The 111,669-nt window shown below is 47.7% G+C and overlaps 1 protein-coding gene and 1 long non-coding RNA gene across 4 annotated transcripts; one reads left to right on the forward strand and one right to left on the reverse strand.

Moving 5' to 3' along the window:
• Nucleotides 1–722: 722 nt before the first annotated feature.
• Nucleotides 723–79,514, reverse strand: B4GALT4 (beta-1,4-galactosyltransferase 4). 3 transcript variants are annotated; one of them, XM_074974352.1, is made up of 8 exons: nucleotides 79,493–79,514; nucleotides 55,064–55,212; nucleotides 34,690–35,179; nucleotides 32,579–32,811; nucleotides 23,189–23,376; nucleotides 11,991–12,113; nucleotides 2,741–2,845; nucleotides 723–1,937 (listed from the first exon to the last, which is right to left on the reverse strand). In XM_074974352.1, the coding sequence occupies exons 3-8, from the start codon at nucleotides 34,961–34,963 to the stop codon at nucleotides 1,796–1,798; spliced, it is 1,065 nt and encodes a 354-aa protein (XP_074830453.1). In that variant the 5' UTR covers nucleotides 34,964–35,179; nucleotides 55,064–55,212; nucleotides 79,493–79,514; the 3' UTR covers nucleotides 723–1,795. The 3 variants fall into 3 exon arrangements, with proteins under 3 accessions (XP_074830453.1, XP_074830444.1, XP_074830462.1); XM_074974343.1 differs by lacking the exon at nucleotides 79,493–79,514 and adding an exon at nucleotides 79,320–79,434; XM_074974361.1 differs by lacking the exons at nucleotides 55,064–55,212; nucleotides 79,493–79,514 and adding an exon at nucleotides 43,175–43,193.
• Nucleotides 79,515–93,096: 13,582 nt separating this feature from the next.
• Nucleotides 93,097–94,413, forward strand: LOC141984421 (uncharacterized). The gene is made up of 4 exons (XR_012638732.1): nucleotides 93,097–93,146; nucleotides 93,256–93,313; nucleotides 93,889–93,993; nucleotides 94,127–94,413. It is a non-coding gene; the product is annotated as an uncharacterized LOC141984421 (long non-coding RNA).
• Nucleotides 94,414–111,669: the final 17,256 nt, after the last annotated feature.

Raw genomic sequence — 111,669 nt, forward strand, 5'->3', positions numbered from 1 at the left:
AGTTTTCAAGATGCAGTCTCTTGCTTTTTGGCAGAATTAAAACACAATTAAAATCCTTGGTTTTGAGGAATAAGTTAGGAAAACCCTCCACACTTTTCCCATTATAAAACCACTCTAAGCACACAATACAGTGAGAGCTAGAATGACTGAAATGTAAAATTTGGCCCATTTGCTTGATTTGAGGAAAAAGGTAAGAGTGTAAAAAATTTAACTTTTCAGACTGAAACAGTGTCTGGAAGGTCCTGCCCCCTTTGTGACCTCACTATATACAGTCCACCTGTTCAGCCCTGGTGGGCTTGAGCAACAGCTGCTTTTGGGACAGTTTTACAGAGGGGAGAGATGGAATTTTTTTCCCCGCTCCCCTCAAAAAACCACCTGCCTGACCATCAGCAGCAACAGAAAATAGTGGAAGTGAAAAAATCTGTCACTGGTTTTAAAATCTCAGCAATTTTTGCTACATTCCAAAATATTAGTAATTTCAGAGCTAGTCTGAAGGTCAAATGGATGCAGTTGGCAAATTCAGGGGCCAAGACGGACACTGTTCTTGAGTCTTTCCTCTGCAGGACAGAATGAATACGGTTAGCAACTAGCTAGGAAATAATTCTTTAGACTTCATGCTACCATAAGAGGGTTTTTAATATTCAAGTTTCTAGGCAATAAATTACTGCTTTCTAGAGGAATTAATATAACAAACATCAGAATCAAAGCTTTTCTTCTTGAGAAGACTATGATCTTACATTTATTGATTGCAACCAACATCTACCCATCAAGCAAGTGTCAACACAGCGCTGTCTGCTGCTGTAGAGAAGGGGCTTACACCACTCCCATACATTTGCAGTTGAAAAACTTGCGATTTACTGCAACTGCTAACCAGTTTATCCACAAATCCACCCCATTTTTCCTAAAGCACGAACTACAAAAAGCCAAGTCATTACCTTACTGGGTATTTATACCACACCGAGCACCAGGCTAACAGTGTCTAGGAAGCAAGAAACTGTGGGTAGTCTCAATCCATTTTACACTACTTATTTGTGTGTATTCCCTCAATGCCCAGCCCAGACTGGCACAGTAGATGATAACCATACTACTGTCTGTATTACAGGTTTGCTGCAGAAATAAGTGAGCCTTTCATATACCCACAGGACTCTTGAGCACTCCCACTAGGTACTGAATTGAACTGATGAAGGACAAGGGAATCCTTTGGAGTGAAATGGGTTGTATTTTATTGAGAGTTTTTAAATTCTCTTCAACGTGGCTGCAGTTAACATGATTACTTCCCTCTCCCTTTCCTTATTTACCCAGGCTGAGATCAAATCAGCCTTTCTAACCAAGACTTTAGGCTATAAAATATTCTTGTGCTTTGTATGATAACAGTCTCACTCCTTTAGAAAACGCGGCAATGTTGGCTCCTGTGTCCTGCTCTCTAATGGCAGAAGGTTTGGAAACAGCTACTGGAGCTGAAGCTTTCAGTGGGTGTAGTTCAAGCTCCCAACAAGGCCAATGAAAAGCCAACAGCCCGAACAAGTAGACTTTCTAAATATCCCAGTGAAAACAAACTAACAGGCACGGTGACATATCCACTCAGTCAGTTCAGGTCTCCAGCTTAACGCACAGCGCTGCCACAAAACAAATTTGTAACCAAATAATTAGAAAGGATGAAAGAAGCTATTTCCTCTGCATTGTCTCTGTGCTGCTGGGGGACCCCTTCAGGCAGAACGCTGCCTTTCCAGTCACTGCAGCAGCTACCGCAAGAGGAAGATCTATTTCCGTCTTCTAGAATCTACAGGAAACAATGTTACAAGATCTTGGGTGGCACGCTGAAATCTACTGTGACATTAGTGTACAAAGGGTTGTGCTCCACTGAGAGCAGTTTATAGGAACAGGAGTTCAGCCCATCTGTTTTCCACACTTGGGACACCTGCCGCAAGAGTTTCATCCTAAGGATATAAATCAGAGAAAAAAATTTGTATAGGACTGTAGAGTTGAGAAACCCCTACTCCAGAGCTGGAGGTGCCATTACAATTCACAGCAGAGGAGCATCAAGCTCTACCCTGCACCTAGGCTATTGGTGGATCTGAAGGAGAATCATAGAATATCAGGGTTGGAAGGGACCTCAGGAGATCATCTAGTCCAACCCCCTGCTCAAAGCAGGACCAATCCCCAATTTTTGCCCCAGATCCCTAAATGCCCCCCTCAAGGATTGAACTCACAACCCTGGGTTTAGCAGGCCAATGCTCAAACCACTGTGCTATCCCTCCCCCCCTAAGTGAGAGCACTTTAAAGACTGTGTTCCTTTTACACAGTTTTACATCTATTCTCATGTGTGCATGTGTACTGGGAAGCATAGAGTCCTGCTTTCCCTTCCCTCAGCAGGATCACATTCACATGTACAGGTAGCCTATAATTTCATGAAAACTCCTGGCTTTCTAACCTTTGAGGCTTGAAAGATAATGTGCACCCAAATGATGGATATGTGCCTTTAACTGTAACTCTGTCTTAGCTGTTGGTGGCGGGGGGATGATTTATGTGCACAATTTTAAGAGGTGATCAGATACCATGCAATGGTCTCCAGGAACAAGCCTAGCTAGTTAGCCTCTTTCTCCTATAAGGCTCACAGGAGAAGGACACCTCAGAAAGCACTTTCCCAGATGGTGTTAGCAGGAGAGAGGCTGCACCATCAGTCCTTTCTGTCTCCCCGTACGGCGAGAGGGTGTAGAACGGAATGCTAGTCCTGACTCACCTTTCTCCATTCACCTCATTCCCTCTGTCTCTTGTGTGGAAGATCATAGTGTACTTTCCTACAGCAGGGGATGGCCGCATCACCCGCATCTTCTGCATCTCAACCCTGAAAGTAATAACATTACAGTGAGCAGAACAGTACCTTTAAGCATGGCAGGAAGGGGGTCACAGACTTGTCAAGGGCATCTAGAGGATGGGGAGCTAACATATGTATATAGACAGAACAGAGAGCCACACCCCCAGAGAACTCAGACACACCCTCCTCTTTCCCCCACACCACACTCCACCATAGAAATGGAGCCTAGCAAACTTCTATTTTCCCACAGCACACTCAGTTACAGCTCCAGCCATCCACTCCTTTTGACCACAAGCAATTAACTGTTAAGTTAGTATGGCTTACTTGGGGGTTTAAACACATTATACTACAGAGCATTTAAACAGCCAGTCTTTCTCTCTAGCCTTGCAGCCTGTTTCATGTTGGCTGTATTCATCCAGGGAGTCTATGGCAAGGCCTCGTTCATTCTACAGTGAACTTGGCCTAACTTCTGTGGCCAGGGCGCTGGATTCTGAGGCTCTCGGGTGACAGTTGAAAATTCCAGGGTAGCATCAGGAAAATTAAAAACAACACAGTCTAGTCTGTCTTGATTGTATGATGGAATGCATATTTAATTCTGTTATTTATTTTCATATTAAAGTCACATTATTTTATGCCATTTTCAATGAGCTACAGGCTTTCCCATTGAAAACACAATGGCATTGAAGAAGTTAGAGGGAAGCTAAAGATTTCAACTACGAAGGCAGGGGACCCTTGTGGATTTTGGCAACAGGGGAGGCAGTTCAGCATAACGGGGTAAACACACAAACTGGCAGTTTGTTAGAAGGACCAAGACACATGGGCAAGGAAATAACAACATTGATATTCTGGCCCCAATGAAGTCAATAGATTCACATTCATCGTTCGGGTACAGAATGAACATCTCACTGCACTCACTGGGCAGCTGGCACCTCTCACACCTATTGTTTCAGGCTGTCTGCAGACTGAGACACCACACATCATGGCATCAATTTAACCTCTTTACATTTTGAAGGGTCTCCTTGCAACAGCAAGTACTAGATACCTGAAGTTCTTCACATGCATTATAGAGCCTAACTTCAGGCACCCACCTTTGAACATTTTGGGTGTTTTGTTTTTTAAATAAAAGTTTATGGAGCATAATCCTCCTGCAAGTGAGGGGTGCGAAAGCAAATTTCGTGGCCACAGAATTGAGAAGTACCCAGGGCTATTTGTCACCAAAGCAGCTGAAAGAGCATCTAGCTTGCAGTCAGAAAGCTAAACAGGGTTTGAAGAGTTGAAGCCCTAAAGCTTCTTGATGACTGAACCCTGGTCTACACTACAAGTTTAGGTAAAATTTAGCAGCATTAGATTGATTTAACCCTGCACCTCTCCACACAATGAAGCCATTTTTGTCAACTTAATGGGCTCTTAAAATTGATTTCTGTACTCCTCCTGACGAGAGGAAGAGCACTGAAATCGACATCACTGCGTCGAATTTGAGGTAGTGTGGATGCAATTAGATGGTATTGCCCTCCGGGAGCTATCCCAGAGTGCTCCATTGTGACCGCTCTGGACAGCACTCTCAACTTGGATGCACTGGCCAGGTAGACAGGAAAAGCCCACGAACTTTTGAATTTCATTTCCTGTTTGGCCACCGTGGCAAGCTGATCAGCACAGGTGACCGTGCAGATTTCATCAGCAGAGGTGACCATGGAGTCCCAGAATCGCAAAAAAGCTCCACCCTGGACCGAACGGGAGGTACTGGATCTGATCGCTGTATGAGGAGATGAATCTGTGCTATCAGAACTCCGTTTCAAAACACAAAATGCCAAAATATTTGAAAAAATCTCCAAGGGCATGAAGGACAGAGGCTATAACAGGGACCCGCAGCAGTGCCGCGCGAAACTTAAGGAGCTCAGGCAAGCCTACCAAAAAACCACAGAGGCAAACGCCCACTCGGGGTCAGAGCCCCAGACATGTCGCTTCTATGATGAGCTGCATGCAATTGTAGGGGGTGCCCCTACACCTACCCCACATCTGTACGTGGACTCCTGCAACGGAGTCTCACGCAACAGCGATGAGGATTTTGGGGACGAAGAAGATGATGAGGAGGGGGAGGTTGAAGATAGCGCACACCAGGCAAGCAGAGAAACCGTTCTCCCTGACAGCCAGGAACTCTTTATCACCCTGGAGCCAATACCCTCCCAACCCGGGCTCCCGGACCTTGACGGCGGAGAAGGCACCTCTGGTGAGTGTACCTTTGTAAATATAATACACGGTTTAAAAGCAAGCATGTTTAATGATTAATTTGCCCTGAAGACTTGGGATGCATTCGCGGCCAGTACAGCTACCGGAAAAGTCTGTTAACGTGTCTGCGTATGGAGCAGAAATGCTCCAGGGACATCCCAATGAAACTCTCCTGGAGGTACTCCCAAAGCCTTTGCAAAAGGTTTCTGGAGAGGGCAGCCTTATTGCATCCTCCATGGTAGGACACTTTACCACGCCAAGCCAGTAGCACATAGTCTGGAATCATTGCATAAGAAAGCATGGCAGCGTGTGGTCCCGGTGTTTGCTGCCATTCAAGCAACATCTGTTCTTTATCTCTCTGTGTTATCCTCAAAAGAGTGATATCATTCATGGTCACCTGGTTGAAATACGGGAATTTTATTAAGGTGACATGCAGAGGTGGCCATTCCTGCTGGGCTGTTTGCCTGTGGCTGAAAAGAAATCATCCCCGCTGTTAGCCACGTGGTGGGGGGAGGGGTGAAGTGATCATCCCAGAGAATTGTGTGTGGGGGTTTAGTTGGGTTTGTGCTGCACGTTAACCCGAAAACATCAGCAACTCCTTTTAAATGGCCAATGTGTCTTTTTCAATTTTACTCTCCCTTTTTTATCTCCTGAAGCTGCAAATATTTCAACACTGCTACGAGCATCTCCGTCCCAGAGGCTAGCGCAGATAAGAAGGCGAAAAAAACATACTCACGATGAAATGTTCTCTGAGCTCATGCAGTCCTCCCACACTGATAGAGCCCAGCAGAATGCATGGAGGCAAACAATGGCAGAGTCCAGGAAAGCACAAAATGAACGCGAGGACAGGAGGGATGAGCGAGAGGACAGGAGGCGTCAGCGTGATGAGAGGAGGCAGGATGCAATGCTGAGGCTACTGGAGGATCAAACTGATATGCTCCGGCGTATGGCTGAGTTGCAGGAAAGGCAGCAGGAGCACAGACTGCCGCTGCAGCCCCTGCGTAACCAACCGCCCTCCTCCCCAAGTTCCATAGCCTCCACACCCAGATGCCCAAGAACGCGGGGGTGGGGGGAGGGGGCTCCCGGCACCCAACCACTCCACCCCAGAGGACTGCCCAAGCAACAGAAAGCTGGCACTCAATAAGTTTTGAAGTGCAGTGTGGCCTTGTCCTTCCGTCCTCCCCTCCTCCACCACCCCACCTGGTGCTTCCCTCCTTCCCCCCCCCGCGCGGGCTACCTTGGCAGTTATCCCCCCATTTGTGTGACGAATTAATAAAGAATGCATGATTTTGAAACAACAATGACTTTATTGCCTCTGCAAGCGGTGATCAAAGGGGGGAGGGGAGGGCGGTTGGCTTTCAGGGAAGTAGAGTCAACCAAGGGGGCGGGTTTTCATCAAGAAACAAACAGAACTTTCACACCGTAGCCTGGTCAGCCCTGAAACTGGTTTTCAAAGCTTCTCTGATGCGCAGTGCGCCCTGCTGTGCTCTTCTAACCGCCCTGGTGTCTGGCTGTGCGTAATCGGCCGCCAGGCGATTTGCCTCAACTTCCCACCCTGCCATAAACGTCTCCCCCTTACTCTCACAGAGACTGTGGAGCACACAGCAAGCAGCAATAACAATGGGAATGTTGGTTTCGCTGAGGTCTAACCAAGTCAGTAAACTGCGGCAGCGCACTTTTAAACGTCCAAATGCACATTCTACCACCATTCTGCACTTGCTCAGCCTGCAGTTGAACAGCTCTTGACTACTGTCCAGGGAGCCTGTGTATGGCTTCATGAGCCATGGCATTAAGGGATAGGCTGGGTCCCTGAGGATAACTACAGGCATTTCAAAATCCCCAACGGCAGTGGTGAGCTGGAGCCGGTTCGCACCTGTCAAGGTTCCTTCCCCCCTCTGAACTCTAGGGTACAGATGTGGGGACCTGCATGAAAAACCCCCTAAGCTTATTTTTACCAGCTTAGGTTAAAACTTCCCCCAAGGTACAAACTATTTTTCCTTTTGTCCCTGGACTTTATTGCTGCCACCACCAAGCGTCTAACAAAATATAACCAGGAAAGAGCCCGCTTGGAAACGTCTTTCCCCCCCAAATCCCCCCAAGCCCTACACCCCCTTTCCTGGGGAAGGCTTGATAAAAATCCTCACCAATTTGCATAGGTGAACACAGACTCAAACCCTTGGATCTTAAGAACAATGAAAAAGCAATCAGGTTCTTAAAAGAAGAATTTTAATTGAAGAAAAAGTAAAAGAATCACCTCTGTACAATCAGGATGGTAAATACCTTACAGGGTAATTAGATTCAAAACACTGAGAATCCCTCTAGGCAAAACCTTAAGTTACAAAAAGACATAAAAACAGGAATATACATTCCCTCCAGCACAGCTTATTTTATCAGCCATTTAAACAAATCAGAATCTAACGCATATCTAACTAGATTGCTTATTAACCCTTTACAGGTGTTCTGACCTGCATTCCTGCTCTGGTCCCAGCAAAAGAAAAAACACACAGACAGAGAGAACCCTTTGTTTTCCCCCACTCCAGCTTTGAAAGTATCTTGTCTCCTCATTGGTCATTTTGGTCAGGTACCAGCGAGGTTATCTTAGCTTCTTAACCCTTTACAGGTGAAAGGGTTTTTTCCTCTGGCCAGGAAGAATTTAAAGGTGGTTAGCTTTCCCTTTATATTTATGACAGCACTGGTTCGCTGGAATCGGTTGTTAAATTTAGAAGCCAACAACCGGTTCTAAAAGGGCTTCTAAATTTAACAACTGGCCAAAAGTGGCGCCTTAGGCGCCGAATCCGTGGGTGTTCTGGGGCTGGAGCATCCATGGGGAAAATTTGGTGGGTGCAGAGCACCCACTGGCAGCTCCCCTCCCCACCCCTGACCCCAGCTCACCTCCACTCTGTCTCCCCCCTTGAGTTATGCTCCGCCCCGCTCTGCTTCTCCGCCCCCCCCCCTTCCTGGCTTCCCACGAATCAGCTGTTCGTGCAGGAAGCCTGGGAGGGCTGAGAAGCAGGCCGTGGCTTCGCGCTCAGGCCCAGGGAGGCGGAGGTGAGCTGGGGTGGGGGGGCGCAAGGAGGGCCGCCCGCGCCGCAGCAGGTAACACGGGAGGGGGGGGGGCGCAGGGAACCGCTCCCTGCCCCAGCTCACCTCCGCCACCCTTGGCCTGAGTGGGAAGCCGCTGCCTGCTTCTCAGCCCTCCCTCGCGAACAGCTGATTCGCGGGAAGCCGGGGGTAGGGGGGTGGAGAAGCAGAGCAAGGCGGTGCATTCGGGGGAGGAGGTGGAGTGGAGGTGAGCTGCAGCACCCACCAAATTTTCCCCATGGGTGCTCCAGCCCCAGAGCACCCACGGAGTCGGCACCTAAGGCGCCACTTCTGATGTGATCAGTGGGGGGAGCGGCCGCTCCCCCTGCTCCCCCGCTAGCTACGCTACCCTGCCCCTAGGAGCCAGAGAGACCTGCCGGATGCTTCCCGGGAGCCACCCCAGGTAAGCACCTCCAGGACTCCCCACCTCACCCCCCAGCAGGTCCCTCTGGCTCTTAGGGGCGGGGCAGGCACCTACTACAGTGGCCCACGAGACCCTCCTGCTTCCAGGGGCAGTCAGGGGACAGGGGAGGGGGTCGGATGGGGCAGGAGTCACGGGGGGCGGGGGCAGGCCACGATGCCCTCGTGGGGTGAGGAGGGAACCGGTTGTTAAGATTTTGGCATCTCATCACTGCCCAGTGGTTATTTTCTGGTCTGGAAAGTAAGTCCCTTGCTGCAGCCGTTCCCACAGACCAGAGTTCCTAAAGATGCGAGCATCATGTACCTTTCCCAGTCATCCCATGTTGATGTTGGTGAAACATCTCTTGTGATCCACCAGTGCTTGCAGCACCATTGAAAAGTACCCCTTGCGGTTTATGTACTGGCTGCCCTGGTGCTCCGGTCCCAAGACAGGGATATGGGTTCCGTCTATCGCCCCACCACCGTTAGGGAATCCCATTGCAGCAAAGCCATCCACTATGACCTGCACATTTCCCGGAGTCACTACCCTTGATAGCAGCAGCTCAGTGATCGCGTTGGCTATTTGGATAACAGCAGCCCCCACAGTAGATTTGCCCACTCCAAATTGATTCCCGACTGACCGGTAGCTGTCTGGTGTTGCAAGCTTCCAGAGGGCTATCGCCACTCACTTGTGAACTAGTGAGGGCTGCTCTCATCTCGGTATTCTTGCATTTCAGGGCAGGGGAAAGCAAGTCACAAAGTTCCATGACAGTGCCCTTACGCATGCAAAAGTTTCGCAGCCATTGGGAATCATCCCAGACCTGCAACACTATGCGGTCCCACCAGTCTGTGCTTGTTTCCCGGGCCCAGAATTGGCATTCCATGGCATGAGCCTGCCCCACTGCCACCAGGATGCCCAAATTTCTGGGGCTCATGCTTTGAGAGAAGTCTGTGTCCATGTCCTCATCACTCTCGTCACCGCGCTGCCGTCGCCTCCTTGCCTGCTTTTGCAAGTTCTGGTTCTGCATATACTGCATGATAATGTGCGAGGTGTTTACAATGCTGATTCACCACTGGTGAGCTGGAGCCGGTTCCCACCAGTTCGCTAAAACCGATTGTTAAATTTAGAAGCCCTCTTAGAACCGATTGTTCCGCGAGGGACAACCCGTTCTAAAAGGGCTTCTAAATTTAACTGGACAAAAGTGGCGCCTTAGGCACCGACTCCATGGGTGCTCCAGGGCTGGAGCACCCAAGGGGAAAAATTTGGCGGGTGCAGAGCACCCACCGGCAGCTCCCCAGCTCACCTCCACTCCGCCTCTTCCCCTGAATGCGCCGCCCCACTCTGCTTCTCCGCCCCCCACCCCAGGCTTCCCGCAAATCAGCTGTTTGCGTGGGAAGCTGGGGCAGGCTTCCCGCTCAGGCCCAGGGAGGTGGAGGTGAGCTGGGGCGGGGGGGCACGAGGAGGGCCGCCCGCACCGCAGCAAGTAACCCGGGGGGGGGGGCGGGGGGGGCACGCAGGGGAACCGCTCCCTGCCCCAGCTCACCTCCGCCACCCTCAGCCTGAGCAGGAAGCCACCACCTGCTTCTCAACCCTCCCCAGCTTCCTGCCAAACAGCTGATTCGCGGGAAGCCAGGGGGCGGAGAAGCAGAGCGGGGCGGTGCGTTCAGGGGAGGAGGTGGAGCGGAGGTGAGGTGAGCTGGGCACGGGGCGGGGAGCTGCCGGTGGGTGCACCCACCAAATTTTCCCCGTGGGTGCTCCAGCCCCGGAGCACCCAGGGAGTCGGCACCTAAGGCGCCACTTTTGATGTGATCAGTGGAGGAGCGGTCGCTCCCCCTGCTCCCCCCCAGCTATGCTCCCCCAGCCCTAGGAGCCAGAGGGACCTGCCGGATGCTTCCTGGGAGCTGCCCCAGGTAAGCACCACCAGGACTCCCCACCTCACCCCCCGGCAGGTGCCTCTGGCTCTTAGGGGTGGGGTGGGCACCCACTACGGTGGCCTATGAGACCCTCCTGCCCAGTTCTGGGGGCAGTCAGGGGACAGAGGAGGAGGGTGGATGGGGAGATGTCCTGGGGGGGCGTCAAGGAACGCGGGGGGGTTGGATGGGGCAGGAGTCCCGGGAGGCAGGGGTGGGCAACGACCCCCTCGTGGGGTGAGGAGGGAACCCGTTGTTAAGATTTTGGCAGCTCATCACTGCTCATAACTGCCATGGTGATCTGAGCAGGCTCCATGCTTGCCGTGGTAATGGCGTCTGCAGGACAGCAGAGTTGCAGGGGCAGCGGTGGTTGGATGACCAGTTTTGCAGACCTACTGCACCGTCTGCTTCCAGGACACAACAGCTGAGCGGGCTGCATGCTTGCCGTGGTATGGCGAGACAAGAGCAGCCGAGCAGAGTTGCAGCGGAAGCAGTGGACGATGACGGTCATATAGACAGAGGACCTGCGAGACCACCAGGAGAGCAGAAAAGCAGAGTGGCAGCGGAAGCGGTCGTTCGATGATGACGGTTTGCAGACCTACTGCACCGTCTGCTGAAAGCAGTATGGCGCCCGCACGGAAAAAAGGCACAAAACGATTGTCTGCCATTGCTTTCATGGAGGGAGGGGCGACTGACGACATGTACCCAAAACCACCCGTGACAATGCTTTTGCCCCATCAGGCATTGGGAGCTCAACCCAGAATTCCAATGGGTGGTGGAGACTGTGGGAACTATGGGATAGCTACCCAGAGTGCAACTCTCCGAAAGTCGATGCTAGCCTCGGTACTGTGGACGCACTCCACCGACTTAATGCACTTAGTGGGGGGACACACAATCGACTGTATAAAATCGCTTTCTAAAAAATCGACTTCTATAAATTCGACTAATTTCATAGTGTAGACATACCCTGAATAAGCAGTAAATTGTCAAATGAATGAGACACACTCAGTTTGCATCCTCAGACTCTCTTCACAGAACTTCCTTTAGGAGGAGGCTCAAAGGAGAGTAGTATGTTTAATACAGAGTCAAAGAGCAGAATACGGATGTAATTGCTTCCACTGCAGCCCTGAGGAGGATTCTCAAGGGATGCCCCTCTTCTGGATACACAGAAGAAAACAACACTGAAAATCCTACTCAAAATTAACGCTTCTGCTCTCGGTGAAATCAATCATTTCCCCATAACACAGACAGCGCAGCTATGTAAGTATCCTGCTGCCAGACACAACCATAATCAGTTGTCATCTCGATTCCACCACCCAGTAACACACTGCTGATCAGCCACTAATACCTTGCCACATGCATTGCAAATTCCCTAACTCGTTTACTCTTCATATCTCAAGAACTTCCAGTGGTACATTCCCTTCCCTATTCCATCTGAACTGAAGTGCTCATGTTAAGTCACACTTGGGATATTATAGGCAGATATCCCATTCATCCACATCCTAAAGCATACTATACCATACCATACACACCCATTTCCCACTAGCCATTTGGTTACCTGATTCGGAGGTCGTCATCTTCTCCACCCCAGCCCCAGTAATTGTTAGAGAATCCATTCACCTTCGAAAACTGATCCCGTGTTAGAACAGTTACTCCCCCAAAATATCCCTGGTAGCGCAACCTAGAAATGGACAAGAAGGTATAGTGAAAAAAACTGAAAGATAGAAGTGACATGAAATTTAAGAACTAATACTACTGGAAACACAGCCCTGAAACCTTGGGCCCAAGCTGCAAAGTTTGAACCAAGGTCTGAACTTTCTCCAAAATTCAAAGGTGTTCAGGTCCTGGATTTAGGCCCATTTTGCTCCAAAAAACAATGATTCACTTCAGAGTACTAATCAGAACAACTCTCTCTCCAACTGGCAGTCTGGAGCATTCTTTACTTTGCTCTTTAACTCTGGACCTGTCCTTGCCAGTCAAAGGTGGCTCTGTATCCCAAGAGCTCTAAATGAAAAGGGAGGCAGCAAGGCTACACAATGACATACTGAAAGGAAGGCAAGCTATTTTCTAATCAGTGGATTGCTGGTATTACAATTTGACAGTAAAATCTTGAAGACTGGATACGAAAAACAGATTGTAATGGTACGGAGCTAGAGGCACTGCAGGACAAATTCACAGGTGATGTGTAAGATACTGTAATGTGTAAATTACATAGTGATAAATTAGTGTAAGGGAGCTTGACTCTAAGGGAGATTAATTTCAGCTTCTAGCTTCTCTGTCCTGGAAATTACACCAATTAGGTGACGCACTTTACTCGCCCTTTTACCCTCTTGCTAGTTGCTTTTTCTGACACACCCCGCCGCTCCTCTGGCCTTCAAGGCCTAGGTTACAACACAGCCTGCCAGGTGATATGCAAGTGGCTATAAATTATATGTTGGTGAGTAAGTCTAAGCAGATGTAATGCATAAGCTGAAGAGACTGGAAGAAGGTGTCCGTTGCAGTTTATACAGAAGATAAGCAAAGTAAACTGAGCCTGGAAGACCCAAGATCATTTCTTTAGTGTGCCCAGCATGGAACAGTCTCCAAGTAAGGGCTCCCACCCACCTATTTCCCCAGCCTATTTTCTTTCTACAGTCAGATTATTTAGGCTGCCCCTTGTACTCCTGTCACTCTCTGGGACTGCAGTCTGCTTCTCTAGAGACAGCATGCCTTGTCTATCTGTGAGCAATGAAAGACGCTGTTCTGGCTAGATACACTCTCCCTCTAATGTCTCACCTCTTCTTTCTCTTCTTCCCTTCCTTCTTACAACTTCTCTTCCCGCTTTCCCTTCACCTCCTCCCCCAGCATGCCAAAGGAGATCATCAGGCTGCAGCATGCAAGGATTGATGGGGGGGAAAGGGTTTGAGATCCTATTTTGGATAGAACTTGCTGGGAATTTTAGCTGTGTCTCACCACCTACAAACTGTAGTGATGGGTGGTTTAGAAAAGCAGACTGATTTGATCAGCTAGATGGACCACCAAGTACCTCAACTGTACAGACAAATGCAGGGGTTTGAGTGCAAGCCCATTTGAAAGCATGAGCCCTTGCACCTAAAACCAGTAGCTCTTCTAGCGATCTGAAATGGGACAGTGGGTTAAGCCTGCCAAGGAATGGGGAGGGACCAATAAAACACTGACTTCAATTCAAGGTTTTGAATTCATTTCAGGCCAGTCACATTAGATCTGTGCAAAGTAAACAGAATTATAATGAGGCCTCATATACACACACCTCACCCATTTTACAATCCAGTTTTGCTTTCTATTGGATGTGTCATTGGACTCCCTGCAGTAGTGTTGCCAAGAGATTATCCCTATTGCTCACCATAATCCACATTTGCTAGAACTGTAAACAAGGGTTTATAGCCATTAACCTGTGGGCCTCAATGTGAATGTGATTTTGTTGTTTGAAGCAAATCAAGTGGCATCGTCCCAGCCTTGACGAAATTCCAGGATGCCCATCTGCAGAACGTGAATACTCGTTGTGCACAACAGTGGGGATAGTAAAGAGCTGTTTCCAATCTGCTGTTCATCAGGTGAAGCTCCACAAACCTGCTTTACTCAAGACACCCTGTTGCACAACAGGTTTTAAGGCTGAAAACAGCTTACTAAAACAGGAAAAGCCAATCTCTTTTGAGCTTTGTGAATGGGCTTTTAACAAAGCAATAGGAAAGGAGTGATAGACTCCACCTAATGACCCGGTTGTGCGTGTATTAGTGTTCCAGCAACCTCAGAGGGGTTCTTTCTTAGGGGAAGAGGTGGAAGCCTCTCACCTGGGACTGTTAAAACTAGACTGGGAGAAAAAAAACACACTAGAAAATATACAGTAGCAACAACTGTGTGCTGGCCCCAGGGAGCTAGAAGTGTTTTCCATCCTCAACTTCTGGGATTCAATATTGTAAGTCTGAGGAGAAAAGTTTCTTACCGTCCCAAAGAATCAAAGATCAAATTGCAAACTATATAAATACAGAACTACCAAAATGTAGCCACTCTGGGGTGAGTGCAGCAGCCAAGTAGACAGTCACCACAGAGCAACAGGAGATGAGAGGAGATTTTCTACAAGGCCACTAGGGCTGTTGGATCATATTAAAGAAGTTCTGTATTAAAATCACAAATGAGTTTGATTCCCCATAGTTTAAATTCAAGGGTATTACTAATTAAGAGGTCTCTTGGGTTTTGGTACTGTTTCTCTCCCTCTATGTGTGAAACTTGCAAGCTGCTAATTGTGTTAGTACATTCTAAGACAGAATCTGTTCTCAAAGCAATTCACAGAGACTCAAAGCAATACTCTAACAACAGAAACAGCACCCAGAGACTCCCCGCCCTTTTGTTGTATTAACAATTGTGATTAAAATAGAGATAGAGGATGTATGTGGACGGATGCTTGGTGTGGATAACAACTGAATGATCAGGGAGGTGCCAGCCTAAGAATCCAGTGTCCATCGGCTGAAGAAGGCGTCAAGTGGAAATAACCAGAGGACCCCCGGAGGGCAGACTGGAATCCACCCAACAGCCTCAAGAATGGGAGAACCAAAGAACAAGATAACTTCTTGGAGCCGTCAGGAATGTGCTATCTGCTGATTGATTCAGCAACAGCATGATGAAGCAATTCCCATAGACTGGCATAGGAAGAAATTCCTATAAAAATAGACTCTTAAAAAGTGAGAACTTTGGGGTCTGATTCTGCAAACCAACTTCCAGGAGCATCAGATGAGCATCTGACAAGGCCCTGCTCCCTCCTCATGTCCAGGCCACCTGGCCAGTGGCTTGGCATGAGCAACTCTAAGGCTGGTAACTATGATGACAACCTTGCAGAACCTCTGTGTGTGTGTTTGTGTGTGTGTGTGTGTGAATGTGTGAATAAATATGAGATTGAATGGAATGTTATAGCTATAACTAACTGCTTACTATGATAACAACCTTGCAGAACCTGTGTGTGTGTGTGTGTGTGTTTGTATGAATGAATGAGTGAATAAAGATGAGATTGAATGGAATGTTATAGCTATAACTAACTGCTTACTATGATTCTTTCTGTATTCACAATAAATGTGGTATTTTGCCTTTTTCCCTTTAATAAGATCCTGCTGGTTTTTAATTTATTGGTATAACATTTTGGTGGAGAATTGCGAAAGGGGGAATATTGGTAAAAAACCTCAGTTATTGTAAATATTGGTGTGCACACCGCCAGCTCTAGTGAGCTAGGCATTTCTATTAGGTTAACCAGACCTGCTGGCCTCCGAGAAGGTAGCAGGAAAAACAGATTAAACCAGACCTGCTGGCCTCCGAGAAGGTAGCAGGGGACCTGCTGGCCTCCGAGAAGGTAGCAGGAAAAACAGATTAAACCAGACCTGCTGGCCTCCGAGAAGGTAGCAGGGGACCTGCTGGCCTCCGAGAAGGTAGCAGGGAAGAACAGATTAAACTAGACCTGCTGGCCTCCGAGAAGGTAGCAGGGAAAACAGATTAAACCAGACCTGCTGGCCTCCGGGAAGGTAGCAGGGGACCTGCTGGCCTCCGGGAAGGTAGCAGGGGAAAAACGCATAGATTAAGCTATGATTTCAGAATCTAGGCTGTGTCACTTGCTAAGTAATACCAGCAGTGACAAAGAGATTGAAATATCCATGTTAAGATGTTTAAAAGAAAACAGGGTAAGCCAGTACCAGAGGGAGGAATGGAGTCAGAAGGAACTCCAACCTCACCTTTTGTTAAAGAAATTACACCTTTTAAACAAAACCTTCAAAAATTTGGGCACAGTCCTTGGACTAAACAAGCCCTAGCTGATCTCTGCACTATTTCGGACCTGGAGGATAGATTGGCTCAGTATATCCTCATATACAAACCTTCTAGTGCTGCCAAAAGAGATGCAGCAGCAATTTGGTTGTTGTGTGAGGCATGTAAGGATTCTTCCCTCCGCTTGTCTTCATGTAAAGAGGAAAAGGCACAAACGGAAAAGGGAGCAGACAATTGGAAGGTGCTGGCTACAAATACCCAAAGCCAGCTGAAAATAGTGAAAGAGGCACTCCAGGAATACAAAAAGAGTGAAAAAGTTAACTCTGCAGAGGCTGGAGGGAGGCAGCTAAAGGGGGAGAAGGTCCTATGTATGGCACCCCCAGGCATAATTACAAAGATAAAGAGTTAAAAAAAAAAAAAAAAAAAAGTTAACTCTGCAGAGGCTGGAGGGAATTAAGCAGCTAAACTTTGTGAAAATGTTAAAAAGGAAAAGTGTTAAAGAAAGAGCATTCTTGGTTTCTTTGCAGCCATTCTGAAAGAAAAATGGGCCCTTTTCCAAAGGAATGTCTGTAAATTAGCCAGGCAAAAATAAAAGAAACTGATTAAAATCATTTGACTGGACAATTTAGTCAAATTTGCTAAAAGAACATAAGGGGGTTCTATTGGAACTTAACTGCCTCAAATGTATAAAGGGAATGTAAGATGTAAAAAAACAGAGCAACGTGGAAGGGATGTTAAAGAAAAGAAAATGTGTATGTATCTATCTGTGTGTGTGTAAATATGTAAAGTTCTAAGGACCAGTTGGTTTTGTTTTTGTTTTAAATAATGCCACTAAAAATCCATTTGACTCTTTAATTCAAAGTTGCAAAACTGACAGACCTTTTTGCTAGACACAGGTAATTAGTGCTGTTTGGCTTTGGGATTTGGCATTTAACCCTTAAAAGGTAACTCAATGCTTTACAAAATTTAAAATGTTTTTAAGTTGTGGCTGCAGCAGGGCAGTCAAAATCTGGAGAATAGAAAAAAAATTGGATTATTTTTGTTTGGTTGGTTGGTTTTTGTTTGTTTGTTTGATTTTGTAACAAAATAGCAGATGAGAGCTGTAGTAAAAAAAAAATAAATAAATACGAAATTTAAAAAAGACAGTGGCCCTCTGAAGCAACAGCAGGGGTGAGGTGCACAAAACAAAAAGAAGCAATGTTAGAAACACTGAGTCTTAAAATGGCTCTGAGTAATCAGACTGTCACTTTGATAAAGGTACATGAAAACTCTGTAAGCAAAAAAAAAGAAATAGTTACACCTTATGTAAAAATTGATATGGATAATGTTATAGAAGTTAAACTATGGAAGGAATGTGCATTTGCCCCAGAACATGCGCAGGGTATATTGTAGAAGGGGCAAAAGAAATGCAAACGTACCATGCTACTTAATTAAAATGCTATTAGGGCTCCAAAGGGAGCCACAATAGGTTGGGTTTTCTTTTTCAGATTGCTGTGTGTTTTGGAAGCAGAAGTTAAAAGTAATCAAAACTCTGGTGAAAGTTGATTGTGTCCCTTTTAAGATAGAGTCTCTGAGCTGCTGATGGCTTTAAATCCAAAAGCAGGAAGTGTCTGTGAAAATGCAAATTACCTAAATGATAAAGGAAGGAAAGAACTAGCAGCACAAAGGAGCTGCAGATAAAGGACACACCTGGTCAGCAAACAAATTGTCTAAATAAAAGACATGGGATAACAAGATAATTTTAATAAATTTAATGATAATAAGTATCCCTGTAACAACATATAGTGTGTATGATTTTTGGAAAAACCCTTTAAGGTCGTATGGTAATGATGCTTCTCAGTTATTACCTGTAAATAAAACTTGAAGCTTAACACAGCAGTAAAAACATTATAAACTTGGTCTTCTGTATAAGAAGGAAAACTCAGGGATTTAATGACTAAACAGTGGGATAATTTCCCCATAACCCTTAAAAGATAAAAGCCATTGAAACCTGGCCTGCCTATAGAACAAAAACAGGAAAATACAGGGGCAATTCCTCTGTTTTGCCTGCAATCAGCAAGGGTATTTGTAAAAGAAATATTTTAAGCAATAATCTGCCACCCCAAAAAGGGGTAGAAACATGTTCTTTTTGTCTTTCAGAAAATCAGGAAAAGCTGATGCCAGCTGAAAAGCAACCCAATACCATGAATCTACTGTCACAATAGAAATTGTGTTTTGTGTTCTATGTTTTGTCTTGTTGCTAGCACTGTTGTGTGTTTAAAAAAAAAAAAAAAAACTAAAGACCTGCAGGTACTTAAAAATAAATTAAGCTCTCTGACCCAGCTACAGGACAGCCTGACACAAAAACAAGTACATGCCAATGTAGACTTGGTCCAAATTGGTCTGGGTAACCTAAAAGCCCGATGGAATCTTTGGCAATGGCTTAATACTACCACATGGCTTATGCATAAGAAAAAAAAAATATTAGAAATAGGAAACCACACAGCCATAGCTATGGGATGCACTGAAATGCAGATACTTGCACTAGCTACTTTGGAACACAAAATGTTCTGGGTCATATTGGGAAATATTAAGGTTTGATGCATTTGTTAAAAAACAAAGAGATCATTGTTTGACACTTATCAATATGAATGGATGCAATATGTTTCCAGTATTGTAAAACCAGACTTGTTAACGGGAGAAATTGTTGTCAAAATTGCACACCAACAGTCCCTGGAGGCAAAGGTATTGAAGGTTAGCCCACTCCCCATATTATACATGGGATCCTTCTGGCTACCCTGGACCTCGAGCCAGTGGGCTGGGGAGGGAGGGAAGCTATTGGACACTAGAGGTTGTACCGAATGGACTCCTCAAAAGTGGGTGTGCCTCACCTTGCCTGTTGCCCCAGAACCTTGTAGTAAAGATACATCACTAGGATCGTGTATGTGGCATGAATTGGAATCACAAACTCAAATTGCCTCACAGTACCTTCTCTTGAATAGGCTACATAGAAAGTGACACTGACGATTATAAATCTTAGTGTCAAAAGGGGGATTATGTTGGATCATATTAAAGAAGTTCTGTATTAAAATCACAAATGAGTTTGATTCCCCATAGTTTAAATTCAAGGGTATTACTAATTAAGAGGTCTCTTGGGTTTTGGTACTGTTTCTCTCCCTCTATGTGTGAAACTTGCAAGCTGCTAATTGTGTTAGTACATTCTAAGACAGAATCTGTTCTCAAAGCAATTCACAGAGACTCAAAGCAATACTCTAACAACAGAAACAGCACCCAGAGACTCCCCGCCCTTTTGTTGTATTAACAATTGTGATTAAAATAGAGATAGAGGATGTATGTGGACGGATGCTTGGTGTGGATAACAACTGAATGATCAGGGAGGTGCCAGCCTAAGAATCCAGTGTCCATCGGCTGAAGAAGGCGTCAAGTGGAAATAACCAGAGGACCCCCGGAGGGCAGACTGGAATCCACCCAACAGCCTCAAGAATGGGAGAACCAAAGAACAAGATAACTTCTTGGAGCCGTCAGGAATGTGCTATCTGCTGATTGATTCAGCAACAGCATGATGAAGCAATTCCCATAGACTGGCATAGGAAGAAATTCCTATAAAAATAGACTCTTAAAAAGTGAGAACTTTGGGGTCTGATTCTGCAAACCAACTTCCAGGAGCATCAGATGAGCATCTGACAAGGCCCTGCTCCCTCCTCATGTCCAGGCCACCTGGCCAGTGGCTTGGCATGAGCAACTCTAAGGCTGGTAACTATGATGACAACCTTGCAGAACCTCTGTGTGTGTGTTTGTGTGTGTGTGTGTGTGAATGTGTGAATAAATATGAGATTGAATGGAATGTTATAGCTATAACTAACTGCTTACTATGATAACAACCTTGCAGAACCTGTGTGTGTGTGTGTGTGTGTTTGTATGAATGAATGAGTGAATAAAGATGAGATTGAATGGAATGTTATAGCTATAACTAACTGCTTACTATGATTCTTTCTGTATTCACAATAAATGTGGTATTTTGCCTTTTTCCCTTTAATAAGATCCTGCTGGTTTTTAATTTATTGGTATAACATGGCAAATCCCTCCTTTTACAAAAAATGCCCTATAAAAGTGTCTATGTACAACAGATAGGCCCTTGCATTTTAAGGTCCTGTTTCACAGGCACCAACTCTGTGGGTGCTCTGGGGCTTAAGCACTTACGGAAAAAAAATAGGATATGTTCAGCACCCATGGACAGTGGCCCCGCCCGCGCTCTGCACTGAAGCCCTGCCTCCACTCTGGCTCTTCCCCTGTGGCCCCACCCACGTGGTGCCTCTTCATGCCCCTGCCTCACCTCTTCCCCGAAGCCTCCGCCGCTTGCTCCTCTCCACCCCCATCACTCGCCCTTAAGGCAGGAGGGACAGAAAGGAGTGAGCAGCCAGCAGAAGGCGCTCAGGGGAGGGGGCACGGGCACAGTTTGGGGGAGTGCAGGGAGGCACTTTCCCCTCAAACAGAGGTGAGGTATGTGTGTGTGGGGGGGGTGTTACATGGGGTCATGTGCCACTTCCCCCCCCCACCCCGATTTCTGTGAGCACTGAGCTGTAGAGCAGGCTTGCTCTGCTTGGCCTGCAGGGCAGGCCTCCCCCTTCTACCCACCCTTCCCAGCATGTTTTGGCTCAGGGAGAGCAGAGCGGGCAGGACAGAGCAGCTGTTCTCCGGTGCTCCAGGCCGCTGCCTCCTGGGTCCTAATGCCCGCCTGTTTACCATACAATGGTATGTGCGGGGGTGGGGGGGAAGAATAGACAGTGGGCAGGGAAAGAGAAGGAGATGGGGCAGGGGACAGTGGGGAGAGGAAGGGGGAGGGGATAGGGAAGAGGAGGGGTTACGGGAATGGGCGGGGAGGAAGCAGGAGCCCAGCATGTGGCATCTGCTCAGCAGCAACAATAGCCCCAGCAGGGAGGTGGCTGCAGCAGCACTAGAGCAGTGACATTGCTGCCATAGCTGGCACCGAAGTGGCTGCCAGCAGCAGCTGGGGCTCCCCTGTTAAGCCAATTCATTCCCCCCCCCACCCCCGCTACCACTCCAGGCAGTGGGAGAGAGGCAGTGAGCCAAAGAAACTGGCTTCAGTGTGCACGTGTGTGCATGCATGGGCACACTCCTGCCCCCTCCCCACAAAACAGCAGTCAAACTACACCTATGGGAGGGGAGCAGAGTGGAGCATCGGGGGAGCGGCGGACCAGGGGCAGGAAGAGGCAGAGCAAGGGCAGGGCCTCCAGGGAAGAAGCCAATCAAGAGTGGTGCACCCCCTGGGAAAAACAAAAGTCAACACCTGGGTCCTGTTTGAAAGATCTGCACCTAGTAAACTGCCTCGTTTAGCCACCTCAGCAGGACAAAAGGCTGAGTCAATCCTGATGGGGTTTTAAGACGTGGTTCCAGGAACTAGGGCTCTATCTGTCTAGGTTCTTACATGGCTCTCCTGAACATAGGATCAGAGTCTCTCTCACACGATAATGAAGTTGCTGGGATATAGGGAAGAACTGTCCCAATTTTAAAGATGGGTACAGGAGGCAGAGATTTTAAAAAGTGACTTGTCGAAGCTCACATGGGAAGTGTGTGGCAGAGCCAAGAATTAACCCAAGATCACCAGTCCAGTGCCTTAACAACATACCTAACCCTCTGACGGATTCCCCCCCACCTCCAAACCAAGGCTCAAACCACTAAGTCATGTGAATGAAAAGTAACAGCTCTTTCCCAGGGACAAAAGGCGGCTTAGAAAATTAACTGGAAGAAAATCGCTAGTAAGAGCAAAAATTCATCTGTGATTCATTACTCAAAACAGATACAGTAACTAGGGCATCTGAGGCCATTCAAGTGCCTCAAGGGTCATTCCATTGTTACTCTTCTGGAATCCAACTGACTCTTGAATAACTGGGGTGCTTGCTTCTACTGTGTTCAGTGGGCTGTCTTATGGCCCCTGGTATTCTCTTTGCAAGGCACAGTACTTCCGGAAATCTGTTATGAGTCTGGTTGGAATCCTGGAGTTAGACTGACTGAGTGGTAAGGGAGACAAAATGGGAGAGGTAATATCTTTTATTGGACCAACTTCTGTTAGTGAAAGAGACAAGCTTTGGAGCTCCACAGAATTCTTCTTCAGGTCTGGGAAAGATATGGTAAGAGGCTGTTTATCTCATGTAAGGAGCTGCACATTAAAGTCTTCTCCTTGCCCCCCCCCCCACATCTCTTTATAAAGGGTATAAAAGAGTTCTACTTTCACACACTGCAGATCAGCTTTTGAGTAGCACAACTTTTATCACTAATATTTGTATTGGCATGGCATAAAAAAAGGAAGGACATCTTCAAAGAAAAGACGACAGCATTCCTACTCAAACTCCTCTAAGTATTCAGGCCAGATTTGAGGGCCTTGTTTATTTGAGGTGGGTGGGACTTGATTTCCTATGTCACACTCTAGATGTATTATTTGTGTTTCGGTAACACCTAGAGGGCCCAACTGGCATCAGGACCCCACTGTGCTATGAGCTGTAAAAACAGCTAATGAGAGAGGCAGGATCATCCTCCCTAAAGTTGCTCTAATAAAGTTTCCTCTTCTACAGATGTAGGCCTGATATGAAGATCTTACAGAAGAGGAAACTTTATTAGAGTAACTTTTGGGAGGATGATCCTGCTAAAATCACAGGACCAGGAGACCTGAAATGAATTCCTGGTTCTGCCACAGTGTCTATGCATAACCTGTGGTACATCACTTAGCTCCCTCAGAACCTCCGTTACCCCATGTGAGAAACAGGGCTAACCACAGTGACCTACCTCACTGGTGATTTGAGAGACTAAATTCATTTATGTTTGTAAAGATCCTTGGATGGAAGGTGCTATAGAAGGGCAGAGTATCATATGAGATGGCAGGGAATGCACCAATCTAAGGGTCCTTTAGAAAGGGGAATGTTACCAATAATCTGGCAATTACTAGTCAAAATGTTCTCCAAGCTCTTTCATTCCTACCTGTACCCAGTGTTGTTCCTGCCAACTACAAGGTGCTTTGGTTGTTTGTCACACATGTACATGTTAAAGTCATTCTCTGGCAACAGGTCCACATCATGGAAAATGAAACAGTCCCAGTTTTCCTCCTTCAGGGCCTCCAAGTATCCTACATTCAGCAGTTTAGCTCGGTTAAACTTGGTATTGCCAGCCTGTGAGTAAGGAAAGGAAAACAAGGCATACATCAAACCCATTAAAGGTTATTTGCAACCTGCCTGGATTCCATCCTAACCGCATAGGTTACAGTATCCTTCATGGCTCTCAGCCTTTATACTGTACCAAGTTCTCACACCAAACAAAGAGCTATTCCTTGACATTATATTTGGGCATCAAAGCAGCCAATATTGTGAAGTGTTTCTTCATCCCCTACCTGTCATGAATGGCCATAGACAGAGTCAGACAAGGCACAGGTTATCTAGCTGCCAGAAGTAACTTAAGTTGTGTGATACTATTCTACTCCCATCACTTCTTGCCTTAGAATTTCCATCAGACAAAGTAATGAAAGAGCAACGACCATGTGGCTTAGAAAGCACGGAGTGTAAATGCAGTTATTATTAGCATGAGTTACATAAACATAAAAAATAACTGTATTCTAAAATTTAGCACTTTTCCTCCATTGATTTGCGAGCACTTTACAACAAGGGAAAGTATTGCTATTTCCATATAGAGAAGCTAAAGCACAGAGAAGTTAGTGACTTGCTTAAGGTCACACATTATGTGCAGAGCTAGGGAAAAAATGTGGTACTCCTACCACACAGTCTGGTACACTACCCGCAATCTACACACACTGTCTTTTATATACACAGAGCTGTACCAGGACTCCTGGCTTCAGATTTTACTTTATTCTATTTTTTACTGGATTGTACATGTTTACTTTTTGCTATAGTTTGGTGCCTCTTCCCTTTTCAGAAGGATCTGTTCTATAGGTTTATTTTAATTGTAGCTGAAGAATTTTGAGCTGTAGTTAGTCGTTTCTTAAGCCTATAATGGTGACAAAATTCAGTTAGAGCAATGACGCAGCCCTCTCGTGAGCATGCATGCATTTGAACGCACGCACGCACGCACCCATACGCTAGCCTGCAGAACACATCCTGTGGCTATGTGTGAACAACGGCCTGCAGTGCAAACAGAAAGAGAATGACAGTTCACATTCCCTTTAAAAAGGAAGTTGACTATTTTCCATCTTTATCAATGTGTAGGAGCAGGATTTTATAATTGTACTATAAGAGTCGAGGTACTAATGTAGGTCTTGATTTCATTTTACCAGCCACCCCATTTGAATAGCAGAAAGGAATGACCCTCTGGGACATTGGTAGAAATGCATCTGACAGACTGCCAGTGTCTGTACTGATGTTAAGGCAGGGACAGACCAGAACAATCCTTATGACTGATTATGGTCACCCTTTTGTTTTAGGATAAGTTATAATGTCTACTATGGTTTCCTATATGTAAATTAGGCACTCTAGATAAATATACATTTCTTTGTTTTAAGGTTTAGTAAGTAAGAGACAGGACCTTGTACTGTGTCTATGTTAAGAAGATTCAAAATAAACTGACACTGTTTGTATTCTCAAAGGTCTCTGTAAAAAGACTGTTTGTGTATGAGGAATGTATGCATCAGGAAAAGATAAGGTGTAAAGACCATTGTTATAGCCAGATGGTCAAGGAAGAAGGAGTAAAGAGACTTAACGACACCACAAAATCATCAGTGCACATCCATAATGAAGGAAGGGCAAATTGACGACCCTGAGGTGAAGGCTGGCACCCCTAAAGGCAGGACAATTGATTACATCGGAACCAGGACAGGATGACCCTCTCGGAGGTGTATTGGAACGTTTACATCAAAAGATACACCAATTAAGAAGTAACCAGTCACAAACTGACACAGCAAAATCCATAGACTTCAACAGAGAAAAAAGACTATAAGAACAGGGTGCTTAGCCATGGGACTTTGGGTTCATCTTGTCACACTCCAGGAGCATCGGATCGCGACCGACAGAGCTCTGCTCCCCTCTGCGACCAATCTGGCTGGCCACTAGATTGATCCAGACTCTGGACTCGTAACTCTAAACGTCGACTGGCAAGACTGTGTGTGTGAATGAAAAGCATATGCTAACCGTTGTATTCTCAATAAATGCGGCATGCTGCCTTCTCCCCTATAAAGATCCCGTGTGCTTCTTATCAGTATAACAAATGTTTATTTTTATAAAACCAACTGCTAAAAAATTATGATCAATATTGTTTTATCAGTTGCCATTGGACTTAACCCTAGGCTAATATATATTTCCTGCAGACACAGCAGCACACACACACACATAGGATTCAGTTGTGACAGACAATGAGCTGCAATGTATTAATCTAGGACTACTGATGTGCAATAATTATATGAATATTTAAGTGACCTGATCAGGGAGGTATATTTATTGTGTAACTATGGTGAGTTAATAGAATTGCCTATAAGACTGTACTGATCTAACTTAATGAAGATCTGAAGGGAGAACAAACAGGAAAGCAATGCAATAAACCTAGATAAGCAGCCTCAAGTGCATACTTGGAAGACAATGGGCCAAGCTGTTAGCTTCTAGGATCCTGTCTCCAGGTTGAAGTGTCAGAGTTGTTTTGCCAAAGCTGGGAGCCTGGAGATCAAAACACTCAGGGCTTGGCTATACTTGCGACTTACAGTGCAATAAAGGAGCCCCGGGCGCATTAGCAAGGCACGTAGAGCGCTCTGACGCTGTGGCTACAGCGCTGCTGGTACTCCATCTCAGCAAGTCAATAACGTTTGCTGCGCCCCCACTGGAGTGCCGTGGCACCAGTGTGGATGCACTGGTCCTATAGAGCACTCTGATCAGCCTCCAGAAGTGTCCCACAATGCCTCTGCTAGCCACTCTGGTCATCACTTTGATCTCTACTGCCCTGCCCTCAGGTGACCAACCATCAAACCCGCCATTTAAATTCTCTGGGAATTTTTAAAATCCCCTTCCTGTTTGCTTAGCCAGGTGTGGAGTGCTCTCAACGAATCTTTCCAGGTGACCATGCCTCCACGCGCCAGGCGAGCCCCAGTATGGAGCAATGGCGAGGCGTTTGGGGGGAGGAAGGGGTCCAGTCCCACCTGTGCTCCAGCCGTAGGAATTACAATACCTTCAGGCAGATATCAAGGAACAAAATGGAAAGGGGCCATGACCGAGACGCACTGCAGTGCAGGGTTAAAGTGAAGGAGCTGCGGAATACCTACCGCAAAGCCCGTGAGGCAAACAGACGCTCCGGTGCTGCCCTCCACGACCTGCCATTTCTACAAAGAGATGGACGCGATACTTGGGGGCGACCCCACCTCCATTCCGAGTACCACCATGGACACTTCAGAGCCCAGTTCAACAAGGTGGGAGGAGGAGGAGAAGGAGGAGAAAAGCGGGAGTGAGGGTGCTAAGGCGGAGGAAGACACCCTGGAATCCCTAGATGCATGCACCCAGGAGCTGCTCTCAAGCCAGGAGGAAGGTAGCCAGTCGCGGCGGCCGGTGCTTGGGGAAGGACAAACACCAGAGGAGGTTCCTGGTAAGCAGCTTTTATTTTGGGAAGGAAGTTATTCGGTGCGGGCTCTTGGGGTGAGGAGGGTTAGGGCTGCAGGCATGCCGAGATGCGGAATAGGGCATTGATGTGCTCTGTCACATCACGGTAATCGGCCTCGGTGATCTCTTCAAAGGTCTCCTCCAGAACTTGGGCAATGCGCTTGCGCAGGTTTCATGGGAGAACCACTGTGGTCCTTGTCCCAGTCAGGCTAACATGTCCGCGCCACTGTGCCATGAGGGGCGGGGGGACCATTGCTGCACACAGGCAAGCTGCATATGGGCCAGGGCGGAAGCCGCATTGCAGTAGAAGACCCTCCCTTGCTTCCCAGGTCACCCTCAGCAGCGAGATATCTTCCAGGACGACTCCTGTGGAAAATGTGGGGACAGTGTTCAGTATAGGGGCCCCCTGATGCTGTTGGCTCTCCCCAGGGCACAGAAACTCAGAGGACAGTACAGCCGTGAAACGATCAATCACGCTTGACCCTGTGCTTACTCACCATTTTGGGGCTCCTGTGGGTTATGTGCGCTCGCATTGGGATGGACAAATTATGCTATTGTGTAGACTGTGCTTGCCCTTAAGTGGGGGAATGATTGCTCTGTCTGGTGTGAACAATGCTGCCTCTGTTAAGTGTTGCATTTTGCCTTTACAGATGCAACCTTGAGATCTCAGCCATCTGTGTTATCACCAGCCGAAAGACTCCAAAGAATCAGAAAGAGGCCACATAGAAGCAAGGAAGATGTTGCATGAAGTAATGCAGCATTCAATTAATGAAAATCGAAAAGTGCAAGAGTGACGGGACAGTGAAAGGAGGATCCGCCAGCAGAATGAGGTGCGCTGGCACAAAAGCACGGTGCTCCGGCAGCAAAGCACGGATCGGCTGATAAGCATCATGGAGCACCAAGCGGACTCCATCCAGGCGCTCGTAGACATGCAGGCGGAGCACTACCAAGCCCGCCCCCCCGCCGCAGCCCTTGTCCCAAAACTCTTTCCCTTGTGCCCCCATGTCACCTCCAACCCACTTTCCCCAGCATCCGGGTTCTTATTGCCAGCAGCTGCCTCCAACACCTGTAGTTTCACCACCCAGCCCTGAAAACTATGACCTTTACCCACCGCACTGAACCCCCATCCTGAATTATAGCCATCCTGAAGTGCAGCACTCATTGCACAGCACTCCAGACAGGAAGGCTGAGTATGATAACAGGACATACCCAAATCTGTGATTGTACCGTTCCCCACCCCACCCTCTTCTCTTTCTGTTTCCCAAGCAGTTGTGTTTCTTTTCAATAAAAGGATTTTTTGGCTTTGAAAACATTCTTTATTATTGCATAAAGGAAAAGATACCTTAGCCCAGCAAAGAAACAGGCACTGCAAGTCAGCATAGCAAACACAGATTCCTACTAACATTGGAACGACTGCAATTCATTCCCATGCAGGGCATCAGACATTATTGGTGGCTTTCAGTCTCAAATTGCTCCCTCAAGGCATCCCTAATCCTTGCAGCCCCACGCCGGGCCCCTCTAATAGCCCTGCTCTCTGGCTGTGCAAATTCAGCCTCCAAGTGTTGAACCTCTGAGTTCCATGCCTGAGTGAATCTTTCACCCATCCCTTCACAAATGTTATGGAGGGTACAGTATGCGGATATAAGCACGGGGATGCTGTCATCGGCCAGGTCCAGCTTCCCATCAGAGAGCACCAGCGGCCCTTTAAACGGCCAAATGCACACTCCACAGTCATTCTGCACTGACTCAGCCTGTAGTTGAACCGTTCCTTGCTGCTGTCAAGGCTCCCTGTGTAGAGTTTCATGAGCCACGGCATTAAAGGGTAAGCGGGGTCTCCAAGGATCACAATGGGCATTTCGACTTCCCCTATGGTGATCTTCTGCTCTGGGAAAAAAGTCCCCACCTGCAGCTTCCTGAACAGGGCAGTGTTCCAAAAGATGTGTGCGTCATGCACCTTTCTGGGCTCGCCTGTATTAATGTCAATGAAACACCCACGGTGATCCACAAGCGCCTGGAGAACCATAGAGAAATACCCCTTCCGATTAATGTACTTGGAGGCTAGGTGGGCTGATGCCAGAATTGGAACATGCGTGCCATCTATTGCCCCTCCACAGTTAGGGAAACCCATTTGTGCAAAGCCAGCCACAATGTCATGCACATTACCCAGAGTCACGGTTCTTCCGAGCAGGATGCGATTAATGGCCCTGCCAACTTGCATCAACACGAGTCCAACGGTCGACTTTCCCACTCCAAACTGGTTAGCAACCGATCGGTAGCTGTCTGGAGTTGCCGGCTTCCAGATGGCAATAGCCACCTGCTTCTCCACCATCAGGGCGGCTCTCAATATCGTGTCCTTGCGCGGCAGGGTGGGGGCGAGCTCCTCACACAGTCCCATGAAAGTGGCTTTTCTCCTCCGAAAGTTCTGCAGCCACTGCTCGTCATCCCAGACTTGCATGACAATGTGATCCCACCACTCACTGCCTGTTTCCCGAGCCCAAAAGCGGCATTCTGTAGTGGTGAGCATGTCCGTGAATGCCACAAGCAAACTCATGTCATATGCGTTACTCGAGTCGATATCATCACTGTCACTTTGGATCATAAGGAATAACTCAACTGCCAAACGTGACGTGCTGGTGAGACTCGTCAGCATATTCCTCAGCAGTTCGGGCTCCATTCCCGCAGACCGAAAGGAAAGACAGAGCACGCAGTACAAAAAACGTTGAAAGATGGAGCCAAATGTGGACGGAAGCAAAGGGAATGATGGGATGCGAAACAATGCATCACGGGGCGTTGGGACAGGACCCAGAATGCCCTACACTCCCCGCCCCGTTCCCACAAGCCACAGCGCCAGAATGGGAAGAGGTGCTCTGTGGGATAGCTGCCCATAATGCACCGCTCCCAACGCCACTGCAAGTGCCACAAATGTGGCCACGCCAGTGCGCTTGCAGCTGTCAGTGTGGACAGACTGCAGCGCTTTCCCTATTCAGCTGTATGAAAGCGGGTTTAACTCACAGCATTCTACATCTGCAAGTGTAGCCATGCCCTAAGAGTTTAAAAGCCCTTCTCAGAGGAATGAGAGGGGGTCCTTTCAGGATCCATCCAGGGAGACAGAGAAGTGCTCTGTGAAGGAGTCTGAAGAAGTTGTTCCTTCTCACATCCAGGGGATGGTAAGCCTGGGGGAAGAGCAGGCATGCATATAGGTTGAGTATGAATATGGAGCCTTTCATTTACATATTAGGTCAAATTCAGCCTAGGCTGGTAGTTACAAAGAGTCTAACATCTGAAGGCTGTTTGGTGTCACTGATCAGGCCATCCCAGTCCAGTTCCTACATGCAGCAAGCCACATCACAATTACCATTGGCTCTAACTGGCCCTCTTGTTGCCAGTTTCAGCCTAAACCCAAGGACTGAATAACCCATGGAGATTAAACTCCCCTCTCTCCCCCTATAGGCAAGTTTAAGGCACACTGGGGGACGAATACATTGTGGCAAACAGTGCAGCACCTACTTTGTGAACAAAGGAAAGATTTGTTCTTTAGGGCTTTCACCAGCACCCTTAAAAAAAAAAAACATGATATTTTAAAAATAATGTAAAGGTGACCTGCAGAGGGAAAAGAATTGGCTTGGTGCCCTTTTCATGATCAATGGAGAAGACTAAAAAGGCCCTTTGGGGGAAGGGAAACTCAGTGGTTTGAGCATTGGCCTGCTAAACCCAGGGTTGTGAGTTCAATCCTTGAGGGGGCCATTTGGGATCTGGGGCAAAAATTGGGGATTGGTCCTGCTTTGAGCAGGGGGTTGGACTAGATGACCTCCTGAGGTCCCTTCCAACCCTGATAGTCTATGATTCTTTCCCCCATCACCCAAGAGGCAGTCTCTGCATGTTTAGTATTAAAAAGTCAGGTGTGGTCCACCCTGCTTTTTCTGGAACACAGTGTGGACAACTAATAAGGTTATGACTTCACCGTTAACAAGAGCAAGTGACAGCTGATCTTCAAAATCCCTTCTCTGTGTTTACACATTCTGGTTTTGTGCGTGCCTATCCATCACTGCCTCCTAACAATAAAGGATATGGGAGAGTCCCAGTCCACATCTCTGGGTCTTCAAAAGAAAGACCCTCCAGCAAAATAGGGAAAACAAGACTTGGCACTGGTGATAGATTAGACAGAAGGAGCTTTGGGGCCTTCTTTAATACATCCTAAAATAGTAAAGGAAGGACATCCCCCTCTTCAGCCAACCTGTAAAACTCCGATTCAGAGCAATGGAAAAAAACAAAAAAAACAGGATATTCCAAGTAAAAGCAGATCCTGCCAATCACTGCTGCTCCTGTTCCTAGATGATTTAGAGCCAGAAATAGGCCTTCATTCAGAATTTCCTGCCTCTTGTTGGTTTATGACACAATTGTGAGGTTATTTAAACAGAACAGGGTTGGTTTATGACACAATTGTGACGTTATTTAAACAGAACAGGGTAGGGAGTTTTGAATTAAATTTGTTTCCTGCTATCTGAAGAGTGAATCAAAGTAGAGCAGATGTGAATGGAAGTTTAAAAACAGAAAGCCCTGAGAGTGGGTTACGAGAAAAGCATTTGCTGGCTTCCACTCCCAGAGCAGACTTATGCTTCAAGCTCACCTGACCACAGTACCAGTGTTGGGTATGAAAGAAACCCAAGCAAGACTTAAAATGCTCTACAAAATTAGCAATTAATTTAGCGCAAAGCCACTGAATGTGAACAGAATCTCGAAGGTATCAAACATACTGTCAGGACTTCACATTCCATTCATCTTTGCTACTCAAAGGGTATCTGTATGCCAAAGAGCTCTTATTTAGTGTTTTATTCCAGACAACAGGAATTCGTACACAAGTACTATGATGTGAATAATGATTGTCACTATCAATAAACTATCTGAAGGGGTGGAAGAGACCCATGAACCAAGATCCTTGATCTGAACACCCCCAAAATTTTGGGGCTGAGAACGTTTCATCCTGGTTGTGTAAGTTTAACATGCTGGGTAAGTTAATTTTCTCAGTAACAAACATTAGGATGGTCACCTCAAGGCCTAGGTCGGAAATGCTAACTAAGCTACAGGTTTCAGACTAGCAGCCGTGTTAGTCTGTATTCGCAAAAAGAAAGGGATGACTTGTGGCACCTTAGAGACTAACCAATTTATTTGAGCATAAGCTTTCATGAGCTACAGCTCAAATAAATTGGTTAGTCTCTAAGGTGCCACAAGTACTCCTTTTCTTTTAACTAAGCTACAATACATTTCATAGTTTCTTCAGGCTGGCAAGGGCTTCCTATGTATGATTTTGAAGGCTCTAGCTACCATCAAGGACATTTTCTAAAAAGATTCCCATCTTTACCAACAATAGTCCAGATTCCCCAGTACTAGCACCAGTGTGAGCCCCAATGCAGAAGGGCTGCCAAATCCATGTTAGCACTATAACAATTAGACTTGTTCTGAGCAGGCTGGATGGCATCCTGCGTAAAGCACAAGAGGCAGCTACCAGCCAGTTTGCCTTGAAGCTCGCAGCACTGTTAACACAGACAGAACTGAATTGGTGTTAGGGAAGGTGGGACATTTTTAAAGAGCTTCTCTAATTCAGACAGGATCGCTGAACAAAAGGAATGCCATTGTCCTCTAGCCAATAAAGGAGACAGCCAGCCCTGAGGCACCATCACAAAGCCAGGAGAAATATCCGCAGGGCAGAAGAGTTTGGGATGCACAGGAGTTAATTAATCTCCTATCCCCCCCCAAGCAAGCAGTTCTCTTGCCTTCATGATTGCCTCACCTGGTGGATGACATAGATACCATAGTCCAGTTGCTGTCTCTGTAGGAATGGGTGGAGGTGCTCCAGCAGGTACAACAGGTGCTTCTCTCGATTGCGGTGTGGGATCAGGATGGCCACTCGTTGCAGTGCTGAGCACTCTGCAGGGCGATGCCGGCCTTTTGCCACCTGAGGATTCTCCTTCCGTACCTCTTCGAATGTGAGAGATGCTTTGAACTTGAGCTTGCGGGGGCCCTCTATAGGAGAAGTACAGGAAGCATTCTTAATTCATTTCTGGTTTCAGGCTAGCTAAGTGCCTTCATGGGAGTGACTCTGCACTCCAGCATTTATAGATTCCGAGACCAGAAGGGGCCATTCTGATGATCTTGTCTGACCTCCTTTACATCACAGTCCATACAACAGCATGAGAAGCTTGGGTTCAATCTCAAATTCTAATTTATCTTGCTTCCCAGATCAAATGGAATGGAGAGTGTTGTAAAGGCATTACATGGGTCCTGGAGGGAGTGGATACTTGGAGTTGCTTAGCATTTATTCACTTGAAGAAGCAATGACAATGATGTATAAAAGGAGTCCCACTCAATCAGAAGGATAGTCATTGTTTCAACATGGGCTTCAAGGGGAGAGAGAGTGGAGAGAGATGTGAGAGTAGAAGTGCAGGAAATCATCATGGCTTTAACCATGGACATTGAAGGATGTAAACATTTTAGGGTCAGGAAATGCCTCTTACTAATCCAACATTCCCATGCCCAAATTAGACCTTTTCAGTGGCTGCTGTGCTGATCTTTCATCATAGCCTCTGCTGACATAGAGAAAGCTCACTTGAGGGAGAAGAAATCACACAACTGTGACTAGAGATGGTTGCAAAGTTTTGACTGAAAAAAATTCCCAGAAAAAATGAATTTTTTTTAAACTATTTTTTTTGCAGGAAAAAATGTCAGCATCGCCCAACCAGCTTGCATGAGCATGGGCATACAAGGAGGACGACATGGTCCAGAAGCTTTGTGCTGCTAACGCAGAAATCACCCCCTGGCAGTAAAGCTGAAAAAGGTAGCATGGGCCAATATGGCAAACCTCAAGGTTCCATGGGCTGCTCAAAGTTCCATGGAGCTACGGTACTAATAAAAATGGCCAGTCTAAGGAAGCCTCTGAAGATGTCCATTTGACCCCTAGCCAGGAGGATAGCATTAGTCCCCAAAACAGTCACACAGTCTTTGTCAAAGGAAGATACACTTATGAAACTACATTTCATTTCCCATTAGGGTTTTCACATCTGCTGTGGAGATGGAAAGCGGAAGTGTATGGGTTGTGAGGAGGATGGAAATCTCTTACCACAAAAGCAGGGTTCAGCATAAAAGAAAGAGGGGGGGTGGGAAGCAGTGGAACCAGCAAGCAAGTCAGGTAGGGGCAGAGGCCCATTTCCTACTAAATTATTATTCTGGAGTTCAGCACGTTGCAATATGCATTTCAGAAGATGGGCTGTACTTAAGTACTGCAGATTTAACAGATTAAACAATGAAGAGCACAGTATGGGACCCATAATGAGCCCAGTAACCAGGTACCTAAAGTTGCCAATGGAGCACAGTATCCAGATATCAGGCTGCTACAGCTATTTCTGATGGGTTTTCCTTCCCCACCTTCTGTTCCCCTGTCTAACTGGCTGCCATAGCCAGTAAGTACATATGGGCCAAACTAGTCTCATAGGCAAGTAGGAATGTCATCCATTCCATCTCCTTCCAGTGTTGGCATGGTGGGTTTTTGCTAGCCTTTCAGAATGAAGTCAGGGTGACAGCATCTAGGTAACTCATGAGCTACCGGAGTTCGTTTAGTTTACCTAGCCAAAGCACCACCACTGGGCATGGTGAGGACCCAACAACCTCTCCCCATAATGTATTAAACTGTCCTACACATCTCTTTATACTTCTTAAGTATTTCTAGGGTGAACAGATATCTAACGGTTGAGAGGACGCAGTTTATCTTTTATGCAACTGTCACTAGCTTTGAGTTTGATTCACAGGAAAAGCACCTGGGTGAAAGATGGCTAGAGGGGAACCAAGGAATCAGTAGCACAAAAGCAGATTTCATTCATTAAAGATACTGAAGACTGAGCCACTTACGCAGGTAGGGAGAGAGAGCAGGGCAGTGACTCACGGTGGACTTCACTGTGGGAACTTCTTCTACAGTTGACATGGACTTCTTTTTCTGATTCTCCTTCTCCAGCATGGTTGCCTTCCTGAAATTCTCCACCAAGCTCTTTGTTTTGGGAGTCTCCTGTACAGTGTCCACAAGGTAACTGGAGGTGGCCCATGCCACCACCATTATGAAGAAGATGAAGATCAGCAGCAGCCTGAACTTGTAGGAAAGGTGAAGGATGGCAGAGCTCAAGCCCATGGCCCTCCCTCGTATGCAAGCCGCTCTCTCAGCAATTTTCCTGATGCAGCTCTTTCACCATACACCTCAGATGGGTGAAAATAAAGGACCCAGAAGGAATGTCACAATAAGGCAGGAAGCTGGGAGATATCAAAGGCTGCTGAGCCTCCTGTTGCTTTGGAATTCATGGAGTTCTGGTACAGCGATTGTTGGAAGGCAAACATCACATGACTCACCCTAGTACAAAACAGAGAGAAGAGGTTGTTTTATATTCCCTCAGCTGCACTGCAATGCACTCCCGACGCCCACCTCCCCGAATTCACTAGAAGAACATGGGGCACAAGGAGTGCTAACGGAGAAGCAGAGAGCCTAAGCGGAGAGCCAAAGCGCTACAAAAGCAGCATGGTCTGGTTGGTAGGTCACCAGACAGTAAGTCGAGAAACCTGGGTTTTGTTCCCAGCTCTCCCACTGACCTCCTGTGTGACAGTGGGCAAATCTCTTCCACTCTTTGGGCCTCTGTTTCGCCTCCCACCCTCTCTCTGTCTGGTCCTATTTAGATTATGAGCTGCAGCACAAACCGTCTCTTACTCTGTGTGTGTACAGTGCCCAGCACAATGGGGCCCTGATTTTGGGTCTCTAGGACTATTTCAGTACAAATTATTAACACCAACTGGAAAGCAGGAAGCTCTGCCTGGCCTGCCTCTAGCCATACTCCTGAAAAGTGAGGCACAGCTGAAATTACCTCTGAGGAATGAAACTTGCTTTGCTTTAAAGTTTAAGGAGAGATTTCTCAGGGATGCACCCCAGGAGTGAGCCACACAATGCTTACTTAGTGTCAAAAATCCTTCCTTCCCCAGCCACTCAGCATTATTACCTCGTGACCACTGCCCTCCACTTTCTTCTCACCTGCTCTCAGAATGTTGAAGAACTAGCCGGGAGGAGGCAAGTTTTCCTGTTTTTCTGAGTGGGAGTTTCCTTTTCAAGTGAGATCTTTCCCAATGATCCTGTGATACTGGCAGACCAGGTGCCAGCTCATGCCAAGGCCCCAGGCCTCAATGAACATTTACAAATACATAACTGGAAACCAGTCTTGTTTACTTACATCAGAACAGATATTAAGTGTTAAGTTGATAAGAACACGCTTAGTGATTAGACTTGATAAAAAGCTTGTAGGATGCTACATGTATTACTCTCATTTATAATCTCTAAAGCCCATGGTACAAAATTATGCATGAGTGTTTGCATTGTAAACTTCTGTAATTGTGTTACACAACAAACAACAAAAGAAGCATCGATAAAGTGCTTGTCCTGCATACAAGAATAGCTCATTGAAAGCAACTGACCTATTTTGTAGCATCAAAGGACAGAGACTTTGTTGATTGCATTCCTAACTCCCTCCAGGAAGCAGAAGCCTATGCATGAACTTATCCTGTCAGTTTTGGGCTCTAGAGAAGAAGGGATAAAAATCCCTAACGAGAAGAAACTGAATCTCTCTTATGCTGTGTGGACTTGGAGGAGCAAGGATTCCTAAACACAACCATAGAGTTCCCCATGATGCTTGGCATGGTTTAGCCCTGGGGGGGCAGGAGCGGGAGAGAGAACATTTTGCATTGACAGATCACTACAACTCTATCACTCTTAGGATTTAGACTGCAATGCATTTGTGTTACATGCTTGTATATAACTCTTATTTCTTTTTCCTAGCTAATAAACCTTTAGTTAGTTTATTACAGAACTGGCTACAGGCATCTTTTATGAGAGATCCAAGATACCAACTGAGCTGGAGTAAGTGACTGGTCTCTTGGGATTGCAAGCAACCTATTTTGTGATTTTTGGTGTAAGTGACCTTTTATCACTGAATCCAGCTTGCCTAAGTGACAAGATAGACTGGTGAGCTTAAGGGAACTGTCTGTGACTCCATGGTAAGACTGTTTCAGTGATCCAGGAGTTCACATTTGTTACTGGGTTGTATAATTACATTTCACCAACATACCACCAGTTTGGGGTGTCTGCCCTGTTTTTGACAGTCTGCTCTGAAGTAAACACTCATGGTCATGAGCCACTCCAGACAGCGTGATAGATCCAACTTTTTATTTCTTCCCTCAACGACACTCTTCTCACTGCATCATGATCACATAGCTATTATGTTAATTTTTCATGATGCAGAACATACAAGGAAGAAAGAAATTAGATTGTAACTGTGATACGTAGCCTATCACTTAAATCAGCTTCTGTACCAGATGATAATTGGAGGATAGCTAATGTGATGACAATTTTTTTTAAATGCTCTAGAAACAATCCCCACAATTACAGGCTAGTAAACCTAACTTCAGTACCAGGCAAATTGTTTGAAATTGTAGTAAAGAACAGAGTTATCAGACACATAGATGAACACAATTTGTTGGGGAAGAGTCAGCATGGCTTTTGTAAAAGGAAATCATGCCTCTCCAATCTATTGGAATTCTCTGAGGTGCCCAACAAACATGTGGACAAGGGTGATCCAGTGGATATAGCGTACTTAGAATTTCCGAAAGCCTTTAACAAGGTCCCTCACCAAGGGCTCTTAAACAAAGATGTCATGGGATAAGAGGAAGTTCCTCTCATGGATTAGTAACCGGTTAAAAGATAGGAAACAAAGCGTAGGAATAAGTGGTCAGTTTTCACAATGGAGAAAGGTAAATAGTGATGTCGCCAAGGGATCTATACTGGGACCAGCGTTGTTAAACATATTCATAAATGATCTGGTAAAAGGGATAAACAGTGAGGTTGCAAAGTTTGGAGACGATAAAAAATTACTCAAGATAGTTAAGTCCAAAGTAGGGATGTAAATAGGGTTTAAAAATAGTAACAGTTTAACCTATTAAAATTCTTATCAATTAAACAGTTAACCATTAAGGAGTCCCAGCGGCCAGCGGAGTTTAATTGTTCACCGAAACCGGTAAGACTACTCCTGAGAGCATTCTGTGCCTAAAAATTCTGCACATAATATTTTAAAATTTTGCAAGTTTTATTTGTCAATAAATAAATGCAGAGGCTCCAGCATGGCAGTGGGGGGCACAGGCCACTGGCTGCACGAAGGTGGAAGATCACTCTGCAGCCCCCCCACCCCAGGACACAGACTCAGCAGAGAGGTTGCACCCAACCCTGACACAGCACAAGGCCTGGGCCTGCCGCAGAAACACCCTGGGGCCATGCCCCTCTGTGCCAGGTGCACCAGGTGTGGGGCAGGCAGGCTCAACCAGGCAGGACCCAAGTGTGGAGGGGCTCAGTGTGAGGAGATAGAATTCTGTGTGAGACAATCTGGATGCAGGCAGGCAGTGGGGTGTCTGAGTGTGGGGGGGATCTGGAGGCACAGAGGCTCATTGCGGGGGTTCCAGGTGCAAAGGGACTCTGCAGGGGCTTCCAGGTAAAGGTTGTTGGGGCTCAGCAGAGTGCTCTGTGTGGGGGGTTCGCAGCGGGGGTGGGGGGGTAGGGGAGTGCTGGGAGAGTGGGGGTTGGTGGGGTCTGGGTGCAGGCAGTTGGCAGTCAGTGGCATGGGGTCTGGATGTGGGGGCTCAGGGTGATGCATCAGGGTGGGGGTTTGAGTGCAGGGAGCTCAATGGGGGGTGGTCTGGGTGCAGGGGTAGGCGTCCAGAGGCAGGGGTTGAGGTTCAGTGGGGTGAGGTTTGGGTATGAAGGGCTAGGGGGCTTCTGGATGTACCAGGTGAGGCTTGGCAGGGAGGTCTGGATGCATAGGAGTTGGGTTGATGGGAGAGCAGCTCCCCATACAGTGACCCCTCCTCCACAGCTGAGGAGTGATGGGGGCAGGAAGCAGGGCAGGATGCTGAGCTTCCTGCAGCTGGGGGAAGTTTCTGGGGGTGGGTCTGACACAGCCCCAGCCACTCCTTGCAGGGGAAGAGGAAGTCCCATCCTCTCCTGCCTCCAACCAAGCCGGGACTTGGTTGATCCTGGATCAGGGTAGGAGCCACTGGCTGGGGTGTTCCCAACCCCATGGTGATTTACCTCTCCACTGGGTGCCTGAAACATTGTACCTGCACTACTAGGGAGTGGTGCGTGACTGCTCTTGCAGCTTCCCTTTGCTTCCCTGTAAAAGTCATTTTTCTGCAGGGAAGAAAAGAAATCTGCAGTGGACATGAATTCTGCGCATGCACAGAATTCCCCCAGAAGTACAAGACTCATGCTTATTGGTTAACTGGTTAAACTTTTACATCCCTAGTCCAAAGCAGACTGTGAAGAGTTCCAAAGGGATCCCCCAAAACTGGGTGACTGGGAAACAAAATGGCAGATGAAATTCAATGTTGATAAGTGCAAAGTATTGAACATTGGAAAACATAATCCCAACTAGACATACAAAATGATAGGATCTAAATTAGCTGTTACCACTCAAGAAAAAGGTCTTGGAGTCATTGTGGATAGTTCTCTGAAAACATCCGCTCAATGTGCACCAGCAGCCTACAACAGGGTTCAAAAAAGAACTAGATAAGTTCATGGAGGATAGATCCATCAATGGCTATTAGCCAGGATGGTCAGGGATGCAACACTAAGCACCTTGGGGCAAGGACTTTCACCTTCCTCTGTGAAGGTTTTTCACCTTCCTCTGCAGCGTAGGGCACGGGTCACTTGCTGGAGGATTCTCTGAACCTTGAAGTCTTTAAACCATGAGTTGAGGACTTCAGTAACTCAGACATAGGTCAGGGGTTTGTTACAGGAGTCGGTGGGTAAGATTCTGTGGCCTGCATTGTGCAGGAGGTCAGACTAGAAGATCATAATGGACCCTTCTGACCTTAAAGTCTATGAGCAACACTTGGAACGTTCTCTGGGTAAAATACTCTTCCCCAAAAACATCCACCAGTTCCTCACTCTCTCCCCCTACAAATCAATGAATTCTTCCACACTCTGAGCTGATTGGCTGGGAATAGGTTCCCTCTGATAGAAAGGCTGAGTGATAATGTGAGGAAAAGATCCCTTTAATTCTTGAGGTAGGTGCGTTTCCCCTAGAAGATTTTAGAAGATTAGGTGGGAAAGGAGGTTATCTTAGCCGGCGGGGAAGAGAGTTGTGAAGGAAGAACAGTGCTCCAGGCTCACTCTCAGTACCAACTCTTCAAACTATAAGAGAGACAAGGTAGGTGAAATAATATTTTGTATTGAACCAAGCTCTTCAAACTAGAAGTAGTTGATGAGAGGGACAGGCATTGGCAGGGAGAGAGGTAGGTTGCAATGGCTACAGGATTCCTACTCAGTGCAGCAGCAACTTCTTCCCATCTCTTCCTTATTTGTGACTCAAGTGAGCTGTGCAGAGGAAAGGAGGGCCCAAGAACTATGCACGGCATCCCTCGTTCACCGTTAAGTGTCATCCATAGTAGACACTTGAATCTGAACAGGTTGACGCACAAACAATTCAGTGTATCCTCACTAGCCTTGCTGAACTGGCTAAGTTTGGGCCAGTGTCCATGCTGATTTGTCAAAACCAATTCAGGTACTTGTACATTATCTCCACGATGGAGGGTGTGTTGGGAGCGGAGCTCGCAGTCCCACGCCACAGCTGCAGCCCATAGTTCATTGACTGAGTACTCCTTTTCTTTTTGCGAATACAGACTAACACAGCTGTTACTCTGAAACCTGACATATTAGTAAGAATATAAAAATGTCAAAAATTAAATGGGCAAACAAGAGCCAAAATTCTATTTCAGGCAAATATACAGGCTTGAATATTATTAACACTCCTAACAGTGCACAATTTACGTGGCAATGTCAGAATTAGAGAGTCACTTTCTGCTGACAATGAACAAGAAACTCTTTTAAAATAAGGAAGACAGTATTATCCGTAAAGATTGCTGCCTGTCCGTCTCTGCTTCACTGCAGAACTTCTGCCTAGAACCTCCCCCAACCTCTGTACTATGGGATTTGAAGAAACAGTGCACATAACTTGCATTAGCAGCAACACTGGCCGCTGCACATCTTGTCTGCCACTCATAACACTGAAAATGGTATGAAGATGTAAGCAGAGTCAGGATGGGCTCCACCCTGACATCTGGTGGTGAGGTGTGGCAAGTAGTGGAAAAGAACTTCAGGGGCTGATCTCAATTTGCATAGGCACACCCACCCCGCCTAGAATGAGGCCATAACTGCCCAAATGGTCACTTTGGCTGTTGTGGGATCCCCAGTGTCTCTGTTATTGGGGCGGGAAGAGTAAATTGTTATTACCCTGATTATGGGAACTGTGCTTGGAACTGTACTTGGCCTTTTGTTATGATGGAGGGACTCACCATCAACTGAGTAGCACTCGCTAGGCAAGGGACATGGGTTCCAAAACTCTGTGAAGGGAGAGAGACTTGAGACAGGTATTAGTACCTGGTGGTGTGGTCCCCTTTGTGAGGGCCTGAAGCACCAATTGCACCTCTGTCTCTCTCCACTGTGGAATGTCAGAGCTAATTTTGGGTCTATTAAGAGTCTTGCTACAGGTACTGTGCTGCATTCACTTTGGCCTTATGGTGCACCAGCACTAAGGCCCCCACTACTATGAGCTGAAATCACTGAGAGCTGAAATCACTAAGAGCTGAAATCACTGAGCACTGTGTCAAGTAGTGGGGAGCCGGAAGATCTAGAGTGCAGTGGTGCTGTTCGTGAGACGGCGAGCTGTGCAGAGCGGAGCCGTTCGCGAGACGGCTAGCTGAGCAGAGCTGTTCGTGGGACGGCGAGCTGTGCAGAGTGGAGCCGTTCGTGAGACAGCGGTGTGTTCGCGAGACGGCGAGCTGAGCAGAGCTGTTCGTGAGATGGCGAGCTGTGCCGAGCGGAGCCGGTCGTGGTGGAGCGGAGCCGTTCGTGAGACGGCGAGCTGAGCGGAGCCGTTCGTGAGACAGCGGTGTGTTCGTGAGACGGCGAGCTGAGCCGAGCTGTTCGTGAGACAGCGGTGTGTTCGTGAGACGGCGAGCTGAGCCGAGCTGTTCGTGAGACAGCGAGCTGTGCCGAGCGGAGCCGGTCGTGGTGGAGCGGAGCCGTTCGTGAGACAGCGAGCTGAGCAGAGCTGTTCGTGAGACGGCGAGCTGTGCAGAGCGGAGCCGGTCGTGGTGGAGCGGAGCCGGTCGTGGTGGAGCGGAGCCGGTCGCGAGACGGCAAGCTGAGCAGAGCTGTTCGTGAGACGGCGAGCTGTGCAGAGTGGAGCCGGTCGTGGTGGAGCGGAGCCGTTCGTGAGACAGCGTAGCAGAGCAGAGCCCTGTGGGGCAGTCAGCTTCAGGACACGTAAGGTACCCCTTACCTCTTTCCCCCACACACAGGCACATTTAGCCAGACTGGGGAGTAACACTCTGCAGATGAACTTTTGAACTCTGGGGCTGGACTTTTTGGAGTTTGGGTGATTTGAGGATTGCTGGACTCAAGAGACATTTGGGGTTCTGGGACTCAAGAACCCGAGGGAAAGGATGTGGCCCAATTTTCTGGGGTGGGTCTTTGCTCATGGTTTGGTTAATGAACACTAGTTGTGGTGTTTTCCCAATTTAATGCTGATGTCGTTTACCTCATGTAATTAAAGATTCTCTACTACACCGAGACTCCGTGCTTGCGAGAGGGGAAGTATTGCCTCTTCGAGGCGCCCAGGGGGTGTGTAAGATTTTCCCAGGTCACTGGGTGGGGGCTCGAGCCAGTTTTGTATTTGCTTTGATGAGAGGGAACCCCTGTGTACTGAACCCGGCCCTTGCTGCTATCAACTTGGCCTGGCAGAAGGGTTACAAAGATACATGGAGTACCAGTGGCCACTGACTGAGTGATGAAAGGGCCACAGTTACAGCAGATGGGAAAGTCACTGACATTCCTCCAACACTGGTTTATGAAATAACACTGCTTGCATGCCCTTTGGGAGTCCTGTGAGACCCAAGAGTCCAGCTGCTCTCGCACTCCATTCTTTGGCTCCCAGTCCCACTCTGGCTATGTTCTACTGTAGCTCTGCAGCCATTATGTGCTGTGGCTCTGTTTAACTGGTGTCCAAGGTGGTGACCCTACAGACGGTTCTGTGGTGAAGGTGCCATTGCATTGTTTAGAGCATGAAGTATTACCTGCACCCATATATTTGCAATGTCAGACCTGTTGGCAAGAGCACCTTCCTTCTGCCACAGAATTACCAGACCATCTCCTGAGCCTGTAAATCTTGACACACTCACTGGTTCGGAATAAAATCAGACAGGTGAAATGTTATGATAATCAAAGACCGGGAACACTTCCCGCTCACTTCATAGTCACCTGAAGCGTGTGCCAAGTGAACAATATGTAAGTAGAGCCACCTTGAGCTTCCTGCTGGTAAACAGTTCAGCGTCTGCCTTTTCTAAGACTGGGATTCATAGGCTTCCTGCTAGGCGACCACTGAATTCTGTCTCCGAAGTTCATTTCAATCAGCTCAGGACTCTTCATTCTCACAACCAAGTGGCATTGATGTACAGTACTGTTTTTGAATCGAGGAAGCACCAGCTTCACAACATTTAAAGAAGACCTGCAAAGGGGGAAACAATTGGGCTTTTTCCTTTTTTGGCATCTTTGTGATGGATAAAAGCAGCCTGAAAAGTGAGCCTTTTGGTGAGGCAGAGGGGTTGCCTGCTTGCTTTTAAATTAGAAACATACAGGCTTGTCAAGCCTGTAAAATTCTATAACCTTTATCTACACTAAGGGAATTTTGAAAACATTTCCCATTATTGATAAATACAAGTTCAGCTTCACTGGTGTTAGCAACAGCTGAAGAACCGAGTGTAAATGGGCTGCCAGCAGCCACTGGTATTTTACATGCTATATGGATTAGGTCTGGGCTGAGCCTGGTACCTCTTGATCCACCATGCTGCTACCTTTCCAGCACCTCATGGAGGCTTTGCTAAGTGGCTACCCAATTTGGAGCTTGTGACGTTACTGACATAACCTGTAACCATATACTGTTATATATTTGCAACAAATATTGTACAAAGGTTGTCATGTAAGGTGTCAATGGAAAGGTTATGATTTGCTGATTATGATTATGCTATCTGTATGGGTGTATCATTTCTGTAGTTGCAGTTATAAATATTGGCTATGTATGTGAATATCAATGTGCTTTGATTCTAAATACCCCCAGTGAAACATTTGGTCAGCTTCTTAAAAAAGAACTATTCTCAGGCCTTGGCTACACTTGCAGATGTACAGCGCTGTGAGTTAAACCCGCCTTCATATAGCTGAGTAGGAAAAGAGCTGCAGTCTGTCCACATTGGCAGCTGCCAGCACACTGTCGTGGCCACATTTGCAGCACTAGCAGCGGCGTTGGGAGCGGTGCATTATGGGCAGGTATCCCACAGAGCACCTCTTCCCATTCTGGCGCTGTGGCTTGTGGGAACGGGGCGTGGGGTGCGGGGCATTCTGGGTCCTGTCCCAACGCCCCATGATGCATCGCTTCGCATACCAGCAATCCCTGTGTTTCCATCCACATTTGGAGCCATCTTTCAACGGTTTCTGCGCAGCACGATTTGTGTTCCGTTTCAGTCTGTGGGAAATGGAGCCCGAACTGCTGAGGAGTATGCTGACGAGTCTCACCAGCACATCACATTTGGCAGTCGAGCTATTCCTTAAGATCCAAAGTGACAATGAGGAGTCCAACGATGCTATCGAGTCGCGTAATGCGTACGACACGAGATTGGTTGTGGCATTCACAGACATGCTCAGCACCATGGAATGCCGCTTTTGGGCTCGGGAAAGAAGCACTGAGTGGTGGGATCACATCATCATGCAAGTCTGGGATGACAAGCAGTGGCTGCAGAACTTTCAGATGAGAAAAGCCACTTTAGTGGGACTGTGTGAGGAGCTCGCCCCCACCCTGCGGCCCAAGGACACGAGATTGAGAGTTGCCCTGACGGTGGAGAAGCAGGTGGCTATTGCCATCTGGAAGCCGGCAACTCCAGACAGCTACCGATCGGTCGCTAACCAGTTTGGAGTGGGAAAGTCGACCGTTGGACTCATGTTGATGCAAGTTTCCAGAGCCATTAATCACATCCTGCTCAGAAGAACCGTGACTCTGGGTAACGTGCAGGATATTGTGGATGGCTTTGCACAAATGGGTTTCCCTAACTGTGGAGGGGCAATAGATGGCACGCATGTTCCATTTCTGGTATCAGCCCACCTAACCTCCGAGTACGTTAATCGGAAGGGGTATTTCTCTATGGTTCTCCAGGCGCTTGTGGATCACCGTGGGTTTTCATTGACATTAACACAAGCTGGCCCGGAAAGGTGCATAATGCATGCATCTTTTGGAACACTGCCCTGTTCAGGAAGCTGCAGGCGGGGACTTTTTTCCCAGAGCAGAAGATCACCATAGGGGAAGTCGAAATGCCCATTGTGATCCTTGGAGACCCCGCTTACCCTTTAATGCCTTGGCTCATGAAACTCTACACAGGGAGCCTTGACAGCAGCAAGGAACGGTTCAACTACAGGCTGAGTCAGTGCTGAATGACTGTGGAGTGTGCATTTGGCCGTTTAAAGGGCCGCTGGCGATCTCTGTATGGGAAGCTGGACTTGGCTGAACACAGCATCCCTGCGGTTATATCCGCGTGCTGTACCCTCCATAACATTTGTGAAGGGATGGGTGAAAGATTCACTCAGGCATGGAACTCAGAGGTTCAACACCTGGAGGCTGAATTTGCACAGCCAGAGAGCAGGGCTATTAGAGGGGCCCGGCGTGGGGCTGCAAGGATTAGGGATGCCTTGAGGGAGCAATTTGAGACTGAAAGCCACCAATAATGTCTGATGCCCTGCATGGGAATGAATTGCAGTCGTTCCAATGTTAGTAGGAATCTGTGTTTGCTATGCTGACTTGCAGTGCCTGTTTCTTTGCTGGGCTAAGGTATCTTTTCCTTTATGCAATAATAAAGAATGTTTTCAAAGCCAAAAAATCCTTTTATTGAAAAGAAACACAACTGCTTGGGAAACAGAAAGAGCAAGAGGGTGGGGTGGGGAACGGTACAATCACAGATTTGGGTATGTCCTGTTATCATACTCAGCCTTCCTGTCTGGAGTGCTGTGCAATGAGTGCTGCACTTCAGGATGGCTATAATTCAAGATGGGGGTTCAGTGCGGTGGGTAAAGGTCATAGTTTTCAGGGCTGGGTGGTGAAACTACAGGTGTTGGAGGCAGCTGCTGGCAATAAGAACCTGGATGCTGGGGAAAGTGGGTTGGAGGTGACATGGGGGCACAAGGGAAAGAGTTTTGAGACAATGGCTGTGGGGTGGGTGCGGGCACAGTAGTGCTCCGCCTACATTGCTACGAGCGCCTGGATCAAGTCCGCTTGGCGCTCCATGATGCTTATCAGCCGAACTGTACTTTGCTGCCGGAACTCCGTGCTTTGCCGCCAGTGCACTGCGTTTTCCTAGCGGATCCTGCTTTCGCTCTCCCTCCACTCCTGCGCTTTTTGATTCTCTTTAAGAGATTGCTGCATCACTTCTTGCAGCATGTCTTCTTTGCTTCTACGTGGCCTCTTCCTGAGTCTTTGCAGTCTCTCGGCCGGTGATAACACAGATGGCTGAGATCTCAAGGTTGCATCTGTAAAGGCAAAATGCAACACTTAACAGAGGCAGCATTGTTCACACCAGACAGAGTAATGATTCCCCTGAACTTAAAGAGGGCAAGCACAGTTTACACAATAGCATAATTTTCCCATCCCAAAGAGAGCGCACATAACCCACGGGAGCCCCAAAATGGTGAGTAAGCACAGGGTCAAGGGGGACTGATTGTTTCACGGCTGTACTGTCCTCTGGGTTTCTGTGCCTTGGGGAGAGCCAACAGCTGCAGGGGGCCCCTATACTGAACACTGTCCCCACATTTTCCACAGGAGTCCGTCCTGGAAGATATCTCGCTGCTGAGGGTGACCTGGGAAGAAAGGGAGGGTCTTCTACTGCAATGCGGCTTCCGCCCTGGCCCATATGCAGCTTGCCTGTGTGCAGCAATGGTCCCCCCGCCCCTCATGGCACAGTGGCGCGGACACGTTAGCCTAACTGGGACAAGGACCACGGTGACTTTCCGAATAAACCTGCGGAAGCGCACTGCCCACGTTCTGGATGAGACCTTCTAAGAGATTACCGAGGTCGATTACTGTGATGTGAGAGACCACATCAATGTGCTATTCCACATCTAGGCATGCATGCAGCCCTAACCCTCCTCGCCCAAAGAGCCCGCACCGAAAAAATTCCTTCCCGAAAAAAAAGCCGCTTACCGGGAACCTGCTCTTCTGTTTGTCCTCCACGAAGTACCAGCTGCTGCGACTGGCTACCTTCCTCCTGGCTTGAGAACAGATTCTGGCTGCATACCTCCGGGGATTCCAGGGTGTCTGCCTCTGCCCCAGCACCCTCACTCTCACTTTCCTCCTCCTCCTCCTCCCGCACTGAAGTGTCCATGGTGGTGCTTGGAGTGGATGTGGGGTTGCCCACAAGTGTCACATCCAGCTCTTTGTAGAATTGGCAGCACCCGAGCGGCCGTTTGCCTCGCGGGCTTTGCAGTAGGCACTCCGCAGCTCCTTCACTTTAATACTGCACTGCAGTGCGTCCCAGTCATGGCCCCTTTCCCTCATGCCCCTTGATAGCTGCCCAAAGGTATCGGAATTCCTACGGCTGGAGCGCAGCTGGGACTGGACAGCTTCCTCCCCACAAACACTGATGAGGTCCAACAACTCTCCATTGCTCCGTACTGGGGCTCGCCTGGCGCGTGGTGGCAAGGTCACCTGGAAAGATTCGCTGACAGCACTCCACACCTGGCTGAGCAAACAGGAAGGTGATTTTCAAAATTCCCAGAGAATTTAAAGGGCGGGTCTGATGGTTGGTCACCTGAGGCCAGGGCAGTAGAGTTCGAATTGATGACCAGAGTGGCTAGAACAGGCATTGTGGGATACTTCCTAATACTTCTGGAGGCCAATCAGAGCGCATTGGGCGGCCACACTGGCACCGCAGCACACCAGCGGTGGCGCAACAAACTGTATTATTCTGGGGGAGGTGGAGGACCAGCAGCGCTGTAGCCGCGGAGACACAGCGCCGTACAAGCCTTGCCAGTGTGGACGGGGAGTGAGGTACAGCACTCTGGGAGGCTTTATTGCGCTGTAACTCGCAAGTGTAGCCAAGGCCTCAGTAAGTGCCCAATCAAGAAACACTTGACTGACAGTGATCTTGCTGCTGTGATCTTCCACAGGGCAGAGGATATAAAAGGCCCTGAAAACTCCTCTATCTTGTCTTCAATCCTGCTTCTGACCTCTGGAGGAACTTTGCTACAAACTGAAGCTCTGAACAAAGGACTGAATGAGTGGATGTACTGTGTACAGCTGTGGATGTACTCCAGAGTCTTAATTTGAACCTGCAGTTTATTCCATCACTGCTACAAGCCTGAAGCAAGAACTTTGCCATTACTGTATGTAACTGATTCCATTTAACCAATTCTAGCTCTCATCTGTATCTTTTTCCTTTTATGAATAAACCTTTAGATTCTAGATTCTAAAGGATTGGCAACAGTGTGATTTGTGGGTAAGATCTAACTTGTATATTGACCTGGGTCTGGGGCTTGGTCCTTTGGGGTCGGGAGAACCTTTTTTCTTTTACTGGGGTATTGGTTTTCATAACCATTTGTCCCCATAACGAGTGGCACTGGTGGTGATAGTGGGAAACTGGAGTGTCTAAGGAAATTGCTTGTGTGACTTACGGTTAGCCAGCGGGGTAAAACCGAAGTCTTCTCTCTTTGGCTGGTTTGGTTTGCCTTGGTGTAACCTGCCTTGGGCTGTAACTGCCCTGCTTTAAGCAATTTGTCCTGAATTGGTACTCTCAGTTGGGTGAAGGATTCATGCAGGGTTCATGCACTTGGCAACATTCAGGGCACACCCTGAGTGTTGTGTAGGAGCAGTGCACACACGGCTCCTCTCAAGGGCATGAACCTTGGAAACTCACCCAGATGACATGAACCATGGGAAGCCTCCCAGGACTGGGCTCAAGGCCCGAGAGCAAGGAATGCGGTAGATAGAAATTGGTAAGTAAGAATATTAAACAATGCCAGTGTATTCCTTTTATCTGTTGGAGTATGTAATGCACAGGAGGAGAAAAAGAATGAAAGAGAGGGTGGAAAGCTGACAAGGCAGAGCAGCCTGCTTGCTTGCTTAAAGCCTTGTTCTGTCTTGTATTTGGACCGCAACAGTTGGGTCCCACCAAAGCCAGCATCGTTACAGAGCTGTTCCTCACATGAGCAATGACAATGATAGGCAGGTCAGCCTTTGGCATGTGGCTGTGGAGTGGGTGATCAAGTGAAAGTGAATCTCTTCTAGCAGTGGGTCTCCCTGATGGCTGGAGGTCTGTTAGCTGATCTGTGGAGTAGTGTCAGGTAGGGGAACAGGTGTCCCATGTGATGGGATGGGGCTCAGGATGTGAGAGGGGCATCAGGTCTCTCCCAGTTGCTCTCTTCACACCCCAGACTGGAGGTGGGCTGCAGTGGCTACAGGACTCCAAAGCAGTCCTGCAGCAGCTTGGCCATCACTCCTCTCCTCCTCATGTACTGCTAGGGTGACTGACCAGGCTAGGGTCACTGCCAGGTTGACTTTTCTGTTAGTCATGATGTTCTCATGACTTTCCATGGCTGCCAACACTCTGAGATTAGGTTTACAATTGTATTAGTAGCACTCAAGATTCCTCATGCTTCCACTCCTGGTATACAGATCCCAACCAACCCCTTCTGACCACTTCCTCTGGGGTTCTCTGGAGATTGCCCAAAACCTCACCTTGCTCCTCGCTGATGGGTATCTCTACCCAAGGGCATTCAGTGCATGCATAATGGATGGTCTATCAATTCTTTGGCTTTCATTATTACATTCTAAAATGCTGGAAGCCTAATGCACTTCTCAGTACATTGGTTCAATGAACACCAAAACAAACTCAATAATGTGGTCTCCATGTGGTCATAATGAGCTACCAGAGGGACCTGAACATTGGTATGGAGATTTGTTAATGCTAACACAGTTGCAGCCACCAGTACTCAACCCACTCTCTATTTCTCCATTTCTCCTGCTCCTTTACGTATGAGCTGAAAGAGCACTCAGAGCATATCAGGACAGGTAGTGAAGGCAGAGAGAATGCATGCAGCAACCCAGGGGAACAGAGAAAACTACTAAGAAGTGAAGAGGCAATAGAATGAGGAGAAGAAAAGATGAAGAAGAAGAAGAAGTGGTGAAGGAGCAATTGCTAAAGGAAGGGAAAAGCTCAGTCACGAAGAGGCCAAAGAGAGGGAGGCAACAGCAGATGAAAAGAAAAAAAACAAGAAAAGGAAAAGGGATGGAAAGAAGACAAGGAAGAAATGGAAAAAGATAAGGGAAAACAAGGAGGAAACAAAATGCTGAGATTTTCACTATTTCACTTCAGCTCTGAAAAGTCACTTTCCCACATTTTGCTTAATCTCACCAGCAGACATGCCACACCAATAAATATTCAGGAGAGTAACAGAAGGCAAGGGCAAAATATTATAATTGATATAACTTGAGTCAAATGACTGCTCACTGTTGAGTTTGAAACTAAGTTAATAGGGTAGCATTTGTTTCAGAGTAGCGGCCGTGTTAGTCTGTATCCGCAAAAAGAACAGGAGTACTTGTGGCACCTTAGAGACTAACAAATTTATTAGAGCATAAGCTTTCGTGGGCTACAGCCCACTTCATCGGATGCATAGAATGGAACATATAGTAAGAAGAAATATATATACATACAGATAAGTTGGAAGTTGCCATACAAACTGACAGCTCTTCGGAGACAGACCAGTCCTCACTTACAGATAGCCCCCCAACCTGAAGCAAATACTCTCCAGCAACCACACACCACACAACAAAAACCACTAACCCAGGAACCTATCCTTGCAACAAAGCCCGATGCCAACTCTGTCCAAATATTTATTCAAGTGACACCATCATAGGACCTAATCACATAAGTCACGCCATCAGGGGCTCATTCACCTGCACATCTACCAATGTGATATATGCCATCATGTGCCAGCAATGCCCCTCTGCCATGTACATTGGCCAAACCAGACAGTCTCTACGCAAAAGAATAAATGGACACAAATCTGACATGAGGAATGGTAACATTCAAAAACCAGTAGGAGAACACCTCAACCTCTCTGGCCACTCAGTAAAAGATTTAAGGGTGGCAATTTTGCAACAGAAAAGCTTCAAAAACAGACTCCAATGAGACACTGCTGAGCTTGAATTAATATGCAAACTAGATACCATTAACTTGGGTTTGAATAGAGACTGGGAGTGGCTGGGTCATAACACATACTGAATCTATTTCCCTACAGTTAAGTATCCTCACACCTTCTTGTCAACTGTCTAAATGGGCCATCTTGATTATCACTACAAAAGTTTTTTTCTCCTGCTGATAATAGCTCATCTTAACTAATTAGCCTCTCACAGTTTGTATGGCAACTTCCAACTTATCTGTATGTATATATATTTCTTTTTACTATACGTTCCATTCTATGCATGCGATGAAGTGGGCTGTAGCCCACGAAAGCTTATGCGCTAATAAATGTGTTAGTCTCTCAGGTGCCACAAGTACTCCTGTTCTTTTTGAGGGTTTGTTCTTTAATGTTGCTTGCCGAAACATCAGTACGTTCCACCAAAATTTCAAGTCCCATTCAGTTGTCATTTAATACGTTTTTCCTTATCTGATCTTTCTATTCCTCTAGTGTCATTTCTACTGTACTACTCACTGAAGTAAAACTTCATATGATGTCCTGACTCCCAATTGTGGTCATCAAAAATCCCCTTCACGTAGAAGACGGTATTCTTAACCCTGGTATTCTAGCCAAATTTCAGCTCACATATTTACATTTTGCCTACCTAAATTCTCCCTCTAGCTTCTACTAGATAAAATATTCGTCTTCACTATCTTTCATAAACCACTGTGTTGCTATGCATCATTAAACAACTGATACATTTCTCCCCAGAGATAGTTTCCCTTAGTTGGTGGGTGAGTTATCACTGTATATAATGTTATTTGCAAAGAGCTCTAGGAAACCTTGGGATGGTAAATTAAATAAAATAGTTATCTTTATATAGCTCTTAACATACTGGAAATTTACTCTGTTTAAAGGCATTTGACCAAGACCAATTTACTACAGTCATCTATAGGCTTGGTTTCATTAACAGCAGATTTCACTTCAGAGAGTGTATTCCTTTAAACAAGGTAAAATAGCTACCCACACCTGAAATGTGCATGTGTCAGTTTCACAGTAATGACACCTCTGACACCTTCATGGCCTCCTTGTGGGTACCCCCACTCATGTCTCATGCCTCAAGCTGTCACCTTTTTCAGGGTGGGAACACGCATACCCTCTCCCTCTAGACTGGGGATTTAGGCTTCAATTCATCCTGTAACTCACCGATCACCTTAGCAAGTCTGAGTTTATTTCAACAATATATATATATAATAAAAATAAACAAAAGGAGGGAGTTTCTGAGTAAGTTTGGAGCTCTGATGTACCGTGCTTCTACCCCACTCGCGATTTCAATCTGACTAACTCAGTCAGCGTAGCACTGGGATATGCCAAATAAAGATACTTGAGTGATGAAGTCTGGAGTCGGACAGAGTTCTTGGGAAGCTGAGCTGAAAGAGGCCTCGGAGGGAACCCCAACATACTTGTGTAGAAATAATTTTCTTTTGCATTTCTTCCACATTTACTAGTCCAGACTGGAGAACTGGGGAACTCTTTATTTTAATGAAAGACTGTGCATGACTCAGTTTCCCCACTCACCTTATATTGTAGGCTAAAAAGACAGAATGACTGAGCCAGCTAAGATAAGAGGGAGAACACCCAAAGAACCATTTACTATAAACAAGATAAGTTAGGAATGTAGCGATGAGGTAAAGAGTAAGTCAAGCGTGGACAATGATTGGTTCCTGCAAAGTAACCAAGCCAATCCAAAAATGTGTAATGCAATGTATAGGAAATGTAATGAGATGTGTTTATTCATATATACATATAAAATTTTTATTTATAAATATATAGTTTTATATAGTTATGTTATATGTATGTATGTGGCAGGATGGGTGCTGAGGGAGGCATTTGTCAGAATTGATCAGGTATCTGCTGGCTGTGGAACTTTATTGAGCTGAGACCAGAACCACATACGGTGACTGGTGACATAGGGTGGTACTGGAGACATGGCTATAGAAGGTCTGAATGAGGAAGGAGATAAATATGTGGGAAGTTTCCCCTGATCACTATGAAAGTTCTACTCACTGTGGACACTGGTAAACCCACATGGGTGTACAGCTCAATGTGAAAAACTGGGGGCTGAGGGAACTGTGTATGGCAATGCATACAGTCATGAAGAGGTGTGAGTGATCAAAATGAAATATATCTCTGAGATTCAGTACCAGGTATACTATGGCACCGCCCACCAGGCCCACACTTGGAGCCCACAATGACTACAAGGGGGCCCACAAATATGTTTGACACCAGGGCCCACAAAAGGTTAATCCAGCCCTGGTCAGCTAGCGTACTATCATATAAACTTTACAGCAAGAACTTGTACCTCCAAGGCCCTGCAAATGTGGTTCTGCCAGCATCTATGTATTTTAATGCAGGCCAATTATTTCTCATAAATATGGATATCAAGATATAACTGTTGACTTTGCAGTTAGATAAACTCCTCTCACAATAGATAAACCTGCATATGGTGGGCAGAGATAATTGAGAAACATGCAGAGCCTTAACATTTTATTCATTTTGTACAATAACTTCACAAACTATATGAAAAGGAATCACTTCCCCCTGCCGATGAAGTGTAATCATAACTGTGGTAGAACGTTTACTAGTGCACAGCAAAAACATACTGCAGTTTAGGACAGGAAACAAAGAACACCATTATATGCAACTGAATCTCCATGGGAAAATACAAGGAGGTAAAACATAATTATCCAAATTTGAATTTAGCCAGAACACCAAAGTCAATGGCTTTACGAACAGTACTATCAAATTTCTGAGAACTATGTGCATCAGACACTCCTTTTCAAGACAGACAAATACCAGGATATGTATTGCAAACCACATCTCTATATAGAACTGCAGCCAACCCTGCCAAAAAGAACAAATTAATTTGCCCATCCTCCAGGTATAACACATACCAGTGACATTTGCATACTCACACACTGAGTTAGTGTATCCACAAGGGTCTCCTGCAGAGAAAAGATCTCTCCCCATTTTCCAGCCCAAGTAATTCAGCTAAGCACTGGAGAGGGGGAAGAATCCCACATAGCAATCTGGATGGGGAGCAGCAGCAGAGCAATTAGGGGAACCACATTGTGGCAAATTCTCTGATCCTGACCTTTTCTGCACAATCTAGCCCCAACCTTCCAATCACTGCCTTCTTCATGTCTTGCATGACAGCATGCTGACAGCTCCATGAAAATGGGCTCCATGCTGTACAGGGGACGCCAAATACCCCCTGCTCAGTGGAAATACACCAGTTCCACTAAAAGAGGACCTTCCATACCTGCAGAAGACGGGATAAAATTCAACCTATACTGAAAAACACATTTGGTCCACACATGCTGTAGCAGGGACCAAAGTATAAAAGAGTTCTTGGGACAGTGTTTATCAGATCAGAATTCTGCAGTTTACGATTCAACATCTGTACTCAAACTGAATCCCGAAAGTAGAAATAAGGTTATTGCCGAGGGCAGCACAGACTAGCAAAATGACATTCCGGCCCACACCTTCCAAGAAGGAGGTGATCTCTTTACAGGCAACTCAGTAGAAATACTAACTTATGGTATCTGCTTATCATGCAGGACAGTCCAAGCTTCTGAGTTCTGTAAATGCTTATTCCAGCCCCTTCTCACAGGTTTTTTCAGGTCAATACATGTTTTAGTTTGCCATTAAGCTAACTCTAATTCGTGTCACCGCTTTAGGACAGTTCCTTACACACTAAGCTTAAAATTTCCTCTCCACCTTTTCCGAAAGAAAATCTTTTCAACCAACTTTTCAGTCTGCACCCAGAAAGGGACTGAATTCACTGGCTATTAAGCTTCCACCAACCCCCGCCAAACCAACACCCCCTCCTTTTATCTTTTCAAACCAAGAGGAAGCAAGCACATTAGATCTACTTACTGCTGCTGCTCTCTTTCCTGTAGAGGAGTCACTCTGTGCTGTGTTATGGAGATTCCTGTGTGAATGGCAGGCACTTCTCAGCCATGAAACCCCACACCACAAAGACGCCTTTATTGCCTCGTACATGCCAGGAAAGAGTCAGCTCAACACTGCAGGGAGCATCGGAAAAAAAAAATTAAGTCAACACTTTCCGGTTTTTTCCACCCCACAAGCCACTCCCTCGTCCCTTCCTACATGCTCCTCCTCCTCCATGCCCCCCCCCACCCCTTTCTGAGTGTGCGGAGAGCTTCTCTCTATCTTCCAAAGCACACAGCAGTCTATCCTGGAGGCGTTCAGATAGATCCAGGAGGGCAACATGCCAAAGGCGCTACCACAATACGAATAATGAACAATAATAACAGTAAGTCTGTATTATGAAAGATTAAGAGCCTCATAAACACAAAAAAGATTTTCACCTGAGCCCCCATAGCCTCTGTCCTTATAGAGATTCTTCAAGTGCAGCTTCTATCATCCTTATCTAGGTTAATCTGTCTAGCACCATCTTCCAAGCCATCCTCCCCAGGAACACCCACAGACCTCTCCATCATACTGTCACTGTGTCCGAAGACATGCACTTCTTACACGTATCTCAGGCCCTGTCTATACTGGCAAGTTTCTGCGCAGTAAAGCAGCTTTCTGAGGTGTACACACCAACTCCCGAGATGTACACACTGCCAAGCCACTTAGTGCACAGAAACTGCACAGTTGTAGCGCTCTAAAAAAACCCACCCCAATGAGAGGAGTACAAATTTCTGCGCCAGGGCTACAGCACCGCAGTGCCAGTGTAGACACCGTGGTCGATTACAGTGCTGCAATTGGCCTCTGGGAGGTATCCCACAAGGACTGTTCTCACCTCTCTGGTCATCAGTTTAAACTCTACTGCCCTGCCCTCAGGTGACCAACCATCAGCCCCATCCTGTAAATTCCTTGGGAATGTTGAAAGTCCCCTTCCTGTTTGCTCGGTGACCCATGCAGCGGTCTAAGCACATCTTTCCAGGTGGCCACGTCTGCTCCATGCAGCAGGCGATCCTTCACTTGGAGCAATGCTGAGCTGCTCTACCTCATCAGCATTTGGGGAGAGGAGGCTGTCCAGTCCCAGCTGCGCTCCAGCCATAGGAGCTGTGAGACCTACGGACAGATTTCACGATGCCTGACAGAAAGGGGCCATCACCGGGACATACTGCAGTGCAGGGTCAAAGTGAAGGAGCTGCGGAACGCCTACCACAAGGCGCGGGAGGCAAACTGCTGCTCCGGTGCTGCGCCCGCGAGCTGCCGATTCTACAAAGAGCTGGACTTGATACTCTGTGGCAACCCCACCTCCACTGCGAAGACCACTGTGAATACTTCGGTGGCTCACGTGCCAGTTGAAAGTGGACTGAGCCAGGAGGAGGAAATCTTGGAGGAGGATGTGGAGTGGGGGACTCAGAGGATGACTCGGAGATCAGAGATGCATACAGCCAGCACTTTTCTACCCCGGAGGAGGCTAGCCAGTCACTGCTGTCGGATGTTGGTGAAGCGCAAACAGGAGAAAAGGCCCCTGGTAAGTGGATTTGATTTTGGGAATCGCTGAAGTGAGTTGGTGGGGGGAAGGAGGGTTGCAGGAAGCAGGCTTGTCTCCCACCGCATGCCTAGTCTGAGCGGCAGAACAGGCTGTTGATAGACTCCCTCACTTCACAGGAATCTCCCTCAGAGAGCTCCAGGAAACTCTTGTGGAGATACTGGGCAGAGCTGCTTTGTTTCTTGCCCCATTAATGGTAACTTTCCCATGCCACTGTGCCATCACAGGACTGGGGGGAGGGCAGAGAAGACCATTGCTGCACACAGGTGAGCTGCATAGGAGCCAGGGCAAAAGCCGCAGGCTTGGAGAAGACCCTCTCTTGAGTCCCTGCTCACCCTCAGCAGTGAGATATCTTCCATAATGATCACATCATGTGGAAAGCATGGGGATAGGAATGATTATGAGGCCCCCCCTACAGTGCTGGCTCTCCCCAAGAGCCACATGCCCAGTGTTCAGCAGGGTCTGGGAAAAGTGATTTACCCTGCCCCTGTGGCTACTCACCATTTTGGGGTCTTGTGGCTCATGTGTGCTTGCCTGAGGTCAGCAAGTTAGTGACAGGTGTGAGAGTACTGGCGGTGTTTTAAATCACTGAATCAGTGTTCTGTGTTGCAAACAATACTGCTTCTGCAAAATATTGCGTTTAAACTTCACAGAGATGACCTTGGGAGCCCAGCCTCCCTTTTTGCTATTGGCGGCTGAACGGCTGCGCAGAATTAGAAAGCGGCCACGAAGAACTAAGGAGGACTTTCTGCATGATGTTATGATGCACTTCACTGCCAAGAAACAGGAATTGAAGGAGTGGTAGGACAGCGAGAAGAGGGACCAAAAGGAGAACGCGGCATGCCGGAATGAAGCCACCGAGCAGCTCTTAAAGGTTATGGAGTGCCAAGCAGACACGCTCCAGGAGATACTTGCTCTTCAAACCGAGCAGATCTGTGCCTGCCCTCCCCTGCAGCCGCTGTCGCAAAACTCTTTCTCATGCTCCCTCCAGACACCCTCTTATCAATCACCTGGTTCCAGTCTATACCCATGGCATTCCACTTCTCCCCCCTCACAGTCCAACACTGCGGAATCCCACTACCCACAACACCCATCCCTCTGTATTTTGGCCCTGCTGAAGCATAGTACCCACTGCATTGTACTCCAAAGGAGAAGGTTGAATATGATCCCTGGAAAAACACAAATCTTTAGCCATCCCAGGACCCCTCCTCCTCCTGGGACCTTCCCTTCCCCCATCCCCCTCACTGCTAATGTTTTTTTTCAGTTTGACTCTCTCCTCTGATTGTTGTTTTTTAATAAAAGAATTGCTGGTTTGAAAGCAATCTTTATTCTACTAAGTGAAAGCAAAAAGAGCCCTGCAAAGCAACGTACAATTATGTTAAACCCACATATTGCATTGTCTGCACCAATCACCTCCTAGCATTACAAGCACCGCACTCCTGAGTATAGCAACAAATATCAGTGGCTTTGAGCTTCAAATTGCTGCCTCAAGGCATCCCTGATCCTTATGACCCTGCACTGCTCCCCTCTAATAGCCCCCGGTCTCTGGCTGTTCAAACTTAGCCTCCAGGCGCTAAGCCTCTGAGGTCCAGCCCTGAGTGAAGCTTTCACCCTTCCCTTCACAAATATTATGGAGCGTACAGCACGCAGCTATAAGCATAGGAATATCATCATCGGCCAGGTCCAGCTTCCCATAGAGGCACCGCCAATGGGCTTTTAAAACACCAAAAGCACATTCGACAGTCATTCTGCACTTGCTCAGCCTGTTGATGAACTGCTCCTTGTTGCTGTCAAGTTGCTCCGTGTATGGCTTCATAAGCCACGGCATCAAGGGGTAGGCAGGGTCTCCCAGGATCAAAACGGGCATTTCGACTTCCCCTACGGTGATCTTCTGGTCTGGGAAGAAAGTCCCTGCTTCCAGCTTCCTGAACAGGCCCATGTTCTGAAAGATGTGTGTGTCATGAACCTTTCCGGACCAGCCTGAGTTAATGTCTGTGAAACGCCCACGGTGATCCACAAGCACCTGGAGAACCATCGAGAAATACCCCTTGCGATTAATGTACTTGGCGGCGAGGTGGCCTGGTGCCAGAATTGGAATATGCATGCCATCTATTGACCGCCCCCCCCGGTAGTTAGGGAAGCCCATTTGTACAAAGCCATCCACAATGTCACACATGTTGCCCAGAGTCACGGTCTTTCACAGCAGGATGACATTAATGGCCCTGCAGACTTCTGTCACCACGAGTCCAATGGTCAACTTTCCTACTCCGAACCAGTTAGCAACCAATCGGTAGCAGTCTGGAGTTGCCAGCTTCCAGATGGCAATAGCCACCCACTTCTCGAACAGCAGGGCAGCTCTCATTCCCGTGTCCTTGCGCCGCAGGGTTGGGGCGAGCTCATCACACAGTCCCATGAACATGGCTTTCCTCATCTGAAAGTTCTGCAACCACTGTTTATCATCCAAGATGTGCATCATGATATGATCCCACCACTCAGTGCTTGTTTCCTGAGCCCAAAAGCAGTGTTCCACTGTAGTCAGCACCTCCGTGAATGCCTCTAGCAATCTCATGTCGTAGCTACGACGTGTGGTGAGATCAATGTTGCACTTCTCTTGCCTTTGTACTTTAAGGAATAACTCCACTGCCACTCATGACATGTTGGTCAGGGCAAGCAGCCAGTAGGTCAACAGTTCGGGATTCATTCCTGCAGCCCAAAGAAGCAGGGCACGTAATACAGAAACCGTTGAAAGATGGTGCCAAATGTGGACAGAAGCCCAGGGATTGCTGGGATGCGAAGCTATTCATCACAGGGCACTGGGAGAGGACCCAGGATGCTCTGCGACCCCCTCCGCCTTCCCACAACTCTTAGCGGCAGAAGAGGAAGAGATGCTCTGTGGGATAGCTCCCTAGAGTGCACCACTCTGAATACCACTGCAAGTGCCACAAATGTGAACATGCTATTGCACAGGCAGCTGACAGTGAGAACACACAACAGTGGTTTCCCTTCAATGCTCACTGAGCAGCGCTGTAACTCCCGGCCCTGTAGTTCTGCCAGTGTAGACATGCCCTCAGTATCAGTTAGTCAAAGTCAGTCAGTGGCACGTCATCAAGGACAGAGTTTTGCACTACATACTTCTCTTCAAGTGCACTCCGACAGCCCTGGCAGATTCAGTGAGATATAGCACTTGTCTATATGAACAATCAGTTTGCAGCAAGCTAGGGTGTGACTCTACCTCACACTAGCCAGCCATGCACTAACAATTTGTGTAGATCCTGCTGACATACATTAACAGTTTGTTAGTGAGCTCTGACTTAGTCCCATTTCAAAGAGGACTAGATCAAACCTAACAAACTATTAATGCATGTCAGCAGTGTCCTCATGGACAGTTAGGCCAGAGCTGGTTAGTATGGGGTAAAGTCACACCCAGCTTGCTGCAAACTAAGGCCAGGTGTACATTTCAAACTTACATCAATATAACTACATTGCTCAGGGGTGTGAAAAATCCACATCCCTGAGCAGCACAGTGATACCAACCTAACCCCTGGGATGGACTGTGCTACGTCAACAGGAGAGATTCTCCCGTTGACGTAGTTACCACCTCTCATGGAGGTGGATTAACTACGCCGATGGGAGAACCTATCCCATCTGCGCACTACCATCTTCACTAAACCGCTACAGCAGCTTTAAGTGCAGAGCTGCCCTTAATGTTCATGTAGACAAGCCTACAGTGTTTTTACGCAAGACTCCTGGTGTAAGAACCTGCAAGGCTAGAATCTCAGACCATGAGTTTTCTGGGCTACTGATGCCTCCACATCACCACTAGAGGCTTGGGCTAGGTGTGCTTGGGAGGATCCCACAAAACTAGACTTGGCAGGAAGTACTTTCCCCAAAGGACCTGACTGGCAGCCCCTGATAGCCACCGGGTGGGCTGATACCAGTATACAAAACCAGGAAGCGATGATTGGGAGCTGTCTGAGCAACCTCCCTGCTTCTACTTCAGACCCTGCTAGCAATAGATCCTAGACTCCAGCTTCCGACCCTCGTTCATCCTTGGCCTCACTATTTGATTGCTGTCAGTAACCTGACACCCAACCCCAGTCTCCTGGTAACCTGACCCTGCCTGCCTCCTGACACCTGACTCTTGGTCTGCCCTGTCTCTGACTGACCTCCTGGCATCTGACCAAACCCAACTCCTCCACTAGGTCAGACTGCCCACGCCCCAGTCATGACAACTGGCTTCTATTCTCAGCTCTGCCACTGACTGTATGTGACCATGGACAAGTCAGACCAAAATTTTGAAGAGTGAGCTTTAGGTTCCTTGGTTTTAGGATGAGATGCTTTGAGTGTAGTTTTCAGAGTTGTTGAGCCCCTATAGATCCAGTTAAAGGCAATGGGAGCTGTATGTTGTTCAACATCTCTGAAAAAAAATCAGGACTTAGGTGTTTCAACTAGGGCATCCAAAAACTCCAGGCACTCCAAATGAGAGGTTACTTCTGAAAATGTTGGCTTAATTCTGTCTGTTACAGTTTTTCCCATCTGTAAAATGTGGTTGTGACGCATGGCTAGAAAGGGTTAAACATCCTGCAAAATAAATAACCCACAGAAGACATATGGGGAGATGTTTGTGTTTTTGTGTATTTACATACGTATAAGAAGGGTCCACAATGTAATCAACAGTCCCTGTCTATGCTGTATTCTGATAATTCAGAGGTCAAAAGAAGTTCCTATCATTTAAATGAATTGTAAACATGGGATATCATGGTATTCATCTCTCTCTGAAATGTACTGTGAATGGTGGAGGAACAAGCAAATGGCCTTATGTTAATGGACCTCCTTCAAAGTCATCCTAATTACCTTTTGTTCCCTGAGGAATTCCAACTTGTCAAAAGACATGAAATTGTATAAAGGATCCTTGGGTCCTGATTCTGTCATCTCAGATCTGTTTAGGCTTTGTCAGTGGAAGTTTGAGTCGCAAGTCTGAAGTCCCACTTATGCTGGTAAACCCCGAATATGAGATTTGGACATATGAAATATGACCTATGAACTGAATTCTAAAGGAACTCTTTGCAACCACAAAGCTCACCATCTCTGCCCCTAAATGAATTGAACTCATGTCTGTATGTATATTGATCTTTTAACCATACTCTCTCTTTTGTTTTTTAATACATTTTAGTTTAGTTAATAAGAATTGGCTGTAGCGTGTATTTGGGTAAGATCTGGAATATTCAATAACCCGGGAGATAATATGTCCAATCCTTTGGGATTGGGGTAGAACCTTTTCTTTTCTATGATGAAACAAGATTTACAGAAATTTTCATATTTGAAAATATGAGTACCTGGATGGAGGCCTGAGGCTGGATCATTTTAAGGGAACGGTGTTGTTTGGACTTCTGAGTAACCAGTGAGGTAATAAAGAAGCTGTTTTATGCTGGCTTGGTAAATCTAGGTATTGGAATATCCACCAGCTTTATGAGGATTGTCTGCCCCATTCTTTGCAGTTCACCCTAACTGAGTGAGCACAGCTGGCCCCCACTAGGACCCCGGTCACAGTGGCGTAGTTGTGCTTGGACACACATTACCACAGGTTAATTGGGTTTTTGGATCAGAACCCCATGCTTGTCAAAATTTAATTTTGATATTGGAGAGATTAAGGGTTAAAAATCAGTTACAGTGAGTGACCCATGATCAAGATCCTGACAGAAAAAGCCTGGAAGAATTGTGCTCACAGAGGGGGTTGTCTTTTAAGAAAAAGGCCCCAGAGCAGGTACTGAAAAATCTGTTAATTGCCAGCGATAAGGAAGCAGACCCAGCAAAAATGCTTGCAATGAGAAACCAGCTGCTAGAACTTGAACAAAAGCAAAAAATAGCTGATATGGAAGGAGAAGCTACTGAAAGAGAACACCTGTGTTTTGAATATCAACAAAGAATGGCATATATTTGATTGCAGGAACTAGAAGCTAAGCCAAAAGTGGACAGACTTAAGCTCCAACTCAAAAGAATAAAGGAACAACAGGAACTGAATCATCCTGAAAATCCAGCTCCTCTCAAAAACAAAGATGGGGATAGAATCTATTCAGTTTGTAAGAACGTTGGTATGTTGTTTGACTCTAAGCAGTTGACTGTGTGTGACCAAATTTACCCCAACACTGCCACCTTTTATGTAAATGCTTTTACTGTGAGCTCAGGTGAAGGTAACCCCATAACTTGTGCAGAGAATGTAAAAATCAATGGTAAAAGCTGTTTAGGGAACATTACAGCTTCTAACATCACTCTTGTTACAGCAGATCTTGTCAAAGAGGAATATTATTTACCAAATAAGATTGTGAATATTGTAATCCTCTGTGAGTTTACTGTAAGTATGCCTTTAGCCAGAATCCATCTTGAATGGAATGGTGTTAAACATGAAGTTATAGCTGGGGTAAGAAAGTTATTGTGTAAGGATCTTTTGATTGGGGTGATATTAAAACTTTGTTCAGTCAAGTTGATGACATAAACCAGTCACAGCAAAGAAATAATCCTGAACCTGTGTCTACTGGGGCAAGGATTTGCCTATGGAGGGTTTCTCCAAATGTCTGTCTGAGGAAGATAGCTATTTATCTGTGCAAAGAAGCAGTGCATATGTGGAAAAAAATTTGGAGTGTCTGTCTGGTATCTCAGAAGTGAATCTGGCATTAGATAAGGCTCAGGAAGATGTTTCTCTAGAGCAAATTAAAATTGGTCATCAGGTTAAAGCCCTAACTGAGGAAGGAAGGGGTACATTCTTGGTGAGTGATAAATTGTTGGCTAGTAAAGCTTGGGAAAGTAAGCCTGACCCAGGTAAAAGTGATGTGCTTAAAGTACCCCAGTGTAATAAGACTCTATTTGTGGAAAACAACAGATAAACTGCTAAGGGAGGGGAAAGCAAAGCAAGTTTAGATGAGCATAGGCAGCTTTGTCTAATCAGCAGTTTGGGAAGGCAGGGTTAGTGGAACATGAGTATCCATATACCTTACCTGTTACCAGTGTGGAGAACTGTGACAGTGAAGGAAATGTTCCTGTGTCTGTTAGGGGTAATGACTTGCCTATGAAGGGAGCTACCCCAATCTCCAAGCAATTGTCTGTGAACAGCCATGTGTGCTGGGACAAGGGAAATGATATCCCAAGCTCTTTGTCTGTTAAAGGGGAATGTTTCTTCAGCTTTTTTCTGTCTGTAGAGCAGAGAGAAGAAGCCTGTCAGCCTATGACAGTTGAAAATTTATCAGTTGACCCAAAGTTGGTTCTGGATACAACTAAAGCCCAGGAAGGAAGTGGTCCAAAATTTGTATCTGTAGGGATGATGACATTGCTACTGGGTTACATCCAGTTGAGGTCATAAATAGCTCCCACAGACCAAGCAGTTCTGGTGCTCCTATTTTGTATATTGCTAATGTGTTGCTGAGTAAAGATATGACAACCTTGTCTGACCAGGGTGATATCATAGCCAGGACACAAGGAAAGCATGAAGGTGATTTGACTGTGTTAGCCACTGACAGTGTGGCAACTTGTAACAAGGAGGAGAATGCTTCTAATCTTGTGACAAGGAAGTCAAGCAGTTTACCTGAAAGGGAGTTGTGTGAAAATCCTCCTGATGGGCCAGAGGTAATTCTGGATGTATGTGAAACTCAAAAAGAGTTTGGTGATTTGTCTGTTGTGCCAAAGTTGGTTCTGGACATAAATAAAGCTCAGAAAGAATCTGTTGCAGTGCATGATATTGCAGAAGGAAAGGAATTTCTTGGTGAAGTCTTTGAAGTCTGTGAAAAGGAATTGTTTCCATGACTCTTGATGGACGATTGTTGGTAGTAAACAGTCTCTCTTCTGAGGAAAGTGTGCTGGTGCCTAGTGGCCAAAGTCTTTCAAATGAAAATGAATCCACTGAATTTGTTTTGAAAAAAATCCATTGTGGATAGCTTTGCGGAGATTTCAGATGGAATAAAAATTGTTAGGGAGTTTAAACAGCACTATCAGCTTAACCAGCTTGTTGGGGAGACAATGTTGTTGGAACATGAATGTCTCCATGTTGATTCTTTAAGTAAGCAGTCTGTGACTCAGGTACTGAGGAAAGATTGGGTTACAAGGATGCAGGGCAGAGCAGGCAAACTCTTATCTCTAGATATTTTGGACATGATTTGTAGACATTTAATTCCATGTGGAAGCAGAAGTTGGTAATGGAAGGACAAAGGAACATTAGATCTAACATGCTAGTGAAAATGGATGGTATCTCTTTAAGACAGAGTCCAGCCTTGGAATTGGTAAAACTTGAGGATCTAAAAATTGGAAAACAAGCTAGTGTCTGTGTTGATGCAAATTACCTGACTGACTGGGAGAGAAAGACTTGCCCAAAGCCATTAACAAAGAGGACGCACCCAGCCAGCTAATGGATTCTGTTACAGCAAAGAGTTCAGATTTTGACCCTACTGGGCAGGGAGGAAAGGAAGCATTAAACCTTGCAAAAAGCCACAGATTAACCCTAAAATACCAAAACATCAAGGAAGTGGTTAAACTGAAAGCCTATGTTAAGGAAGACCCTGAGGTCAAGAAAAAGCTAACAAAGATTCAAGAAGGACATTGAACAAGCTGACCTAAAGAATAATCTGTCTAAACCAAAGACTTGGCATGACAAAAATAATTATAAATGTACACTTGTGATAAACCTGATGTTATTGCTAATGATTGTAACTAACTTGTTGCTGATAGCAAGAACTGTAAAATGTACAATGATAGGTTTCAGAGTAGCAGCCGTGTTAGTCTGTATTCGCAAAAAGCAAAGGAGTACTTGTGGCACCTTAGAGACTAACCAATTTATTTGAGCGTAAGCTTTCGTGAGCTACAGCTCACTTCATGGGATGCATTCAGTGGAAAATACAGTGAGGAGATTTATATACACACAGAACATGAAAAAATGGGTGTTATCATACACACTGTAAGGATCTCACACAAAGTGATCTCCTTACAGTGTGTATGATAACACCCATTTTTTCATGTTCTGTGTGTATATAAATCTCCTCACTGTATTTTCCACTGAATGCATCCGATGAAGTGAGCTGTAGCTCACGAAAGCTTACGCTCAAATAAATTGGTTAGTCTCTAAGGTGCCACAAGTACTCCTTTGCTTTTTGAAAATGTATAATGTGCATGGTTTTTTGGAAAAACCAGTGATCATGTTGGGAGTGATGCATAAGAACTCATTATATTGTAAAGGCCTTCATGGTTATACTGTCTCATTACATGACAACACACTTTGTGCTAAAAAGCCTAATAAGGCTGAGGCTTCACAGCTAATGCATAGAAATATTTCTAAAACATTCCAGGGCAGAAAAACCACTACAAGCTTGAACTGCTGTGCACAAAGGGAAACTGAGGTACAACACCTCGCAGCCTTCATGTCTGAATGCCAGAGTAAGTGCTCTCTGAAGAATGTTAATGGCTATGTTAAGTCATCACATAGACCAAACCCTGGAATCACTAAATTGTTTCACAAAGTATGGACTAAGTTTTTGGCTGGGGCCAAAGCATGCATCAATAATTTGGTGCACCTTACAAAGAATTCAATATAAACACAGCTCAGATCAATGCTGGGAGGTCATTACGGTGTATCCAGGAGCTCTATTTTCGCTCTGCCACACCGGTTTCACATTTGGGGGTGTGACGCCTGGCTAGAAAGGGTTAAACATCCTGCAAAATAAATAACCCACAGAAGACATGTGAGGAGATAATATTTTTATTTTTGTGCATTTACATATGTATGAGTAGGGTCCACAATGTAATCAACAGTCCCTACCTGTCTATGCTGTATTCTGATAATTCAGAGATCAAAAGAAGATCCTATCATTTAAATGAATTGTAAACATGGAATATCTCAGTATTCATCTCTCTTTGAAATGTACTGTGAATGGTGGAGGAACAAGCAAATGGCCTTATGTTAATTCGTATAGCTAAGTACCAGTTATGGATCTCCTTCAAAGTCATCCTTTGTTCCCTGAGGAATTCCAACTTGTCAAAAGACATGAAATTGTATAAAAGATCCTTGGGTCCGGATTCTGTCATCTCAGATCTGCTTAGGCTTCGTCAGGGGAAGTTTGAGTCGCAAGACTGAGGTCCCACTTTTGCTGGTAAACCCTGAATATGAGATTTGGACATTGAAATATGACCTATTAATTGAATTCTAAAGGAACTCTTTGCAACCACAAAGCTCACCATCTCTGCTATGAATCTGCACCTAAATGAACTGAATTCATGTCATGTTTTTTTAATAAATTTTAGTTTAGTTAGTAAGAATTGGCTGTAGCGTGTATTTGGGTAAGATCTGGAATATTCAATAACCTGGGAGGTAATGTGTCCAATCCTTTGGGATTGGGGTAGAACCTTTTCTTTTATATGATGAAATAAGATTTACAGAAATTTTCATCATATTTGATGTGAGTACCTGGATTGAGGCCTGAGGCTGGATCATTTTAAGGGAACTGTGTTGTTTGGACTTCTGAGTAACCAGTGAAGTAATAAAGAAGCTGTTTTATGCTGGCTTGGTAAATCTAGGTATTGGAATATCCACCAGCTTTATGAAGATTGTCTGCCCCATTCTTTGCAGTTCACCCTAACTGAGTTACCATAGCTGGTCCACTAGAACCCCATCACAGGGGTTAATAACATTTACTTAATACAGAGGGGGATTGAGAGACTTTGTTTATATTTGTGAAGCACTTTGATATCCTAAGAAGACTATTTTTATAAGAGGGAAAAGTATTAGAAATAATGCTACCTAAAACTTTAGAGATAAATTTACATTTATGCAATGCCTTTTATCCCAACACATGCCACAAACTGTATTAACGCAATTCTATTGAAATGCAGCTCTCTTTGGGTTGGAGGGCAGCAGCCAAGCAGCACACTACAGAACAAAGGGTGGAAAATGTTTGACAAAGGATGACAAAGAAAATTCCTGACTCCTACAAAAAGTACAAAGAGGAATGAGCATCTACCCACTGGAGTTCTTTGATCACTAACAGGGAAGTCTATATTATGGTGATTAAGCATCTGGCTTTTTTTCCCTTTCAGTTTTAAAGATAAAAATGTCAGATAATTGTACAACTGGATGGAAAATCCTGCTCTGAGTATAGGGTAAGAACGAAGAGTCCTAAACAAGACTGAAAACAGCAACATTTGGTTTGTAGGCTGTGAAAAAAAATCACCCAGCCACTCCATAATCAGAGATAAGAACCTCTACATCTCTGTAAGGAGCTGGTAAGTGGAAGTTTCCATGGGCATCAAGCACAGGTGATCATGCCCTCTCACTCACCTCCCTACCAGAAGACCACAGGGTGGAGTTGGAAGCCTGCCTCCTATCTGATCCAATGAGCCTAAGAGGTGGGAGTTCTAGCTGTGGTAGCATTTGCTTCTATAGTCAGGTAGCTGAGGGGAAACATTCCAACATGTCTGAACCTTGCTAATGCACAATGTGGTTACACAGGCTGTGCACTGAATCCAGAATTTGAAGTAGTGTAGGTGGTGGGTGTGACAGGTTGCCCCTGGGATGCCACCTGGAACTGGGGTACCACTGAGCCCTCTGACCCACCAGCCTGGGCTTCTTCTCACACTGTGCTGCTGTGACAAGCTGCAAAGCCCTCCAAGCCTGCTCTTTCGCCAGCATTCACACAGGAAGGGACACACCCAGCTGCAGTTACATGCTGGCTCTCTAACAACCAGCCTCCCAGCCTAGGACCTTGGAGCAGTACCATCCTGCCCTGGTCAAATCTGGCCAGTATATGGGTTTAATACCTGGTCCACCTCTCCCTCAGTGTGAAGAGGACCATGCACACTTGTAATCAAGCTGAGATTTCCCCCAGACACCTTAGTCAAACACACACTGGTTTGGATTAAAACATAAAATAAAAGTTTATTAACTACAAAAGGATAAATTTTAAGTGATAGCAAACAGATCAAAGCAGATTACCTAGTAAATAAACAAAACCGCAAACTGAGCTTAACATACTAGATAGGTAGGATATGAATTAGCAAATTCTCACCCTGAATGATAAATAGACTGGCACAGTCTTAAGGCACAAGCTGCCTTTGCTTTGCAGCATGGGTTTTCTTACACAGGCTAGAAATCCCTTTAGCCTGGGACCATCACGTCCCCTAGTTCAGTCTTTGTTCCTCAGGTGTTTCCAGGTGTGGTGTTGTAGGGAGAGTGAGGTACCATCATGATGTCATTTCCCCCTTTTGTATCTTCTTCCCACTTGCTGGAAAGCTCTTTTGCTGTGACCTGGGTCAAACAGTTCCCATTGTGTAGTGCTATCTCTGAGAGGTTTCTATTGTACATAGTTCCTGGGGAAATCCTTGTGCTTGTGTGCATTTGTTCAATAAGCCATTAACATTGTTTGGCCTTTTTACTGTTGCACCTGAAAGGCTACTTGTGGGTATTTTCAACTTCACAACATGTTTCAGTAACACATATGTAGCCAAACTTCATAACTTCACATACGACAATAGCACATACAATCCAGTGAGATATTAATGTCTAGCAGATCAAGACTTTTAGAATGATACTTCACAAGGCATAGTTTGTGCAAAACATATCCTAATTACAGGCAGTCCTCGACTTTATGACATTCGACTTACGACAAACAGCACTTATGACGTTTCTGAATTGACACCCTGATTCGACTTACGACATTGGTTTCAACTTTATGGTGCTCGGTCCCGCAATGGAGTGGATTGCGGTTCAGAGTTATGATGTTTCAACTTACGATGCAATTTTCAGGAACCAATTGTGTCCTAAGTCTGAGGTCTGCCTGTATATGACAGTGGTGAATAAGGAGGTGCCAGGGATAGTGTGGGGAGCGGAGAGCTGGTCTCTCAGCTCCGCTGGCCACTACCTACCAGGAGCCTGGCTGCCCCACAGGCTCCCAACAGGCTGCCTCTGCTCCCCATTCCCCGCTGAGAGCAGGCGGAAGCCACCCAGGGTTTCTCTTCTCCCACCCACTGGGAGCCAGGCAACCTTGTCAATTTCACGCATCAGGGAGCCCTGAAATTGACAGAACAGCAGGGAGCAGGGTCTGCAGCCACCCAGCTCTCCAGGGAAGCAGGAGTTTTCTTGTGAATTTCACGGGTCCTGCTGTGAAACTGACAAAATAGATGTAAGGGATGCAGTGCCTACACAGACATGGCATGGCCCTAACTATACCGACATAAGCTTTATGCCTCTAGTGGAGATGAAGTTAATATGTCCGTGTAGTAGGGAACTTAGGTAGGTGGGAGAAAGGCTGTAGTGTAGACACTGACATAATTAGGTTGACATAGAAAACTTCCAGCCATGGTTCTAGAATTACTATGCCTATGGTAGTCTGGAGAGTGTAAGTAACACGGCTACTCAATCACCACTCACCAAGCCTAGGAACTGGCTGCTAACAGACACTCATCTGTCAGTTTCAGGAAGAAGCAGTCACAGTCTGCTCTAGCTCCAATGACCTTCTGCACTCCTCTGACTATTTTTCTTAAATTTTAGTTTAATAGTAGCACTTGTGACCTTCCTGCAGCAGGATGTTAGAGGTGCTAGGTAGGGCTGGACATGGCAAAAGGTGGCTCAGGTTTCTGTTGAACTGACAGTATTTTAGAAAGATGACAATAGGCAATACATTTCCAGGCAACAGCAGATTGACTTGGTTTAAGTCAGTGTGTAGAACACAACCGGAATTCCTTAGAGGGGGAATTTATGATTTAAAGGAAAGAAAAAGACCAATGTGCATTTATGGGGCATGGCTCGAACATCACAGGTAGTGAAAAATCCTATTTGTGTCCAGAGTACAAACAGTTGTGCAGGTTGCACTCCTCATTATCATTATTTGTTATATAAGTCTCTTTGTGTTCAGCATACAAGAAAATGAGATAACAGCAATCCCTGCCACAATGAGCTTATAAACTACAAGGTCGACAGAAGATGCACTGGGAAACAATTTGGAAGTCTTATGTATTTTTAAAATCTCAGTTTTTGAGAGCATCATGGAAGAAGGGATTTAAGAGGGATTTCAATGAGGAAAGGTTTGTCGCTCCAAGATTGAGAAGATATTTGATGTATAAGGAGCAGCATGGAAAACAAAGCAAGACAAGAGTCTCCACACAACTTTAACTCTGCCCTGTAGGAACACCAAATGAAACTGGGACCCCAGGACCTTACTCATCTCTAAAAATACCTGCCATTTTATCTGTGCCTATCCTAACTCCAAATCAGCTATCCTATTCATACACGCCAACATGCTCTGGGCACCATCACTGATCAAAAGCATACTTGTTTCTGGTTGGAAGAAAGCACACTAAACAAACACTTAGCCCTGGTCTACACTACGACTTTAGGTCAGATTTAGCAGCGTTAGATCGGTTTAGCCCTGCACCCGTCCACACTACGAAGCCATTTTTTCCAACTTTAAGGGCTCTTAAAACTGGTTTCTGTATTCTTCCCCGACGAGTGGATTAGCACTGAAATCAACCTCGCTGGGTCGAATTTAGGGTAGTGTGGACGCGATTCGACTGTATTGGCCTCCGGGAGCTATCCCAGAGTGCTCCATTGTGACCGCTCTGGACAGTGCTCTCAACTCAGATGCACCGGCCAGGCAGACTGGAAAAGCCCCACAAACTTTTGAATTTCATTTCCTGTTTGGCCAGTGTGGTGAGCTCATCAGCAGAGGTGACCATGCAGAGCTCTTCAGCACAGGTGACCATGGAGTCCCAGAATTGCAAAAGAGCTCCAGCATGGACCGAACGGGAGGTACTGGATCTGATCGCTGTATGAGGAGATGAATCTGTGCTATCGGAACTCCATTTCAAAACACAAAATGCCAAAATATTTGAAAAAATCTCCAAGGGCATGAAGGACAGAGGCTATAACAGGGACCCGCAGCAGTGCCGCGTGAAACTTAAGGAGCTCAGGCAAGCCTACCAAAAAACCACAGAGGCAAACGCCCACTCGGGGTCAGAGCCCCAGACATGTCGCTTCTATGATGAGCTGCATGCAATTGTAGGGGGTGCCCCTACACCTACCCCACATCTGTACGTGGACTCCTGCAACGGAGTCTCACGCAACAGCGATGAGGATTTTGGGGACGAAGAAGATGAGGAGGAGGGGGAGGTTGAAGATAGCGCACACCAGGCAAGCAGAGAAACCGTTCTCCCCGACAGCCAGGAACTCTTTATCACCCTGGAGCCAATACCCTCCCAACCCGGGCTCCCGGACCTTGACGGCGGAGAAGGCACCTCTGGTGAGTGTACCTTTGTAAATATAATACACGGTTTAAAAGCAAGCATGTTTAATGATTAATTTGCCCTGAAGACTTGGGATGCATTTGCGGCCAGTACAGCTACCGGAAAAGTCTGTTAACGTGTCTGCGTATGGAGCAGAAATGCTCCAGGGACATCCCAATGAAACTCTCCTGGAGGTACTCCCAAAGCCTTTGCAAAAGGTTTCTGGAGAGGGCAGCCTTATTGCATCCTCCATGGTAGGACACTTTACCACGCCAAGCCAGTAGCACATAGTCTGGAATCATTGCATAAGAAAGCATGGCAGCGTGTGGTCCCGGTGTTTGCTGCCATTCAAGCAACATCCATTCTTTATCTCTCTGTGTTATCCTCAAAAGAGTGATACCATTCATGGTTACCTGGTTGAAATACGGGAATTTTATTAAGGTGACATTCAGAGGTGGCCATTCCTGCTGGGCTGTTTGTCTGTGGCTGAACAGAAATCATCCCCGCTGTTAGCCACGCGGTGGGGGGAGGGGTGAAGCGATCATCCCAGAGAATTGGGGGGGGGGGGAGGGCGGTTAGTTGGGTTTGTGCTGCACGTTAACCCGAAAACCGCAACCCCTCCTTTTAAATGGCCAACCCATTTTAAAGGGCCAACCCAACGGGTGCTTGGTATGTGAAATGAGGGTGCTGCTGTTTGAAACCATTCCCACATGTTAGGAAGGTTAAAGAAGCCAAAAGACTGTGACTTACCATGTCTGCCTGCAAGCCGAATTCTGTTGCCCGCCAGCCTGCATGTGTGATCTCTCACACCATACTGGCAGGCCCTCAATATAAGAGGCAAAATGTGACCTTGTAAAGAAACCACACGTGCTATGTAATGCTAACAGCTTGGTTCACCATGACAGAGTCTACCCATTGTTCTCTAAAATGTCTCTTTTTAAAGACTAATCTCCCTTTTTTCCCTCCCGCAGCTGCAAATGTTTCAACGCTCCTCCATCATCTCTGTCCCAGAGGCTATCAAAGATTAGAAGCCAAAAACAAAAACATAAAACCCAAAACAAACAAAAACGCACTCACGATGAAATGTTCTCTGAGCTCATGGAGGCCTCCCATGCTGAAAGAGCCCAGCACAATGCGATGAGGGAAACAATGTCAGAGTCCAGGAAAGCACAAAATGAACGCGAGGACAGGAGGGACGAGCGAGAGGAGAGGTGGCGTCAGCGTGATGAGAGGAGGCAGGATGCAATGCTAAGGCTACTGGAGGATCAAACTGATATGCTCCGGCGTATGGTTGAGCTGCAGGAAAGGCAGCAGGAGCACAGACCGCCACTGCAGCCCCTGTGTAACCAACCGCCCTCCTCCCCAACTTCCATAGCCTCCTCATCCAGACGCCCAAGAACACGGTGGGGGGGACCTCCGGGCACCCAACCACTCCACCCCAGAGGACTGCCCAAGCAACAGAAAGCTGGCGTTCAATAAGTTTTGAAGTGCAGTGTGGCCTTGTCCTTCCGTCCTCCCCTCCTCCACCACCCCACCCGGTGCTTCCCTCATCCTCCACCCCTCCCGGGCTACCTTGGCAGTTATCCCCCCATTTGTGTGACGAATTAATAAAGAATGCATGATTTTGAAACAACAATGACTTTATTGCCTCTGCAAGCGGTGATCAAAGGAGGGCGGGGAGGGCGGTTGGCTTTCGGGGAAGTAGAGTCAACCAAGGGGGCGGGCTTTCATCAAGAAACAAACAGAACTTTCACACCGTAGCCTGGCCAGTCATGAAACTGGTTTTCAAAGCTTCTCTGATGCGCACTGCATCCTCCTGTGCTCTTCTAACCGCCCTGGTGTCTGGCTGCGCGTAATCAGTGGCCTGGCGATTTGCCTCAACTTCCCGCCCCGCCATAAACGCCTCTCCCTTACTCTCACAGATATTGTGGAGCACACAGCAAGCAGTAATAATAATGGGAATATTGGTTTCGCTGAGGTCTAACCGAGTCAGTAAACTGCTCCAGTGCGCTTTTAAACATCCAAATGCACATTCTACCACCATTCTGCACTTGCTTAGCCTATAGTTGAACTGCTCCTGACTACTGTCCAGGGTGCCTGTGTATGGCTTCATGAGCCATGTCATTAAGGGTAGGCTGGGTCCCCAAGGATAAAGGCATTTCAACATCCCCAACGGTTATTTTCTGGTCTGGAAAGTAAGTCCCTTGCTGCAGCCGTTCCCACAGACCAGAGTTCCTAAAGATGCGAGCATCATGTACCTTTCCCAGTCATCCCACGTTGATGTTGGTGAAACGTCTCTTGTGATCCACCAGTGCTTGCAGCAGCACCATTGAAAAGTACCCCTTTCAGTTTATGTACTGGCTGCCTTGGTGCTCCGGTCCCAAGACAGGGATATGGGTTCCGTCTATCGCCCCACCACCGTTAGGGAATCCCATTGCAGCAAAGCCATCCACTATGACCTGCACATTTCCCGGAGTCACTACCCTTGATAGCAGCAGGTCAGTGATCGCGTTGGCTACTTGCATCACAGCAGCTCCCACAGTAGATTTGTCCACTCCAAATTGATTCCCGACTGACCGGTAGCTGTCTGGCGTTGCAAGCTTCCAGAGGGCTATCGCCACTCGCTTGTGAACTGTGAGGGCTGCTCTCATCTTGGTATTCTAGCGCTTCAGGGCAGGGGAAAGCAAGTCACAAAGTTCCATGAAACTGCCCTTACGCATACAAAAGTTTCGCAGCCATTGGGTATCGTACTTTGAGAGAAATCAGTGTCCATGCCCTTATCACTCTCCTCACCGCGCTGCCATCGCCTCCTCACCTGCTTTTGCAGGTTCTGGTTCTGCATATACCGCATGATAATGTGCGTGGTGTTTAGAGCGGTCACAGCTGCCGCGATGATCTGAGCGAGCTCCATGCTTGCCGTGGTATGGCGTGAGCAGGAGAGCAAAGTGGCAGCGGAAGCGGCGGGTGGATGACGATGCTGACAGCAATATGGCATCCGCACGGAAAAAGGCGTGAAATGATTGTTGGCCGTTGCTTTCACGGAGGGAGGGAGGGAGAAGTAGGCTGGCAGCAGACAGTGCTGTTGGCTGGGAGAGCCATCCCTCTGCCAATATTCCATGCAGGACTGAATCTTCATTAGACAAAACTTAAAGAAGAGAATGACCTGAGTCACTCCCATTTATGTGCAGGCACCCCCGACAGACCTCACCGAGATCTGCCAGGAACACCCATGTCTGCCCAGGCGCCCCGACCAACCTGACCAAGGCCAGCCGGGCACCCAGGAGACGACAAGGATGGCTACCAGTCATACTGCACTATCTGCTGCCACAAAGCAATGAGCTGCTGCTGTGTAGCAATGCAGTCCCATGTCTGCCAGCACCCAGGAGATGTACGGTGACAGTGAGCTGAGCGGGCTCTATGCTTGCCGTGGTATGGCATCTGCATGGGTAACCCATGAAAAAAGGCGCAAAACGATTGTCTGCCGTTGCTTTCATAGAGGGAGGAAGGGAATGGGGGCCTGACGACATATACCCAGAACCTCCCATGACCATGTTTTTTGCCCCATCAGGCATTGGAATCTCAACCCTGAATTCCAATGGGCGGAAGAGACTGCGGGAACTGTGGGATAGCTACCCACAGTGCAACACTCCAGAAGTCAACGCTAGCCTTGGTACTGTGGATGCACTCCGCCGACTTAATGGTCTTAATGATTTTAGGTGGGGACACACACAATCGACTATATAAAATCACTTTCTAAAAATTCGACTTCTATAAATTCAACCTAATTTCGTAGTGTAGACATACCCTTAGGAAGGAGTAATGTACTGGGACATCCCTAAGAGACACCTCAGGCAGACATCAAAGATGAAGTCAAGGTTGTGTGGCTGTGTTTTGTGAGGATCACCACCTTAAGTGTACATTTCCTGGATCTCTGACATTTATATTGTGAGGTTTCAGAGTAGCAGCCGTATTAGTCTGTATTCGCAAAAAGAAAAGGAGGACTTGTGGCACCTTAGAGACTAACCAATTTATTTGAGCATAAGCTTTCATGAACTACAGCTCACTTCATCGGATAAATTCAGTGGAAAATACAGTGGGGAGATTTATATACACACAGAACATGAAAAAATGGGTGTTACCATACACACTGTAACAAGAGTGATCACTTAAGGTGATCACCAGCAGGCGAGTGGGGGGACGGGGGGGGGGGGGGAACCTTTTGTAGTGATAATCAAGGTGGGCCATTTCCAGCAGTTGACAAGAACGTCTGAGGAACAGTGTGGGGTCGGGGGGAATAAACATAGGGAAATAGTCTTACTTTGTTTAATGACACATCCACTCCCAGTCTCTATTCAAGCCTAAGTTAATTGTATCCAGTTTGCAAATTAATTCCAATTCAGCAATCTCTCGTTGGAGTCTGTTTTTGAAGTTTTTTTGTTGAAGAATTGCAACTTTTAGGTCAGTAATCGAGTGACCAAAGAGATTGAAGTGCTCTCCAACTGGTTTTTGAATGTTATAATTCTTGACATCTGATTTGCGTCCATTTATTCTTTTACGTAGAGACTGTCCAGTTTGACCAATGTACATGGCAGAAGGGCACTGCTGGCACATGATGGCATATATCACATTGGTAGATGTGCAGGTGGTTTTTCTTCTTATCATAGAAAGATAGGGTTGGAAGGGACCTTAAGAGATCATCTAGTCCATCCCCCATCCCCCTGTGCTGAGGAAGGATCAAGTTACCTGCCAGGGACAGTCTAGGTTGTTTCTCCAACCTGTCTTTTAAAACCTCCAGTGATGTAGATTCCACAACCTCCCTTGGAAACCTAGTAAAGAGCTTAACTACCCCTAGCGTTAAAACAATTTTCCTAATGTCTAACCTAAATCTCCCTTACTACAGATTAAGCCCATTAATTCTTGTCCTACCTTCCACAGACATGGAGAACAATTGATTACCGTCTTCTTTATAACAGCCCTTAATATTTGAAGACTTCGCAGGTCACCCCTCAATCTTCTTTTCTCAAGACTAAACAAGACCAGTTTTTTTAACCTTTCCCCATAGGTCACTATAATAGGCTATACCTCTCTAGCATCTTCCTTGGGGAGAGGGTGGATACTGCTACAGCCTCAGATTCTAGGTCAGAGCCCTCCCACGGTGCTATTCAGGACGTCTGGCCCCCTTACTGGGGAAGCTAAAGTAGTCCAAACAGTCTATATGCTTCCATAGCCCACGAAAGTCAGTCCTAAGCCTTCAGGAAACCAAAGAGAAAAACAGAGAAGGGAAAAGTACCAATCCTTCTTGCTGAAAGGGCCTGGGCAGCCTAGGCTCTCAAGGCATTTCCCCAGTCAGCAACCCATAAGAATGGTCCTAATATGGGTCACACCAAGGGTCCATCTAGCCAAGTATCCTGTCTTTTAACAGTGGTCAGTGCCAGATGCGTCAGAAGGAATGAACAGAACAGGGCATTTACTGAGTGATCCAACCCCTTTCACTCAGTCCCAGCATCTGGCAGTCAGAAGCTTAGGGACACCCAAAGAATGGGATTGTGTCCCTGACCATTGTGGCTAATAGCAATCAATGGAACTATCCTCCATGAATTTATCTAATTCTTTTTTGAACCCAGCTACGCCTCTGGCCTTCACAAAATCCCCTGGCTGACCGTGTTTTGTCTGAAGTACTTCCTTTTCTTTGTTTTAAACCAGCTGCCTATTAAGGAACAGGGGTCACCCAATGAAATTATGTTATACGAAGGGGTAAATAACACTTCCATGTCCGCAGGTTCAGCCGATCGCAGCTCCCACTGGCGGCGGTTCGCCCCCATTGGCCTGGAGTGGCGAACCACGGCCAGTGAGAGCTGCGATCGGCTGAACCTGTGGACGCGGCAGGTAAACAAATCGGCCCGGCCCAGCCCGCCAGAGGGCTTACCTTGGTGGACTGCAGGCCAAAGGTTGCCAGTCCCTGACTTAGACTTACCCAACCACAGTATAAGGACTAATGCTAGTAAAGTGCTTTGAATACGCTGACCATTCAAATGTTAATCATTAGTAAGCAAATTTCCCTCCTATTTTGCCAATAACTTCACAGTAGAATAATTTTAAAGGGTACATTTACTTGTCATTGTTATGTTGTTGCTTTACTTTTTGCATTTCTCCCAAGACAAGGAAATATCAATGAAGACCATTTCTCTTTTGTTTATAGTTGATTTCCTTTTCCCATTGCTGCACTATATATGAGTTGTCCTTACACATATATTGCAGTGGATTGCTTATTTGTCTCCATGGGAATTCTTTCTTTAATTCATAGAAACATTTATACCAGTGATATTCAGACTACGGCTCACAAGCCACAAATGGCTCTTTAATGTGTCTCCTGGCGCTCTCTGCAGAACATGATATTAAAACACTATGTGATTTAATTATTAACCAGTCAAGATGCTTTTATTATGTTATTAACCAATTATGTTATCAGCTTGCACTCAGTTACTAACTTATACACTATGAGAATAATTTTATATATAAAGATTTCCCTTGTGTTTAAGTATGAATAATACTACAGTAAATGAAACAATGAAGTCACCCAAAAGAACCACAGTGTAATGTTGATGGCTAATTTGGCTTCTGAACCACTGAGGTCTGAGCATCACTGATTTATACTATTCTTGGGTTTGGAAGGAACTTAGTTTTCAGAGAGTCTAAACGGTGCGCCAAATTCGAGGGGACAGCTTCCTCTAAATACACACCCCGTCGCTTTTCTGAAGTTAGACTGACAGCCCACTCACTTCACACCCCAAACTCCTGATGCGACACCGCAATGCAAAGCCACCGCAAATTCACAGCTGGGGCTGATCCCAGTACACACACACACACACACACACACACCCCGGGGGGAGGCGCTAAGCCCCAAACTACTTCACAGCTCCAAAGCAGTTGCCCAGAGAGGCGCCTCTCCATTTCCACGCTAGAAACCCAGAGCGACGCAAACAGCGCTTCACAGGCTCGCCGCAGCTGCCAGCGCGGACGCGGGGCGCTGGCTCGTTACCGCAGCCGCTCGCGGGACGGAGCGCGGCCGGCAACGGGCCTCGCGCTGGAGCTTCGGCCCCGGGAGCTTTTACGTGCTTGGCCCGTGCAACGGCGGCATGGGGGGGAGGGGCGGGAGCGGTATTGCCCAGAGGGGGCCGGTATTACTGCCCCCCCCGACCCCCTTTCTGCCCTTGGCCCCGTTGTTTCGCTCGCGGGAAGGGCAGGTCGCTCCTAGGAGCCGGGCCACGGGGCGGTGACCCGTGACGGGCCCAGTCCCCAGCCGGGCCGGTTCTGGGAAGCTCCGGGACTGTGACCGTCCCCCCGCCCCCGGCTACCGCCTCAGAGCCCCTGGGGGCGGGGGAGGGGGGCGCGGACCGGGCTGCTCCTCACCTGCCTCCGCCGCGGTGCCGGTACCAGCCCGCATCCCGTGCCGCCGACCATAGAGACGACGGCAGAGCGGCCGCCTCCCACCACCGAGACCCCGGCGAAGGGATAGAGCGACCCCTCCCCCCCCCAATCACCCCCGCGGGGGGCCCCTCTGCGCTCCCTTCCCCCGCCCTTGCCTCGTGGGGCTGGAACCCCCGTTCCGCACGCGCCATCCCCGCCATCATCTGCCCCGCGCGCGGGGCCGGGCCGGGCCAGGCCCCTCCCACCCCCCGCCGCTCTGTGGGACGGGGGGGTTAACCCCGCCCGTAGCCCCCGGAAGGTGTCAAGGCCCCTGTCCCGCCCCACAGCCCCCACCTGGCACCGTCTGAACGGGCTCCGTGGCAGGGTTGCCTCTGGCTGCTGGGTACCTGCGATGCGGGCCTGCGCTCCCCCGGGGCCAGCCTCCCCCAGGGGCCACAATCCCAGAGGTTGTCACGGTGCCCGCTAAAGCATGCAAAGAAACGTGGCGCCCCGTAGCCTGATCGCTTCCCTGAAATTATCCAGTCGGCGGCACCCATTATGAATTATTTGGCCAACCAAATTCTTTGTCTCCCCAGACTTTAATTTTAATCAAATAATAGTTGATAATAATAGCCCTGTTGTCATCATCAAGCTACCACCACTGCATCACTGCTGCCAATTCAAGCAAAGCAGACTTTGTTAAAATGATTATCATTTTCTGATCATAGCTAAATAAGGCCCCAACCTTGCAAAGGTTTATACATGTGTTTAACTTTACTCAGGTGAGTAGTCCCATTAGGTGACCCACTGCAGCCCTAGGGCCAAAGAATTGCCATATGTTCTCAGAGGAATCCATTATGTTTTGCAATTTATATAATTTTTTTTTTTGTCCCTCACTAAATTAGTTATACTTGGCAGCTATTCTGATTTATTGTACTGTGATTCCTCTCTCAATATTGTTATCTTGGCTGGTTATTTACATTTTATTAAGGAAAGTGCGGGCCCCTTACTGAATGAGGGAGGCAACCCAGTGCCAGAGGATGCTAATGTACTCAATGCTTTTTTTTGCCTCTGTCTTCACGAACAAGGTCGGCTCCCAGACTACTGCACTGGGCAGCACAGCATGGGGAGGAGGCAACCAGCCCTCTGTGGAGAAAGAAGTGGTTTGGGACTAATTAGAAAAGCTGGACGAGCACAAGTCCATGGGGTCGGATGCGCTGCATCCGAGAGTGCTAAAGGAGTTGGCGGATGTGATTGCAGAACCATTGGTCATTATCTTTGAGAACTCATGGCGATCGGGGGAAGTCCCAGACAACTGGAAAAAGGCTAATGTAGTGCCCATCTTTAAAAAAAGGAAGGAGGAGGATTCGGGGAACTACAGGCCAGTCAGCCTCACCTCAGTTCCTGGAAAAATCATGGCGCAGATCCTCAAGGAATCAATTCTGAAGCACTTAGAGGAGAGGAAAGTGATCAGGAACAGTCAGCATGGATTCACCAAGGGCAAGTCATGCCTGACTAATCTAATTGCCTTCTATGATGAGATAACTGGCTCTGTGGATGAGGGGAAAGCAGTGGACATATTGTTCCTTGACTTTAGCAAAGCTTTTGATACGGTCTCCCACAGTAATTCTTGCCAGCAAGTTAAAGAAGTATGGGCTGGATGAATGGACTATAAGGTGAATAGAAAGTTGGCTAAATCGTCAGGCTCAATAGGTAGTGATCAATGGCTCCATGTCTAGTTGGCAGCCGGTATCAAGTGGAGTGCCCCAAGGGTCGGTCCTCAGGCCGATTTTGTTCAATATCTTCATAAATGATCTGGAGGATGGTGTGGACAGTACCCTCAGCAAGTTTGCAGATGACACTAAACTGGGAGGAGAGGTAGATATGCTGGAGGGTAGTGATAGGACAGAGGGACCTAGACAAATTAGAGGATTGGGCCAAAAGAAATCTGAGGAGGTTCAACAAGGACAAGCGCAGAGTCCTGCACTTAGGACGGAAGAATCCCATGCACCACTACAGACTAGGGACCGAATGGCTAGACAGCAGTTCTGCAGAAAATGACATAAGGGTTACAGTGGACGAGAAGCTGGATATGAGTCAACAGCATGCCCTTGTTGCCAAGAAGGCCAATGGCATTTTGGGATGTATAAGTAGGGGCATTGCCAGCAGATCGAGGGACGTGATCGTTCCCCTCTATTCAACATTGGTGAGGCCTCATCTGGAGTAGTGTGTCCAGTTTTGGACTCCACACTACAAGAAGGATGTGGAAAAATTGGAAAGCATCCAGCGGAGGGCAACAAAAATTATTAGGGGCCTGGAACACATGACTTATGAGGAGAGGCTGCGGGAACAGAAATTGTTTAGTCTGCGGAAGAGAAGAGTGAGGGGGGATTTGATAGCTGCTTTCAGCTACCTGAAAGGGGGTTCCAAAGAGGATGGATCTAGACTGGTCTCAGTGGTAGCAGATGACAGAACAAGGAGTAATGGTCTCAAGTTGCAATGGGGGAGGTTTAGGTTGGATATTAGGAAAAAGTTTTTCACTAGGAGGGTGGTGAAACACTGGAATGAGTCACCTAGGGAGGTGGTGGAATCTCCTTCCTTGGAAGTTTTTAAGGTCAGGCTTGACAAAGCCCTGGCTGTGATGATTTAGTTGGGGATTGGTCCCGCTGGGTGTTGGACTAGATGACCTCCTGAGGTCCCTTCCAACCCTGATATTCTATTTGTTTTAGAAACAATAATTCAGAGGTATAAATTGAAGCCATATAGGTGTGGTCAGTATCTGAATGCCTAATAAGGCTTCAGTTTTTCTTGACTGCAGTCCCAGATATTATGCATGTTTTTATGGTTCCAGCACATGTGGAGAATATCTACCCCATTAGCTATGCATCCGGCAGAGTTCTGAGTGCTGCTGACCTCAGTGATTTTGCACTGAGGGTACAGTGCATTGTGTTTACTAATAAAAGTTAAATACCTTTTAGAACACTGCCCTCAAAATGAGAGCATTTAAGATGTTTAAAATTTTAAAGTGACATAAAATTAGTGCTGTTCAGCAGATGTTTTGAAAATGTAAGAAATCATAGAACTAAGCCACTTGCTTCCCAAACATCAATGTTTGCTAAAGGGAGAGGGACTTTCTGCTTCTTTAGTTTTAATCAAAATCAAGGAAAGATCTTTTGTTTCTGGAACCATATAGTAGTAAAGGATAAAACAACAAGGTGTGTGTGTGGATTCACTGACAGATTTAAAAACAAACAATCTAGTATTTCCAACTTCTGGTACATTTTAACATTTAAGATTGAAGAATTTTCAAAATCAAATTTAGGTTTATCAGTGTTAATTATAGGTTTCAGAGTAGCAGCCGTGTTAGTCTGTATTCGCAAAAAGAAAAAAGGAGTACTTGTGGCACCTTAGAGACTAACCAATCTGAGCACAAGCTTTCGTGAGCTACAGCTCACTTCATCGGATGCATACTGTGGAAAATACATGTTTTTATATACACAGACCATGAAAAAATGGTTTATTCCTCCCCCCCACTGTTCCTCAGACATTCTTGTTAAACCCTGGATTTGTGCTGGAAATGGCCCACCTTGGTTATCACACACATTGTAAGAAGAGTGATCACTTTAGATAAGCTATTACCAAGGGGGGGGGGGGGGGAGGAGGAGAAGAGAGAAAACCTGGATTTTGTAGTGATAAACACCCATTTTTTTTATGGTCTGTGTATATAAAAACCATCTTCTGTATTTTCCACAGTATGCATCCAATGAAGTGAGCTGTAGCTCACGAAAGCTTATGCTCAAATAAATTGGCTATTCTCTAAGGTGCCACAAGTACTCCTTTTCTTTTAGTGTTAATTAGGACACCTACTTTTTGCACTTTTCCCAGCATGGACAGTCAAACTGGTTCTTTCTGGTTTTCTTGCACAGTGCTACCATGTGTAGGTTTGCAAAACTGCAGAGGATTAATTCACATTCCAAAAAGTTTCATTTATATTTTTAAAATTGTAAATACACTTGCAAAACACTTCCACTTTTGTAAACCCTTCCACTTACCCATTCTTCCCCCGCCCCCGGACCCTATATTTAGGAGCCTGTACTGTTTGCCAATATCCCTTTAAACAAGTTTATTTTCTCTAAGCCAAATCCTGAACTCCTTATTTGGACAAAACTCACTGAATTCTGTAGTAACTGAGTAAAACACACAGACCCACAAGGATTGGCTCAGGCAAGATGAAAAACATAGTACAGTATGACCTAGTCTCCTTCTGAGCATGGGACCTAGATCAGCTGATCCATACCAGACAATCCAATTGCATCTTCTCTCACCTTATAAATCAATCTGTCCAGGATTAGACTCTCTCCATCCATACTAAGCCCCCCTGTGATAGTGTATGACAAGAACTAGAACTTTGGATCTGAACAAGAACCTTGGATTCCAAACTTTGAGAAAAATTTAGATCCTGGTCTCAACCTGCATATTGCAGGCTAGGCCCATCTCCATGGGTGAATTGTTACATGTGAATGCAAGCTAGCACCTATGTCTTTTTCCAACCATTCCAGTGAGTCAAGTTTTTCAAACAGTAGAATCATAATTAACAGTAGTTAGTGTTTGGACAAGATCAAGGAACACATGCTCCAACAATAAGAACTGCTGATTTCAGCCATCACACTGTTGGCTATAAATAGTAATAACCGTTACAAGGGAATGCAACTTTAAAAAAAAAAAAATCCATTCTGCAGAGAGACATAGTATGTACCACATGGAGTTATGTCATTGTATTAGGTTGGTGAAGTCAGTTATTTTCCACAGTAGGAAGCAATGAGATTGGACCAAAAAAAAAAAAAAAAGGATCACCTTCAACTTCCTTTGTGTATCATGAAAAAAAAAAACTTCCCTCAGCAGCATAAATTCACAATGGCACACTTCTTATGCAAGGAAAAGACACTGATGAAGCAACCTTGGTTGTTATATACCACTTTCTGACCTTACAGAAACATTAGAATTTTTGACCAGCAGTTTCGACCTGTATGGCAACAGCATGAATATCCTTGCCTACGCAGACGATCTGGTCCTGATCGCAGACAACCCTGAGAGTCTTCAATAAATGCTTGATGTCACAAGCCAGGCTGCCAACTGGATGACACGCTGCTTCAACGCTAGGAAGTGCGCATTCCTGCATATTGATGGCAGTAGAAGAGACTCGGTCCATGCAACGCCTTTGCAGATCCAGGGTGAACCCAGGATCTTCCTCAAGGGCGGGCAAGCATACCGACATCTTGGCACATCCACGGTTTCCACATCCAGCAGATACCTGAGGATACTATTGCAGAGATCCTATGAGATGTGGCCAGGATCGACTCCTCCCTACTGGCACCATGGCAGAAGATCAACACTTTGAACACCTTCCTGATCCCCCGTATCTCATTCGTGCTGAGGGGACCTGCCGTGGCAAAGGTACCTCTGAACAAGGCAGACAACACCATCAGACAGCTAGTGAAGAAGTGGATGTTTCTTTCCCAGAGAGCCAGCAATGAACTGGTGTACATCTTGCACAGGCAGGGTGGTGCCAGCGTCCCTCATATGGGTGATCTGTGCGATACTGCAGTGATCACTCATGCCTTCTGACATGCCCGGATGCCATGGTGAGGAACATCGCAGAAAGTGCTATGTGGGATGCCATGAAGAAGCAAATCGCAAGGACCCCTTCCAATCAAGATGTTGCCACCTATCTGAGCGGCTCGCTGGAAGGTGAATTTGGAAGAAACAGGGGAGACTGCTTCTCTAGATTCATGTCTGCAACGCCACGTGTCAACTGGAGAAACGTATCGGCTGCCGCTGGACGTGGTGTGAGGAAAGGCAGGAGCTGGGAGTCCTGGTGCCACAGGTGAAGAATACAGAGCACAGTCCTCACTCCGAAAGTTAGAACCATACTGGAGAGGACCCTGAAGCATCCCATCCACTGCCAATATGTGGCAAGGCATCCCATCCACAGACCAGGGCAAGGCATTCAAGGTGATGTGCAAGTAGGACACCAGCAACCACTTCCTCCCTGGGGGAAGCTTCACCCAATTTGCTGACTGGAGGTTCATCCACAGGGCCCGTCTGTACTGCGTTCCGCTGAAGGGAGCCATCCACCACAGGAATTGGGACAAGCGAAGCAGGAAGTGCGGCTATGCCAGTGAGACTCTACCCCACATCCTGTGTCGCTGCAAGCCCCACTCCAGAGCCTGGCAGGTCCGACATAACGCTCATAGATGGTGGAAAAGGTGTTAAATTATCAATATTTGTCCCAGTTCAACCTGGCCTTTCCCTTTTCTGCCCCCACTCACCCCCAATAAAGCTTGTTTGTTTAAACCTCTGTGCTTGCAAGTTTGTACTTATTTGCCGAGCAAAGGTGCTCAGAGTGGTTATAGGTTCTCTGATTCCTGGGTGGTGACCTGAGCCAAAAAAACTTAAGGAACTAGAGAATCCCCTTGTGACAAAGTTCCACCTCTGCCTTGGTGGGTCCTGCGCTTTTTTGGCAGGTTTGCTTACCTCAGAGGTTCACAGCAGCCCTCAGTTTGGCCACTTCTGCTAGAGGCTCAAACCTGCCATTCACTCAGCTAACCTTACCACTGGCCAGCATAGGGGAAATGGAGAACAATCTCCACAGTCTCTGTTGTCCCACCTAGTGGGTCAAGAACAGGCCAGATCCCTTTCCAAATTAGACCTTCCCTTCTGGTGTTGCTCACAGACTAGGTCAACTCCTCCAGTGTCTGACCAGGAGTTGGGGAAATGGGGGGGGGGGGGGGGGAACACAGGCCCACCCTCTATACCAGGTTCCAGCCCAGGGCTCTGTGGATAGCAGCTGTCTATATCTCCTGTATCAGCTGTGTGACAGCTACAACTCCCTGGGCCACTTTCCCAGCCTCCCCCCAGCACCTTCTTTATCCTTACCACAGTATCTTCCTCCTGAAGCCTGATCATGCTTGTACTCCTCAGTCCTCCAGCAGCACACCTTCTCACTCCCTGCTCCATACACACCCCACACTAACAGATGGGAAGTCCTTTTTAAACCAGGTGTCCTGATTAGTCTGCCTGCAATAATTGATTCTAGTATGTTCTTAATTGGCTCCAGGTGTCTTAATTAGCTTGCCTGTCTTAATTGGTTCTAGCACATTTCTGATTACTTTAGTACAGCCCCTGCCCTGGTCAGTCAGGGAACAGCAACCTGCTTCTCCAGTGGCCAGAAGCTTTGCCTCTGACTATCTCCTATAGCCCTCTGGCCTGGAAGGAGATAAGAGGCTGCTACTCCTGCTCCTACTAGGTCCTGCGCTCTTGCTGCTGCTGCTGCTTCCCCTAGCTAGGCCAGATACCACCTCCTCCTTCTCTGCTACCTGGTTGCTGGCTGGCTGCTGGACCCCCTACTCCCACGCTTGGTTGCTGCTGCTCTAGCTCCAGCCCCTTGGGGGGGCCTGCTGGCCTACTCCCCAGAGGAGGGGAGTTAGGGACCCCAGCCCCAGCTGTTGCTGCTGTGGACATCATCACCACCACTACCTGTGAGGGGCCCTTCCTGCCTGGCCACCAGACTGTTGCCTGGAGCTGCTGCTGTGTTTGCTGCTGAGGAGCTGCTGGAGCCCTGAGGAAGAGTAGAAGAGGACCATCTACTGCTGGGGAGCGCACAGAGACTCTGCAGACTACCATGGAGGGGGCCTCTAAGACTGAATAACTTTTGACCTGTGCCCTTGTGGTAGGGGTTTTGACTGTGTTTGTGGGGACATAGTGGGTGTAGCATGAAGCCTGCTCCCTGGTCCATCTGTGTGTTCCCCTTTGTCCCCACCATCGCTGCCCCCTCCACCACCCCCAGTGGACGCTTACCATCTGCCTCAAGCTCCTGCCTCTGGGACTCAGCTGCTCACCTGGCTTGCCATGCACTTTCACCACCTTCTGGGCCTGAAGCAGCACCCAGCCCAAACTGACTTTTGCAAGTGCACGTGAGTGCACGTTCCCCACTCCTTGGACTGACCCCCTGCCCCCAGCAAACCCCCAGCTTTTCCCCTTGCTACCTGGCCTATTTGCCCCTTGCAGCCTTTTGCTCTCCCCTTTGCCCCATCCCCTCTCACTAGCTTCAGTTTGTTTGTCTGCCCTGCCCGTTTTCCTCTGCTGCTCTGTTTGCCCCGCCCCAGCCTCTGAAGCTAGCCCCTGGGTCTCCTTGTCCTACCTCCAATATGGTTGTTCCCCTCCACCTGCGGTCCCCCTGCCCTGATTAGCCCCTTGTTCTATGCGCCCATGCCCCCTCCCATGTACTTGTGCCCCTCCTGTTTTAGTTGACCCTTATATCACTGCACCCCCCTAATGCTATTGTAACCCCCTCTCCTCTAGATAGCTAAAGGAGCTGGAATCCTGTTCTGAGTTGGTGACAGACCCCCACCCCACGTCCTTGATAGCTCCCCACATCCAGCTCTCCCCTCCTCGCCCGCCCGCAGCCTAGCGGGGAGGAGTGGTTGACCTGTTCCCCTTCTCCCCCCTTCCTCTGGCGTTTGTCCCCCCCTTATTATGGCAAAGGATGAGGTGGGTGGGACCCCTCGGGCAGCCCCCACTGCCCTTCCTCCACGTGCCCCCCCCCCCGCATCACTCCCCCTAGCCTCTACCTCAACCACCGCTGCCAAACCACCTGCTATCGCCCCCACTGGGGCACCAGCAGCAGCGGGCAACGGGGTGACCTCCACTGCTGCCACGTCCCTTGCCCCCTCTGATTTTGGAGGAGCTCCCCCAGCTGGTGGGAAGGGCCGGAGCAAGAAGAAGGGTCAAGGCCCTGCTAAAAATACTAGGCCCTCCATGGCAGGGGCTGCCCCCACTGCCGCAGCCCCGCCACCGGCTGTGGCGTCCCTCCCCGCTGCTCCCTCCACCAGCTCTGCAAGTGCCCCCCTGCCTGCCGCTACGTCATCTCTCCCGGCCACCGCCTCCGCTACCATCTATAGCAGCCGGGGCCTCTTCCCCACCTTGACCAGAAAGCACCGCGTCCGTTGCCTCCTGGTGGCCGCCTCGCCCCACATAGAAACCTACGTGCAGGCATTAGCGAGGGTAGTGGGGACCACGGCCATCGTAGCAGCCTCCAAGATGTGCGGAAAGGTCGTGTTCTTCCTAGCATCGAAGGCCACGGCCCAGGAAGTGGTGGAGAAAGGCCTGGCAGTGGCGGGGGGGTGTTTGTCCCCCTGGAGCCACTGGAGGACTTGTAGGGTGACCAGATGAAATGGACAAAGTATTGGGACACATGGGGGAAGCAAAAAAAAAAAAAAGGTGGCTGGAGTGGCCAGAGCCGCAATATCGGAACAAATGGTGTCCCGACCGTGCATCGGTCGGGACTCAGGACAACGAACTAAAAATCGGGACAGTCCTGTTTTTTATCACGACATCTGGTCACCCTAAGGACCGGGGCATCCAAGTGGTCCTGACCTCCCTTCCTCCCCAATGCCGCCCTGTTACCCGTCCTCTCTACCCTGGGGAAGCCCCTCTCCGTTGTGAGCCCTCTCCCAGTGGGTTGCAAAGACCCCACCCTCCGTCATGTCCTTTCATTCCATCGGCAGGTGCAGCTTCAACTGCCACCAGCAGCGCGTGACAGAGAGGCGCTCGAGGGGTCCTTCCTGGTCCTCTACCAGGGCACCCGCTACCAGGTGCATTATTCTATGGGGGAGGCCCGGTGCTACCTCTGCTGGGCGATGGGGCACTTCTGGGACTGCCCCTTGGCCCAGCATGGAAAAGCGTCTGGGAGCCCCAGCAAGGCACCAGCCCCGTCATTGCTGGCACCCCTGGCTGCCCAGTGCCCAAAGCCACCCCTCCTCCTTCCCAGTCCACCATTGCTCCCGCTTGGGCCCAAGAGGTACCTCCCCCCCAGTATGCCCAGACGAGCGGGAGAGCCCCACCTCCGCTGCCTGCAATCTGGTGGGGCCTGTGGAGGAGGGTGCAGTAGGGATACCGCTGGGCATAGAAGAGGGCCCGCCCCAGGGGGAATCTTCCCTCCCTCGTGCTGCCCCACCATTAACTCCCCGAGTCCCTGAGCCATCGCCCCTGCCCCCCGACCCAACACCTGTTAGCCAGCCCCCAGATGCTGCCATGGAGGGCTGGGCCCTAGTACAAGGGAAGTGGGGCAAGCGGAAGGCTCAAGCTCCGCTCCTTCCATCTGATGCAGAGGCCCCCTGAAAGACCAGGAAGGGGGGCACCGATGCTGAGCCTTCTGCCTTGCCCACGGGGGTGTTCCATCCACTGATGCCAGCTGGGGAAAATGTGGCAGCATCAGGGAGAAGTGCTGCCCCTCCACTGGAGTCCCTTCCCATGGAGGCCCCCGATGGAGCCCCTCCTGCCCCTTAGCTTCTGGAGTCCCGAGGCAAGCGTCGCTTCGGGCGCTGGCGGGGAGAACTCCAGGGTGATGGAAGGCAATCTCCCTTCCATCTATGAGGAGATCAAGGCCCTGGGTCTGACCCCGGTCACCCAAGGAGAGGACGACCCTCTGCCAGCGGGCCTCAATCTGGGTGACCTCACCCCAGCCCCCCTTTCCCCATGCTCCCTCCCCCTAACCACTGCTTCTGCTCCTGCCTCCTAGGGTCCCCTGAATTCTTCCATCTGCCCGGACGCAGGTGGCATCCTGCTGATGGCTGCTGACGGCCAGTGCCTCGCAGCCAGGACTTGAGTTAGCAGGGGCATCCCTCGTTGGTGCGGGGCAACTAACCTCCTTCCCGGGCGGTGGTCCCACCAAAGACCATATGCCACCTGAGTAGTATAAGGGCCCTACCATCAATCAAACCCTGACCCCGCCCCTTGACCCCTTAGCCCCGCCCCTTGACCCCCTCAGTCCCGCCCCTTGACCTCTTAGCCCCACCCACCGGAAGTCCCGCCCCATGGGTTATTACTTCCGGGGTCAAGGCTGCCACATGACCGGAAGCAAGGTGTGTCATGTGACACCCACCCCACCCCTTGACCCCTTTAACCCCACCCCTTGACCTCTGCCCCCCCACCCCACCCCACCGGAAGTCCTGCCCCATGGGGTATTACTTCCAGGGTCAAGGCTGCCACGTGACCGGAAGCAAGGTATGTCATGTGAACCCTCTAACAACTCCTCCCACTGCCCTCTACCAATCAGGATGGGTTTCGCCCCGTAGGACTTCCCCCCCAAGAGGAGCTTTGACCAATCAGGGCGAGTTCCGGAGGGGGGTGTCCTCTCCGGAAGTGGGTCTTGTGACCCCTCTAACAACTCCTCCCCCCCCCCACCACCAATCAGGATGGGTTTTGCCCCGTAGGACCTCCCAGAGAGGAGCTTTGACCAATCAGGGCGAGTTCCGGGGTGGGGGTGTCCTCTCTGGAAGTGGGTCTTGTGACCCCTCTAACAACTCCTCCCCCCACCCCGCTACCAATCAGGAGGGGTTTTGTTCCGATAGGACCAAGAGGAGATTTGACCAATTAGGATGAGTTCCGGGGGCGGGGTGACCCTTCCGGAAATGATTCGTGTGACCCCTCTAACAACTCCTCCCACCAACCTCTACCAATCAGGCCGGCCCGAGAGCAGATTTGACCAAAATAGGGCAGGTTCTGGGATGGGGTGAACCACCCAGAAGAGGGGCGTATGACCCCTCTGCCAATCAGAGCGCAGCACCATCACCCCATAAGGCCCAGCGTCGGGCAGAAGAGGCTGTCTTTTACCAAGAGCGCGTGTTTTAGAAATCGTGGAAACATGGACTCCTTCACCACCCCCGTGAGAACTTCGGACTTTGTTTTAGCCCCGAAGGCCTTCAACAAACCGCGGAGAAAGCGCTACATCAGCGACAGTTCCGAGGAGGAGGAGGGGGCAATTGAGGGGAGCCCTTTGGCCCAGCCATTGATGGATACCCCGGACCCTGAAACCCAGCCGCTTGTGGGGCCCCACGATGAGCGTGATGGCCTCTTGTTGGCCACCCCCCGGGAGGAGGAAGGTGATCGCAGCTCGGGGAAGTCACTAGTGGACAAGATGAACGCTCAGGTAAATGAATGCTTAAGAAGTGACGGTCGGGATGGGGTTGTAACGGGGCTAGGAACCAGGGATTGTGTAAATCAAAAACCGAGCAGTGGGGTGCTTACGCTGTTTCTTTTTTGAAAAAAATCTCTCAACAGCTCAATGATGCCTTTCTAGAGGACCCAGAGACTCTGGACAGCGTTGCACCAAGCAGCGAAGATGAACCGGGCCCACCTTGTTTTTGCTCAACGCCAATACAAAATGTTGAAGAGGACTCCGAGGATGACGGCTATGAGGAGTTTAGGAGGAGGCTTGGCATGGAACTGACTGAGCCAGTGCCACGTCGTGAGCGTAACAAAGTCATGCAGACTATTGTACGCGTTGCTGTTTATTCTGTTCTTAATCACTGTCTTAGGGAAAAGCTTTTTGAAGATTGTGAGGGCTGTGTCATAGATGCACCAGGCCAGCGGCACCATGACTGTGTGACTTGGACTTCAGTGGATATAAACTGCAAGCTCCGGGGCCTGTGTGCTGAGCTGTGTTTGGAAAGCTTATTAAACACTGTGATTGCCATAGGTTATGCTATGCAATGTCTATGCCTAACCCAAGAACATTTAGCACAAGGGGTGACCTTGATAAATGCTGTGCAATTCAGTGGAGACCCTGACCATGTTTTAAAGAAAATGACCAAACCGGAAGATGCCTGCTTAGAGCGTTATATTGACCGTCTGGTCCGCACAAAAAGTTACAGAACCCTGCTTAAGAAAAAGGCTATTTGTAAGAAATCTAAAAGGATTAAGTTAGAAAATGGTGAGGTGCCAAACATGCGATATAAAACTTGGTAGCTGTAAATTTAAAAAAAAAATCTATTGAAAAGGGCTTTGTGACTATTTGTATTTCTGTTAAAAGGTCTCTGGCCCTTAAGGGAGCTTAAAGTCTTTTTTTCTTTCTTTCTTTTTTTAATGGAGCATCTTGGTTTGTTTTGAAGGAGCTGTATGTCTTTTAAATAAAAAAAATTGTTTGTGAGAACCTAGCTCTTGTGTCTTTTGTGTAAGAGAGACCCATTTACAGCAAAAAAAAAAAAAAAAAGCTGAAATGTATGTTGTGGGAGGGGGAAAAATACCCTAAAAATGTGTTTACAATAAAACAAACGGGGATGGTTCAGACATGTGGTTGAGTACAATAGAGTTGACTTATTCTGTTGAACTGAACGGGTTTAACCACCCCCCCCCCTCACTGAATAGCCAGGGTGACTGTGATTACTCACCCTTGTTGCCATAGGGTTAATTTTGATGGGGGTGCACCCATAGTAAGGGAGGTGGGTGGGTGAGGATGGTGAGTTCTGATTAATATGAAATGAAATAAAACCTCAGGAGTTTGCAGATGCTATTGGGCAGTTTAAATATAACCCCTGGAGTTGGTGGAACGCTATAGGCCAGTCTAAATATGGCCCAGGAGTTGGTTGAAGGCCACGGGGCACTTTTTCTAGAAATCACCCCCCGTCCCACCAAACTTTAAGCATGAAAGAACATGTTTTTAAAAACAAAAACAAGCCCCAAGACATTCATTGATATCTGCAAAGGGCCCCTCACTTGAAATGGTTACTGTAAGAAGGCCCTACAGGGTGGGGGGAACAAAAAGTATTTGAACTTAAAAAAGAAAAGCAGCCCAATTGTGCAGAAAAACTTATTCCCCACCCCCGATCACAAAAGGGAATGCTAGGGAGGGGTGATCCAATCAACCTGCTAACTATTTTGAAACAAAAGAGTTAGGATGGTGTAAAAAAAAAACAACAAAACCTCAGGTAGCTTGGAGACTGTCTCTTTCAACAGAAACTCTCTTGAATTGCTGCTGGGCTGCAAGTGGAGGTATGTTCCCTGGTTGTTTTTTTTTAACTCTGAAAATATATATGTATTATATAATGCCATTTTTTGGCCATGCTATCTTAGTAAATAATGGTGCATATCTGTATTGCAGTGTGATCTGTTTAGCATGGAGCCAGTAACTTTAAGTTGCAGTTCATCACCAGGCCAAGGTAAAAACCATTTTTAACTGTAGTTGTGCTTAATAACTTCAGGTATTACATAGGTTGAATAGGGATTTGGGAGCTAATACTAACTAACATTTTGGCTTGTTTTTCTTACCCCAAAGACCCCAAGCACACATGGCTGGGGCAGGGCGGGGGCCAGAACAACCAGGGATCTTTTTAAAAGCATGTGGGTTTATTGAAAAGTATTTTGTTGCAAACAGTGTTTTAAACTCTCTGTGTGTGTGTGTGTGTGTGTGTGTGTGTGTGTGTAAAACATAGGCGGTTTTTAAAAAGTATATGTCTACAAACTGATGGTGATGGTGTGTTTCCAATTAGCAGGGTTTTTACTTTGCAAAATGAGATGTATTTTAAAAAAAAAAAAAATATTTGTGGGGTTGTTTTCAAAGTGGTAGAAATAAACTCAAAACCTGTGATTGTTGTACAGCCTGAAATGGATTATTTTGTTTTAAAGCTATGACTTTTTTAAATAGAAAAAACACTCTAATGGATATTATTTTATTTTATTTTAAAGTTTACTAGACAGTTTCATGTGTTTTATTAGAATGTTGTTTGCTTTACAGCACGGTCAAAACTTGAGCGGGTAAAAATGCTCAAAAGAAAAAGGAAAGAGACAATTGAAAAGAAAAATTCACAAGTATCAGTGACAGATGGATGGATGAAGCCGGGTAAATATATTTTGCTTATTAGTCTGGTTAATTTATGAGGTTTTGTATTTTAAGTACATACATAGGTGTGGGTGAGAAAGCTGGCAAAGTTACATTTTTGTAAAATGCTTTTTTTCCCCCCTCCTGCCCCAAGCAGGCATATGCAGCCCTTCTGACAAGGCTGTAGTGGGAGCTACAAGGACCCCTCCCCGAGAACCACCAAAGAACCAGGAATCTGCTTTGAGACCTTTATCAACGCAAAACAGCACAAGAGTGCAGATGAAGCATCAGCCCAGTCCAAACCTCATTTACGTCAAACCCAAGGACAAAACAAAACACTCTGGTAAAAAACATCCATGCAAAGACAACTCCAGTTCCTCAGCGGCCACCGCCACGCCAAGCCCTGAGAAAACTGTGAGCGAAAACGCCCACATTCACAAACCCGGAACAGGCGCTCTAGGGATTGTGAATAAAAAAACAAGGATTGAAAACACCTGCGATGCCAAGGTATTGCAACCATGCAAACACAACTCCAGTTCCTCAGTGACCACCGCCGCACCAAGCCCTGAGAAAACTGTGAGCGAAAACGTCCACATTCACAAACCCGGAGTAGGCACTCTAGGGGCTCTGAATGTGTGCAGAAACACACACATTCACAAACCCAGAGCAGGCACTCTAGGGGTTGTGAATAAAAAACTAAGGACTGACAAAGATCCCCCATATTCTAGTATTTGGGAAGAGTTTGATGCTTCATTCAGAAAACTGATGGACGCTGTATCTTCGGGGAGTCTAAAACTACGGCATTCTAAAAAGATTTGGAAAAAATACGACGCTTTGTTCAGAAAACTGATGGACGCTGAATCCTCAGGGGGCCTAAAAGAAAGGGGGGCTGGAAAGGGTGGCTCTGATCAGGCATGACTAGGTGTGGAAAGGGGTACCCTCAAGGGTGCACATCAGCTCGTGTGTAAACAAAAGGGCGGACGGCGCTTGGGGGATAAACAGATGGCTGCCAAAAAATTCCAGGCCAGGGTCGCTGTAAAAATTTTAAAAAGGGCTAAAGAGGTAATGAGGGAAAAAAAACAAAAAGAGATGCCCCCTACCAGAGGCTCTCAAACTGGCATGTCTGAAAATGGGGAGGCGAAATCAGACTCTGGTTTAGAAAATTCCCCAGAGTGCTCTCTAGACGGAGGCCCATCGACTTCCAATGCCCCTCACGGAGGCGTCTCAGAGTCTGACTCTCAATTAGTATCGGATGTAGAAGATGCCACTGATGGTTCCGTAGAGGAACCCCCAAGTAACCCTGAAAATGCAGAGGTGTATATGGAGAGAGTGAGAAGTTGGCAACGTGAATTACCTAGATTTGGGGGGTCGGTGTATTGTGAGGAGTTTCGTTTTGTCCATCTTGAGCAAATAAATTCAGCTCAACAGGCTGTTGAAGCCATACACAGAGGGATACAGCTAGTTCTTGATGATGTTAATGGTAGGGTAGGCCCTGATGATTTCGTACAGTTATGTTTAGAGAGCCGTCGTTTAACTAACCCTTTGTTTTCAGTCAGAAGAACTAGGGATGAGCTGTCCGCTGAGGATTTCTTGAACCAGACCTCAAAGCTGCTTCAGAGCAATAGAGAATTGCATTTCGATGGGACGTTGCGCCTTGTTGTGACAGTTGTAAAAAATAGGGGTGGGGGCGCTCGAAGAGTTTTAAATTCTATCCTTAGTAGTCAGATTATTCATAAAAAGAGACAATGTTTAGTAGACCTGACTTACACCGGTACCAATCTATGTTTTTCGGGAGGGCTCTTGGCTGTCATGGCCGGTCATAAACCTACAGATGCAGAATTGTTAGCAGAGGCGAGAAAGTTGCACGAGAAACTGGGGTGGTCAGATCAAAAAAAGGTTCTGCTCAGTGACGTAGCAAAGTTTGAGCAGCATTTAGGAGTTAACATACAGGTGGTGCTGTATGCGGTGAAAGGTGGCTGGGGTTTTTTTAAAACGGGGGGCCCCGTGTACCCTAAGACTTATTTCATCCTGTTGCACAATGAACATTACTATGGGGTTCTGGATGTGAAAAAGTTGTTCGGAGCAAAAAATTACTGTGAGTTTTGCCACATGGTGTACAGTCACGACCATTCTTGCAGGTATCGTTGCCGTCTCTGCTTGAGCGCAACATGCTCTGACAACATGGGTGTGCAGCTGAGGTGTCCTAGCTGTAAACTGTATTGTCGGTCCAAAGAGTGTTTAGACAGACATGTCAACTGTGCGTCAAAAAACCAAGTTGAATGCCTGTCTAAAACTTTGTGCGGTAAGTGTCAGGCGTATGTGGACAAGCAGCACAGGTGTAAAGGGAGGCGCTGTAAGCAGTGTCAGGGTTTGATCGTTGGAGATGTAGACATTCACCTCTGTTTTATGGACAGCCTTAGAAAGCCCGAATCATCAGAAAAGTATATTTTTTATGATTTTGAATGCATGCAGGAGACTGGGTTGCACACTCCCAATTATATTTTTGCAATGTCCCTAAAGCCGGAAAAATCCTGGGAATTTAAGGGTGACGAATGTCTTTCTATGTTTGTTAAGACCTTTATTGGCAAAGAGTTCCGGGACTACACGTTCCTAGCACACAATTCCAAAGGTTATGATGCGTATTTCTGCGTTAGACAGTTACTGAAGGAAAAGATGTGCATAGAACTGATCACTCAGGGCAGTAAACTAATGTGTGTGGAAGTTAAGGCCCTTGGCATTCGTTTTATAGACTCTTTAAACTTCTTGCCCATGAAGCTTAGCAAGCTCCCACAGGCGATGGGGTTTGAAGGTTGCAAAGGGTATTTTCCACATTTTTTTAACACTTTAGAAAATCAAAATTATGTGGGGCCTATGCCCGGTGTGGAGCACTACGGTGTAGAAAGCATGATGCCCAGGGAAAAAGCAGAGTTTCTCGACTGGTATCAAGACCACAGCTCTGAGACTTTTGACCTGCAGAAAGAGCTTGCGTATTACTGCCAGCAGGATGTAAAAATTTTGAGACAGGCTTGTATCCTATACAGAAAAGAAATTATGAATATGACGGAGAAGGTCGATCTAGTAGAGAGAGAACCCGGTAAATTCACTGAGATAAAATTGTGTATAGATCCGTTCCGGTACATAACGCTGGCATCCGTCTGCATGGCTATGTACAGGTTTATGTTTTTGGAGCCTAACACGGTAGCTCTTCTCCCTCCAGACAACTATCACAGACAGAAAAAGAGATATTCGACCCCATCTATCCAGTGGCTGTTGTATATCTCTCAAAAAGAACATATACAAATACGGCACGCTTTACAGGGTGGGGAACTACAGGTAGGCCCCTACTTTTTAGACGGTTATGCCAATATTGACGGGGTACACATAGCCTTTGAGTTTAATGGGTGTTTTTTTCACGGCTGTGTCGCCTGTCATTGTGAAAAAGCACAAAATCCTATGACGGGGACAACTTTTGGGTTTCTTTATTACAAGACGCAGCTCAAGACCGACTATCTAAAACGGCTTGGTTTTGTAGTGAGGACTCTTTGGGAGCACGAGTGGGTGGTGATGAAAGAAACAGACAGGGAGCTTGCGAGCTTTTTAAACCGAGCCCAGTTACCCCAGCCTCTCATGCCTAGGGATGCTCTTTTTGGGGGGAGGACGAACGCCATCCGTCTATATTATAAACCTAAGCCCGGGGAAGAAATCCACTATTATGATTTTACCAGCTTGTACCCTTTTGTAAACAAAACGAAAGACTACCCTATCGGGCACCCCGATATAGTTTATGACAAATTTGGACCCCTTGCAAATTATTTTGGAATTGCAAAAGTTAAAGTGTACCCCCCACGAGGCCTCTTTTTCCCATTGTTACCTGTCAGAGTGGGCGGCAAGCTTATGTTCCCGCTATGCCGAACCTGCGCGGAAACCGTGCAGCGGGAGACGTGCACCCACACTGACGAGGAGAGGGCCATCCTGGGGACTTGGTGCACTGTGGAATTGAATGCAGCCATAGCGAAGGGGTACGTGGTGGCTAAAATCTATGAAATCTGGCATTTTAATGAAAAATCTGATAAACTCTTTTCGGAGTACATAAAATTACACCTCCGCCAGAAACAAGAGGCTTCAGGGTATCCCAGCTGGTGCACAGACGAAGACAAACAAAATAAGTATGTTAACGATTTCTACCAGAAAGAAGGCGTGCTTTTACGCCGACACGAGATCAGGCTAAACCCCGCTAAACGCCAAATTGCTAAACTGTTTTTAAATTCTCTGTGGGGTAAATTCGGCCAAAGAACCAACCTACCCAATACCAGCATCGTGAGAGACCCTGACGAACTCTTTCAGTACCTATTTTCCCCCAACTACGAGGTTTCATCCTGTGAGTTTATCGACGATGAAACAGCGTGCGTATCTTGGAAGCACGCAAAAGACCGTTATTCTGTCTCTGGCAATACCAATGTTTTCATAGCCTGTTTCACCACCGCTTATGCCCGCTTAGAACTATACAACCTCCTAGACGGATTGCAAGAGCGGTGCCTGTACCACGACACTGACTCTGTGATATTTGTGAAAAGGGAGGGGGCCTGGAATCCCCCTCTGGGGGATTATTTAGGGGACCTCACGAGCGAGATCCCACCAGATCAACACATCACCGAGTTTGTGTCGGCAGGCCCAAAAACATACGGGTACAAACTGTCGGGAGGAAAGGCTTGTATGAAGGTCAAAGGTATTACCCTGAACGTAGCAAACTGTGAAAAGATCAACTTTGACAGTTTGAAAGATCTAGTCCTGGACTATTGCACGGGTCTGCGAGAGAACCCCTCAAAAAAGATAGAGGTGCAGCAACCCTCTATTGTAAGAAACAAAAATCAGTGGCAAATAGAGACAAAAACCCTTAAAAAAACACAGAAAGTCGTTTACAACAAGAGGGTCCTAGGAGAAGGGTTTAAAACTCTGCCCTACGGTTTTTGAAAAATGGATACGAGGTGGAGACACCCCTTTTCTGCAATTCTCGCGGGGCCTAGCAACTGCGGGAAAAGTTACTTTATAAAAAATGTATTGGATAATGCCAAACAAACATTGTCTGTTACGCCTGAGAATATTGTGTGGTGTTACAGTTGTTGGCAACCCTTGTATAAAGAACTGCTCTGTAAATACCCCTTTATCAATTTTGTGGAGGGTCTGCCTGATGCTTTTGACGATGACCGTTTGTTTCCTACCAATAAAGTGAACATGATTATCATAGACGATCTGATGAACTCCGCTTGTGAAAGCGATGAAATCGAGAAAGCCTTTACCAAGTACGTGCATCACAGGAACCTGAGCATTATGTATATAGTTCAGAACGTATTTTGCCAGGGAAAGAAGAGTCGCACTATTAACCTAAACACAAAATACATGGTTCTGTTCAAAAACCCCAGGGACAGATTACAAATTGCTACACTCGCTCGGCAAATGTACCCCGGCAAAGCTCAGTTCTTTCTAGAAGCTTTTGAGGATGCTACCAAAAGGCCTTATGGCTACCTGGTGGTGGATTTAAATGCTTCCACACCAGAAGCTTATAGGCTAAGAACTGGTCTTTTCCCTCCAGACTGGCCGGCAGTTTATACTTTAAAAAGAACAGCCCTGTATAAAAAGAGATGAATTATTGGCAGGTCCCTTTTTAGCAGCCGGGGTTGCTGACTGAAAACATGTCTAGCTGCGTGAAAAGAAACCTGGGCCTTTTAAAATTACTTAGCAAATCGTCCCCACAGCAAAGGAGGGCTATACTGTGCTCGGCCTCTGACGATCTAGTAGCAGCCATCTCAGAAATAGCGCTCAACACCTTAAAAGGAAACGTACCTTTAACACCGAAGCAAGTGCGTGTGCTGAAAAAGAAACACAAGCTTATAAAAACTTTGTGTAATAAAAGGGTTTCACTTAAAAGAAAGAAGCGTCTGGTGAAGCAGTCTGGGGGGTTTATAGGACCCCTGTTAAGTTTTGCTATCCCTCTGATAACGGGGCTTTTAACTAATCGATAATGGAGTATGCAGAAAAAATGTACCTGGTGCCCAGCCGGCAGTTGGAGCAATTAAGTGCTCCCCCTCCGGCAGAGGAAAATATCAGAACGACTGCAACTCGCTTACTGGATGCTGAAATGAAATCTGTTCTTCAAAGAACTGACTTAGGTGAATATGAAAAGGCTAAACTTTACAGCACCGTGCTTCAAAGGTACCTAACGTACGTGAAGCAGAGCGATGTGGACAAAGGAAAACTAAGTCTGTTTCTACCAGAACAGGAACAGAGTGTGACTGCCAAACCCTCCGAAACACCAAAGACCTCAGACTCTGTTGCTCAGGAGGTGTTGGATAACGTGAATAAGCGTTATAAGAAAAATGCATCAGTATTGCTAAATAAGCTGAGCCAAGATAAAAACATTTCTTCATGGACCGATAAAGGGTCTTTTGTGTACAAAGGCTCTGTGGTTAATGGTTCTAACATGCTCGACTTAGTCAGGGCTGTCACCCAGACGCGCTCTGTTCCTAGCAGACATGTACCTAAAGGATGGGATGTGTTTATGAATGCCATGGCGGAACTGAACATGCCATCTTCCATCATGGGCAACGCGACCAACAGAGATCTTTTGGAACGCCTCAAGGCCTCAATCGCCGACACCGGTGTGGACCAAGAAACAGTGACCACTTTTTTGCCATCTAAAAAACGAAAATTGGCTAAAAGAGCCGAATGGCTCAGTTTGTGATCTTTTTCACGTTCCATTTTTTTTTAAAACTGGTAATGTTTTGCTTTAAATAAAACATTTCTGAATTGGGTCATTGTGTTTTGTTTTTTTTAAAAAAAAACCACGCCAAACATCGATTGTCTTTAAACTCCCCACCTGGGGTGCTTTATTGGGTAACATGACTATGAAAATCGTTGCAAGATACGCATGTCTGGGCTTGTTGAAACATGCTTTGAGCAAGGCTAGGCATGGCCAAGTATTTAAATTTATTTTTTACAAAATTCATCACCATCCGGTCGTTTTGCACTAAGTCATTAGAATACAATTTTAAAATCCGGTCAAAAGATAAACCCTTGCTACGATGGTGTAAGAAAAACACGCAGTGATAGCCGCAGGCAACGGAGCTGGGGTCTTGTAATTGTCTGTTGTGAAACACAATGTCTGTGGCATTTTTGTTTAAAAATTTCATAATGCTTTTAGGAAAGAACACACTGTTCGGGGGATGCCCGTATGAGTCAAAAAACTCTCCAAGGTTACGCTCCACCAGATACACGGCAAGCCAGTGTTCACCCGGTCGGCTGTGTGGATGTGTGTTGACCACCAAACCTAGGGGTCTCTGAGACAGCTTGCCGCCAGGGAGCCAATCGCAGGGAAACACGTCTAAGAAATTCTTTTTCGTGTAAGGGTCTGTTGATAAGACACGTGAGAGCTGCACGGTGTCCATGTTCACATGTAGTCAAACAGAACATTTCTCCTCTGATTTATCTCTATGACGTTGTCAAAAACCCCATACACGATCATATTGACGGTAATGGTTAAAGCCTTCCCAAAATGAATTTCTGCTCTCAGGTTCCCGGTTTTAATCAGGGAATAGTGATCGGCGCATTCCTGGTCGGGGGACAGGTCAAAGGCAAACATGGTGTAACCCTGTGCAAACTCCTCACGGTCGATTAACAGAGAACGATCTTTCATGTGTTTACCGGCCGTCTGTACCAGATTCATGTATTCTCTCACGCAGCGTCCTGCCTCGAAGTCTGGTTGCAGAGGCTTGGTCGGTATCTGCTCACCATCCACATACAAGGCCACAAAATTAATATCGTAATGCTTAAAATGAAAGGGATTTTTAGCGTAACTTCCGCTAAAGGCATCGTTATCCACGAACCCCAGGACAAGCATTTTGGGCAACTGTCCCAAGAACAGGTTCTCCTGGTTACTGACCCTGCTGCCCGCAGGGATGCTAAACACTTTCATTCCCACACGGTCCACAGGGTATTTGGCATTAGCGGTAAGCAGGGCCTCGGCATGCCCCAGACGAACGCTCGGGGCCACACGTACTTTCTTCACAAAAAGGGATGCTGATAGAATGCGCAGTTTAAAGCCTTCGGTTCCGCTGCCCATTAAACAGAAAGGATCTTTACTGCGCGTCAGTTTAATTTTCACATCCACTCCGTTCAACAATAGTTTTTCTTGAAAAAACAGGTCGCTGTGTAGATGACCCAGAAGCTCTACTGTTCTGCTTTGAGCGGTCAGCTTTGCACGCCTCACAAACCCTAGATTCTCGCCATCCAAGTCTGTGTCTTCCTGTTGTCCGGCAGTGTCTTTGTAAAAGAGGCCAGCGGAAAATTGCGTGGCGAGGGTGTCGTTGCTGTAATTGAGCACCGATTCTATAAAGGCCCTGTAAGGGTAACAGTTGTTGCTTTGGCTTACAAGACGGTCTCCGAGCGTGACATCCAGCTGACTAAAAATAGAGGCCACTGGGTAATTCACCAGGCCCACCTCGGCACCCGCGTTGAGTTCAGTTCCATCTCCTTTTACAATCTTGCAACATAGGTACAGCAGTGTGTTGTTTAAATCCATATAATCTACGCCATTCCCTGCTATAAAGAAGTCAATGGGGGCAGACTCCGTAATGGCCGACAGAGGTGGCACCTTGATGTAGATGCTTTTCTCAATGCTGGTCTGCGTAGGGGCTATTTGGAACAAGTCTAGTTCGGATTTGGTGCATTCTTCAGATCCGCAGTGAACGAAAGCCATGTTGATTAAAATATATCTCTTGTATCAGCCGGCGAGTGTTTCCTCTTTCGCCCAGGCTTCCTCTTGGACTTTCGCTTATGGCCGACCCTGCGGGTCAAAGCCCTTCTTTTAAAGGGTTTCGGGGGACCTGCGCGTCGCGGGTATGACGCATTTCTCTTTCTCTTCTTCCTCCTTTTAATGTACATCAGCCCCGATCCTTCCTGTGAAGCTGTGTTCCCCACCTTCTCCAGAACAGCGCGGGAGACGTGACCTACCACGTCTTTAGCTATGTTTTGAGCGGCGGTTTTTACGTGGGGTTTAATAATCTCTAGCCCCCTCCTCAAAAGCGGTACGGCTTTTCGAAAGAGGCTACGGAATATTCCACCCACGCCTGCCCCATACATCACGGGGGCCCCATGATATCCGGGAAGGGCGTATCCCGCCTGGGCTTTGTAATAGTTTCTGTAGACGTTGGGGTCGCCGTAATTTTTTAGGATCGCCATAATACTGTTTTGCTTTTTTAGAAAACTCGCTCTCTCCGGGGGCGCAGGTGTAGCTTGATGATCACCTTGCCAAAGCGAAATGAGACGCTTTTGTTCTGATCTGTCTTTATTTCAATGGTAATTGTGTCGATGTGGTGTTTACTGATAGGGACGTAATGAGGTTTATCGTAGGTGATGGTGACAAACTCGTTGTTCCTTCCTTGGACGGGGACACAACGTAACAGGGGAACAGAAAAATCCCCCACAAACTGATGTTCTACGATATCCGTGTACAGATACAAGGAATTAAAACCCCCTGTAATGTCTGCCGAGAAAGGGAATTTTTGGACGCTGTGTTTGGGGCCCAAGCCCAGAATGTTAGCTAGCTCCCCGCTGGTAGAAAACATATAAGTAAAAGCGGCGGATTTAAGTCTAATTTTTCTACCCACAGGGTCATAGTTCATGACCATCTCAGGCGGTCCGGGGTGACGAGCTATGATATTGTTCATATGATCCAGTAATTCGGGTATGGACGCGTAATAACCTCGTCGTAGGATGAAACTCCATGCCATATCTCCAAAGGTGACTTCAAAAGGGGTGTCTTCGTGGATAGTGTTCCAGCTGTGCGGGTATTGTATTTCCACTAACCCCACCTCCCAGGCACCCCGGAGATCCAAGGGCTTAATTAGCCGTATTGTAAAGTTCGAGCTGGTGTTTTGGGGAAAAACTGCAGCGCTGGCGTTGCTGGGCAAAGTAATGTAAAACCCGCCGTCGCTCATCTTCTCTGACTTTGCGGGGAGGAATAACTTTTGTTTGTTTGTTGTTTGCGTCTAAATGTCACAGAGTTGAGAAGCTTTCACCCAGCTGTTAAACTTATCAGGCCACCCCAACCATTTTACCAGTAGTTGCTTTTTTCTCCCTTTTCCTTTCTCCGCTAGAACTTTTTCAACCCTGTAAATCCTGTCTCGTTTGGGGTTTACTTTTTGTAATTCTTCAGGGTAAAAAGATCCAGTAACTGTCTCACCCTCGTAGTCTTTTAATCGGTATACAGGTCTCTGACCCCTGGTTAAGGCTTCATCCACTATGAATATCTCATCGGTAAATGTCTGTTCATAACCTTTTTCAAAAGCTCCTTTGGTTTTAGATAGTCTCACGTGGTCGCCTTTTCGAAAAGGGGCAACAACCGGTTTTATTTTAAAATCATCTCCATAAACCATTTTCCATACCTTCAGAGAATTTGAAGGGTTAACATCAGCGGGTCTGGTATGTATAGTTCTGTGAAAGCTCTGGTTGTAACTCTTTATAAAGTCAGGTAACACATCGATGTAGCGAAAGGTGTTATGGGCTGTAAAATATCTCCACATCCTAGTTTTTAAAGTTCTGTTAAACCGCTCCACAACCCCTGCTTTGACTTCATTATTAGTAACAAAATGGTGAATGCCATGCCGTTTTAACAATCTGCTTAAGGGTTTGTTTAAAAATTCTTTCCCCCGATCGGTTTGTAATTTTTGAGGCACACGCCCTTCGCTAAAAATAGCTTTAAAGGCCTTGCATACCTCACCACTCGTCTTGTCCCTTAGGCCTAAGGCCCAGGCATATTTGGATAGAATGTCTACCACTGTTAAGATGTACTTAAAATTGCTGTTCTGTTTGGAGAACTGGTGCATATCCACCAAATCTGCCTGCCATTGCGCATCCACATCTGAAACAATGGTCTTGTTTCTTTTAAAACGTATTCGAGCCGGTTTGTGTAAAGTATAAGCATCCTGGTCTGAAAGCCAAGCTGTTACTTGTCTTCTATTTAAAGTTTTACTATGCTTTTTGGCCACTTGAAAAAGAGGGTTCACCCCGCCAAAGCTCCCAACTTCCCCGGGGGTGTAATATATTTTCTTTAAAAGAGCCGCCTGTGGAGACATGACTGTTACTGGTACCATCTTTTACTAACACAAGTGTGGGTGGGGGACAACATTCATATTAACACGTTTAAATAAGTTTTATTAATCGCCTGGTTTAACACAACCTTTTACAACCGCCTGTAAAAATGGACGCCATGACTCCTAACATGAGGGTGTCTGTGCTGGTTCATTCTTCCATTTTGTCCTTTTCCTCTTGAGATCTGTGTCTCAGACATGAGCAAAAACAGCTGACGCATGATACATTTACTCCCACAGGGCTACCGATGTGTAAGTTCTCAAAGGCCTCCAGAAAGGCATCATCGAGCTGTTGAGAGATTTTTTTTTTCAAAAAAGAAACAGCGTAAGCACACCACTGCTTGGTTTTTGATTTACACAATCCCTGGTTCCTAGCCCTCCCCCCCCCACCCCCATTACACACCCCCACCCCGACCGTCACTTCTTAAACATTCATTTACCTGAGCCACGTCTTTTTCATTCACCTTGTCCGCCCGTAACTCCCCCAAGCCGTGATCACCTTCCACCTCTCGGGGGGTGAACAACAAGAGGCCATCACGCTCATCGTGGGGCCTCACAAGCAGCCGGGTTTCGGGGTCGGTTTCCGGTGTGTCCATCAACGGCTGGGCCAAAGGGCCCTCCTCAGAACTCTCGCTGATGTAGCGCTTTCTCCATACAAGTCCAAAGGCCTTCGGGGCTAAAACAAAGTCCGAAGTTCTCACGGGGGTGGTGAAGGAGTCCATGTTTCCACGATTTCTAAAACACGCGCTCTTGGTAAAAGACAGCCTCTTCTGCCCGACGCTGGGCCTTATGGGGTGATGGTGCTGCGCTCTGATTGGCAGAGGGGTCATACGCCCCTCTTCTGGGTGGTTCACCCCATCCCAGAACCTGCCCTATTTTGGTCAAATCTGCTCTCGGGCCGGCCTGATTGGTAGAGGTTGGTGGGAGGAGTTGTTAGAGGGGTCACACGAATCATTTCCGGACGGGTCACCCCGCCCCCGGAACTCATCCTAATTGGTCAAATCTCCTCTTGGTCCTATCGGAACAAAACCCCTCCTGATTGGTAGCGGGGTGGGGGGAGGAGTTGTTAGAGGGGTCACAAGACCCACTTCCAGAGAGGACACCCCCACCCCGGAACTCGCCCTGATTGGTCAAAGCTCCTCTCTGGGTGGTCCTACGGGGCAAAACCCATCCTGATTGGTGGTGGGGGGGGGGGAGGAGTTGTTAGAGGGGTCACAAGACCCACTTCCGGAGAGGACACCCCCCTCCGGAACTCGCCCTGATTGGTCAAAGCTCCTCTTGGGGGGGAAGTCCTACGGGGCGAAACCCATCCTGATTGGTAGAGGGCAGTGGGAGGAGTTGTTAGAGGGTTCACATGACATACCTTGCTTCCGGTCACGTGGCAGCCTTGACCCTGGAAGTAATACCCCATGGGGCAGGACTTCCGGTGGGGTGGGGTGGGGGGGCAGAGGTCAAGGGGTGGGGTTAAAGGGGTCAAGGGGTGGGGTGGGTGTCACATGACACACCTTGCTTCCGGTCATGTGGCAGCCTTGACCCCGGAAGTAATAACCCATGGGGCGGGACTTCCGGTGGGTGGGGCTAAGAGGTCAAGGGGCGGGACTGAGGGGGTCAAGGGGGCGGGGCTAAGGGGTCAAGGGGCGGGGTCAGGGTTTGATTGATGGTAGGGCCCTTATACTACTCACCTGATCCCTTGGCTGTCACGCCCACCATAGAGCCTGAGCCCGGCATCACAGATAGCCCACTCCCCAGACCCCTGAGCCCAACCGAGAGGAGCCACCTCCCAGTGGCCCGGCTACTGGGGCCCAGGATCCTTCCTCTGCCCTTCTCCCCGCCCCTACTCCTGACCCCCTGCCCTGACCCTGATGCTGACCCTATCCCTATCCCCTCTACTTCCTGTGATGCCATTGCCGCCCCTGGAGCCGTCTCCTTCCCTTTCCCAGAGGATGGCCCCCAGGGAGCAGCCTTCATGTTCCCCTGTCCCAACCCACTAGGGGCTGCTATTTTCCCTCCACTGCCCCCATTGAGCCGGGGTCTGAGGCAGGCCATGTGGCAGCAGCCTATCTGGCGCCACGTCGAGGGTCTGCCCCTTGCCTGCCCATCTCAGTGGGCCACAGAGCTGTGCCAGGAGCCCTGCCGGAGGACGGCCAGGGGCCAGTGACCACCACCCCCTCCATACGCTACCAGAGGAGCTGCGGGAGTTTCTGGAAGATGTCCATGGCTCCTGCAACAAGGTGCAGCTTGCTCTCCAACGATGGGGGAAGATTTTCATCAAATCCTCCAGGCTGCGAGGGCTCTCACGGGAGAGGGTAAAAGGACCGGGAAGCAGGCCACCGCAACCCACCAGCAGGTCTGCAGCTTCTGTGACTCCTTGCTCACCTATGGGGTAGGTCACGGTTTGCTGCATGGCCCAATGGGGGCCCTGAGTGTCCCTGCCGGCGAGGATCCCCCCTAGCCCTCCTCATGGCACCCATCATCTTTGCAACGTTGAACACCCAAGGCTGTGGGATGGGTCTCCGCAGGTGCCTGGTGCTCCCCTTTCTTCGGGAGGGTGGGTACTCTGTAGCTTTCCTGCAGGAGACCCATACGGATCTGGCAGCCGAAGACAGTTGGCAGCTGGAGTTGGGGGACAGGGTGTACTTTAGTCATCTCACAGTTCACACAGCTGGAGTGGCAACCTTGTTCTCCCCCGACCTACGGCCCGAGGTGCTAGGGATCACCAAGGCTGTGCTGGGTCGCCTGCTGCACCTCCGGGTCCGCATGGAGGGGCTCGTGGTCAACCTTGTTAACGTTTATGCCCCAACATCAGGGCCGGAGCAGCTGCGTTTCTATCAGCAGGCCTCTGCCTTCCTCGGCTTCTTGGATCCTCGTGAGTGCCTGGTCCTGGGCAGGGACTTTAACACCACTCTCTAGGAGCGGGACTGCTCAGGGACCAAGCAGTGCCCAGCCACAGCAGACATCCTCCGGGAGATTGTCGACCATTGCTCCCTGGTGGACATCTGGCACGACCACCACCTGGACGACGTCTTGACGTTCACCTTTGTCTGGGTGGAGGCCCATCGGTCACGCCACTCCCGGTTGGACCGCATCTACTTGTCACGCTTCCACCTTTCACGGGCCCACTCCTCCAGCATCCGGCCGGCCCCGTTTTCGCATCACCATCTAGCCACCGTGATTGTCTCTCTCTGTGTAGAGAGGCCGGGGCTGGCCTATTGGCATTTCAGCAACAGCTTGTTGGAGAATGTGGGCTTCATGGCATCCTTCCGGGAGTTCTGGCTGGCCTAGCGAGGGCAGAGGCACGCCTTTCCCTCAGTGCTGTGGTGGTGGGACCTGGGGAAGGTGCACGCCCGGCTCTTCTACCATGACTACACCCAGGGCGCCAGCCGAAAGAGGGATGCAACAATAGAGCAATTGGAACAGGAGGTCTTAGAGCTGGAGAGGCGTCTGGCCATCAGCCCTGAGGATCCATCCCTCTGCAGAGCGTGCTGGGAAAAGTGGGAGGAGCTCCGGGCCCTCAAAGACCATCTGCCCCAGGGTGTCTTTGTTTGTTCCTGCATCCGCTTCCTTTGGGAGATGGGTCGTGGCTCCCACTTCTTCTACGCCCTGGAAAAAAGGAGGGGGGACCAAGAAGCACGTCATCTGCCTTCTGGCAGAGGACAGCACCCCCCTCACAGATCCAGCTCTCCACACCACTTCTACGCAGTCCTCTTCTCCCCAATCCGACAGATCCTAACGCTTGCAGAGTGCTCTGGGACGGACTCCTGATGGTCAGCGCGGGCAACCGAGACCAGCTAGAGCTGCCTCTCACTCTGGCCGAGTTCTCGGAAGCCCTCCGCCGCATGCCCACCAATAAATCTCCGGGCATGGATGAGCTGACTGTGGAGTTCTACCGCGTGTTCTGGGACGTCCTTGGCCCAGACCTAATCACTGTCTGGGCCGAGTCTTTGGAGAGTGGGGTCCTCCCTCTCTTGTGCAGGCAAGCCGTGCTTGCCTTATTACTGAAGAAAGGGGACCTCCGTGACTTACAGAATTGGTGTCCCATCTTGCTCCTCAGCACGGACTACAAAGTCGTAGTGAAGGCCATCTCGCTGCGGCTGGGGTCCATGCTGGCAGACGTGGTCCACCCAGACCAGACCTACACCATCCCGGGCCATACCATCTTTGATAACCTGTATCTGAACTGGGATCTCTTGGAGCTTGGGTGTAGGGATGGTCTGTTGTTCACCCTCCTGTCCCTGGATCAGGAGAAGGTGTTCAACAGGGTGGACCATGGGTATCTCCTGGGCACTCTATGAGCGTTAGGCTTCGGACCCCAGTTTGTGGGCTTTCTCCAGATGCTGTAGGCCTCCGCAGAGTTCTGGTCAGGCTCAACTGGACCCTGACCAAGCTGGTCAGCTTCGGGCAGGGAGTATGGCAGGGGTGCCCCCTCTCGGGCCAGCTGTACGCTCTGGCGATCGAGCCCTTCCTCTGTCTCCTCTATCAGAGGTTGACGGGGTTGGTGCTGTGAGAGCCGGAGCTGCGGCTGGTCCTGTCGGCGTATGCTGACGACGTGCTCCTCGTGGTCCAGGACCTGGGCAACCTGGCGTGGGTAGAGATTTGCTAGGCCGTCTACTCGGCAGCCTCCTCTGCCCCGGTCAGCTGGGTCAAGAGCTCTGGCCTGGTGGTCGGGGATGGGTGGCAGGCGAGCTTGCTCCCACCTGAGCTTCAGGCCATCCGGTGGAGCGTGGGTCCACTGCTCTATCTCAGCGTTTACCTTTCTGCCACGCATCTGTCTCCACCGGAGAACTGGTACAGTTTAGAAGGCAGGGTGACAGAGTGGCTCCAGAAATGGACAGGACTACTCCGGTGCCTTTCCCTTCGAGGGAGGTTAATCAACTAGTCCTGTCCATGCTCTGGTACCAGCTCAACACCCTGGTCCTGGCCCCGGCTTTCCTGGCCAACCTCCGGACGACGATTCTGGAGTACTTTTGGCCAGGAGTGCACTGAGTCTCTGCAGGAGTCCTCTACCTGCCCCTGGAGGAGGGAGGGCAGGGCCTGAAGTGCCTACGCACTCAGATCCATGTCTTCCGCCTCCAGGCCCTGCAGAGGCTTCTTTATGGTGCAGGTAGTCCGGCGTGGAGAGTACTGGCGAACGCCTTCCTGTGCCGCTTCTAAGGGCTCTGATACGACTGGCAGCTCCTTTATCTCCATCCAAGAGGTCTTCCGCAAGACCTCTCTGGGCTGCCGGTCTTCTACAAGGACCTCCTCCAGACCTGGAAACTGTTCTCAGCGACAAGGTCCGTGGCAGCCACCAAGGGGGCAGATCTCCTCGCAGAGCCCCTGCTACACAACCCCCAGCTCCATGTGCAGGTGGCGGAGTCCTGCTCGGTGCGCCAGAGATTGGTGACTTCTGGCAGGACCAGAGTCGGAGACCTCCTAGACTACGACCGGGGAGACTGGCTGGACCCCCTGACGCTCGCTTGGCGCATGGGGCTCTCCACACCTTGTACTCCCCAGCACGTACTTCAGGAGGTGAGGGCTGCTTTATCGCCTGCTGCTCAGGCCTACCTCAACCGGGTCCTGGGAGAGGGCACGCCCCGTCCACCCTAGGCCCTCCGGACCTTTTCATCTGGCCCCTGCCCCGTGGACCAAACCACCCCTTTACTGCGAGCCGGCTGCACAACTTGCAGCCAGTTCAGTTCCAGACCATGCCAAGAAAACAGCTATAGGAGCTCATGCTCCATGCCCTTTACATCCTCACCCTTGCATTCCGCCCCGACATGAAGTGGCGGGACCTCTTGCCACCTCTGGAGGGTGAGGAGCCCCGGTGGGCCAGCCTATATTCCACACTGGTCCCAAGGACCGCTGGGGACATCAGCTGGCAGCTCCTTCATGGAGCCGTGAGCGCAGGCATGTACTTGGCACAGTTCACTCCCCTCCTGGACACCTGCCCCTTTTGCAGCATGAGGGAGACCCTGGCGCACGTGTATCTGGAGTTGCAGCCCATATTCCAGCTCCTCCTAGATATTTTATTATGGTTTTGGTTGCACTTTTCTCCTCACCTGTTCATCTATGCACTCCCTATCCTTGGCCCCACAAAGTCATGGGACCTCCTTGTCAACATCCTCCTAGCCCTGGCCAAAATGGCCATCTACAAAACCAGGGAGAGGAGGTTGGCCGATGGGGTTTCCTGCAACTATGGGGCCTATTTCCGTTTCTCGGTCCGTTCACGCAGCCGGGCAGAGTTCCTCTGGGTGGCGTATGCTGGCTCCCTGGATGCCGTCGAGGAGCAGTGGGCGTTATTTGGGATTCTCTGCTCAGTGTCCCCATCAGGTTCCCTTTGTTTAGCCCTGTGACCTCACTCCCATTCCTGTTATCTCATTAGTTGTACCCCCACCCTTATTTGGAATCCCGGACTTGTGGATCCTCCCCTTAGGCTGAGGGAGGTCCTTTCGTAGTGGGAGGGCAGAAGCCCACTCACCTCCTGGATACCAGCAGGACCAGACTCCTGTACCCCACAGGTCTGGGTCCGTCACACCTAAAATAAGGACCTGGCCCTTGTTGCTGCCAACAGATC

The sequence above is a fragment of the Natator depressus genome, chromosome 1 (assembly GCF_965152275.1).
Source record: "Natator depressus isolate rNatDep1 chromosome 1, rNatDep2.hap1, whole genome shotgun sequence".
In the NCBI taxonomy this organism is placed as follows: domain Eukaryota; kingdom Metazoa; phylum Chordata; order Testudines; family Cheloniidae; genus Natator; species Natator depressus.

Excerpts from the sequence above, each read along its gene's own strand:
- B4GALT4 (XM_074974352.1), bottom strand. The coding sequence starts at position 34,963 with ATGGGCTTGAGCTCTGCCATCCTTCACCTTTCCTACAAGTTCAGGCTG. Across the intron at positions 32,812-34,689 it reads TGCTCTCTCTCCCTACCTGC|AGGGCCCCCGCAAGCTCAAG; the intron begins GTAAGTGGCTCA and ends CTTCTCCTATAG. Across the intron at positions 2,846-11,990 it reads GATGACGACCTCCGAATCAG|GGTTGAGATGCAGAAGATGC; the intron begins GTAACCAAATGG and ends TATTACTTTCAG.